Source organism: Borostomias antarcticus (genome assembly GCF_949987555.1).
Source record: "Borostomias antarcticus genome assembly, chromosome: 7".
Taxonomy (NCBI): Eukaryota; Metazoa; Chordata; class Actinopteri; order Stomiiformes; family Stomiidae; genus Borostomias; species Borostomias antarcticus.
Window position 1 is genome coordinate 6,288,787 of NC_140240.1, and position 144,179 is coordinate 6,432,965.

General features: G+C 47.3%; 1 protein-coding gene across 3 annotated transcripts; it reads right to left on the bottom strand.

Moving 5' to 3' along the window:
* Positions 1-4,218: 4,218 nt before the first annotated feature.
* Positions 4,219-78,394, bottom strand: pdzrn3b (PDZ domain containing RING finger 3b; the record flags this gene model as incomplete). 3 transcript variants are annotated; one of them, XM_084441134.1, is made up of 10 exons in its annotated part: positions 4,219-5,730; positions 6,003-6,119; positions 6,291-6,392; positions 6,516-6,578; positions 6,961-7,059; positions 8,739-8,826; positions 9,676-9,923; positions 72,903-73,010; positions 75,024-75,104; positions 77,681-78,394. In XM_084441134.1, the coding sequence occupies 10 exons, from the start codon at positions 78,392-78,394 to the stop codon at positions 4,219-4,221; spliced, it is 3,132 nt and encodes a 1,043-aa protein (XP_084297260.1). The 3 variants fall into 3 exon arrangements, with proteins under 3 accessions (XP_084297260.1, XP_084297259.1, XP_084297261.1); XM_084441133.1 differs by having other exon boundaries at positions 75,018-75,104; XM_084441135.1 differs by lacking the exons at positions 72,903-73,010; positions 75,024-75,104; positions 77,681-78,394 and adding an exon at positions 21,329-21,397.
* Between the last annotated feature and the right edge of the window lie 65,785 nt (positions 78,395-144,179).

Consider the following 144,179-nt stretch of genomic DNA (forward strand, 5'->3'; position numbering starts at 1 on the left):
GAAGCTACTAGTGTAGTCTGTCTCAACGGATGTAGGTTTTGAGTCTGGCGACGCAAATTAATCTGATTTGGCCCGAGAGATTCTCTCGGCACCAATCAGATTCGATCCAGACTATTTTGCAAGAGCACAGTCGCTGCGTCCGGGGCTGACTCCGCCCAAGACGACTGTGATTGGTTTAAAAAAATACTGCGTTTTTTCCCCCCTATTGCAGAATGGTAATATGTCCAGTCAGACCTGTCTCCGGTGCTGGCACAGCGTAAACGAAGTGTGGAGATAAGTCTGGCTAAGCGAGACTACTACTAGTGTAACACCAGTAGATTGGGATAGAAAAAATCCCTCTCTCTTTTCCCTTTGGTGGTGCATCGCCCATATCATCCTAATGGACCAGCCGTCAACTGTGGGATCTTATATAGGCAGGTGTTAGCAATCCCCAATCCTGTCCAAACAATTTAATTTACCACAAGTTGACTCGTATTACTGTAAATTGTAGAAATATCTCAAGCAGTATGAATGGAAACAAAATGCACCTCAGCTCACTTTTGGATGTCATATCAAAGGGTGTGCACACTTGTGTACTGTACGATATTTTACATTTTGATTTTTAATTTTTCAATTAGGGTCTAAAAACCTAATTCCTAGGGTCTAAAAACCTGTTTTCATGTTTTCATTATGGGCTATTTTGTGTAGAATTTTGAGAGGGATTGAGCTACGCTGTGAAGTGAAGGTTAGAATACTTATCCTGGATCAACAAACACCTCATTTAAAAAACAAAGCGAGGTCAGCATCTACGGTAGGGCATGTTTCTACTTCTCATCTAAGGTGCTCTGCTCAGACTTTCAGCATCTTTGAGATGTTCAGTAAATAAAAAATAAAGAAGTGGGTCAGCGTTTCATTGGGTTTATAAAGGAGCTTGTTGTCTTTAATCCAGCATTCTGGATCTGCTTTCCCCACCTGCTGAATCCCACTTTTTCTTTTCAGCCAATCTCCCGTGTTCACCCTGAAGGCTTGTAAGTGTAATTACTTGGATTTAGGTGACGTTGTAACAGCAAATTCGGAAGCTAGACCTTCTAACAAGGAGGAAAGGAACAAAAATAACCCATTGTAGTTCCAGATGTCCTGTTACACATCTCTCCCATTTCATCACTTGTGAGGGGCTTGGGGAAAGTGGTCATAGCCTACACAGTAGCCATTAGTCATGGCCTTAGTTGCACCTGTGAAATTTCCTGTAAATAGGCATTGGAAAGATACCCAGGCAGTAGAGTCTGCCTGCGGGCCAGACAGCTTTCAGTAAGATGTCTTCTAACCCTACAGAATGTAAACAACACCAGGCAACGCAGTGCTAGGCAACAGAGAATCTCCTTATCAGTTAATGGATGGGTACCCTGGAATGTCATCCCTTTCTCTACCCTGACATTGAAATGGATGAGACCAGCTCGCCAGCCCTAACACTGGACAGCCAAGCGACGGAGGAGAAGAACACTTTCATTCATTTTTCGAATAAAAAAAAATATACATGAGGGCAACAAATGATCGACTTCTCTTCCTACATTGGGGTGGGGGGGGTGGGGCAGAATTGATTGCAAGAGGTTTTTGTTTGCTTTGCATGCCATAGTGTTATCGCCCATTAAAGGAGTATGTACACAGTCTTGTAGCCAGACATAAATCACAGGGCTTGGGCTCGGTCAGGCTTAAGGAGGAGCAATCAATTACATTCCAGCAGACATAGAGGAAGTAGCTGAGCCTGCTCCCCTGGCTGCCCTCATTACCATAATCACCCCCCTCTCAGCGATGTAGGCAGAAAACACAGACACCACTGAGAGGCATTCATAAATATCTCATAAATATCGACTGAGACAATACTGTACGTCTCAGTGTGTCAGAGACAAGTGAACGCGTGACCAGTGTGCTCGCATACTAAAGAGATACTGAAGCATCATCCAGCATCGCTGGGCTGTAGGAACGTTGTTTCTGTGTATTATCAACAACTATTCAATGTTGATCAATCGTCATACCTCTGGTAGCTTTATAGAGTGGTACAGGGAGATGCAGGGCAATGTTTTGCGGGAGTAGAGCGAGGAGGAGCAGGGGTCAGGGGTCAGTTGAGGCCAGGGTCCTGGTTGGGGCGGTCAGTCAAGTGTAGGCAGTACTCAGCCACGATTCCTGTAACTACACAGCCCAGAGAGTGATTCATCTACGCAGACGAGCCTCGTCTGATGACTTGGCTAATATCAGGGGTCGACGGAACATTCCATCATGGAAAAACGTGCCATTTTCTACTATTCATGGTGTGATATATACTGAGACAGAATGTTGACAGACAAGTCTCATCCAGCAGGAGGACCAAGTAATGGCTTTGTCTGTTGAGCAGTTAAAGGAGCATATGGGAGTGAAGGGACGAGGGGACAGTGGTCTTTTGTCAGAGACATTAACCACTACCTAATCTCTGACAGCAGGCTGTGGGACATGCCAGAATCACACCTCTGCTGCCCTCTTTGTAACTCACTATATGCCCATTTGGTTGATTTTTTGGTCTGACTGGTCTGACAATGCATTCAATGCAAAACCCGCTATACAGATCTATTGGTGACAGTACTCATAGATTAAATAGAAAAATATGTTAGGGATGACTCAAAATAGAGCACAGAAAAGGGATGCTAAACTTTTCAGAGAGCAGTCGTTGGTAAACAATCCTTTTGGCTGTCACTGTGAGAAGCTGAGCCTTTGACGACTGCTGCAGATTGGATTGTTCTTGTTCAGGACTTTCTATAGCTGTATTTCAAGCTCCATCTCCTCCGCTGAGCTGAACACAACGTTCTGAATTTGCTCGTTCCCCTGAATTGGTCAGGGGCCAACCGAAGGGAGGTCCAGTCACCATAGCTGTTGTAACCCAATGGTGTGTTGGAACTGACAGGGGGCACAGTCGCGCTGAGCTGATGTCATCATGAGCCTTCATTATAGAGCACAGAGTATGAGGCTGAGGAGGGGCAGTGGAGGTTCTTGCCGGGCCAGATTAGTTTAGCACCATGAGTTCCATATATACGCTCCATTCATACAGAACCCAAAGAACCAAATAACCCAGAGCTCACAGTCACTATCCCTCTTCCGTGTCAACTCGTGGCCTCAATCTTCAAATGATTGTGATGCAGTCATGCTTACTTTGGGACTCCATGTCTCATTCTACAGTCAGAGGGTAAATAGAACAATAGCATGATGTCAGGCCCGTTTACGAAACCCCTCTAAAGACGGATCACATCAAATGTCTCATTTCAAAATCATCAGCAAGTATCATCAGCCTCCCTCAAAATGAAACATCCCACACGAACAGTTGAAAGCTCATCAAATATAAAACAATAATTTATTATTTCTCTCATTTTACAAGACATCGAATTGTGTTGCTAACTATGGATTTGTTAAGCTGTGTTCTTTCGCTTGATACAGGGAGTCCTATGAAGGCAAGACCACTACGATGCGCTTCAACAACAATACAGAAAGATTTCGATTTCAACAAATGTGAGAGGAGCTGGTCCTTCTCTGGCCATACCTACACAATGATATCACGCACTTATGGTCATCTACACAGTATGTAACAGATGGTATGTTGCTGGTTGTACAATGTTTAGAAAAACAGCACCCTTTGATATTTTCAAACTACAAAGTGTTTAAAATAACATCACGTTTTGTTAAATTTACAAAAGTCCTCTCACAAAGGATAATGTAGCGTTAACCTTTCAGGTAACTATTATTGTATTTCTTTCAATAAGCATAAGGTATGCATAACAGTAAAATACTGATAAGAGATACTTGTTAAAAACAAATAAAGCAAAAATGTAGATGTGTAAATGTTGGCTGTTTACTTATGGCACACGGTCTTTACACACTTTCAAAACCTTCCAAAGACCCAAATATTGTGAGACAGTTTTTCCCCCCAATACTATTCAAAAGAGCAAGCGCGAAGGTAGAAAGGTTATGGAAAGCATTTGAAAACATTTGCAGGTCATCCTCACGAGTCCAGTCGGGTTCATCTTCAACGTCCGTCCACGGAACACTCTGGGGGAGCACATCCAAACTGATCGGGTCAAAAGTTCTGCGAGAAAGGCTTTTCCTGTTTCTTATTTACAAAATGTTGCCACATTGAACGAGGCAGGAATCTCTACCCCAATCGGTAGTGTCCTATTTACAGTACGTAACAGCCCCGGCGCCGTCGTGCCGAGCCCGCTCCTACACCGTGGTCACAGACAGCAGGGAGTTGTACACCCGCGTGCCGTCTGGAGACTTGGTGCCGTGGGTCAGCAGTTCCTGGATGGTCATCCAGTTGTCGAAGATTTTCTTGTTCCTCTTTTTCGCCATCTTTTTGTGGCTCAGTTCGATGATGTTGGGCTCCTTCTTGTCGTCCTGGCTGGCCTGCTCCTTCAGGCAGTCGGCCCGGCTCTGCTTCATGAACTCCCGGCGCTGCCGCTGCTCCTTGGCGCGCACCGCGTGCTGCTTGCGCTCCTCCTTGCTCCAGTAGCGGCCCATCTTCAGCTCGCTGGCGGCGTCGTCGTCCGTGGTCATGCCGCTGCGCTCCTCGCGGATGCGCAGGGCGCGCTCCCGCAGCAGCTTGTCCCGCACGGGCCGCTTGGTGATGTAGCGCGTGCCGTCGCTGCGCACCTTCACCTTCCACTCCATCTTGGGCTCCAGCAGGTCGCCGCCGGCCGCCGCCGCCTCCGTCGGGTCGCGGCACATGCTGACCAGGCTCATCTGGCTCTGGGCGTACTCCACGGCGGACTTCTGCTGGATCAGCTGCATGTAGCTCTGGTAGTGCTGCGCGTGGGCGGGGATGTGGGCGTGCTTGTAGGGCGAGTGGGGCGTGGCCAGCAGGGGGCTCTGCCCGGACTTTCGCTCCTTCCCCTCCGGCTGCTGCGGCCCTTCCTCAGCCCCCTCCTTGGAGGAGGGGGCTCGGCCTCTGACGGCGCCCACGGCCTCCTGGACAGGGGACAGCAGGGGCTTGAGGGCCCGGCCGGGGACGACGGCTGGGCCCGACGGCCCGGCATCGCCCTGGGTCTCAGCGCCGCGGCGGAGCGAGTTGTCCGGCGACAGCTCCAGCGTCAGCGGCGTGCTGCGGCAGCTCTCGCCCGTGTTGTAGGCGCTGGAGCTGTCCTTGTCCGACTTCTCGGGCAGCTCGGTGATGTCGGAGAGCTCGTGGCGGCGCGCGTCCACGCTGGTGTTGTAGTTGCGGAAGCCGCTGTCGTGGAGCATCCAGGACTCGCGGTACTGCTCGCGCAGCTGCTGCATCTTGTGCGCCCGCACGATGTTCAGGCACTCCAGCTCGATGGTGCGCAGCTCCTCGTTCAGCAGCTCCAGCTCCTTGTCCACGCCGTCCTGCTCGCCGGCGCCGGCGGCGCCCGCCTGGCACTTGAGCTCCAGCAGTTCGCGGAAGCGCTCGCACTCATCGGCGGGGATGCCCAGGAAGTCGACGCAGTCGGCGCAGTCGGCCGAGACGAAGGAGTCGCCGCTGAACGGCAGGTCGCCGCTGCCCAGGGTGTCCTGGCTGTAGGCCGGCCGGCGGCCGCGGCTGCCCAGCGTGTTGGAGGAGGAGGCGGCGGTCGTCTGGTCGTCCGCCGGGTTCTCCTGCTCCGAGCTCTCGTCGTTGCGCGTGCTGTCGTCCGTGCGCCCCACGCCGCTGTCTTTCTCGTGGCGGTTGGAGAGCAGCGTGGCCGTGTCGGTCGTGCCGCCGTCCTCCTCGTGCTTTTTCTGCAGGGGGGGGGGGGGGGGAGGGGTGACAAGAATGGGGGGGGGTGGTCACAGGTCAACGCTCTCCCTCCAAACTAAACCCGTTGCCACGCGACGACCTCAGCTAACTTTTTGGCGGCGGGAGTAGTCTTTGTAAAAGAGCAGGTGTGTCGCCCTCCGCGGATCTGGCTGAAGTTCAGGCAACACGCAGGCGAGCGTGTGTGGGACTGTAGATTGATGGAGCTCGCTAGCTGGCTCATGCTGTGTGTGTGTGTGTGTGTGTGTGTGTGTACCTGCTGTAGCATGCTGGCGGTGAACTGCATGGCCTGGCGGTGCTGCTGCTCCAGCATGTCCATGTGAAGGTCATCCAGGAAGTCGTTCCTGTCATCGTCCATCCAGCCCTCATCCAGCTGGGGTGTGGGTGGGGGGGGTCAGGGGGCAGGAGAGACACGGCTCCGTCAGACATCAGACCATCAAGGGCACACAGTACAGCCGCTCACCCTCTCGGGGGGAGCTGGCCAAACCGACGTCACCCCCCCCCCCCCCGTGCGTTTGGGTGAGCTGGCGGTGCGGGATGTTACCTGGATCTCTGGCCTGGCCACCAGCAGGCAGACGTTCTGGTTCTCCTCGCTGGTCAGCAGGGCCACCGCGTCCTCGCGGTTCTGGATCTCAATGCCATTGATCTGGGGTGGGGGAGAGAGGAGGGGTGTGTAGGAGTGTGAGATGCATGTAGGAGCGTAACGCCTACGGTACGATCGGTGCGCGGACGTCGAGGGCGTTGTTGTCATGTGAAGACGGGACCTCACCTGGATGATCCTGTCTCCCTCTCTGATTCTGCCATCCTTTGCCGCGATGCTGTTCGGATCAATCTAAACAGAACAGGGAATAAGAGAAGTACTGCTCGTGAAAGTTGAAAAAAACGCTCACACTAGCAAATCATTCATGTCGGTGAGCTCCAGTAGAACTCAGCAGTATAAAACTATAGGCCAATTTAAGCTAATTTCCATAAGAGAGAAGAGACACGTCAAAAGAAACAACTAGCAAGTTCTGATAAGAGCCGTTTTTTGTTTTCTTAATTCAGATGCATGCTGTCCGTTACTATGGTGACCATACGATAATCAATTGAGCTCTAGAAGACATCCACTATTATCAGCCATAACTCCAAACAGCAGCAACGAAAAAGAGCTTTGCCTGTCCGTTCCACGTGTGCAGAGTGTGTTTGAACCCTGTTGCAGGTGTGCCTCCACGTACCTCGCTGACGTAGATGCCGGTCTCGTCCTCATCGTCGGTCCTGTAGCACACGGTCAGGCCAAGCTTGTCCTGGATGTTGGCTCTGTACAAATCCACTTCCTAGCGAGGCAAAAACGCAAGCTCGGCGTTACGCTTCACATACCTGGAGAGTATTGATTCAATACATAACGTGTGGCGGTCGATGGCTGCTGTAGTTTGGCTTAGTCTCTCTCTCTCTCTCTCACACACACACGCACTCACCCACATACACACACTCAGTACGGGATCATAGAGCAACAATGAGGCATCAATCATTGTAATGAGCGTCTCGGCAGGGCAGGGTTCTGTCTCTCCTCCGGCTCCGAGACGGGATGAGAGATGGAGCAGAGCTGAGCGGCTGAGCAAAGGCCCGTTTGTCACTGTGTTCCACTGTAATCTGGGAGATACAGACACACTGATACGGACTGCTGTGCCCGGGGTGGGGGGGGTAGAGGCCGGGGGGGGTGGGGGGGGCTAGAGGCCAGGGGGGGGGAAAGCAGTTTTACACCACATCAGCTGACTGCTCAAACTGCCTTCATCTGCCCCCAGAACAGACTTTTTGAGGGGTTTGAGGCATGATCTCACAGAAATGCTCGGAGGGGATTTCCAAACGTACACACACACATACATACACAGGGGATTTTAAAACACACACACACACGCGCGCGCACGAGTGTACCGTGCCATACTTTACTGAAGCTTGTACTGTAGATCTCATTTGAGTATATTTAATCTAACTGACTACCCTGGCAGTTACTTCAAACTCCCCCTTGAAAAAAAGCTCTGACCTTTAATCAGATATTCAGGTCCAGATAACTCTGCCGCTCTGTTGTGGAACTCCATCGTCAGCGCTCTAAATGTTGCGTTATGTAATTATGCAAATGTGTTTCATGCGCAAGTGGGGCGGAACGCATTGAAAGGAGCACTTAGGCATCCTTCATATCAACCGGGCGCGTAACTACAGGAGGATGTCTGGTGTTGTAGTACACAGGAGGGAGGTTCAGACGGCGACGAGACTTGACCACAGTCAGACATCAGTCTGCGGGGGGGGGGGGGCGAGGAGCCTATGGGACGGGTCGGAGTCCGCTGCGCATCTGCCCCTCCTCGGCCCGGCCAGCTTCATCTCTCCGCCGCGCGGTCATTAATGTGCCGTGGTAGGGCGGGTGGGGGGGTGGGGGGGGGTTCGGCAGGGGTCATCTGAGGAGCGCCCCCGATCCCTTCCCCCCTGTCCCCCCTCCCCCCTCCCTAATCTTCAGGCTCATCGCTGCCTCATCTAGCCATAGTTAATGTGCATCACCAGATCCATCACTCCGGTTCCATTATCTGGTGCCGTCTAATTAGCAAACCGAGCATGATCTCCGAGCCGCTCCTCTGTGGCCAGCGTGCGTCCTCCTCCGCCCCCAGCCGCCCCCCGCCAAAGACGCATTAGGCGTTGTCACAAATAAGTAATGATGTCACCGTCTCGCATCTGCTCGGGCGGACGGAACAAACAAGCCGCTCGATTCCTGGCCGGCCTGCGCAGCGCGGCCCCTGGCGTCACCGGTAACGGTGATCTATGCGTGGAGCGGGGCCCTGCGGTGGCTAACGCGCCCATTGGGCTGGAGACGCGGAGGCTAACGTCAGTCTCACTGATGGGCCCGCCGGAGGGATATGGCGTCGGCTGTCTGAGCGCACATCTTCATTGAGAGGGAGGGAGAGAGAGAGAGAGAGAGAGAGAGAGAGAGAGAGAGAGAGATAAAGAAACAGAGTTAGTCTTCTACCTCATATTCCAGCTCCTCTCTCTCCATCTCCTGCTGTATCCCCTCCAGGAAGTCGTTGGGGTCGAAGTAGGCGTGCCCTGGGGGGTGCCTGGGGAAGCCATTCAACAGCGTCGAGTTACAGACAGAACAGACACACCGCCAGAAACTAGTGAAACTGTGTTACTAGAGTTGTCGCGCAGCCTTGTCACACAAGGTCGAAAAGAAAAGACAAAGGTTGAGATGCAGCACTGGAGCAGACCTGAGTTCAAAGACGAATACGTGTGTCCGTTTTAGTTTAATCTTATTCCTTTGTAGAAGCTTACACCGTGTCCTAACTGCTTGTGATACGAGCAACAGAACGCGACATCGCATGCTTGCTGTCCTAACTGAAACTGTTAAATTTCCTGTTCATTTGTCTATATTCCCAACTGAAGACAGTTAAAGAACGAACGCCTGTCAACGCAAGCGACAGGAGGAAAATAGGAAGAGGGCGAGCGTCAAAAGGGCAGTTAAAACGTCGTGCCGCTCCGTGCTGCGTCGCTCGCGTCCAGTTAGGACATAACAATAGAAAACAAAGCAATGGAACACATTTTGTCGCTGACGCTCGCGCGCGTTGCGTGTAGTTAGGACACGGTGTTACATGACAATGGGAGAGGAGGTAATCGTGTTCTTTTGAGTCCAAATTTGGTTCAGGTTAAAACTGCATTCATCAGGTTAAAATTGCATTTATGGCCGAGGGTTAATGTGAAATTAACAAGTTTTCAATTTGTCTCTGAGATCAATTAAATGATCGTTAAAGGCCAGCTGTGTCCACCGTTCGGTCACCCCCTCCCCAGGTTCTCTGGGCTCCAGGCCAGGGATGGCGACCCGAGCGAGCGTGACGAGCTCGCGAGCGTGGAAGGCTGAGCGAGGTACGGGCGGGTGGGTGTGGAGCGGCGAGGGGGGGGCTGCGACTCACTCCTCAGGCAGCAGGTACTGCTCCAGCACGGCCATGGCGGGGGGCGAGGCCGGCAGCTTGGTGAGCGCCATGATGTGCTGGAAGGTGATGTCCGTCTGGGTGCAGATGTCCACTACCTGGGCGTCGGCGTTGGCCGGCTTGGGCCGGGGGGCGCGACGCAGCACCTGCACCGTGATGGGCTCCTTGGCCATGCGGAAGGCCTCCACTGCCTGGTCATGGGTGGCTTTGGACAGGTCCTTCCCGTTCACCTGCGCGCGCACACACACACACACACACACACACACATGGACAGAGACAGGGGGTCAGTGAGAGACATGGACAGAGACAGGGGGTCAGTGAGAGACATGGCCAGAGACAGGGGGTCAGTGAGAGACATGGCCAGGCATCCTCAGTGGTGCTGTCACCTATGAGGAGTCGATCCTGCTTCGCATATGAGAAGTGGCTACTCCAAAGTGTCAAAAAGAGGGATGAGACTGACAAATTATTGTTCTCCCCCTCTCTGACAGCCAGCTGCAGTCTAGAAGATGGCTATGTCCCTAAAAGACACTGTACGTAAACCTCTGATACGATCACAATGTAATTAATTAGTCATTATTGGACGCGGCGTCTTTGCATTTCCACACAACCGGTGGAGCGGTAACTCACCCAGACTTATTATAGTCTCACTCTGATTTACAGGGTCACACCCCGACTTAAGCAGGATATGACCTTAATTAGACACAGCCCCTCGTTAATTAATCAGGCTCGTTAATGGTGAGCTGCATCGAGGAGGCCTCGTTTAGCTAAGTAATTTCTCAGCGAAGAAAAATCCCCATCGGAGACAGGGCGGTTGCAGTATGTTAACCTGGGAAGATTAATTAGAGCGAAAAGGGCTGGAGTGTGTCAGACAGAAGAGGCTAATTAAAGTTAGGATGAGCCGCTAAAGCCAGTCCTTTCTCTGCACAGTGATGAAGAATGGGGGTGCAAACCTCCGAATCCCCGGGGTGGATTGAACGTGTCACCGGATCTAATGGGAGACTCCGTTTTCAAATATGCGCGGCAGCATTGTGGATCGTACGCCGTAAATATGGTAGCGGTCAAACTAGCGTAGGGAAAATGAACGTGTGTGTCTCTCCCTGGCTGTACGGTGAACTAGCCTCGGAGCAGAGGATGTGTGTCCAAAAAACAACAGCAACAATAAAGGGCAGAGCGACTACTTCATTAAGATGCCGGGGGGGGGGGGCACTGCTAGAGACGGGCCTTTCTGCTACCTTCCCCGTGGCGCCCCGGGACGACAGACTGCCTCTCGGCTTATCTGTGTTCTCACTCTCAATCAGCGGTGCGTTTGAGAATGTTTTGGTTTTCCAATCCTGGACGTGTGAGAGCTTTGATATGATCTGAGCCCTGGGCTCTTTTTGCATTTAACAGGCTGCGCCACGCTCTCCCCCCCCGCACGCACACACACACACACACATACACACACACACACACACACACACACACACACGGCACAGACACTAGGCTAGGGCCAGGAATGCGTACATGGGAAGAATAATGAAACTAGCACAATTTACACAGGCTCAAATGATGCACCACAGCTCTCCAGGTCTGCACCTCTGGTGTTCATGAGGCAAGTCGTGTCCCAATCTAACTCCAACTCCCTCACACACATCCAACCACACATGCAAGCACACTCATTTTCTGATAAGCTTGGAGGTGATGGATCCTGTGACCTCTGGCCATATTGGTCTCGTTCTAATTCACAGCAGACGTTTCCTGTCTTAACTAGGATACTAAGTGACAGCGGTAGCGGTGGCAATGTCAGCCATATTGCTGTGGACTAATAAAGGCAGCCTTGCGGAACAGACCCAGCTGAGCTACTCATGTCCTGGATTATGCTTGAAATGGATCGAAAACCTACTCAAGTATCTGTGGGAAGATTTCTACCAAAACAGGGCTTGTGCTCAATTTTGAGATATCACTACTAAGCCCTTTGTGTGTGTGTGTGTGTGTGTGTGTGTGTGTGTGTGCGCGCATGCGTGCGGAGAGGGAGGGAGAGAGTGAGGGATGGAGAGTGAGCAGGGGACATCACTTCAACTCTGAAGAGGTTATGTGCTCACTAATAACCAGAGAGGATGAAAGCGAATCCAAGCCTGCAGGGGAATTGGATCGTCACCAACTTCCACTGCATCTAAACTACAAAAAAAAGTAATAGCTTCCTCCATTTACGTTTTGCACTGGATAATTGGACAATGAGCCAACGGAATGAGAGGGTTCTGCTTCTCTGCACAAAATCAAAATTGGAATGCAATCTTTATTAAAAAAAAGTATGAGAACAAGCAATGGGATGATTGAAAAATTCTATGCAAAAATATGGAAATGTTCTGCTCTTCTTCTCTTTGTTTCTCAGGGGAGCTGTGATTGCCCAGAAGTGTGTGTGTGTGTGTGTGTGTGTGTGTGTGTGGGTATGTGTGTGTGTCTGTGTGTGTGTGTGTGTGTGTGTATGTGTGTATGTGTGTGTATGTGTATGTGTGTGTGTGTGTATATATGTGTGTGTATGTGTGTGTGTGTGTGTGTGTATATGTGTGTATGTGTGTGTGTGTGTGTATGTGTGTATGTGTGTGTGTGTGTGTGTGTGTGTGTGTGTTTCTCTCCTCGTCAGGGTCTCAGACAGGCCTGGTTGCCCAGGAATCCCAGTGCTCCTTGAAAGCAGCGACCTGGAGACAAAGCCTGGCCCCTCCAGGAGAGCCCGGAGCATTCCGCCTCAGCGCCCTCAATGGGGGCGTCACCTTTGAGCTGAGGGGGTGGGGGGGTGGTCCCACCACCCCTATTCACCACTCTCACCTCTGACACGGACCAACCCATCACAGCATATCCCACTGAGAAAACCACACAGCTCGCTACCACACAGCCAAACATAATACGCCCCCACGAACGCTGGTTTAGCAAACTGGGGAGCTCTTTAAATGTTGACCTTCCCAGAAACTAAGGGCTTACACTTGTTTTATCAGTATTTGCAGACATACTTCGGAGTTGAAGATATTATTAACAGTTATGGTTCCAAACACTCCAATGTTCTGCTGGCACAAAGCAGAGCGGCAACGAGTGGCAAGTAAAAATGAGTGTTTAAGCGTTTCATACACCCTTAGTGAAAGGGGCTCTGGTAAATCCACTTTAACGGCAGGGGGGCACGCTCCATCCTAAAGGAGCAGTAATGACCTTGGATCATATGCCTGGGTTCTGTCACGGGAGGGGGGTGGGGGGTGGGCTGCTCAGCCGTGCGTTTAATACTCAGAGCCGTGCGTCTTTAATGAAGGCATCACACCACTGGATCAGACTCGCTGGGGATATCTCATTTCTCGGAGAGCTGACTCATTTCAGGATCTGCGAGTCTTTGGTGGAGCGCGGTGGACAGCTGTGCCACACTCACTCTCACACCCTACCTATTGTTGCTCACCCCTGCAAATCAGACTCGCTTGGGAGCTTTGCGTGAGGGCGGCAGGTGTGTGTGTGTGTGTGTATACACGTGCATGTGCGGGCGTTGTGTGTGTTTGCCTTTCCATGATTGCTGACCTGCTGCCAAAGAGGCTTATCTGTCACTTAGCGAGAGCAGACACTCTCTCTCTCCAGCTGCAGTTGTGGGCCAGAGCTTAATAATGTGATGAAAAAACAGAAACAAACAAAACAAAAAACAAAACACAGAAACAGTGGTGGTAGGGGGGGGGGGGGGGGGTATATAATATGTGGTTTAATGAAACAGCTGCCCCTGATATAGCTGTCCAATCTCCAGCTAATCCTTCCACACAGAAAAGAACATCATTAAAGACTGTCCCTGTTCCTTTGGGAGAAGCAGTGGGGTGAGTGGAGTGGAAACTGTGCCTGGTTAAAGTTGCCTCTGAATGGCAGGATGGCACGGAAGCCCGGGGAAGCTTGGTCTATAGGCAACCATTCACAGGGCCATGCGTGGAGCTCCTTTCTTCTCTAAAAGTCTCCCTTTCTGCTCCGATTCACTCCTTAAGCAAATTCTTCACAAAGTCTCTGCACGTTATAAACAGAGAGGAGGGCTGAAGTGAGAGAGAGAGAGAGAGAGAGAGAGAGAGAGAGAGGGGGGGGGGGGTTCACAGGGCTATACTGTCTGAGTGGAAGGAGGAGACTTTTCAATGTGGGTCAAATCAGCCCGAAACCGCAATTAATCCGTCTTTTAATTCACGTTTAGCCATTTTCATGAAAAGCAGTGCAACCCTGGAAGCTTGATAATGGTGTCTCACTGGTCCGTGTGTGTGTGTCCGTGTGTGTGTGTCCGTGTGTGTGTGTCTGTGTGTGTATGTGTGTGCGTGTGACGGTGGACTCCACGGCTGGAGTCTTAAAAAACACAGCAATCTTTATTCGCTGCTTTATTTACGGTTTACTGGGGATTACAAAACAAATGGCAAGAAGCAAATGCCTCTAATAAGGTTGATGGGCTGAAAAGGACAGTGGCGTTTACTCTCTCCTAATCTGATTAGGCATGGGACATTCTGCCAGCCACGCAAGATCAATCAAGAGACCCTTAATCACTTCCTCATCCATCCTAACGAGCACAGCGCAAAGGCGCTAATCAAGGACACAGCCTTCGCCTCTTTCCCTTCCTGCATACCCAGCTATGCGCGGCCTCGCCTTCTCCGTATAAAACAGCACATGCTCTGTAAAAACGCAGCGCCAGAACAACATCCGCTCTGCTCATTTTGGCATCGTTCATCTCAGAGAGCCCCCTCAACGATCGAGGGGTAGGACAGTACGGCGCACGCAACGCTAATGGACTCGTACAAAAGGATGATAATGATTACAGGTGCATCTCAGAAAATTAGACTATTGTGGAAAGTTCATTATTTTCCAAAATGTAATTCAAAAAGTGAAACTTTCACATATTATAGATTCATTACACATGTAGTTTACTATTTCAAGGATGACTGCCTCCATGCCTGCCTCCATGCCTCGCTCCACGCTGATGCAGTAATTTGTGCAAAAGGAGCTCCCAATAGTGAGTGTATAAATGAACATACTGAATACTGTACAATCATAAAGATTAAAACAAAAAAGGCTTGAAATATTTCCCTTTGTGTAATGGATCTAGAATACATGAAAGTTTCACTGTTTGAATTAAATCAGGGAAAATAATGGACTTTTCCCACAATATTCTATTTTTCTGAGATGCACCTGGACATGAGGACACAAAGAAGACAACCCCCCCACACACACATACACACCCCCAACCCCCACAGAGGGATCTCTGCTCTGCGTCCCAGGTGGCGTCCGCAGGTCACACTGAAACACATCCCGGTCGCTGTAACCTTGCGTTAATACCAGGCTCTGAAAACAGGCGGGGGGGGGGGCTCTGGGTAGGAGACGCTCTGGGAGGCTCCACTCTCCAGACGGGTAATGAGGAATAATGACCCTCTGTCGTCTGCGTCAAAATGGCCCCCGCTACTTGGCGCTCTTTAATAAGTGCTTGCTCCCCCCTGTCAGGATGTTTTATTCATGACGGGGCGTCCGGTCGCGGGGGAGATATTGCTGTATTCACGGGGTACATGTGTACACAGCGCATCTATTCACTGATCCCTTCATCAATGTCCCATGGTTGTCTGATGTATTACCAGGCTCTTTGTCTGTACGGTGCTCACGTCACAACGCACCCTTTGAAGTATCTATGCTATAATAGAGCTACCCTTGGCCTGTCCACTGTCCGTCTGCTGTCTGTCCCTCTATCCAGACTTTCCTCAGACACCGTCGACTGATAGAATTCACATTTGGCATGTTTTAGCTGCATACTATTTTTTTTCTGTTGCTCAGCTTTGCCCAACATTAGTGCGTTCTATTATCCACGCAATAGTAGTAGCTAACTAGCTTGCAAACAATAGCCAAGCCATGCAAGCTATCATTCAGACGGGACACAACATGTCTGCTATGTTCTGGCGGGTGGGGGGGGGGGCATATAATGGACTAAATTACTGATTGCTCCAACAGGTATCAAGACTAGCAGATAAGTTGATTAGATGGGCTAAGCTGGAGTGATAGCAGATGTACAGTATTTAGTTGGCGTCCATAGTGCCAACGGGTATGAGAACTAGTTAAATGTACAGTATTGCCAAATAAATAAATTGGCCAAATAGACAACACAACCTCTGACCTCTGACTGGAGGACACCGGTGGCCAGCTGTATTACTTAACCCATAAGAAATAGAGGGCACACTTAATCTCACGTGGTGTGTGTGCTTCTGTAAAGAAGAAGACCCCGTCAGGAAGTTACGGTATGTGCTCATAAACGGCCTGGACCCAGCTGCCTCTGTCTATCCTAACACACATTCACATCTCTGACCCCCAGATGGCTCCGACCGATGATGTCTTTCTATTTCTGGCATTGGCTGGGGCCTTTGTGGCAAACGTAATAATCGCTGTGCCATTGTGGAACAAGCTCCAGTCTCCCCGTCTTGATCGTTGGATTGGGCCCAGGGAGCATGTCATGTCATCCCAGGGTGAATGAAGAGTAATTCCTTCACAATAACCTCTAGTGCGGCAGCGCTGCTACGACCACCCATGTAGACGCTCTCCCAGAGTTCCGTCACCTCTGACATCAGTTATGTCTCTTCCGGAGGACTTGTACGATTGATCTTTCCAGTGTTTAGTCTGTCTGCTGTCTGCGTGTTTGTAAACGTTGTGACACGCTTAAAATTCCCTCGGAGGAAAGTGCGCATTACGAACGCTTGTTCTGAGAAGGTTGCTCTGTGTCTGTCCGTGTCTGCGTTGTGGCGTCGGTGTCTGATCCCTCCCCCTGAACCGGCGTGGAGCGTGGAGTCTGTAGCGCGGACCGAGACGGCGAGCAGTCTGGGCTGGGCTGAGTGCTCCCCCTGTGGCTGGTAGCCACCTGTTCTGGTGGTGAACAGATGTGGAGGTGCACCAGGGCCAACCCGCCTGCTAGTAAACACACAGCCTCTCCCTGGCTCCCTGTCTCTCCTCGCCTCCCATGATGCGAGAGGCTCTGCTTCTCCACCATGTCCCTGTCAGGCCTCATTACGAGCCAGGCAGGAGACGGACGTGTCCCTTCTCAGCAGCTCCTCCTGTCACGGTGCTTTAATGACAGGGGTCCTGACCGAGGGGATCCGGGCCATGTTGTACAAATATTTTCACCTCATTCTCCTGTCTGGGTGGAGACACGTCAATCAACCCTCTTTTTCTCTCCAATACTCAAGAGACAAATATTACAGACAAAGACGGAGCAGGAGCTATTATCTCCTCCTTGGATAGCTCAGGCAAATCAAATAATATGTGAATCACCTATTTAGTGGCTGAAGTAATCACATTTGCACTGATTAAATCGGATCGATCTCTGTTCCAGCCAAAGCAGGGACAATACCCTGGATCAGTCCAGGCTGAGCCAGAGCATCAATGGTCGGCTTGTGTTGAAGCTCTAATTAAGCTCTGGATCTTATACGCAGACACCGAGAGGCGCCGCGGCCATGACAGGGCTGTTCTGGGGAGATTAGTTGTCCTCCCTCCAACTGTCAGACTCAGTTTCCAGCTCTCTGTACCTTCACTGCCCCGACTACATCCTCTGTGCATGGCCCGTAGCTTCCTACTGTAGCTTCAAAGTTGGATCGAGAGGCTCGCCACGGGTCTGGTTAACATGGTGGTGGTGGTGGGGGGGGGTTAGTCTCTCACCCATTCCCTCCACTCAAATGATTTTACACTGAGGACCTTCCTCTGCGTCTGGCAACCTTTGATACGGCTTTAATACATATCTCCATCCTTTACCAAATACAAATAGAAAACAAAAAGAAAGGGCAGCTAATTTGGTGATCGATGAAAAATCTTATCTGCCAGATCAGTAGCGTTGAGAAGGAAATCTCGCTTTTTAAAAAGGCGTCCGCTTTTTGCCTTTTCCCATAGGGTTGCATGTAAAAAAGGCGCTGGCAGTTAAAAAAAAAAAAGAAGTCTAGTGTGAACACGGCCTAAGAGGGTACAGTGGGCACGGTGCCCTGTTCAAGAGGATGTGTGTGTGTGTGTGGTGTGTGTGTGTGCATGCGTGTGTGTGCGCACCTGTGTGTGTTATCACTGAACGAAGCACCACTTCTGCACGAAACACCACTCAGTCCCATCAGGCCTCCTTGGCTGCTGCCACACCCACCCACCCACCCACACCCACACCCACACCCACACACACACACAAACCCAGCCAAACACACACACACACCCAAACACACACACACACTTGAACTCTCCCATAAGGTGCCCACATAGCACAAAATGCTGGCACTCTTGGGCATGCCGGTCCACAGGTAGACAGATGCAGTCGCGCATGCTACTCACAGAGGTCTGCAGCACCGCAGGGTGTTGATGACAAGAGGGTCCCACGGCGAAACGAGGACATTGTGACATTTCACGGTGAATACGTTTTTATTGTTCACCAGCGAGGTATAGCTAGTCCTGTTCTAACGCGTGTGATGAGGTAGCTAGCTAGTCCTGTTCTAAGAGCGTGTGATGAGAGCTAGCTAGTCCTGTTCTAACAGCGTGTGATGAGAGCTAGTCCTGTTCTAAGAGCGTGTGATGAGAGCTAGCTAGTCCTGTTCTAACAGCGTGTGATGAGAGCTAGCTAGTCCTGTTCTAACAGCGTGTGATGAGAGCTAGCTAGTCCTGTTCTAACAGCGTGTGATGAGAGCTAGCTAGTCCTGTTCTAACAGCGTGTGATGAGAGCTAGCTAGTCCTGTTCTAACAGCGTGTGATGAGAGCTAGCTAGTCCTGTTCTAACAGCGTGTGATGAGAGCTAGTCCTGTTCTAAGAGCGTGTGATGAGAGCTAGCTAGTCCTGTTCTAACAGCGTGTGATGAGGTAGCTAGTCCTGTTCTAACAGCGTGTGATGAGAGCTAGCTAGTCCTGTTCTAACAGTGTGACCTCTCCACCAGTCAAAGGAAAACCCTCAGGTGAGTGCCCAAAATACAACTTCCAAGTCTATCGACTCTATCGTCCAGCAGCCACATGCCCAACATATAATAAAACATTACACTCTGCACACGCACTGCATACACTCACCGCAGTCCATTCTGTGTATATTGTGCATTTAGCATTTGTACTTTTTTTATGGACATAAAAAATATATATTGTATTTTGCATTTTCTCTGTCTTTGCATTGTCTTGTCCTGCATCCTGTCTCATGTCTCCATCAGTGTATGCACCATCGACCTAAACAAATTCCTAGTACTTGTAAACTACCATGGCAATAAACTGATCTGAATCTGAAACTGATCTGAGTTAACAGGCGATCAACGTGCATCGCTCTCTCAACAGAGTGGCGGCCGCCAAAAATAGAGCGGTCCTCGTCAGAGCGGGGACTTTCCCCCACCGCTACAGCTGTTTAACCACAAGGTTAATTGAATTGTCGGTCGTTGTTTTGGCAAAGTCACATTGAGACTGTGTTTAATCGTTCATCTGACAGAGTGCCCTCAGGAAAAACAGAAACACGCATCCTCTTATGATCCCATACATCATCAGTCAAGGTGCATCAAAGGAACAGATGTATCTAGAGAATCTCATTTGGGGAGTATCTGTGTGATCGCGGTGGTTTTGCTAGGGGGCTTGTTTGGAGATAGCGGCTGATGGACAGGGCTGGATGTTAAACATGCACTGGTTCTGTCAGGCCCTGCCGGAGGAGCCCAATCAGGTGGCGGCTGCAGTACGTCGGGGTAATTGGCCACACAGAGGGCCATGAGACTCGCGGTAGGACTCTGGCAGCCAACAGCCTGTCAGTCAGGGCATAACTGACAGGAGAGATGAGGACAAAAGAGACGGCAGCACCGTCCTCAGGCTGTCATCTTGCTGGTGGCCGGGAGGAGGGGGGGGGTGGGGGTTCAAAGGTCTGCTCTGGTGCTTTCTGATCCCAACATCAGCTGTTTGATTTCCACATCCATTCCGCCTGACTAAACAGCCCCCAACGCTCCCCACCCACCCCAACACACACACTCCCAGAAACCTTTTAGTTATTTTTTTTTTCCATGGAGATCTGGCATGATCAAAGCAGGACGATTTGCAGACACAATGCGGAGGCCCCCACTGTCATCTTACTTTAATGGTGCAGTGTTTTGGGGAATAAAGGGAGAGGAGCTCATTAGCCTCACTCAAACAAGCCACCAGCCCCAGAGCAGCAGCCTGCTCGCTAAATGGGGATGTCACTTACTGTGACAGGGGCGACAACCCTCAGCTGGTGCCTATCACAGATGAAAAGAGAGAAACACAAATGCTACACTGTACTGCCATCCTTCTCACAACGATGACAACAAAGTCTGTCTCAGTCGTGCACTTTGAGCTGAGCTTTGTCTGCTGTCTAGAGAAACAGATGCTTTTCTTGTGAAACACGAAAGCATAGAAAGCTAAAGATGAGTAAATGAGCCAGCGGGAGAGCTGTTTACTCTCTGAGAATGGGTGTGTGAAGAGCAGAGAGAATGACAAATGAGGACTGATGAGAAGCACCCCCTGCTGGACACTGAGAGCACTACACAATGCTCAGCGTTTGACATCTCAATTATCTTCCCTAAGAAAGGTTTCGGAAGCTTAGTCAACTCACTGATCCTTCCTGATACCTTTTCTCTGAATACAATAAGCCACGATCTACCTCCCAGCAAGGAGCTATTTACAAAGAAGTGAGCAGCCACGGTACGAGAGAGCTGGTTTATATGAAGTTCACCTGAGGATATAAAGGATATGTTAAGACTGAGGTGACAGGATTTGAGACATACTGGTTCCTCGCTCTTGCCATGTTCCATTGCTTCTGTTTCTGCTTGGCGAAGCATAGCTCCTCAACTCGGAACATTCCATGTGATGCTTTTCAACATCAGCCACCAGAGCTGTTCCCCTTCCAAATTCCCAAAATAAATGTCTGTATTTAAACTAATGAAGTTCAAAACCAAATCAAGTTTGCCACATAGCTGGCATATAATACACTGAGGGTACATATACGAACAGCAGAAGAATAACGTTTCCTTTATTGCTGCCAACCTTTGTACAAATACACTTTGTATGGAAATTCCAATGTGATAAAGAGCTTTAGCATGAAAACACTCCCCCTTTTTGTAAGCAAAGTACCCATGATGCGGCATGTCTATTTCCCTAGAGAAAAAATTTGCAAAATAAGCAGTGTACTGTTAAACATAAACTTTTCACAACGACGAGGTGGGTGTGTGGTCAGCAGCACACACACATTAACCGGCAACACCGAGAGACCCGTCACCCCCGCCATCTGCCCTCCTTTAAATGGAGGTCTTCACCTCCCTCTGACCCTGCGCCTGGAGATCACACTGGTGCTCCCGAGGGGAGCCGGCCGGCCGGTCAGACGGTCTCCACACCGCTCTGCTCTGCTCTAACTCAACTCCTCAACTGCCGCTCTTTGCCTGCTGCAGACACACAGGTGCTGTAGCAGACCAGCCGGGAAGTCAGGTAAACCCCACCCACAGAGTCTGACAACAGAGCAGAAACACTACAACGCTCCAACGGAAGAAAAAACACCCAGCTGCAAAAGAAACCTCTGACAACGTAAGATCTGTAGCCTTGAAATTCGATTCAAACTAAATGGTGTTTGAGAAAAGTATCTTCCCTGACAGCCGTGAGGCGCAGCGTTTCAGGAACAGACAGAAGTGGCTTGTTTCGCCTACCTGGGAGACTTCATACAGGAGTTTGTATTGCTCCGGCGGTTTCTGCAGGGCGCAGAGGTTGCATCCCATGGTGGAGGAGAGGGGATTCTGACCATCCAGGCTTCCCCCCAGCCAGACAGGCAGGAAAAGACCAATAGATGTCTGCTGCTGCTGCTTCTCTCTCTCTCTCTCTCTCTCTTGTTCTGTCCTATGGACTGTCTCACAAGGAGCTTAACTACACCAATCTGTTCTGTCTCCCCACTCTCAATCAGGTCCAGGAAATGGCTTCAGCTGATATGATGTACATGCTATCCTGCCCAAGAGTGTGTGTGTGTGTGTGTGTGTGAGCACACACACTCTACTCTCAGTCTTTCCCTCAATAACTTGCACACACACTCCCTCGCTCTCTCTCTCTCTCTCTGAGCTGCGTCTACTCTCTGCTCAGCCTGCCGGGGCCAGCGCCACTGCACCATCTATAAACACCCCCTCATGCATATTAAGCTCCAACTCATCGAATATTCATTAGGGGGACGGCCTTAAAAAAAAATGGTGAGGTTAGAAGGGAAGGGGCAAGTAACGACAGACTATTCCAAATGACGTATCATTAATTAACAATCATTACGTCTATTGTGCTTGGACAAAGCGAATGACATAAGGGCTTTTTGTAGTCGCTGCAAACAAATGTTTTATTCTCCCAAGGGGGCAGGGGAGCTTGTTATTCATAACCGTTCCAGACATTTCTTCTGAATCATTCAGCAGTGTGACAATCAACCCAGTCCCAGAGTCCCATATGACAACAGAGCCACAGATAATTTATTTATAGCCTAAGATAAGACACAAGTCTTTTTGTTTCAATGTAAAGGTGCAACATAGCTCAGAGGATTTCACATAAAATGGGAGGTTAGACTCATAAAAAGGTGTATTTATGTCCTCCGTAGAACAAAACTTTTTTTTGCCATGACCTTTGGCATATGCATTGTCAGAATGAAAAACAGCCATTCCCTCAACATCCACAAAGGCTAATAGCCAAACAAACAAATAAACAGCCTGGAGGTCTATCTAGGGACCCACAAATGCAGAGGGCAGGCTTCAGCTAATAGAGCGTCTGATACCAAGTGACATGTCATTCTCCGGGTCCTCGCTGGCATCCCCCGCCTGGTCAAAGGCTGCCCTTTCCAGCGCCCGAGCTGACAAAGGGGGATGGCTCCGATGTCGCAGACCTGCCGTCTGCCCTGTCCTTCCGTCTGGTGCCACGCAGGCAACCAAACCCAAATGTCAATTAGTGCCAACGAGCAGGGCGCCAGGGGTTGGCCTTGCTTATTACGGGTGAGGGACGTCCCCAAAACACAATCTGCTTCTCCCGCTCTCTCAGATCACACAATTAGTGCCACGCGGCCCCAACCTGTCCAGTGTGATGTCACTTGGCAGCCAGCGACCCTCTACGTTTGCGCCAGAACAAAATGGCCGCCGGTGACTGCGAACCCCAGGGGGGGTTCCAGGGGTTGACAGCAGACTGGGGCGCGTGACGCGGCAGGCAGGACATCATGGATGGCCTGAGAAGCCATTGTCGTGCCACAGAGAGAGAGAGAGAGGGAGGGGGGGGGGTACTTTCACACTCCGGGGCCCTCGACCCGCCAAGCCAGTGTTCCTCGGCCTGCCAGGTGTGAGGGTGTTATCAGCAAAGGAAATATTGTTTCAGACGACGGTGGGGCCCCAGCCCATATCCGCTCCGCTGTCATTCACAGAGAATGCCGGGTCCCGGGGCTGAGTCCCACTGTACCTGGCTAGACGACACAGAGGGATAGCCGGGGCCCCTAGGGGCCGGCTGGTGTTGGTGCTGGGGCAGAGCGGGGGGGGTGTTTCCTCTGGCCAGATGTTTTCCACCGATGATGCCTATCATCTGTCAGCAGCGCTGCCTACAGATATCCCTCTGCTATTTATTATATTGCATTTTATTGTTTTAGTGTCTTTTAGCCCACTGTACAGCACTTTGGTCAACCACGGTTGTTTTTAAATGTGCTTTATAAATAAAGTTTGACTTGACTTGACTAGTGGCTCTGCCGCAGTCCGGCTCAGCTCCCCCAATCTGTACCATCCAAGGCTGTTTCCTCAGCTTCACTCTATTAGCCGGCGGGGTGGACAATCATCTCTTTTCCCACAACTTTGGTTTCGGGATACACGGCACGTCTTAACCGAGGAGATTATATGATAATATTGCCGTGCCGAGGAGCGATGATAAGCAGCCACAGGGCAAACTGCTGGGAGAGAGATTTGGTGGGAGCTGCAATTATAATCAGTCCTATTGTGTGTAAGAATCGTACTGACAGCTCCGGTTTAGTCCCGCTGGTTTTTGCGGCGTCGGGTGCCGCGCCGAGTGTATCCGAGCGCCATAAAAAAATAAAATAAAAAACGTGGTACGCTCGCCATAACCACAGCGCCGCTGGTCAGCCTGGGGCTTGGATGAGAGGAGAGAATTAGAGACGATTCTACTTCTTCGCTTGTCTGTCTTGAGTTGACCCCATCGACGTGACCAAGAAGCAGCTGAACAAGAAGCAGCTGCTGCAAAAAGAAGTTTTTTCGCCCGCCTGCTGGGAATTCAGACAGAGACGGAAGGGTGGGAACCCCAGACTGTTCGAGCACTGTCACTGTCGCCACGTTCGTTAATTTCACCCAATTAATTGCCTTGACAACGGTATACCCACCAACCCTGTGCATTGTGACTCTGACACTGTGGGTGGAGTGGACCTGACTTCCCCGCTCGTCTGACACAGCCTGTGTGTCTGCAGTCTTTTGGGGGCAACAGCCTTCAACTAGCAGATCCGTGGACTCGTATCCAGCCGCTCTTCGTTAGTGACAGGCGGACACACACAGGACCCTGTTAACAAGTCACACCAAAAGGTAAATCCCGGCGGGCGACTACGCCTTCGCCCCTCCTAATTAGCTGTGGGCTCCTTGAGCAGTGCAGGGCCCCCGTGTTGGCTGAACGCTTGGCTGGACCATTCATATTCATGGGCGCTACGCTGCGCCACATCCACATCCCACCGGGCCCAGGTTTAACAGCCGTGGTTTTAACTACTACAACAACAACCACAAACAACAACAGGGGGATCAGCTGGCTCTGTTGTCTGCCCTACTTAACTCACCCTCTCCTCTCTCACTCTCTCTCTGTCAGTACCCCATAACTCATATCTTTTCCGCTTGACTACGATTTAGAGTTGGGAGACCTCAGGGTCTTAAAGTTTGACTGTCTGTGACAATGCCTCTCCGTTGGTGACGTGTATTTACAGTCGTACGGACGACACCTCGCCAGCTCAGACTACAGTAATTGAGGATTTACAGTAGGTGTGACGGGGTTAACGGTGCATGTGTGAGTGCCAGGATCGGGTGCTGACCCGTGGCGCGGTCTTTAACGGGGGTTATTACTGCCAGACTGGCGATGGAGCTTTTCCGTCTGCACCCCGGCCACAGAGTTAATGGAGCTGACCTCAACGTTTCGACACAGCGCGCTGGAAAATGTCAGGCCAACGGTCTCTCCTTCGGCACAATAGGCCTGGAGAGAAGTTGAGTGGGATGCCCTCCAACCTGAGCTGAGAGGTCTCTGTGATGCAAGCGGCAAGAGAGAGAGAGAGAGAGAGAGAGAGGGATGGGAGTGTGTGTGTGTGTGTGAGAGAGAGAAAGAGGGATGGAGAGAGATGGATAAAGAGAGAGAGAAATATGGATGAGAGTGAGAGAGGGATGGAGGGACAGAGAGGGAGAGAGTGAGACAGAGAGAGGGAGAGAGTGAGACAGAGAGAGAGAGAGAGAGGGACAGAAGGAGAGATAGAGAGAGGGACAGAAGGAGAGATAGAGAGAGGGATGGGAGTGTGAGAGAGGGATGGAGGGAGAGAGAGGGAGAGCGAGAGAAAGAGAGAGACAGAGAGAGAGGGATGGACAGTGAGAGGGAGAGAGGGATAGAGAGTGAGAGAGTAAGAGAGAGAGAGAGAAAGGTGTGGGAGCAGGGGCTTGGCAGGGTGTTGAGACTGGGTTTGAGGAGGTGGAGGTGTGGGGATGTGGAGAAACAGGAGACTGATGGCTGCTAGTGATAACGCTGGGGAACACTTCCTTCCCACACTCAATAATTCACCATCCAGACGGTCCATGTGTGCGTGCGCGCGCATGTGTGTGTTATAATGATCCCAAAGAAGACACTGGAGGTCCTTGGTGTATTCATATATTGAGCGCCACCTCTGGTCTGTGTGAAGGCGATGAGCTCCATCAGTAGGACGGAGAGGTGGTAAGCCTGTACACGCACATAAACCCTGGTTATGGGCCGTGACAGACAGAGATTAGTAGGGACTCCTCTGGGGTGACCCTGGGTCTGGTTTCTTAGTAATCCACAGAGGATATGAGGGAAGGAGGAGAGCTCTGTCCCTCCCTGCTTTTAGAATGGAGACACCAGGTGAGGCGGAGAGAGAAGGAGAGAGAGAGAGAGAGAGAGAGAGAGGGAGAGAGATGGACAGTAAGCAGAGGGAGTAATTAGTCTCTGTCCCCTAAGCCTGTGCCTTTGGGGCCTGTGTGTGTGTGTGTGTGTGCGTGTGTGTGTGTACGTACGTACATGTGTGTATGTACGTGCGTGTGTGTGTGTATGCGTACGTGTGTGTGTGTATGTGTGTGTGCGTACGTGTGTGTGTATATGTGTGTGTTCATACTGTACGTGTGTGTGTGTGTGTGTGTCCACTTCTGGAACACTAGGCTGTGTATAATTCATTAGACAGCTGTCAGCTTCACACTCCTCTTAACTCCCATCCACAGATCCTGAGCCAACAAGAAGCTCAGCCAGGAGAACGACACTCGCAAGAGCGGCCCAACTAACGACGCTGTCACTAAAACGGAATGACTGTCTGCGTCGGACTATGACAATGCAGCTAAGCGATGGAGTGATCGGTCACAGGAATGAAAACATGGCACTAGAAGCCGTACTGTGGAGAATTAACTGAAATACAAACATCATGACAGTCTACACGCACAGTATGCTAATGTGGTAGCTGGGTTCATACCATGGATGTATTAATAGAAACTTATACCCTTGCATAAACAGACATGATAAAGGGATATCGTACAATATGTCGCCTTCAGATAAGGGATTTATTTATTTTAACAAACATCATGTTACAGTCAAATCTCCACTGAGCCACTACATTTCCTTGTGATATGTGTGGGAAAACCAAACAAAGTTGCATTACCTAAGAAAAAAAACCTCATACTGCACTGTATACCTACCTTCCATATCCGATAAGAACAACAAACGCCATGCTGGCTAGGAAAACAGATCCAACACTTGAGTTCCACGTGAGAGTGGGTTAGGCTTCTTTTCTTTTTAAAGGTAAAACAAACAGTGTTCTTCTCACAGGAGAACGCTGCTACCTGGCATTGAGTGCCTGTGTGTGTGTGTGAGCCTTTGTCAGCGAGCACAGTCTGTCACGGGGCGGATGGCGATGGATCCGAATGTGAATAAAACCGGGCGCTGGCGTCGCCCCCGGCCTTGACAGATCTCGTACGTCCTCAGCCTCTGGCTGGCTGGCCCTCCAGGCCCTGCGCCAAACGCCACGACCTCCGCCTCCGGATGGAATTAACAGCCATGATAAGGCCACTAAAAAAAATCACGACCTAACCTTTGCGGCAATGAAAACCTGGGAGCAATTGTCCACTGGTGGGGCATAATTAAACACTATTTACAGCTAATTATCCAAAATGCCATGACATTCCCTCAGAAGGTAACTCATGGCGCTTGTCAACACCGTTATTAGGTGGGATATTAAAGAAGTTCATATTACATCCCCTCCCTTCTACTGTACTGAGGACAGGGCCTGGTGGTACAGCTCCGCATTGGGGCCCCCTGCGGCCCCCTGCAACGCCACAGAGCCCAGCCAGCTCTGGCACGGGCACTGGCTCCTGTTGCAAGCTCATTCCCACAGCCAATTATCTGTCAGCACTGCTGACTGCCCGCGGGCGTGTTTACAGCTCCGCTCGCTGGTGGAGTTCAACCCTGTGGGACGAGAGAGGGAGAAACTGTGGAGACTCAGGGACAGAGACACACTGAGGGGTGATACAGTGAGGGGTGAGATAGTGAGGGGTGAGGCAGTGAGGGGTGAGACAGTGAGGGGTGAGATAGAGAGGGGTGAGACAGTGAAAGGATGAGAGAGTGAGGTGTGAGGCAGTCAGGGGTGAGACAGCAAGGGTGAGAGAGTGAGGGGTGAGATAGTGAGGGGTGAGGCAGTCAGGGGTGAGACAGTGCAAGGGTGAGAGAGTGAGGTGTGAGACAGTGAGGGGTGAGACAGTGAAAGGGTGAGACAGTGAAAGGGAGAGACAGTGAGGGGTGAGGCAGTCAGGGCTGAGACAGTGCAAGGGTGAGAGAGTGAGGTGTGAGAAAGTGAGGGGTGAGACAGTGAAAGGGTGAGACAGTGAAAGGGTGAGACAGTAAAAGGGTGAGACAGTGAAGGGTGAGACAGTGAAAGGGTGAGACAATGAGGGGTGAGACACCGAGAGGTGAGACACTGAAGGGTGAGACAGTTAGACGGTGTGTAAATGCTGCCATGAGACATGTGTGAGACACCCAGTGGGGTGAGACCGTGGCTCTAAGGAGCTGAATCAGCATCTCAGGGTTCCCATGGGGGCCGTCCGCCTGTCTGTCTCGGAGGGGGGGGGGGGGGGGGGGGGGTTCTCTGAGAGGAGAGTTATGGTCAGGGGTCCATGTTGGGGAGTGCATCTCATTACATTAGGGTGCTCTCCCAGATGAAAGGCTTTGAGCGAGCGGTGAGCTCACTGACAGGCGAGTGAGCAGTGAGCGACACCGGGGCGACGTCACTCAGATGTCGCCAGATCGGGGCGACGTAGCGGACGACCCCCTGCGGTCAGCCGTAATGAACAAGGAGACCCGAAGGGGCAGAAACAAAATATTTATCTGAACATTCCTGTCTGCTCCGCTTCACAGGGAGTCAAGACGAGGGAAACTGAAGCATGTTGACCGTGCTAACGGACCGCGGGGGACGGCCAGTAAATCTCTGTGTGGAGACCCCCTACGCTCCCCATTAGTCAGTGGTTGGACAGTCACTTCTCTGGTCCAGTGAGCACACAGGGCCAGGGGGGAGAGAAAGAGAGAGAGAGAGAGAGAGAGGGGAGTCCCAGCCTCCTTGCTGTTTTCCCAGAGTCACTGAACAGTTTCAAAGTCAGCCGTCACCTCTCTTCACACACGTCAGGCCTGCCTAACTTCAAGAGCAGACTCGGACATCATAATCATCGTCATCATCATCATCTCCATCATCGTCATCATCCTCACGTCCTCAGCTGATGGCAGACACAAAACGGAAGCACTTACTGATGTTACCGCTGCAAAAACGACGACAGACGACCTCAGCTTTCTGTGTCGTCCTGCTGTTTAGTTTTTTTGCGTCGAGCCGGGGATCGTAAAATCTGACAGGACATCGGAAGGCACCGTGGTTGATCCTAAATCTAAATCTAGTCATCTTCAGAGCAGCCCAGCATGTGTAGAGAAAAATAATGTTTCTCCCAGGGAAGTGAAATCCTCAGCTGTAGTGAATACTACACCCAGTAGCCGGGGCACTCAGAAGATTATCCCCCACAATCCGGTGGTATGATGGAATAACTACTTATGTGGATTGGATTAAATTGAACTGCACAAGAAGGTCCTACGGTCACCTTAAGTGCTGCTGCGACTCCACTGGTTATATCCTCAACATATTCACAAAACCATCATAACAAATCAAATCAACATCATAATATGTCAAGATGCTGAGTGTACTATAGATGCCTATTATTCCAACCAGCAGGAAGTAGTTTGACTCCCAGGCCCCCCCTCTCCTCTGCCTTTAACCCCAGCTCCTGACACATCTGTTAAGGACAATGCAAGCCTGGTTCAGCCATGAGTAAATTCAATAAGAAACCCTCGCAAGAGTATCAAAGTCCGATCTATCACGATTAACCCCCTCCCAGCCACAACCCCCGCGATGCATGGGTAACTGAAAGGTCGTTGCTTTTAGCAGGGACGTACTAATCCTATTACTGGAAATGTGGAATTAATTTGTGACAGACGTGTCATTACTGGATGCACTGAAAGCTATTTTCATTAACAGTCTAATGCACTTAGAATGTGAGCGCCTGGCTCACCAGCCCTGAAAAAACCCAGCTCGATCTCAAAGTTTTTACACAACAACTGACTGATTTTCTACTGAGTCAGAAATTAATGAAGCGGTTATACTACAGTATGTCTAGTCTTTCCCTTCATAACTTAGAACTTAACTGTTTAAATCACAGGGACAAAATAAATGTCTCATACGAAGCAATAGGAATACAGGATGTGTGAATCAATAGTGTATTCTGGCCATTTCATTTCTAAGCCCATCTGCTCTGAGTACTTTCTCACTGGGGATAGGAAAAAGGCTCTAAAAAGCAGGTTTGGATATTGAATTGCTGTGTGCTTAGTCCAGTGGAATTCCACTGCAATGCACAACATGTACTGTAATTCCATGCAAGTCCACCTCTGAGAACTGTTTTCACCAGGAGAGTGTTTGATTGAAAATAATAAGAACCACTCATAGCCTCCTCTCTCAATCGTCTACCTCCAAATGGAGAGAGGGAAAAATAGATGCAGGGTTTTAAAGAGCCCTTGCCCTATAATTTCCATCCAATTCCAACTTCGTTTACGCTCAAGTGCTCAGCAAATGCTGCCATTAATGAGCACAATGTAGTGGCACAGCTAAGAGGAGCTGGCTCCATTATTACTGAGATAAGGGAAGCTCCGGACCATCTAGTCATTTTACAAGAACAGGAGGGATGGAGAGATGGGAGGGGGGGGGGGCAGGAGAGAAGGGGTAGAGATGGAGGATGGGGTAGAGATGGAGGATGAGAGAGGGAGAGCAGGGGAAGAGCGAAGAAAGGAGAGAGAGAGTGAGTCAGTGAGTGGGTGTGTATGTGAGAGTGAGTGAGTGAGTGAGAGAAAGTGAGAGAGAGAGAGTGTGAGAGAGAGAGAGAAAGAGAGGGTCCTGTTGTATAACGAGGATGGACAGTGGGGGGATCAGGGGCATGGTTTAACCTCTGACCCCTAGCTCCCCTGGTGCGTATGACAGGTCTGAGATCAGACGGAGGATTAGCATCATCAGGGGAGTAATGAGAAGACGCCACACATCCATGTGCTTGCGTGTGTGTGTGTGTGTGTGTGCCAGCGCATGCACTCGTATGCGTGCGCGCTTGTGTGTGTGTGTGTGTGTGTGTGTGCGCCTTACACAATTTCATGGCTGTACCGTATGCAATTTCAGCCTATTTCTTTTTTCTGTGAGGCTTGGCGGTTCATTCTGCAGTGCTGGCACACACACCTCATGTGCAACGGGGTCACTGTGACAGAAGTGGGGCATTCCAGTCAGATAGGGAGGTGCGGAACAGCGCCCCAGGACAACCCCTACCCCCACTACAGCCCACGATGGGAGGGTGGCCCTTCAGCCAAGTTTACCAGGACACATGCTTTAGGTTTGGTTGGAGACAGAGTTCCACCATGTACAGCTTGAATGAGACATTTGAAAGGGAAGATATACAATATCTGAGGTATTTGATACAAATCAGTTCTTGGGAACACGTTTCTTTCGAGTCAGGCTCAGAACTAAAGTTATTTAGATAGAAAAACCATTTTCCCCTCTAGGTATGGATAGAGTTTCATATCCAGAATAGCCTTGTATAGCATGCATCTCCACACTGGTTAACTGGAATACACTAAGAGACAGTATTGGAGTACAGTCACTCTGAAAGCTTTTATTATGCTTGTATTAGTGATCCCTAACTCTGTTGACTATGTCCAGACAGTGTGGAGGCGTAGGCCTCCTCTTCCCCAAACGAACACTTAAAGCCTGTCATTCAGGAGCACTGGGAGGTTAAATTCTGCCTGCAGCAAACTGCTCGAACATGACTTCACCACAGAGAGCAGCACGGCCCCTTCAAATCCCCGCTTCCAAGCTTAACGCCTACAAAGGAAGCACTTGAGACCTCAGCGGACAGGAGAAACTTTTATACGGCCCCTCTGATGGCGGCCGCTGACGGGGTCGTGTTCGACCGGAGCGTATCCCCGTTTTCCACCCCTCATATTGTCACATGTTTTCAATTACTCTCTGTGAGCACACAAAGACGACCTGTGCCTGTAATTCAATGAGGACAAAAAGAGGCAGGGCCACCGGGCGCCTCAGTCATTGTCCCCGCGCCTGACTGACTGACAGGGGCGAGGCCGCGGCTGTCTCTGGGAGCCCCGAGCCGGAGAATGGTTACTTTGTACCCGTCACTCAAGCCGTGACACCGGGGACCCCCGGGCTCAGGGGGGAGCCCCCCCGGGGACGGAGCTGAGGTGAGGGGTCCGGCTCGGCCCCCCCCATCTCTGCAGTCACACAACAACAAGAGGAGCCCAGCAGCTGGCCGCCAGGGAGAAGACAAGGGAGTGTGTGTGTGTGTGTGTGCGCGTGTGTGTGTGTGGTTGAACACACACCAGCAACTGTTCTATATCTAAATCTCAACAGCCGTGGGGACAAATGAAGTGCTCGCAAACAACGGTGAGCCTATAAACAGCGCCGGACATAAAGCAAACCCCGGAATAAAGCTATGATTCAGCCGAGCAGGGCTTTCGCGGACAAAGAATGACACGGTACGTTAAAAATACATCCTTCCGGAGGCAATGGGCGCGCGGTGCCATCTCCGGTGGTGGTGACGGAGGCGTTTAGGGCTGACTGGCCGCATGAGTCAGGGAGGCCGCGGGTTCAGACCCGGAGCGTTGGGCGGGTTTCAAACGCCAGCGCCGCCGGACTCATGTTGGGCCGTAAACATACCCCCCAGCGACGTCGCAGCGGTGCGCCGGTGATCCGCGCAGGTGAACGAGAACCCCACGTCCCTGTGTCTGCGCGGCCGGTCAGGGTCAGGTCATGGCGCTCAGCGCTACGTGAGGTCAGTGCCCATTTACGCTGCACCTGCTCCAGAGGTCTGGAGGAATCTCAACTGAGTTGGATCCACCATCTACCCCCTTAGCTCCAGCCCCCCCCGGCCCCCTGACTTCAAGGGTCCCCAGCCCCAGTGGGTTGCCATTAGCAGCCCTGGGGGTGTGTGTAGGGGGCGGGAGGTTCTCCCTAAATCCTGGGTAATTGAGTGCCACATGGGTTTACGTGGCCTCTACCTCCTCCTCCTCCTCCTCCTCCCCGTCACTGTCCTCATGCGTCAGCTGACACCGGCCTCCACTGAGGCACAGACGGGAGGATGACACCGGCGCGCACCAAGAGCGAGGACCGGGGATCGTCGCCACGGAAACAGGTGCCGTTTTTGCCTGTCGCCACGGCAACCGGCAACCCAAGAGCGTGTGGGGGGGGGGGCTGGTCCGTTGGCGATTTTTCACTTAAGGTCACAAAGAGATTCCTGCTGGTTTTTTTGTGTGTCTTTCATATAGAGAGATGAAATAAAGAGCAGGCATTACGGACACGCTTTTGATATTTCAAAACATGCGCGCTTTTAATGTAAGACCAATAATGGAACTTGAAGCCTCGGAAATGTCTGGAACTCACTCCGCCATAAAAAGGTCTGCAAATCACTCTCACACCCGCTCTCCAGATCACCACAGCCCTGTCAATTGCCTCCATTAATCTTACATAATCCTTAGTGTGGGTGGCAAGTCCTAAAACATATTTGCTGTTTTTGATTAAACTCAGTAAGCTAAGTAAACTCAGTGCCCAAATCCAAGGATGAGAGCAGCTGAGTCCTAATCTGTCAATCCCAAATGTAAAGTATGTTGGACAGCTGGTGACAACTGCATCATCCTAGTGTAGCCCCAGCCCTAGGCGTAGCCCTAGCTCCAAACAGCCTCAGCCACAGCAATAGCCTAGTCTCAGCTCCAGTCAAAGCCTCAGCCCCAGGCCTATAGCCCTAGCCCCAGCCCTAGCCATAGCCCTGGTCTTAGCCCCAGCTCCGGTCACAGCTCTAACCCAAGCCCCAGTGCCTGCACAGCAACCACAGTTGTCAGCCTGTTATGCAACGCCGCAGGGTCCCAGCAGGATGTGATTACTCCGTCCAGTGAGGCCCAATGCAGCTCTTGATGTGTAACGAGTGCGAGGGCTCAGGTGAAGCAGGACTTTTGTTCTCTCGGTGCACTCACTCCCTTGATGAGGTTATCCGAGTTCAAACTGGAGGTGGGATGGAGGCTGGAGGTAGGAGGCTGAGGGCTCGCTGCTGTGGGCTGAGGGAGAGGGCTGCAGGCCTGGGTCAACTCCTGCAGGAAGGGGACTCTGGCATGGAGCTCCGCGGATAGCATCAGGGCACAGATTAACTCCTGATTACTTTCATCTGCAGGGTGAGCCTCTCTACCATGCCAATACCTACCGGCACAGATGCAGGCTCAAGCCTGCAAACAAACACACACACACACTGAACGTACAAACAGATGACCACGCTGAGAAAGGCCACGGAGAGTTCAAGCATCTTCCCGCTGTTGGTAGTCCAGTGCGGACACAAGGTTCCATGGCTCGGAGTGGCTGTCCGTCTCCGTCCATTCTCCCTCAGTCCCGAGGGGTCAAAGCACGCGGGGGGGGGGAGAGAGAAAGGAGTGTCTCTCCGGGGTTCCCCCAGCAGGTCGGATCAGGAGAGATGTCTCCTCGCTCCACTGAGCAGATTCAGTTAAGGTCAGGAGAGCCATACGACTGGCCACATTCTCTGGGAGCGGACAAGCGGCTATTGCTAGAACCGATCTCCGCCGTCCATGTCGAAATATGACCACAGTTCCATAAACCTATGAGGGTTGATTCTGCATGTTGTCATTCCGGCAGGGAACTGCTACAGAATTATGTTGACTATTTAGCATAGCAGACACCTGTTTACAGCCCACAGCAGGCTGCTCTTCTTTTATCTGTGCATATGTTTTGTTTTAAAAGTGCCAACAACTAACGAGAGACAGACCTTCATTAACGAGCACAACAGACGAGAGAGCAAGTGGAGAGGGACCAAAGAGGGCAAGTTGAAAAGATTCTGATGACAACAGAGGCTTCAGCAGATTCAATAGAATCCTATCGCCACCTACTGGTCATGTTTATTACTATAAGAGATTTTCAAGGCCGCGGTTCAACACTGGAATATGAAACAATGCCCAGGGCAAGATGATGATTTCCAAATGAAATGTAGGGCTCCAAAGACTTTATCAAAATAGCGAGAAAATAGAAAGAAAGAGAGAGAGAGAGAGAGAGAGAGAGAGAGAGAGGGAAATGAGAGAGAGAAACCAGACAGATGGAGACAGCGGGACGGGCGGACAGACAGACAGACACAGACAGACGAGATGAAGTGAGTGTGGGAGTGAGAGCGGTGTACAGGGGGAGGTTGTACCAAACTGAGAATCTGTGCAAACAGCTTCAACAAGTGGCCTAATCCCAGAGCTGTGTCCTCTGGGGGAGGGGGGGCATTCTGGTGTTTACCTGCTAGATTCTACAGCAGATCATAAATCTGCCTGGGGCCTCACACTCCCTTCGTCCTCCTCCTCCTCCTCCTCTCCACCCCATTCCCTCCTCCTCCTCCTCTACCTCCTTCTCTCCACCCTTTCCACCTCCTCCACCTCCTCCTCCTCCTCCACCTCCACCACACTGTATTTCATTACTATAGCTATCCTACCATTGGATAGGTCCTCAGTGCATGTGTGTGTGTGTGTGTGTGTCTCTGTCAGTTCCAGGAGCCCAGCTGGTTGTGTAGGCAGTGGGAGGGGAGCGGGGGCGAGCGACGGCTCCAGTCTCGTATGACTCAGCCAGCGCGCATCCAGGCCCCGGGGGCGAGAACACCAAAACACACGGCGCGCATTTCCCCCCTGCTCCTGTAATTAGAACATTCAGATGCTCACCGACTCCAACACGCCCCCCCCTAGCAGGCACTACCGGGTCGCCTTGCCTTGCCCGGCTGCGAGGAGCAGGAATAACACCTACTGTATGACAGGTGTGAGTGGGAGGGGGGGGCAGGTTGCAGTTACTGTAAACGCATTAGGAGAGCGTCTGTTCGGGCTGTTGGCCCGCAGCCCGCTGAGGGGTCCGGGGCCGTGAGAGGACCCGCGACGTCGAGGAGGGCGAGGAGAGGAGTGGAGCCCCCCCCCCCCCCCGCGCGGAGGCCCCGCTTGGCCCAGCGCTGGGGAATGTGACGCCGGAGGGAGCGCAAACTGGACGCCGCGCGAGGAGCCAGAGAGTTTACGGCCCCCGGGGGCCCCACCCGGCACCTGTTCAAACAGCCAGGCCCGTCCCGAGGAAATGAAAACTTCCATCTCCGCAGAGCGCGGATCCAGCATGCCAAATCCCCCTCATTTCACTTTCTCTCTCTCTGTCTCTTTCTCTCTCTCTCTGGCCCACTATCTGCTGTTTCTTCAGCTGTGCCATGACCTGTCTCTCCGAGTATCTGGAAATATGGACCAAGCCTAGAGCTACGCTCACCACCATAAGTTTATTTTACTGAAGAAACAGTGTTACGTCAGTATGCGTACGCCTTTAAAATGACACATAAAGCAAGCAGACCCTTCGAGTGACACCTTTTCAAAACCAACTGTGTTATTTATTGACAAAATCCCTGAGACTGACACGAAAAGGCATGATTTGACAAATACTAAACTGACGCTTTTCGTGAACCATTCGAGCCTGTCAGGTCTGTGTGGTCAGCGTCAGTCAGAAAAGAGCAGTCTGTTTGGAGCAGCGCTGAGGGTTAAAGATCATCCTGGAGGACCGGCACAGCGCTTGAACAGTGCTTGACCTTGACCAGCTGCTGTTCACTCAGCCCTACACAGAACAGAGCCACTCCAGTGGACCGGAACAGAGGGCGATCAGTCACACATCCAGTACTTCTCTAGCCTGAAATCAGACAGAGTTGTCAACTCGTTTCACCCCATTGAGTTCTCCAAGAATCAATCGACTTGTGTGGAGCGGGCGGATACGAAGGTCTGGAGCCAGGCTAGTACTTTCCACCACCCTCGGTCTCCAGCACTGCCAAAGCCGAAGACAGGTGTTCATGCTGGGGGCGGCCATACCCTCCTCTGTGCAACGTTTGCAGGCACGGCTAGTGACCCGTGTCCAGCAGAATGACCCAGATGATAGCTAAATATTCATGGAACTCACGAAACACTCTGCTCCTTCCGCTGGAGGGGAGGTAAAGAGCCTTTCGCTGTGAAGACCGACCTTTAGAAGTTCAAAAGTCAGCAGGCGTTCTCGGTCTTATCAGCCCAGACAGTGCTCTGGCGTCGGGCTGTAGACTACCTAGGCAGCAGCCCGAGGTAAACACCACCTCAACTGCCCCCGTTGCCATGGAGATACCCATCAGGAGCGCCAATAAAATAAAAAAAACTGAAGGGGGGGCGGCTGAGAAGGAGTGCCATCGGCTCTTCCGCGAGCAGCTAATGCACTCTCGCGTCTGTCTGGCCTCCACGTCATTACAGCTAGTCCTCGCAGACAGCGGGCCTTCTCGACGCGAGGCGGGACACAAACAAGTCTTGCCACCTGTCGGGATGAGTCACGCCACGGAAGAGGGCCGCTAATATGCCCCGCCCCTCCCTTCGAAACCACAGACGAGGAGAAAGTGAGAGGAAGGAAGGATGAGATCAAGTGAAAAACGCCTCGCGGTGAGATCCTCATACACGACCTGGCAGAGGGAGGAGCTCGCTTGCCGTTCGCGCTCCTGCTGGGAGACTCAAATTACACCTTTCGCAATGGTCGTAAATCACACCTCGTTAAGAGTGCTCGTGTGTCAAAAGATGAAATATAAGCAGGTGAGGTTGGGGAAAGTGATTCAGCGGAAAAATAAAAGTGATAATCATGAGAATTATGCCTTAATGTAATGAGGTGGATGGAGAATAATTGAGAGTAAAACCCATTAACATACAAAATGAAAAATGGCTAAAATCGATACACTTTCCTGCTGGGAATGCTGGAGTTGCCGGAGATGCTATAAGTGCCGTCTTGTACCACTAGGTGGCACAGGTCTCCACCCCTTGTGATGTGCTCTCCAGCTCAGCCCAGCTGGAATGGAGCCAGGAATGATCCTCCTCACAGAGAGGCTCCATTCGGATAAAACCTTGCCTCTGAGAATCACACAGGGCTCCAGGAGCTCTACCCAGACCCCGCCACACAGACCAGAGCTTCAATTACACATAAAGTGCATTTCTCAGGGACCATATAAATATTTTATGGCACTGCCACGACTGGCACAGGCGCGAAAATCCCCTTTCGCTGGTGAAAATATCAGTTGGAATATTCTACACCACTTCACCTCCTCTCCAGCATGCTCTCTGGACGTAGCTCACACGCTGTGAACAGAACTCTATGTATGCAGCGCACACGCACGAAGGAGCCTGAGAGACGGGGAGCAGACCGACTAGAACAACATGTTTACAGCTTGGGCTGTGGGATCCACACGCAGAAAAACCTGCTCGTCTTGCCGGCATTACGGGCCACACGGCAGCAGAGGGACAGGCAGGCTGTCTGCTGTAGCTTTCGGCCCACTCTCTCCCCAGGTGCAACTGACAAACGTGTCCGCCATCGCCGATTACAAGAGTGAAACGGAGGGAAGCGAAGAACAGAAAGGGCGAGGGGTGGAGGGGAAAGGCAGAGAGGAATATAGGGAGATATATTTCAAGCTCTTTTTTTGCTGGCCCAATAGGCACGGGCGTAGGGCAGGCGCACGAGCGCTTGGTTGAGTTGGCCTATCGCAGGCTTGCTCATGCTTTTCCATATGTCATTACAGGAAGCACCTGGGATCCAGGGGGCTGAGGCTGGCAGGTGCCCCCCCCCCCTGATGCACCAGTATGACACATCATCGGCCCAACTGGAAGGGCTCTGCGCCGGCTCCGCAGCCAAACGCCCAGGCCACCCGTCCGGGCCGGCGTGTACACGAGCACAGCTCCCCCCCTGCTCCGAGCCATGGCGCCGGGGGGTGGGCGAGGCCCTTTCAATCTCAGCCAGAGGGGGGCACGGGAACTGATGGACTTGCATCCACACCCGCTCAAACACCAACCCCCCCGCGCCAGGCCTCCCATGGCTGGTATTGATTTCCATTTAGCCACGGCAGAGAGGATGATGACATGACCGATGGGGCCATGAGTGTTGTGCTTCGGGTGGGGGAAGGGGGTAGGGGGCAGCTGGGAGTCTGCCCGGACGAGGGCCGGTGGGCGCCGGGAGGCCCGCTGGGCACGGGCGCTGAGTGAAAATCTGGTGACCGTGCGGCCGTACGGGGACGAGAGGCGGGCGGCCCGGAGTAAACAGCTCGCTGTGGGGAGAGGAGGCTGAGGAGCCGCTGTCATCGGGCCGGCCTCTCATGAGACAGCGAGTACGAGAGCGGGAGGACTGAGGGGAGGGACATCGATCCTTATCCGCCGCGTGCCGTCCCTGGAGCCCGGAAGAGACTGGTTTTTGGCGAACGCCTGGAGGGCCGATGCACCACTCTCTTATCTCTCTGTGGGGGAGGGGGGAGGGGGGGACGCATTTCTAAGACATTTCTAGAATGTGTCTAGAACAATTTCAGTTCCGCATAGTGTCGTGCTGAAATTAGAAAGACGGTGGGAGATTCCAGTGACGTGTTGACACCGCCGGGCTCCCGTAACGCACTTGCATCTCTTTCGGTTTCGTTAAATCCAAGCTTTGTCTGCTTCTCTCCCCCTCCAGGGACATGATCTCATAGGCCTTGAAGACAGTTCCATGTGGCTTCGGGGAAAAAACATCTTCAGCTCGCCGCAAAATTAAAGCATCTCCAAACTAAACTAAACTGGAAAAAATGAGAAGGGACAGAGAAAAGGCTGCCTAGACCCGTAGGCCAGAACTTGAGCATGTCTGCTTTTGTACTTGTAAACTTTCCTGCTTGTCTATCTATTTTTCTGCCAGTGAAAGCCTCAAGCAACCTACAATGCCGGCCAGTTAGCGATGAAATGGGTTTTGCTTTCACAGCAAACATACCTTGATCCAAACTCCATAGCAGAGAGACCAAAGGCCCCATACCTCTCAAACGGTCTCGGTTAGTGTCCATTTAGAGTTACTCTTTAACCTTGAATAGCAATTCACAGCTCTTGTGTGTGTGTGTGTGTGTGTGTGTGTGTGTGTGTGTGTGTGTGTGTGTGTGTGTGTGTGTGTGTGTGTGTGTGTGTGTGTGTGTGTGTGTGTGTGTCTGAGACTGAGACAGAGCACTGGTGTCGACTTGCTCCTTCAACACGACTCAAACCAAACCAAAGATACTTTTACAGGAAACACTTTAGACAGTAAGAGAAGACGACGAGTGTACGGCATATGATTCATCCAACAGCGGCGATCCCCACAGACAACTTCTCTGTAGTCATGTTTTGTAGAATGTCTTTGTGTTTATCCCAGGTTGGGGGGGAGGGTCGGGCTACTAGCCAGCCTATAAACATACCAGGAGGCGTGGCTTTATGTTTAGGCTGGGTCACTGGGCTCCGCTGTTAATGCGCGTAGCATTGCGAACACTGCTGCCCGCTGCCTCTCGCTCTGCTCTCCGCCCCGCGCTTCCAAGAGAGGAACCGTCTCCAGCCACAGCCCCGCCCCCCGCCCTCCCCCATTCCCTCGCCCCAATGCCGGCTCTGATTAACAAATTAACAACCTCGGGGGAACTGATCCAGGATCAGCTGGCGGACCCCAGTGCCGGGGATTAAGCCATTCTTTACACGTAGATTACACAGCACTTACTCCCCGGACGGGAGGTGTGTGTGTGTGTGTGTGGGGGGGGGGGGGGGGGGGGGGAGGGAGAGTGTCAGGTGTGCCCCCCGCAGATTAGCGCAAAGCCCCTGGTAATGAAAGAGAGGATCCCCCGCCGCTGTGCTCCGGCCCCTTTGAAGTCAGATCAGTCGGGGGGGGTGTCCGGGGCAGAGAGACATTCCCCAGGAGGACCAGGAGCTGGAGCTGTGGAGCCGGACTCCCCGAGCCCACCGCCGATAAGGGAGGCTGGGATTAAGGCCATCTCGCCCAGGCCCGCACCTCTCCAACCCCCCCCCCACCCTCTCTCTATCTCTCTCCCACTCACCATCGCTCTCGCCCGACCGCTCTGTCTTTGCTCTCGCACCTTTTAATTGAATCTCATTGATACGCGGCCTGAGTTACGGAGCGTCTGAGAGCCAGGAGGGGGGGGTTCAAGTCTAACGGAGACTCCCACTCCTCTCTGGACGAGCTCTGCCGGTTTCAGGAGGTCAGTCTGGGGACGGGGGAAAGTGGAGGTGGGTAAGGAAGGACGGAGGCGCACAGAAAGGAGAGCGCGGCCCCGACTGCCAATGAGAAGGCCGAGAGCATGTGGGGAGAAGGTCAGGAGAACCTCTCCCCGTGATGCAGACATCAGCAGCGTCTGCATCATGCAGACGCAGCCTTAAAAAGAATGAATTTAAAAAATGTATTGAAATCATGAAAACCACAGAAAGGTTTTTTTGCGGGGCGTGGTGCGTGGTCTGAATTGCTGAAACTCCAAAAATAATTCAAGAGCAGGGAGAAGGTGAAAAGAGAGAGAGTTGAAATCTCAGCATTCACGGGCTGTGGCTCGAGGTTTGTCTTGGGAGTTGAGCAGAATGTGCTTGATGGACACATCTGATATTGCACTAACAAGCAGCCAGACATATCCACACACACACCCGCACACACACGCACACGCATACGGCGCGCACAGTACAAACTCACACACGTGAGCGCACACGCGCACGCGGACTCGCAGGCGGCAGGCTAGCACGCGCGAACGCACGCACCGACAGTCCTACCTGATTTCAGATTTCTAAAGTGCGACGAGTGGGAATGTTCTAGCAAACAGGGTAAATACTGTTTCAGTCTCCATTGCTCAGTGCGAGGAATGCCCTCTTATGTGTGAGCCACACAGAACATTTTGGAGGGGGGGGGGGGGGGGGGCCTGGAGAATGTTCCAGAAAGGATTTATTTCCTCCCCGCTTCAGTCCAGCTGTGCGGTGGTGCTCTGAGGTTATTAATGGAACACCAGAAAAATCACTGGGTTAGCTTTTCTTTTCACAGCTACTTTGGGGTTCAGCGTTTCTTACAGCACTCGGTCGCTAAAGCTCATATCAAATGTTCCACATGAACAGAAATGACAGTGAGGGCAGGAGCTTCTACTGTGCGTCTGCTGGGACTCTTCTACGGCGCTGGCCTCCCTCTGCGAAGAGTTAAGCGGGACCTCGGCGGGCGCCTTTGATTGCGACGAGCGCGCGGTGCGCTTCCGCTATCGATGCGTCTCGCTCACGATGACGTCCGTTGCAGAGAGATGCGGGGGTCGACATCGACGCTGTCCGTTCCGCAGTGCGCAGAGGGGCGGAGGAGGAGGCTGGTTGGTCGCCGCGGCGAGTGTGTGATCGGCCGGTCTGACCCCCCCTCGTCGAATCTGTCCGCTAACCGGTTCGCTCCTCTCGCCGTCTGCGCTTATGCCTGCCGTGGGTCGATCGGGGCATTCAGAGAGAGAGAGACAGAGAGAGAGAGTGCGGGAGAGAGAGATAGAGAGAGGGAGAGAGAGAGAGTGAGGGAGAGAAATAGACAAAGAGAGAGGGAGAGAGAGAGTGAGGGAGAGATAGACAGAGAGAGACAGAGAGACAGAGAGAGAGAGAGAGACAGAGATAGAGATAGACAGAGAGAGGGAGAGAGAGTGAGGGAGAGAGAGAGAGAGGGAGAGAGAGAGTGAGGGAGAGAGAGAGAGAGACAGAGAAAGAGAGAGTGAGGGAGAGAGATAGACAGAGAGAGAGAGTGAGGGAGAGAGATAGACAGAGAGAGAGACAGAGAGTGAGGGAGAGATAGACAGACAAAGAGAGAGGGAGAGACAGAGAGAGAAAAGACAGGGAGAGACGGAGATAAACTCGGCCATAAGGGCAGCAGATGACAGTGGCCGGGTGGGGGGACGTCATTATCTCCACTATCTGCATCACTTGGCACATCATCCTGCCCCACCCGCCCCTCTCTCCCCTCCCCTCCCCTCATCCACTCTCATCCTCCCGTTTCCTCTGCTGGTCTGATAAGGAGGGACTGTTCCCGGTCGCTGGCGTGGCGCTGTGAGCAGCGTGGCGCCTCCTCCCCCTCACATCACAGTCCACCTATAATCATAAGGAGTCTGCTGCAGGGGCGAGAACGTTCTCCAGTTTGGCCTGACGTCCCGGCGTGCTGTCGAGGGGCGTGCTGATGTCTTTTTCTTAACGATCTCCCCCGGCGGCAGAATATCCGTCGTGCGTTGGAAAACTGCAGCGAAGCCTATAGGCGCCAGAACGGGCAGACAAACGACTTGGATGCGCCCGTTTTCTCACAGGGATAAATAGGACCTTTCCCACCAACCCTCTCTCTCTATCTATCTCTCGCACACACACACACACACGTTCTGGCCTGTATTTATCCAACCTGTCCCAGGCAGGCGTGCCACGCGGCCACAGTTTGTTTTCTCGTGGCAGCTCCAGGATCACGCCCTCACTCCTAATACGCTACCCCTTCGCTGGACCAGTATAAACACAATTAGCTCAGCGGGATTCTGTTTGCCTGACAGAGATGTTTATGTTGACCTTGCAGAAAGAGACTAATTTTGGAACATTTAGTTAAACAAATATGATCAGGGCTGTTTATAAATACGTGCAGAATCTGGGCTGTATGCGGGTCTATTGTAAATCTATGAATTTGGGAGCAGTTAGCGGTCCAGCAAAGTTTCATGTAATGCCAACGGGTTACAGTGTAGGCCTACGTGTGTGGGAGGGAGAGAGGGGGAGAGAGAGAGAGAGAGAGAGAGAGAGAACTATAAGCAAACCAGCTACAGAAATATCAGTGCTGTGTGTGGATTTGTGGTCAAAGCAAAGTGGATGAAGGTTTGGAACAGATACAAAGTTGAATGCGAGGCTGCTTCACAATGTGTGCTATAAGAGCTGTTGGTTGCATGGCCTCATAAAGACGGCCAGATCAGATGAACGGTTTAATACTACAGTCAGGGACCTAAGAATACACTTTACATGGTCTCAGAGTAATGCAGCTGTTTCTTCTCAAGGCACGACGTGTGAGAGCTAGCCTGGTGTGTAGAGAACGGCCGAAGTCAAGCAGAACAAACATGGCAAAGATAGAAACGCCTGATCCAGTCAACTGCGAAAACTCCCTGGCCTTCTCAGAGCGCTCGCGTTGGAGGCGCAGTCCGGGACTTGCGGTCCCCTACCTCCGGCCCAGGATCCTTTGGGGCTGGTCACGGTGTCATGTTTTCTTCTCCTCCCAGCAAAGGGAGGTTAGGAGTGCTCTGATCACGGGATGAGCCCCTTCCTCCACCTCCTCCTCCTCCTCCACCTCCTGCTCACTCCCAGGAAGAGGTTGGGATCAGCAAGTGTGGGGGAGCGCGCGTGTTGGTGGAGAGGTCTTGTCTACGGTTCTGTCGAAATCTGTCCCCTCCCACCACCACCCACCCCTCTAGGAACATCTGGCCCCGGGGCCGCTCTGATATGAACATGGCTACTGAAACACTACCTCTCTACGCCCCTTGAACCCAGTCCTCTCCTCTGAAGTGGTCTGCAGTGAGGAGACAGTCCCCGCCCCCCCCCCCCCCCCTCCAGGGGGATCACAGATCTGCGTCTCCAGCCAGTCCACCGCCACGCTGTTTCCCCCGCCGCGATCACACACGCGCTCCCAGAGGTCTTTAGCGGAGGATTATGCAAAGGAGTAAGTCAATACAGGTTGGGGCCCTTGCTATCGCCGAGCCAATACCGCACACGGTTAAATTGCCGGCGGTGAAGAGCTTCTATTTTTTTCCGTTGTTTTATTTGTCACGGCAGTGTTCTGGAGAGGAGATAGCCCCGGCTTGTGGCCGTAATCAGCGGTGTGGTTTGACTGACACATGGGATTACCGCGGTGGTGGAGCCTACGGAATGGGAGCTCCCCGCTAACAATCCACACACTGTCTGGGAGGCAGCTAGAGTCAAGGGCCTGTCAAAACAACAGCTATCCAGAGGACATCGCACGCACGCACACACGCACGGACACACACACGCACGCACGCACACACACGCATGCACACACACTCACACACACGCACACACACATACACACTGGGGGTGAGGCGGGGGGTGGGATTCCACACTGTGACATTCTACTTACATGGCAGGATCACAAAAGGCTTTAAGAGAGGGTAGTCTTTCTTACCTGAGGGAGAAAGAGAGGGATACATTAGAAACAGACTATTTCACAGTGAGGCACAGACCGTGCGTGTGTGTGTGTGTGAGAGAGAGAGAGAGAGAGAGAGAGAGAGAGAGAGAGAGAGAGAGAGAGAGAGAGAGAGAGAGACAGAGAGAGAGAGAGAGTGGCGTCGGGCCTAAAGGTCTACGTTAGGTTCAGTCTTTTAGTAAGTGGCTGAGGGCGAGCAGTTGCCTGTTGGCCATATTTGGTTGCGTGAGCGCTCCGTTAGCCTGACTCTGTTTAATAGCAGGCTGCCTGGTCTCAGCTGGCCTGTCGGAAGGGAGAATCTCTCCAGAGATCCAGGCTTATCTTCGGCCTGCTTCATCCCACTCACAGGCCCGCATTCTAACACCACAGACCAACATATGCCGACATGGAATGTATGCTATCATATCATTTTAGCTGTCACCTATTTTAGATACAGGCATCATCCTTAAATACACTAAACTATGCTCATCTGGTCAGTTCTGAATGATGATGATGATGATGATTATGCTGATCTGGTTGAAGTCAAGTGGAACTGTATTTCCCTGCATGCACGTCTAGACTGATCTTTCTCTGAGACCGGTAATACTTATGAAGTCATGTCTGCAAATGTGTGTATGTAGGCGTATGCTGTGTCTGTGTGCGTGTGCGCGCGTTTGTGAGTGCACGTGTTTCTGGTCCATGGACCCTTCTCTACGCTGGCAGGACCGGGAGGTGAAGGGTCCTCCTAATTCGCGGTCCGTTGACCCCCCTCCCTAACTCCTCCTGGGTCCCAGAGCCAAAAGGTTCCTCGCTAATCCCCCACTTGGCCGCCTCCGGCGACTTCAAAGGCTGCTGATTACAGGGGGGAGGGGGGGGGGGGGGGGTGAGGTGGCAGAGAGCGATGCAGAGAGAGAGAGAGAGAGAGAGAGGAAGGCAGAGTGAAAACATCTCTTCCCCTCCTGACTGTCTGGGCCGCGAGACACCCTCCTCTGCCCACGATGACTCGTCAGCGCAACCCGGGGTCTCCGTTCAGACGGACGCCATCTTGGAGGTTTGCCGTGACACACACACACACACACACACACACACACACACACACACACACACACACACACAAACACACACACGCACACCTAACCCTTTTTTCCCCCATAGTGGGAGGCTGATTTGAGGTTGCTGTAAATATAGCTAGGTAGTCAGACAGCAGACGTTTGCAGGACTCTGTAATGACAGGAGGCTGTGCTCAATGTCTCCGGTCTCGTAATGAAGCGGCGCTGGGGGGGGGGGACACGCGCGAGACTCAGCACGGCGGGGCAGAGAGACCGCCGACGCACCCAGAAAGAGATCAGCGCCGCCGCGGACCTGTTTTACTACCTCTTGGACTCCCGACCGGCGAGATGAGGAGCGGGAGAGGGAGGGACCGGCGACGGTGAGGGAGGGAGGGAGGGAGGGAGGGAGGGAGGGAGGGAGAGGGCGCCGTGAGAGGAGGAGGACAGGCCGGAGGACCAGGCCGTGCTTCGCCGCCCCCGGAGGGTCGCTGGCTGGAACGAGGGCACTGGCGAGGCTCGTCTGTCCACAGGTTTAAATTTAGACTGGCTCAGACCGGTACTCCCCTAACAGCCAGTCAACACGCCAGCCGTCGCTCGCTCACTCACTCGCTCCCTCCCTCGCTCCCTCCCTCCCTCCCTCCGACCGTCAGTCAGTCAGTCAGTCAGTCAGTCAGTCATTTAATCAATCCGTTAGCCAGTCAGCCAGAGCAGCCATCAAGGAATACATGATCATCCCTCTCCTCTCACGAGGGGCCACCCTGCTGGACAAATCACAGTGACACAGAGTTGATGGTCTCTAAAGTGAGGCTTTCTGACCCTGTGATTTACAGAGACGATGGCTCAGAGGAATGATTTCCCAGAGGAAACTTAAATATAGGAGTAAAATCAAACCGTATATCAAACGGCTAAGTCAACAGTCTGAACTCGGTGTAGTATCCCCATCCACAGCTCATGGACTTCCATGGGGCTGAACAGTCTGGTGTTCGGAGGTAACAATTGTGAGATACCCTTATCAATGTTTCCAGCCTGGAAACTCTGACCAGCCACGCATCCACAAATAACACATAATTACACAGTGGTTGATTCATGTCTTTGAGGTGCTTTGTCTGCTTCATCAAAGAATATGAGCTAAGCTATCGGTTTACAAGCTATTACTCACTTCCTTCTCTTGCTGGTCCGTCGTCCTCATTGTGCTATCTGGTCTCTAATTGCATCTCATTATCCAGGTGCGATAGGGGCTAGCGAAGCTGGGACGCCGCCTCTCATGTAAACATTTGGATGCGATTTGGCTCTTATCTAACCTTGTTGTTTCTTTCTCACAGTGTGTGTGTGTGTGTGTGTCAGGGGTGTAAACCCAGGGGGAGGAGAGGAGTCCGGGAACCTCTCTGAGAGAGTGAGGCACAGCTCACAGACAGTGTGGAGTCTCCGCAGCTGTTTCTCAGTGGCCACAGAGGGGAGCTTTTAATTGAATGTGAATGCAGAGGCAGAGGCTTTTAATTTGGTCCCGGCTCAGAGAGACACGCACTGGGCCACTTTGGGCCGGGGTGGGGGCAGTAGAGAAGGACAGCATCGGCCTCATCCAAACAACCCCCCCCCCCACCCCCACATCACACCACTCTAATTACTAACCATAGGAAAAATGTGGAAACAGCAACAAAGCTAACAACAATGACAACGACGACAACAAAAACAACAGCACGTCATTGTCCTCGTTCAAAGACCGAGAGTTCCAGCTTTGAGCTTCCGCTGAAATACAAGCGGACAGACGGGGGAGTCAAACCGTGAATCTAACATCCACCGCGGCGGTGGACGAGGGAGGCTCCGCGCTTGAGCTACGCTATTTTACAAGGGACGTCCGTTTATTTAACCAGGGACAATTGTGCGATAACTCAATCATGGGCTTGTGTAGACCATACCCCCCCCCTCTCCGTCCGTCCGTCCGTTCCTCCTCCTCCTCCCTCCTCCCTCCTCCTCCCTCGCTCACCGGAGAACACTGCCCTGCGCTTCGATGGAAAACATCGGATGAGGAGCAGACGGAAAGCTAAGCGCAGGGTCATTTTTCGATTCAGTAACTTACAAAGCCGCCTAGATGGGCATGTGGGTTTCATTTGAGCTCTGCTGTAGGTAAGAGGCGGGAAAGAGGAAGTGGAGAGCAAATAGCCTCCGATAACCGAACTAAAGATGACGACTTGGACCCTGGGTTTAATGTCACTGCTGTGCAGAGAGAGGTACTTCACTTTAAGCACTCAGCAATCTGGTGCGCGCAAATGCACTCCTAATAAGTAAAACACTGAGCAATGGTCCTGCTTTCTTTCTTTCTGAAATGTGGGACTGTTTAAAGTCACTGATGAGCTCAGCCCCCCCAGACACACACACACACACACACACACACACAGACACACACACACACATACACACACGGAAAGGGAATGCAGGGGTCGTGCACTCATCCATGAAGAGTACACATACTCTTTGTTGCTGTTGCTGTAGCCCTTGAGACGGACAGACAGCCCCGACTTTAGTTTTACAGCCCCGGGCTGCGGCGGTGGCGGTGCGAGGGCCGACGGCGTGTAAACACGGGGCGACAATGAGCGGCCTGACCAGAGTGCACGCTTCTGCCACTCCAGACTGTTTTACGGCCCCGTTCCCACAAGCCGCAGAGACCCGGCGGAGAACAATGCGCTCGTCTTGCTTCGCTCAACATTCAGTCAGGATCACAGACATGACCACTGCTGCCAGAGGGAGGGGGTGGGGGGGGGGCACTGACGTCACCCCGCGAACGGACGCCCGAGGAAACGCCGCGAGCGGATTCGCGCTCGTCGGAAGCGAGGGTCGAGAGTCGACTCCTGAGCTCTTTATCTGAAACATCCTTGATGATTCATCGGCCTGCTGTGGAGTGAGAAAGACGTCCAGGAGACCTGATGCGGAGCCGTTCTGTTTGGGCCTCTTTTTTTTTTAGATTGCATCTGGAGATGTTTAAATGTCATTAAAATATGTGCTGGGTGAACCGGCGGGGCTCGTGTTACAGCCCAAGATGGCTGGAGAGCCGCGGAGGCCCTGCGCCTCTCCTCTCCCCGTCGCTGGGCTTCCTCCGGACGCCGAGCGCCTCTTTTAAACGGCCGCCTTCGCCCCCCTGACGTGTGAACGCTGTTTGAGACGGGGATGTTTTGAGTCACGGATGTATGTGAAAAGCAAGAGAGAGGAGAGGAGGTGGAAAATGGAGAGAGAGAGAGAGAGAGAGAGGGGGGGGGGGGGGGGAGAAAGGGTTCGGGAGCCTCGGAGCTCTGTGTGAGTGTCTGCGTGCGGCCCATGCCAAGAAAAACAAGGCCCGAGCCGGGCTGGGATCTGATTTCAGCACAGAGGCATGGCAGGAAACGAGCTCCTCTGGAGGGGGGGGGGGGGGAGAGGAGGAGGTCCACACTCTTCAGCCAGGGAGAGAGAGAGAGAGAGAGAGAGAGAGAGAGAGAGCTAGAGAGAGAGATGATCCAGCAACCCGATCCCTCTCGCTGGCTCTGAAATGTCACAGCTCGACTCACGCGCCGCATCGGGCGATGCCTCGGCACTCTCTCACTCGCACGCGCGCTTTCGACCAGGGCGTCGCCTTCGCCGGCCGCCCGCCGTCGCCGGCCGCCCGCCGTCGCCGCTGTGGCATTTCGGACCCCTCCGTCGCGAGGAGGTCAGCTCAGTTCAGGCAGATATCTGCATCTGGATCGCGACTCCACTCGAGAGCCGGAGGGATATTACTCACCACATGTGCTGGGAATTAGCGCGGGGTCTGCGGCGCAGAGGCTTAAAAGCCCTCTTTCTTTGCCTTTCTTTGTGACACGCAGCACAGTAGTAAACCGAGTGCAAAGCGGTCCCGACCGTACTTGACGCCGGCTCGTTCGGACCGCCGCGGCCCAGCGCGACAACCGCGGCGACGGCCGGCGTCCTCGGCGGATCTGTCGGCGCCCGCGTCCCGGGTCCGCCCCCCCCCCCCCCCGGCGTAGCCAATAGGAAACAAAGAAACTGGATACCTGGAGAGCGGCCGCTGATTAAAGGAGCGCTGTTGCGCCGCTGCCGACGTCCTGCTCGCCAAGTGTGCTGGCCTCATGTTGAAACATGGGCAGGGCAGAGCAGTCAGACGAGGCAGGCCAGAGAACATAAACACAGCCATGTTGCTTTTAGCCAAAACCTCACATCCAGGTCTGACCCCCCCCGCCCCGTCAGCGTCCCTCCGACCCCCTCTCCGGTGCCCCTCCAGACCTCTCCAGCCCCTCTCCAAACCCCACCCCTACAATGCTGGATGACTCAAAGGTGGAAGTAATGATGCCAGATGTGGCCAATCAGGCTGATAAAGAGTGGGGTCTGCTGTGGCCCAACACACAGCTGTGAACGCAGCTGTGCACTGCCTTCAACCCTACACTCACTACATCCACTCAACCTGGGAGCGTACGGTCCTGTGTACTACAGCCCCCACCCCCATCTCTGTCTTTCTCTCTCTGTCTCTCTTCCTCTCTCTCTCTTTCTCCATCTTTCTGTCTCTCTCTCTCTGTCTTTCCGTCTCTCTCTCCGTCTCTCTCTCTGTCTTTCTCCCTCTCTGTCTCTCTCTCCATCTCTCTCTTGGTCTTTCTCTCTCTCTCTCTCTCTCTCTCTCCCGTCCTCCCTCCCTCCATCTTCGTCTCGCTCCCCCTTCGGTGAAACCTGCTCAACACATTAGCAAAATATCACATTCTGACAGCAGCCTTAACCTAAATCCAGCCGTCACCATGAGTTATACCATTGTTCCTAGGCTAGGATTTGAGGGAGCAATACAAATCATACCTACAGGGACCGGGGGAAAAGATTGCTCTCGTAAAAAAAAAGACAGAAAAAAAAGAAGATAAAAAAAGCTGACGACGATGGAAGCCTGAGGCGGCTGTGATTCGAGGCTGTCTTTCGCGTCGCCCGGGCGCCGCGTTCCCCCGGCTCTCGACACGACGGCGACGAGGCGAAAGGGACTTCCTGCCGAGCGGCGGCGAGGGTGAGCTTGTTAATATGTTGGAGCTGTAGAGGAGGAGGAGGGGAGGAGGAGGAGGGAAGGGGGAGGAGGGGAGGAGGAGGAGGGGAGGAAGAGGAGGGGAGGAGGAAGAGGAGGAGGAGGGGAGGAAGAGGAGGGGAGGGAGAGGAGGAGGAGGAGGAGGAGGAGGGGAGGAGGATTAGGGGAGGGAACTCAGAGACAGAGTCTAACAAATGTTTCAGACCCGCCCCGGGCCCGCCGGAGACGAGGTGACCCCCCCTCCGCCCCTGAGTGTGGGTAATTGTGGCGGGTCAGCCAGAGGCCGTCCTCCATAGGAAAAAGGCACCGGGGAGGGAGGGGGAGAGATAGATAGATAGAGAGAGAGAGAGAGAGAGAGAGAGAGAGAGAGAGAGAGAGAGAAGAGAGAGACAAGACATGTCGGTTTGACGAGCGTGATCCAGTCGAGAGAGAGAGAGAGAGAGAGAGAGATTGGGGACCTTGACCGGTCATATTCACCCTCTAATCTACCCGGTGACGATCACCTTCCTCGTGATTGATTCTGCAGTGCCTGAAACCAGGCTTTCTGCTAACATAATGTCCTTCACAGAGATGGACTTAACAGTTTCTCCTGGATATTTCTCACATTAACGCTCCCGGGGGAGCTGACGCAGTTCTTCTCCGCCCTCCACAACGAGCGCTCTGTTGCAGCCGAGGGGCTGCTGGCCACCGCCGGACCCTGCCCTGCCTGCTGCATGAATGGACCTTTAAGAGAGCTTACACCACACACACACACACACACACACACATACACACCACACACACACACACACACACACAGCACGTGCACACATATATGTACACACACACACACACGTACTGTAGACACACACACACACACACACACACATGTACACACACACACACGTGTACACACACACACACACACGTGTACACACACACACACACACACACACACACAGACAGACACACACACATGTACACACAAACAAAATTCAAATATGTATAAATACACACACACACCACACACATCGAGTTTGTGTAGTGTGCACTGCGCAGCATGGCGGACTGCATAATTAAAACCCTATGTGACATACAGGATGTTTAGACACCGACAGCACGCCACTCAAGTGGAACGTACGCTGTAAACAAGCTAGACAGCTAAACCCTGAACCCACAGAGGGAGGACAACTGCACACTGTCGTTCACTCGCTGAACAACAGCCCATGATGCACTACTACACCGCTCTGCTCTCTAACCCTCTCCCTCTCTCTCTCTCCCTCCCTCTCTCTCTCATCCAGGCCATCTGTACTGTGGTACTGGGGCAGACCTCCTCGGTACCGTAAAACGAGTGATCCAATCCAGGGTAAACAGAAAGCGGGGCGGTGCTCCTGGTTTATACGTCTGGCCCGCCGACATTACGGGCCGGCCGGCGCGTCGGCGGGCCAGCCGCCCAGAGGGACGAAGGAAACGCCAGCGCCCGAGCAACGGCTATTAAACACGGCTCGTTAATGAGCCGTCGCTTCCCTTCCACACGCACGTTTCCCGCGCCCGGCTCCGGCGGTCATGGGAGCAAGTCAGGCTCCGGCCCCGGGGAATCGCATCGCGCGTTACTTATACGCTCCCTTCAACCCTATTGGTTCCCGCTGATTGCTGATACGCTTCGAGCAGTCTGGCCATGGTGGTAAAACAGATCGGTTTCTCATGCCAAAGGCTGATATACGACTCCTCTTTGGACCGGAGGGAGATGTTGACGGGAGACGAAAACAAGCGGCGGAATTGTGATTTAGCGAGCCAATGGGGGAGAGGCTAGAAAGAGAGGATGATGAAATGGGGCCGGCGGACGGACCCCGCGTTCCGACACGCCGCGTCCTATCGAAACGCAGCGCATGCTGAGAATAGTGTTGACAACTGTTAGTGGAGGTGCTGTGTTCACACGCACGCACGCACACACACACACACACACACACAGACAGACACACACGGACACAAAGACTCACGCACGCTTCAGAATAGAGTGCTGTCTCGCCAGTGGCGGGTCCAAAAACAGAATATCACACGAGGTCCAGGGCAGAAATATGGCTGGTGGAGACCAGGCTCAATGCTAGAGACAGACATCATCAGGGTAATGTATACAAAGGCTTTGTCTGGGAAATCTAATCGGGATGCTTGAAGCCCATACAATGGTTACTGTACGGGGGCCAAACAGCGGTCAGCATCACAGACTTGCTCAAGCTCAAGCCTCCGCAATTTAGGTCAGGAGATGGTAAATGATAGGGTGAGATATGTCTACAGAGAGCTGAGATGTGAAATCAGTGACAGCCCAAAGCCTGTAGTGACCTGAGATCACACCAGCGCAGGGGGGCGAAGCTGGAACAGCCCATGTTTCACAACACCACCGCACTGGAGACTGAGGTCATAACTGTGGAGGAGTCGTGGTCAGGCCGCCTGAGTTCTCCTCGCTGGCTGGGCCTCGCTGTTTGACCGGTGGTGTCTCACTCTCTAACAATGTGACCACCCAGGTCAACCGCAAATAAATGATGTCTGTTAATATACCACTCCCAAAAACCTCCCCCGAAATCTGCTTTTCCTATCAGTCAGCCATGGAGATAAACTAGAACTCCAGCTGGACCCAGAGCCAGGGCCCAGGCTGTAACTCAGGACCTGGCCCGGCTCGGCCCGGCCGCCCCCAGCCCCCCCCCTCAACCCTGGGCTTAGCCTGGCTGCTACAGCCCCTAAATCAGGGACTCGCTAAATCAGCTGCTCGGAGAAAATATAATACTTCATTTACGCGTTTGCGTTTCCGGCCGGATCGCGCGGGACTTGTGGGGGGGGGGGCGTCGGGGGCCGGCTGAGTCGGTCCGCTAATGGGACTGGAGCGGGTCGTCCACGCCGCACATGAGCACCGCCGCGGCGCGCGCCTGGGCCTGGCTCGCCATGCCATGCCTCCGGCTGGGCTGCTTTAAAGAGATTTACGGCCTCCAGAGGGGAGCAGGGGGATTTCTGGCCAGAACTAAATCACGGCTGGAGCTATGAAGGGCTAATTAGTAGAGCAGAGGGGCAGTAGGATAGGCGTGGGGGGGCGGCGGGGGTGTAGCTTTCACCGGGACTCCAGGACCGGGACTCACTCACTGCACAGCACTATGCTCTCTCTCGCCGGCTCTCGTTTCCAAACATGGTCGCTCGCCGCCGCCGCCGCTGGAGGCCGTCAGAGCCCCTCCTGAAGCCTCGGTGGCGCAGCAGAGCCACAGCCACCTCCCGTGTGTGTGTGTGTGTGTGGAGGGGGGGGGGGGGGGTTGTATAGGGGCAGCCATCTGGGCAGCGCTCAATTGGCAGTGCCTTTAAAGAACTGAGCCACCGAGCTGATGTGAAGTGAAGTTCAGAGGTCGCTAGTGGTTTTGGAGCATGTTTTAATGTGCTCGGGGACTCCAAGAACGTACTGTAAGTGGCAAGGCATAATGGCAAAATGGCACAGTGCCTGCGTTAGATCTGGTTTTTCCTATAGTAGGAACTATATATATATATAAATTAAGGTTTTTGACATGCATCATGTGAGGAAAAGTGTGTTTTTTGGGGCGTGACTGTGAGCGACTTTAACAAAACAGGTGTACAAAGCTGGAACACTGGGAAGGGAGTGTTTCGGCAAACATCAAGCGGACTCTAAAACCAGCATGTCATATTTTACAAGGCATGAGTCATGACACTGAAATAAGTAGGTAAGCGTGTATTTTATTCCAGGCCAAATGCTCCCACCCTGGAAACCCTGAGCTCTTGTAGTTCTCCACAGGGCAGCATACAGAATCATTCCCTCACTGCCATGGAGAGCTACACTAAGCACCGCTGGTTGGGCCCTGCCCCCTGCTCTTAACTAGGCAGCATGTGTTGGTAATTTGCAGCCAGTTGATGTTGATTAGGTGGAGTGTGACACCCTTTGCCCTCAGCTGTGTCTGGGCACTTGGACACACAACCACCAATTAGGCGGAGGCCGTCGGACTATCAGGATTTACACGAGTACATACAGGCCAGTGTGAAAAATCTGGCCACACACACACACACTGAGGCATAAACGCGCATGCGTGCACACACATACAATCCTGGTGCAGAGCAAGGAGATTATTCTGTCCCCTAGAGCCCAGATGCTGTAGTGACATCCAGAGGACAGTGCAGATCCAGGTCACCATGTCACAGCAGGGATGTCCCCAGCAGAGAGACAGCGAGCGGATCTGGGCGGCGCTGACTCACGACTCGACGCGGCTCCCGAGTGCTCGCCATACGTGATGGCGTTATCGTGACAAGGGGTAATGCGCTAGAGGGAGGCCTCAATACTATCTGGGCTCGCTTTCGAAGGGAGCGACAGATTTAGTGCTCTATCTGGGATGCAGCGAGCCTAAAATGGCTTAATAAACCGGAGCTGACATTTTGAGTGCTAAGATGGAAGCTTTGGTTTGGAGGGTTTCTGGAGGGCTGCTGTGATGACTGTTCCTGGCAGCTGTGCATGTGCGTGAGTGGCTCGGCTCGGCCGAAGCCATGAGAGGCGGCACATCAAACGGGACTGCCGGGGCTACCAGAGGCCCCAGCTGGAGGTGACCTTGCCGCACCCCCTCGCCCTCGCCCTCACCGTCCGCCTCCTCCTCCTCTCTCTGGCCTGTCTGGGGCGTGCTGTACCCCGGGGGACCATGGGAAGGGCTCGCACACAGCAGCACCATTGGCCAGGGGTCTTCCCGCCTCTTTCACTGTGCGCACACAAATACACACACTCTCTCTCACTCACACACTCACACACACACTGCCAGACCGCCACTGTGGGCTTTCTCATGCCAGACAGGCTCTGTGTTTGAAACAAGCAGCCCCACTACACTTCCGCTCCTCCCTCCTTCCATACCTCCCTCCCTCCTCTCCCTCTCTCCTTCCCTGTCTCCCTTCCCTCCCTCTCAAGACATGCACTGATGGAGAGATAAGTTGAAGGTCATCCCGAGAGAACAGACGCTCCGGGGGAAGAATGTGAGGAATGACAGCCCCTTGTTCAGTGGACAAGGAGCGTATCAGAGCCCGGGCATCAGCGTGTCATAAGGGCCCGTGTCATCAACGTGTCATATGGGGCCCGTGTCATCCGAAGCAGCCGGGGCCCGTGGTTCGCCGTCGCCATAATGTAGGGAGATCATGTTCACCGCAACTGGGCATCGGCAGACAGTCACGCCGGCCGGTCATCAAACAGCTTCGAGCCTGGCAGAGGATCCCCAGTGGAATACACAGACGGCCATTTCTGCCGTTTTTAACCTCGGCTGTTTACGCGGGCAAATTGTCGCGATTACGATAAAGGGTGTGCCGGCAGGAAAGCGCAGACTGGGAAATGCAAGTTTGTGGTGAGAAACGGGATCCACTTCTGACGGCATATCTCCACAACAGGCCTCTAGAATTCCTATTAAAATCAAACGGCTTTTACCAAAAGCCAGCGTTTTTGCTTCCAAACTTGTAATCCCAAACCCAATTTCAGGTGAATGCGGCGCACATCAAAACACTCGCTGAAATCAAGATCGCATTCCAGCGTATTTTATTTATGTGGAAACCCTTCAAATAGGCAAGAGGCCCAACTCGTTTTCTCCTTTCCTGTCAGACTCATAATTTAAAGTGCCAAGCAGATGAAACAGGCGCACAGCACCAGACATGCTGGGGGGGGGGGGGGGGGTGGGAGTGGGGACCAAGATCTCAATTGGCAGTGCCTTGCAATAACACTTTAGTAATGAGCCAGTTGTCATATGAGACAGAGCCACAGCTGCTGTGTGTGCGTGGCAGCTCTGACCAGGACAGTATGGGCTGTGTGTGTGAGTCAGCTCTCTGAGGAGGAGTGGGGTGGGGGGGGGGGCTCTGTATATACAGAACAGAGCTCTGGCATCGACAAGGACAAGATCATACTATGTGCAGAGTTTACTCTTGCTGTCTAATCTGTAGAGCGCCGTGTGTATACGGTACGGAAATTGCCACGATCTGTGGTGGTGTCCTCTAAATCTAGTGGTAGGTAAACGTACTCTCTGTAGTCACTGTAAATCCCACGTCATCGTAAAGGTGCATTAAGCCATACATGTTTACTACAAAGGAAATATCCAAAGGTTCTAGTATGATGTTTTGTTGCTGGGCTGGACTCCTGAGGGCCCCCGCGGTCCGCCTGGCCCTTCCCGCTGCGGCGCCCTGTACTTCCTCCTCCACCCCTCGGTGGTCCGTACGCCGGCCCGTCACCCACACCACGCTCACGACGGACCACACATCCAGCTCGCCGGGCTGAAAGTGAGCGGTGGGTCCAAAAAACTGGACCGGGCCGGATGTGCTTGGATAAGCAGAACCACGGGCGCCTGCCCCGAAAAACAATACCGGGAGACACGGCGCGCGGCGGGCGTAGTGGAAAGCCGACGCCCCACACAGCGGAGCCGGAGACCTACGGCCGCGTCTCTCCAAATTCCTTCCGACCAACGTGCAAAAACCTGCGAGGCCTGCGTCAGTCACGTCTGTCTTTCAGCCTGTAGGCTACTCACTTCGCAGACGGTATGAACGGTCACTCCAGGTCCAGAACACCACTCCAGAAGCCCCCCCCCCCCCCCCCCCCCCACCATTTTCTCCTTATAGCACAAAGCTCCTTTCAGGCTGGCCACACAACCTTTCTATGGACTTGACAAGCTGGTGATCTCACACTTGCTAATCAGCCTTACTGCTCTCTGAGGCAGAGATGTGAGGGATCAGTGTGTGGCACCTGCCTGCTCGCTGGGAGAACTTAAGACTGAGATGACTGGAGCCAAACACCCCAAGGTCCCGGGCTGGCCCATTGCTACGCAAGGGAAAAGGTACATGGAGTCTGTCCCAATGTCTGTCCCACTCTTCAGTGTCTAATTATATTCCTGTCTTCTTAATCTAAAGGTTCCAGGCATGCGGAATATAAATATGAGCCTGTCTCTTCAAGGCTCTGTCAACTCAACCGTTCGTCGGCAATGACTTCAGTAAATTCAGCCTTTAAAACTTCAGGCCCGGAGTGACAGAATCTACCAAGCAGGTCACCAGCAGTATTTGGTTCTCTCTCTCTCTCTCTCTCTCTCTCTCTCTCGTCACCAGCAGTATTTGGTTCTCTCTCTCTCGCTCTCTCTCTCTCTCTCCCTACACTGTGTGTACAGTTCCCTCACAGCTGAGCTGACTAATCCTGCTGGACTAGTCAATAAAGACCTTGTGTTATGATTTCCATATAGCTGTAGATTCAAACGATGTCTTTCTTTACCCACAGCCTGGCCACAGAGTATGTCCATACTGAGCTGCCCTGGGGAGCATCCTGACGAATTAATGATTATGTTTAATGTACTCAGCAACCACACATTACATATTTATAGCACAGGAGTAGATCTCATTCCTTACCATCAAAGCCAACCAGCAAACAGCATCGTTAAAAATAAAAGAGTAAAAAAGAGTCTGTGCCTTGCAGCTACTGTGGATACAATCTGTGTGTGTGTGTGTGTTCATGTGTTACTGTAGTTCTTATATTTCTTAAACTAGTTTATTATTCATGTACGCCCTTGGGGAGCTGCAAGAGTTGTGATGGTTGATGGTGAATCAATCACACAACTCTTTGCTCCATCTGACAGCACCCAAGATCAAGACTATATTAACACTGCACTAATACCAATCTCTCTCTCTCTCTCTCTCTCTCTCTCTCTCTCTCTCTCCCTCCCTCTCTTGCCTTCTGGAGTTTGAGAAGGCAGCTACTTCTCAACCTGCTTGTTTACAAGTGACTGATACTCCTCTGGAATGAATGGCACAAAAGCAATATCTGAGGAGGCTGTATAAAAAGAAGTCTTGAATGGACAGACTAATGAAGTAAGTGAATCATGTGTTTGGGAGCAAGCATTTCTCGTCAGTAACAGCTGAGCGCTCTGGTGATGAGGGGAGTGGAGAGGGATGAGAGAGAGCGTAAAGGAGAGGTGAAAAAGGGGAAAATTTCTTCTTTTTGGAGGGGGGTGGGATGAGGGGGGGTTGTGAAACCCCAGTGCAACCTGGTTTCAAAGGGACTGGAAGAGGATCAGAGCAACGATACAGCTCAGAAAATGTGTTCCACGTTCAACTGACAGTCTTGTCCTGTAGCAGAGTCTGTTTGCTCCATGCTGGCCTTCTTTCTCTTTCTCTCTCTCTCTATCTCTCTCTCTCTCTCTCCACGGGCCAGCTGGCTGGCCCTGGTACAATCCATAACAATGCTGCCGACGATATTTAAAACAATGGGCCAGACCATCCTTCTACGTCACGTCCCGGTAGTGCTGGGCCTGAACCAACATACATGCAACAAGCATGTCCAACAGTCATCACGCTTTGCCTTGGCTAGCATGAACAACAAGCATGATGGAAACTGGGATCCATCCAAACACTAACTCTGCAGTTGGCCTGTGGCTCTCCTGGACTGGAAAATAATCTGCGACAGTTTGGAGGCCACGGTGCAAGCAAGTGTATTCCTTTTAAAGAATGACTGTAGGAGGAGGGTCTTAATGAGAGGATTACAGTGCAGAGAAGATTTTATCTATGGAGGAAAAAGGGACTCTCGCGTCCAGACTTAATATTTAGCTTCAACATTCCATTTTTGGACACAACAACTGGGAATGAAGCACCAGAAGACCACGTTTGCGTTTTTTCCTCCGAGCGTCATACCTCATTAAGCAGAGGCGCGCAGGAGAATGACTGAGTAAGCGTTCGACACAGACGACAGAGACAAAAAGAAAAGAAAGAGAGCAGTGAAGAGAGAGAAGGAATATGCAAGGGAGTGAGCGTGGCCCTCTCACAGTCAAAAGCTTCTCCTTGTCGTTTCAGCGTGATAGCACAGCAGCCTGCTAAAAAGGAAGCTGCAAATTATTTCACTCCTGCTCACTTTGTGGAGAGTGGAGCCTTGAGTCTGCCCCCCTAGAGTTTCTGCATCAAGTAATTTAATTCATGAGCCACGGAACACAGCCAGTGTCCACCTACCGAGCCATCTGACAGTTGGCCCAGGAGAAGTTAAAACACAACCACTGGACACACAACCAAGGCTGCCATTTCTGAATGACAGTGGTGGTTATTCACCATGCCAGACAAATGACTGCTGAAACCTCAGAGAAAACGTTTCCAGTAATTCTAATAGCAAAGTTACCCCCTTCAAGTTGCCAAACAACTTTCCGGTGCTGGACAGAGCCCCATCTGTGTTTATAGTGTAAATACATGGCCTCCTGGATTAGGACTTAAGACAACCACTTAAAGTATGGTCTTATTGGAGGCTTCACCACTATGGTAACAGGGACGACTGTTTAAGAGGCTTTGACCCTCATAATAATGGCATGGTGTTCTCGACACAAAAATTTGCTAACTTGCCTTTTCATCTCACAGACATGTCTTAATATGGGTATATTCTCAGACATTCAGGTGACTTCACCAATGTAAAAAAAATAAAATAAAGGATTAGTGCACTTCTTTCTTCAAACAATAGGCGATTACACTGTTCCTGTCTTCCTGATAACACTAGCCCAGTGTTTTCATGAGTGTTCATACAGTGAGTGTTCTGTGTGTAAGCCAGAAGGTGAGTGCTGTCGATGGGACGTGTCTGGGCGCACAGAGGGGCAGAGGGGGGTCAGACGCGGGACTGTGGCCCCGGTGTCCAGGGTGCTGCCGGCTTCCCCGGCCAGCACCCAGCCTGACATCCCATCACCCCCCGCCTGGTCCGGGGCTTCTGGGAGCCTGAGTCAGGGCAAGTTCAAACATGAAAGAGACGTTTGATCAGCGCCTGGCAGCCTGCCCTAATGTACACTCTTACATAAATATTGACCGGCTTTGGAGAGCCGTGTAAATTGTTCGGCAGGAGAGAAGGGCGATAAGCGAAACATGCTAGATGGGACTCCTCTGTCTTTGAACGTGTTTGAAAATGTTGACAGTCGCCACTTGATGAATCACCGTGTCTTCAAAGAGAACTCTCTATTATGAAAATGTTTGTCCACGTCCACTGATCTGTAGCAAACAGTTGGTTAGTCAGTGGCAATGTGGCTGTTCAAACCCAAAAGCGCATCAGCTTTATGAGGTGCAGCAACGGATTGATACGAACCATGAGAAAACTATGGGCCTATATCTAAACACATTTTGAAGGGGTTTTCAAAAGCCTGGCTCAAGTAAGGATTTGTATATTTGTCTAAAACCTGCCTGCTGACTACCTGACAAATGATGTTGTGTAAATAAACGGACTGGAGGATAAAGCCAGGTCTGTGTGCAGCCATGCTCTTACCAGAGGAATGTTTTATAGCAACATTTGAAGAGGAAGAGCTTAGGAGGAAGGCAACTGTGAAAAATTCCTTCAGTGCAGTACCTCAGCCGCTAGGTAAGGTAACAAAGGTCAGAAAGCACGGCACATTTGGTTCAGATCAGAGGGGTTGTGACCTACACAAGGTTTATTTGGACCTTTACACCCAAATAATCACGGGGCTTTGCTTCTCCTGTGATGGACATTAACAGCCTGGAACCACTTCTCTCGGGCTAATTCATGCGAAAATAAGCGACGTAAATTCTGAAATGTGAAATAAGGAGTGGCTGGCTGGCTGTGATGAACATTTCCTATTTACTGTGTTGAGTGAATTATGTGGGTTCCTCTGCGGATACGTTCCTTTATTGAAGATGAAATGCGTTCTGGAACAGCAGGGTATGACTGTGCTGTGGACTGTGGTTGCGGTTTGCTTGCAGGGCCACATCTGCTGGTCGGAGGGAAGGGACTGGTAGGAGGTCCTGGAGGAACAGAGGAGCCTTCAGTGCTTCTCTATATTCATACCTTTATGTACAGAATGTGGCCAAACATGTGGTTTGCATTTCCATAGCTGGCCGAACACAGGGTGATAATGTTTGAAAATATAATTTTAAAATGAAAGTTAAATTCCGTTTGTGAAATGCCAAGGAACGGCGAAAGGACAGATATGTGTAGAGAACGAGGCTTTTAGTTTGTGACCCTTCCGATGAGGACGCAGTGGCGGGGCTCAGCTGGACACCAGTCCCGTTGTATCGGTCCGTGCCGTTTGGGAAGAGATCTCCAGGCTGTGGATGGACAGCAGGCAGCATGCCACAAAGGTACTGTTCAACACCGCACACTCTCAAACTCCCCCAAATCAGATAAAGGCCATGTCTGGATGTGCCAGGGGACAGCTGGGAGAAGGCTTACATTTCTTTGGCTCTGCGTCAAGGAATTTGAGAGGCGAGCACAAAGTAAGCCCCTTTACCTGAGACACGCTGTGAAACCTCCGGCTCCTGTTTTGTACTGGCTAACGCGGGAACTACCACCTGTTTACGCACTCAAGGCCTTTCATGACAGTCACAACTAAATGTTTTCATTTTTCATGCTAATAAAAAGTGTGAAAGGTTTGGGTGTTATTGCCGGGACGTCCATAATCCCCAAAATAAAGGGCCTTGTGTAAGATCATGTGTGCGTGGCTGCCAGGCCCAGGCAGCCAGCATGCCTTAGTAAAGAGACAGCAGCTGCTGGCCTGATATAGCAAAGCTGGAGAGCAGAGGGGGCAGGCTGTTAAATCAGCATTACTTTTCCACTGCCTCCCTCTGGCCCATACCACGCACTAAGGTCCTCTGAGAGTCAGGACAATGGACATGCCGCAGGAAAAACATGTGCACCTATGCTATTACACATATCATAGATCTGATTATTATTCTAATGTTTTTGTATACGATTGCTCTGTTTTTCCAGTCTTACATTTCGACGGAAAGGAAGTCCAAATGCAGTGCGTGCAGACAGAGTGACAGTGAGTTCATCTTCACGTTTAATAACGGAGGAGGATTTTAAATCCACTCAGAGCGATGACATTTCCACTCTTCACAGCCTTGTTCTAATTTATCTACATCAGGGCCTCAGCTGGCCATTGCATGAGCCAGATTCCTCTTCTGCTAAATGACTTATAATTTCACTGCTTGTTTTTTCCTTTTACAGTATATAATCATGTCCCTGAGAATACAATACATGTCCTGACAGAATAAGGCTAGATGATTGCATGAGATATGAAAACACAAGACGGAGGGGGAGAAATAACACGATAGAGAGAAACAGTAAGACAGAGAAAGAGAGAGATGGAGAGAGAGAGAGAGATGCAGGGAGAGAGAGAGAGTTAGAAAGTCCTCTGTAGTCCTGAAAGGGGTAGTTGTCAGGTTGCCAGCAGTGCTGCCTGTCAGAAGGCAGATGTGGGGAGGTTTATTTAGCTCCGCCTCCAGTGTCTTGCCCTGCCGGACACTCCCTCAATCTGCCCTTCTCCAGGGCCCATCCACGTCCACTCTAGACTCTGCTCTCTCCGATGGAAATAAATGACCTTCCCTGTGTCCAAGCTGAGTAGTTTCATGTCTGATCCCAGGCCTCTGTCAATCTTGCTCCCAGGCGGATTCCAACAGCTCTCGCAGGTCCAGCTGTGCCAACGTGGCATGGGGCCCGGCTGTATGAGATGTGCCTGTCTTTTACCCAGCGGAAGCCCAGACAGGTAGGCCTCTCCTCAGACGTTAGCTTCCTTCCAAAAAAAAAGTGTCACATACTGCTAACCTTTCCTTCTCTGCGGAGTATATCTTACAAAGGGATGGACCTAGCAGTCTTGCAGGGAAAGCTCAAGGCACATTGACAAGTAGACCCGAGGAGATCGGGTGTGGAGTATTTTGGCTGCTGGACAGAAGGTGCAGAGCTTCTCAGTTAAACTAAACAACGGCTCATTGTCCATCCTGTCCATCATGTGCTTGAATAACACATCCTTTCCATTTCCTGAGCTATTCTTCCTTTCAACCCTGGCCTACTGTTTTCATAAGATGGGAAGGGGGAAAACAGCCCCTTTCAAGTCTGGAGGGTGATCCTACTCCTGCGAATACCCTTTACCACCTGCACATATCAATCACAGATCTGGCCTCCCTGCAAGGCGGTGGGGTTGTAGGGTTGGGGGTGGAATCAGTCACTCCGATTCTGATACGGTATTGGTGAAGTGACCGCATCATGGCTTTGTTAGCAGGCTTCTTTGATAAGGGCCTACAGTATATGAGCTTCACAGTTGGCGGGGGGCACAGGCATCTTTACTGACACCCTGACGTTGACCTTGGCACGCCGAGCTGCTCTCTCCGCTGGTGGTCCGGAGCTCAGCCCCGGGAGTTATTTTCTCTGCCTTTAGAGCTATCGTGTGTCATAATCTAAAGGAATTTGTTAGCACAACCTTTTCAACTGTGGATTGCTGAGGTACACAGTGCCATGTGGGATCTAGGGAGAGCGTGAGCGTGCATGTGGAAATGAAAAAGATGGGCCGGGAAGGAATGTGAAGAGGGAAAAAAAATAATTAACTTCATTCTGAGGAGTCCATTTTAGATGGACTGTAGATGCCCAACTAACTGTCCACTAACTGTCCACTAACACTAAATCTAATTTCCACAAATTGATGCATATCAGCAAAGGAGCGGTTGTGTTTTTTGATTAGCTGACCATCTGTATGACTATCTGACTATCAATAGAGCCCCTTCAAAGTAAAGTGACCAATATTCTGATCCAAGTTTGTTGCAGACATCTAAAGCCCTGTTAAAATGTAGTGAAATCCCTATAGTAGCACACAATAAACAAAGCAATGCGAGGGTTGGTTAAAGCCTGCACATTTTCCAAAGATAGCTCCTTAGTAGTAAATGAAGTCCAGAGCAGTGCTTTGTGACGTAGTCACTTCACTCAGCTCATGTCCATTCAAGACCGTTTCTGTCGTGCCCTTGGAGCTTGAACTAACAACACATGACAGTTAGCAGTGCAACACAACCCCATAGCACAAGAGTAGCAAAACTGCACAATACCATCTTTAGGATGGTTTAATTTACTAAGGCAGCGGTTACACATTAATTATATTCTCAAACCTTGCCCAATACGGAGCAAGACCCGAAAGGACACCTTTCTTGATTGAGCAGTGATACACGACAAGCATCAATGGTTGTGTGAGGCTCTTTGAAGAAGACTTCACTTTCAGAGAGAGAGAGATCAGTTATATAATTCTGTTGTAAGGACACTGTGGCGGCAGATCTGCGTCTCGCCTTGGGCTCGCTTGTGGAGAAGTGACACAAATTGATTTATTTCAGGAAGATGCCTGCAGCCTTTATACTCTTTTCTCTCTCTTTCTTGCATTCACACTTTGTGTCTCTCCATCTCTTGCCACCCCCCCACCCCTCGGAATAATTTCTCTCTCTAGTCAAGTGCTCCTCAATTGCTTGTTCAGTGTGGTCCAGGTCTGGCAAGTTCTCTCTCTCTCTTCTCTTTGTCTCTGAGGAAAGAGGAAGTCTTGAATCAGACAGTGAGGTAACACTTGAAAGGGAACATCTCTCTCAGTGGAGCGAGAATAGGCTGGAGCGGCGTAACACCGAGCGTGAACCGACGCTGACGAACAAACGTTTTCTGTTTGCACACATTTGCATTAGAAAGGAGCGCGGCGGCCACCGGCTCCACTTTTGTTGGGGGTTTGAAAGGGGGTGGGTATCTAAAAGCGGCCAGCAAGGACAGGAGCAGGGGGATTTGGCAACGGAGGCTTGGCTGCCATCGCGGAGCCCTGATGCGTCGCTGCCAGTCCTACTGTCCACCCCTTTGTGCCGCGCCAAGGCATTATGGGATACCGTCTCGGCCAAAATGACCTATTCACTGTCCATGGTGTGGCGATTTGAGATGTTTGAGCAGGTGCGCGTCTCTTTGTGATACACTGCACCGGTATGTTTTATACATGAGCTGTAGAGCAGGGGTTCCATCTATCCAAAAATCGGTGTTCTCGATGTATACCAATTAGCTCAGATATCCCTGAGCATCTGCCACTCAGCTAGAGGAGGGAGAATTATTTCAAGGATATCAACCTTGTGCGTTCTGCATAAGTGAAATCCTGATGGAGCCTCACTAAATACAATGCAACATCTGCTAACAGGATCTAGCAGAAGCCTTGCCTTGCCCTAACCTCAGCCTGCAGCCTAGCTAGATAGAGATCTGTTGTAGGGTGTGTTTTTGGTGTCTCTCTACAGGAGTTTCTTGCTCTGAGCTTTGGCATGAGTACTAACAGAATGTCCTGTGATTAAAGCAGTAGTGAGGAGTGGAACATGGTTGAACATCTCACAGCTCACATGAGCTCTGTTCTGAAGTTTCCACTTTAAAGGCTCAGAACACAATAGGCTCTTATGCTTTTTGATTGATGATGGTAAATGGGACATGTATAGTTAGAAATTATACAGCTTTGTGCCTGGTGATACTCTCGTTGGATTACAAAGTGACTGATGAGAGGTTGAAAAAACTGGGTTCCAACCCTGCCCTGGTATAAACCATAGACACATCCACAAGCACACCAAGTCTGCCGCCAAGTCTGAGGAAAGACGGGAAACATCGGAACAGGAAAGTACCTCAATGTATCATCAGAACCTTGGACTGAGTCATGAAAAGCACCCCCATGTATCGTATTAGGAAAAAGATACCGTTGGTCATGAGTGGACCTCCACTATACTCTGAAAGCTCTATTCCCATAAAATGATGATTGTTTTACAAATAAAAACCCTGCGTCCCAAACTGTCCGCCCAAAAACCGCATGCATGTCAGCATTCTAGGAGATTTATTCTGAAGTGTACAGCTGTGGCTTAGCAGCCTCTCTCCCCACAATTGATTTCACTGCATTTCTCCAATTGCAAGTCCCTGGACTTTTATTTTACATAATACACAGATGAAATCATAGAAACAATAACTGTGGCTCAGATTTGGGGCTTTTGCTGAGGAAATCAATCAGAGTGGAATGAGCCCGGGGGACAGTGGAGGGTAAGGTTTGCCAAATTCAGTCCCTGTTTAGAGAGAGAGAGAGAGAGAGAATGAGAGAGAGAGAGAGAGAGAGAGAGAGAGAGAGAGAGAGAGAGAGAGCACTGGGAGTGGGTAGTGATTAACGTGCTGCAGTCAGGACACATTTCAGAGGGGCACCAGGAGGAAACGACGGGCCATTACAGCACAACCAAGGGTCTGTTAATCAGCCTATTAGCGTTTAATTGAGGGTAGTTAATTAGGGGGACCGGTGGGCAGTCTGCAGGGAGGGGGGGTGGTGGTCTGACAGGGGAACCAGCTGGCAGGGCAACCTGAGCCTATTGTTACTGATCCGTTTACACAAGCCCAGTGATTGATTGGCAGGAAAATTAGCCTTAATTACACCTGTCTATTTCTGGCCCTCTGCAACCTTTCAAGGGCCATAAATTAGCCCAGCGGGTCCAGCTATGAATAAAGAGAGCCGAGCCCCCATAAAGAGACTGTATTGGAGCAGAGCAAACACATTTACAGTATGGGCCCAGACAGTATGTCTCCACGAAAATCATCAGCCGTCGGCTCTCCTTTGAGGACGGACGCTGCTGAAACGGAGTGGAAAATGCGGTATTATGCGCGCAGCGGTGGGGAGCGAAGACAAAGCGCGAAGACAAAGAGCTAGGTATAAGCTCACTTCACACCGTCTCAGGGCTGTATTCACTCCTCTCTCTCTCTCTCCATCTCTCTCTCTCTCTGCCTCTTTTTCCATATGCGGCAGCGGAAAACAAAGATGTGCTTGTGCCTGTTCCGGTCGGTGGCCCTCGCTCCTTAAAACCACAAAGCCGGGCATTCTGTCCCTGTGAGTGCGCCGCACGGCACACGGGGGCCACCACCAGAAGCTGATTATGGCCTCTTTAAAAAAAAAAAAAAGAAAAAAAAAAAAAGAAGAAGAAAAAAAGAGTTAAGATTCGATTTAATGTCCTGCCTCGGCTGGCCCAGGGAGCGGAGGAATGTAGCTGTCGGCGAGGGCTGCGGGCGGGGCCTGCCTCTGGCTGGGCCGGGCCGGGCGCAGTGAGCACCGCTCGTCTGGGGGGGAAGACAGGCCGACTACACGGGGGCCCAAATCTAATAAAGGCCCTCACAAAGGCCCGCTTTCTTGCCCGAGGATGCCAAACAACATGTGATCTCCCTTAGGGAAATAACTGCCATCTCTGTTCCTCATCGCCCCCGGGTCAGAAATAACGCCTGGCAACTTGTGACACATGTCCTGCCAATGGATGCCATGTGGTGTGACAACCTATTAGTGACAGTGGGGACGGTCCGCCCACGACATGCTGGTCTGACCTGACATTCTGTCCCTGAGAGGAGGAGGAGGAGCAGGAGGAGGGGGGTGGGTGGACTAAATACATACACAAACACACACTAAATGACATCATGGTTAATGCCGCAACAGTATCAAATACATTTCCCATAAGCCGCAGCAAAGACGAGTGATGAACAACAGAATAAATCTCTTTAATCCCAACAGAGTCTGCGAGGTTCAAGTTACTGAGATACACTGAGTGAAATGCCATACTGTAGGTCAGTGCTGAACAAACAGCTGGGTCTGTCTATGGATTGAGATATTACAACATTTTAGATATATAATTTGTGACTCCCAATGTTTTACAAGATTCCTTGCAAAACGTAACCACAAAACACTAATTAGTGTTTCAGAGTCAGCCAGAGCAGAGAGCAGGGTAGCGTAAGTTTCACTCGTGACACGTCCACTTATGTTACAGATGGGAAGAGGAGAGGAGTGGTTTTTCCCTCAAACTGCCCAAACATCTCGGCCCCCATCCCCGAGAGTGGGAGGAATGCTCACGGTATCAAAAGGAGTTAGGCGTCATCGACATGCATTCTCTGGCTCCACCCCCTTTCTTGCAGCTCATTTCACATTTTTCTTTTATCTTTTTTTAAATCAGCCACCGTTTGCAACTCCCGGCTACCGCTGCTGCGCCGGGGCTCTGTCTGTGGCTCGCTGGCGAGGCGACGCTCAAATCCCTCAGGGGAGGTCCGGGGTGTTAAGCAGTGCACTGTGGGTAGCCTCGCAGCACGGCGGGCACAAGGATATAAGGAATCACCGGCGTGGCCGGCAGGATTCCAGATCTTGACAATGTCGTCGCCTCGCCCGGCGACTCCAGCCTGAATTTTAATACGCTGCACTGTCATTCACTCCATAATTCAATGAATAACCCCCCCCCAAAAAATAAATCACATGAAAGTGTGTGTTGCCTCTCAATGTAGCTTTGGAGCAGCCGGGGCAGCTAACAAAATATGTATGCCGTCATTTTCAGTTAAATCAAAACTAGCGAGGGCGCAGTGGTGGGAGGGGTTAGCACACGAACGAGGTTGATTGAGTCAGACAGGGTCAGGGGGAGTCGAGCCAATTTTAGATCCTGGTCTGACGCTAAATCTCATATTCTCATTGTTATCAAAATAGCTTATTCCAAATGCTCAACATGTCAGACAAGCTTTGATTAAGACCTGCAATATTTATTCCACCACATTCCGCCTCTCATGTGAGTTAATCACGCAGAACGACAGGCGCACTTCTAGGGGGTTAAACGGGCACAGGTGATTGTAAATTCAAATGATGTAATCTGTTATGCCAGGTCTGTTTGTGTAGAAACAAATCACATGCCATTTCAGTTCTATTTGAGGCGGCTTGTTGATGACGGTCCATCTACATGGCCAAATCGTCTGCTAACGACCATAAAACGCCTCGAAAGAAAATCACAAGCAGTTCCAGAGAGGAAGGAAAACGCTTAATCGGTCCAGTGAACGTGGAAGACGCACAAGACGAGCATTTACGGCTGAGTCTGACAGAAGAAGTTGTCGATCTGTCGGTCCAGATCCGTCACGGCCTCTGGCTCTCGCTGCACATGGAACACAGAGCAGACAAGAGCAGGAGAGTCGCCGCGCGTAAACAACGGGAACACTGTGCTGTACTGTGAGTGCTGTTTATCCCCAACTAAACTGACTAATGTTCGACATCTTCCGCCATTAAACCCCCACTTTCCACTGTGGGGCCACAGAAACGCATGTCGGCTGGGACCCATTTCTGCCGGCCACGCCTCTGTGTCTAGAGCCGGCTCCTACTCGGTGTCAGCTTATTTAAAAGTAGTTGTTGTTGTCCGCCCTCTATGACCCACAAGTGTTTGCGGAGGATTTACAAGGCGACATTTACAACTGCAGCTCCAGTGTCTTCTTTCTCATCCCATTCATGCACTTGGTTGCCCACACAAACAACATCCTTTTCCCCTCAAGAGAGCAGCCACAGTCATTTTAGGACTGTGACATCGGCTTAGTCATGCAGACACTGATGCTAAGATTCACCATAACATCTGAGGCATGAGAAAACGCCCATGAGCCACTTCTTAGAGGAAAACAGACAGCTAAAAAATGGGTTGTTCCCTTTTTAATCACTAACGATCATAGCTAATGTTGAACGTCTCTCTCTCTCTCTCTCACACACACACACACACACACACACACACACACACACACACACACACACACACACACACACACACACACACACACACACACACATTTATATGGTGTGACACTGAGAAGGACAAAGGCGTGAAATGTGAAACAGAATTCTAAGGACACCATATTGAGCTTCATTAATCCAAGGCAGGAAAATCTCTTACAGCCACAGTATGTTAGCACAGACATTTAATTTCAGGACAAATGTGAAAACCGTGAAAAAGCCCCTCTAGAGGTACAAGACTGAGCAGTGCAGCCCCACCGGTCCAAACTCAATCGAACATACAGTATTTATCACATGTTCTCAGGCAAACATCTGCTCCAGACAAGTGTGAAGGTTTTTCAGCTTGCGACGGCCGAGCGAAAGCAAACACAGCGCTGAGTTTTTATGAGAAAATGTCTTGTGCTGAACAAGGAGGCATTCATGCACTGATTCATCCCAGGCGGCGGTGCAGCCGAGGAGGGACGGCTGCCATCACACTCCCCCACTAAGCGCCTGTCCTGGAGGCCGGGTCCTGGATCATCATGTACATGCTACATCCATGTAGACTTACTGGAACTAGCACCTCCACTTGAGGCAGAGAAAACACATCGTTCTTCAGAAGCTGTCCGGAATGGAGAAGGTCTCCCCAGATGAACTTGTTTTCATTCTCCCACATGTTCGCTCTATGTAGGCCAGCTGACCCTGCGGCGAAGCGCCGCCACTTTTGTCATACGTGAGTAGCCGGCCGCATTTTCCCTTTCATATGTACATATGGCACTCGTTGACAAAGAACAACTGACATTATTTCCAACAGCAACTGTGAGGGGGGGGGGGGGTGATTTAACAATGGACTTGTTGAATCTCCAGGACCTGGGTTGCGTTATTGTAATATTTGGACGATAAAACATAAGTTGGACGCTCCCAAAAACCATGTCCTTATGCTGTCCCCTGAAGCTTGTCGGCAAAGTGAGCCAAACGATCATCTCCGTACAGAATCTGAGCGAAAAGAAAACTGCATGATGTCAACATTATGCTCTGCCATGGAACCGGAGTAACATCCAGACCGTTATAAGGACCAATGTCTGGAATTTCATCAAATGTGCAAAATCAACAAACAGCAGCTTCTGGGGGGGGTCTTCATGGTTCACCCACCCTGAGAGCAGCTTATTGAGTCACCTGAGCAGAACTAAAGAAAAGTGCTGACGGAGGTCTTGTGCGAGAGGAGAGGCAGAGAACCGTGAGGGTTGAAAACGCACACTCCAGCTGTGTGTCGTTTCTCACATACAGTAGGGCGCCGGACGGGATGGCGCTGTTGGCTGTTGTTTTATCCAGTCTCGGGAGCAGAGCATACACTACGCGGAACTGCCCGAGGGCTCCGGGTATTCATTTTTCACTTAATTCAGCACTATGGCTCACTGAGCTCACAGAATACAGTACTTCACCCCCCGGTAAGAGCTGCGACTAACACAATTGTGCAGCATTCTCAATGAGGCAGCGATTTTCTTTGTGGCTCATAAAGTATGACAGAAACTTTCATTCTCTTTTGCCATGACAATGGAATGCCCTGTGAAACTGAGAGCATTTCAAAGATCAGCTTTCCTCTCCTATGGAAAACACCACAGGGTAGCAACAACTATGCACCACCTATACACCACTATTTCAATACGCAGATGATTTATTCTGGTAGGTTTTTGTTTAGTCATCCCTCGCCTCTTTCGGGGTCACTTAATAGGGTCCTTGGCTCCGTCCTGAGGCTCTGCATGTCCTCTTTCTCGTCATGTTCTCCCCTCTCTGGACAGATATGGTGACTTATCCCACAATGGGTCAAAGACAATGTGAAGACAAAAACACCAATGTAGGTCCAATGTCGTCCTTAAGCTAAATCTGCTTTTAAGTTGATAAAGGATGAATGGCTGTATCAACGGAACATAACATAATCCTACACAGTGTTCTCGGGTAACACCATACGCTAGCGTGGCTATCCCGTCCATTACCATGAGTCTCCCTGTTACACACACACACACGCACACTCACACACACTCCTTGGTAGGTTTAAGTGACACACATTGACGCAGCACGTGAGCTAATCTCTCCTCACAGACGCAGCCAGAAGGCAACTTGGAGGCCCCACCGGCCTTAAGTCACTAGGCGCCAAGTGAATTGCTGTCGGTTTTGGTGGCTCAATCTGTCTATTGTCAAGGGAGCTTATGACAAATCTGAACGAACATAGGGATTTGAGCCACTTGTTACTGATACTTCAAGTGGTTACTGTGGGAGGGCTAGGGTGTTGGCTCCTGGTTCTGGTGGTAACAACATTTACAACTTCTGTGCACATCCATAAAAAGACTCAAGATACTGTTGAGTTGGTACAAAAAACAAGCTTGAAAAACTACCAACAATCTTGATGCGAGTTCTTTTCATAAAAACACATTCAAGTGGATATACACTGTTCCTAAATTGCTCTGAAATTATTTGGTTGCGGTTTGGACAATAATGGCTTTAAAGAACCACATTTGTCAGCTTGTGGCATATAGTAAAACATGCTTGGGCTACACTTAGCGTCTGCTGTCAATGCATCCTTTGTGGAGGCCTCCGGTTCACACGATGACTACATATACAACCTCTGTGAAGTCGGTGTTCTGTGCACCCCTCAGATTGACCCCGGGAAGCACATGGCCTCTCCACAGTGCCGTACTGTTTGAAGGATAGAGGCTTCTCGGCAGGTTCGTCATTAGGGATTTGTTCAATTGTGAGTAGACCCAAGGTTTCTCTTTCACACTGCTAAGCCAAACTAGCAGAGACAGCCAGAACTCTGGTTCTCATTGTACACACACTGCTGCATCTCTGACACAGTGCATACTCTATTGTATTGCTTGTTAAAAGATCACACTGAGATATTGTGAGAAGAAAGTTGTAGGATCACATTTGATTCTTGCATGGCTATCATCTCTGCTGCCTGAACAGAGTTATCGTTGAAGCTCTTCTGTTGTGAAACCCTTGACTGTTTTACAAAAGCCAGGAGAGGCTTGACACATGTGCAGCGTTCTCACCACATCAGCTCCTGGTATTTGCCCTTCACATGAAACGCTTGAATAGGTTACGTACCTCCATTATTCTGTCATGAATCTGAAGGCCTCCATCCTTGTCTGCGGGTCCGTTCTCCACTATCTTGGATACAAAGATCCCTTCGTTCGAGGTGCCATCATTGTCGTCCTGAGGAGAAGACTGAATGTTTATTTCATCCTATATATGCACGTTGACCAAACAAGCAGGGAATTCATATTATAACTATAGTAAAAGATGTTGTGATTAAATGGTAATTCACTTCACTTCACACCTCATTGTTCTGCAAAGAGATCCCTAAAGATATTCCACCGTCCTCTTGTTAAAACTGTTAACTGACTTTTGACGGGGTATTATGGAAATAATTTAAATGGGTTTTGCCCATTCCCACCAATGGAGGGGTGTGAGAGACCCTGGAGCCCTTACACATGAACAACACAACTGCAGTGATCAACCACACCTGGTTAGCCCCACCATTAACCGTGCGGCTCAACAGCCTGCATTGACTGGCAAGTGGATGCAGGTGCACATTACACACAACTTAATGTTGCACTCCAGTGGCTCCGTCTGCCAGGTGACGAGCTTCCCAGACCAGACCTGGAGGAGTGACCCACCTTGGCCCTCACAGGCACTGCATCTAAACTGGGTGTGTTTTGGCTGGATTATATTATATTATATTATATTATATTATATTATATTATATATGGAATCATCAGGGTGTACTGTGACCTCACAGTATAAGAGAGATATGATTGGCTTAAACAAAAGCCACTACCAGCATCCCTCTCCGCTCTCTGCTGAAACGCACATTAAACCCACACCGTGCTCTGCCAAGTCGTGCGACACTCTGCTAAATTGTATTTGGAATACTTAAAGAAACCTCAGAAGTCAAACTGTGAACGTGGTGTAACTAATTATTTCAGGTCTGCTTCCTCTTTTCTCCGAGCTCATCACAGGCTGATGTTTACTGTGGAACTCTTTGCTCAAAAATTGCCCGGGGAGGGGAACCAGGGGAGTATCACGACAGGGCCATTTAAGAGTCCTTTGAGTCCTGCAGTATGCGTCCCTCTGACCGGAGGCCACACTGCCGATGGACTCCGGTTCGGTACTCAGTCCCTCCAGGGACTACAAAGGCCAGACTAGCTTGGCGCTCAGGTCTGCTTGGTCATCTCATCAGCCCCAGTCAAGGGTGAAAATGACATTTGTCAAAAGCCACAGGGCCTCTTATTGATATTTATATTTGCATCATTTGTTTGTGAAATCATCTGGAGACTTAGACACCGCAAGGAAAAGTCGAGTGCACTCTACCCTCTGGACTCAGTCAGGGCTGTGTTTGATACACGGTTCTGTCAGGAGAGCTGGAAAGGTTACAAATCTACAAGACCACAGAATCGCGGAGAAAGAAAAAAAACTGTTGGATGTTTAGACCTTTTTATAGTTTCCTGCTGTAAAGGAGTTTTACTGTAATAATCCATGTCGCTACAACTAAGTGCGTCACTGTAGCTACTTTAAATGAACCACAGAAAAACAGCCCTGGAACACTTTGGCACACATTCCCAGTGAAACAGACACCGTGAACACCATTTCAACGGGACCTGTGTACTCTGTAGATGGACGCTCCACGTATGGAGAATGCATTTAGAGCGTGTGACTGACTGGGCCTTTCACCATGTTAGTAGTGCTGCCGCTTACCCTCTTACCTGTCACAGGACCTCACTGCATCATTGATTTTCTCTTCAAACCGTGAAGCAGCAAACACAGAGGCCATGGAGAGTTATCATCACTCCCCTGTGTTTACCATGTCATCACAATCCCCTCAATTAGAGAGAGAACAACCGTGGGCAGAGTCATAATACCTGATTTAACTCTCATATAAAATAATTACAGTTGTTATCTGAAAACCCAAATCCGCTAAACCCAACCAATATACTGACACTATAAAACTGGAACGAAGTGGTCCATCCCCCAAATAGACCCAAAGAGAGGCATTTGTGCACAACGTGTTACTGTCTAAATTGTATTCATAAGGAGAAAGACCAAATCCCAAGTTCATCCAAGTATGCGAGCATATGTGCCCATTCCTGGTTTGGTGAATGACATTTGGCTGACCATCCACTAGATTTAAAAAAAGAAAAGAAAAAAGTCTTGTTAACCTACCGCACAAGGTCTTCCACCAATGATGTTAAACCCCAGGGATCCTGCCTCCCGATGCAGCACTGCGGTGACGTTTTTGGTCTCCCCTCCCTGCAGACCAACAGACAGACAGACAAACAGACAGAAGAACGCAGGGTTTTGTATTTAAAACTATTCACCATTAACTTCAATAATTCAACAATTCATCTGAAAAATTGCTAAGGATGAAGTGAATAAATAATTGAACTAACCAATGACGAATTTAATATCAAAGTAGGGGGAAATAATAAGCTACTGAAAGGCTGTCTGGGTCCTTAATAATGTCCTGAATGTAGTGGATATGCAAGGGCATAGGCGTGACCCGCATGACTGGGGGCCTGGAGGGGATAAACATTCACCTGTTCTCACGTCTCTGTGTGAATGTACTTGATTCTCTGTGGCTTAGTCAGCTCTGAGTGAAAGAGCTGTCAATTGACTAGTTCATAGGAGGGTTATGGCCCTTTCCCTCTCTGACATATTAATACTCCAGTAGAGCTTGTTGTCAGTGGAGAGATGACAAGTGGAACACTGGGAAAACAGTGCAGTCAGCTCTTAATCCATTTTTTTTTAGGGGGACGTGTAAGTGTAAATTTCAGCTGTCATGCCAGTATACCACTGCACACAGGGCCTAAATATAAAGCAGATATGAATGGCATGTACAGTGTCCTGACTACCATATAGGCTAGGGCTACACAGTCCATGTCCGCCATGGTGGAATGTGCACTGCTCATTGAGTGGAGTCCAGCCTTTCTACTTGCGTATCTATGTACATCGATGGCCATTGATGTGTAAGCATGTGAAAGACAAAATTGTCTTTTAAACCTTTTTGTTTTGTATGAGGAAATCTATCAGACCAGTTCAGTACCTTTTTCCTGTTAACCGGAAAAGCATAGATGATGACAGAGGTTGACCCTCGCAGTGTTGACCCTGCTTCTCTGTCTCCGGTCTGAGTGAAACAGGACCAAACAAAAAGGCCACATTCCCCTACATCAGACAGCCACTCCACTGATTCTACGTGTTGGTTGAGCTGCCAACTCCACCTCAATCCCTTAACAGAGAGTGGCGACAACTGTGTGCTCCAAACACACTAGTTTGAGTAGGTCACCTGTCACGAGTTAAGGAAAGTGATATTTTCCTTGTTTTGGCTGTGGCTCATGGGGAAAAAAATAAGTGGCACAAAGAATGTGAAATAAGTAATACACGAGGATAGGAAAGCATGTGACCAGCACAAGTAGAAAAGCAGACACAAGCTCCTGTAGACAGTGCAGTAGCCGTCGACAAGTCGCCTGCCTTCCACAGCTAATTCCACTTGGGTCTCTCCATTTCATACTGCCACATGTGCACTCAGGTTCCCCACCAAGCAATCCTGTTCATACTGCTTGACTGAGTCTGGAGAAAAATCTGAAGAGAAAAAAGCCCTTAAACTAACCACATCATCCACATAATGATTTTTTTCTTGCCTCCCCCTTATCCCTTTCATAGATAATTTGAGAAATTGTTCCTTTGGAGATGTTTTCCATGGTTTTATGGCTTCCATGGGGAAAATAACTCTCTGTTCATCTCTTTCATATTGAGTTAGGGCACTGCAGGCTCAGAAAACACTAATGGTAACAAATCAATAAATTTGAAACATATAGCTAAATGCTTTATGTGGTGCTTGATAGCTGTGTGTTGTTGTAGATTTGGCCTTGAACCATAAAAGCAATACACAATTAGTAGCCTATGAAAGAAAAAATTGCTTTGATCCGCCCCTTTTTAATAGCTTACTTATAGTTTATAACTGTGACCATCAAAAGTAGTCTCACCAAACATTTCTTTCAGTTAAAACTTTAAGGTATCTAGCTAGTTGCGGACTGAGGAAGTCTGTTGGGTACAGACTTTCCTGTTGTCTAACAGTTTGGAAAACAGACTTACACAGGCTTCATAGGTTGGACATCTGCTTATGTACAAACAATGCACTGATTGAAGAAATGCCAGTTTCTCTGATGATGATTAATATACAATTATAATAAAATACGTACACTAATGAATAATTACATTTTTTAGTCATGATCAACAAATCCATAATATTTTTCAGTGTTACCATACAGTGTAATGAAGAGGTCCTTAAGTCACTCAATATAATCTGTGGCAACATCTGCAGTCAGAAAGTCCCACATAACTGCAGGAGAGTGTTGAAGTCATGGGGAGGTAATTGTGACCTGGGACTCGGTGTGTACAGAGCAGCAGTAAATATTTGCCCCTCCCCCTGACTGCCAGCTGGCCGTAAATGCAGCTGACAGACATGTCTCATGGCAGGCAGAGCAGAAGAAACCAACTTCGGCCCCTTATTGGCCCTTATTCCTCGTTGAAAACGACATTGTGGTCTAAGTGAAAAGTGTGCTAAAACAAGTAGTAGGCAAGTATGTTCGACCACAGGAGACTCAAAGTCTGGTCAAAAACGTGGACCCTCTACTTGAAAATCCCAACCGCAAAAGTTTTCCATTTGTTTGAGAAGTGCCTGTTAATGCACCAAAATGGATAATAGTGCAGGTGTCAAAATGACGACTTCACTCAAGAGATACAAAGTAACACATCGCCTATCAAGGGACAATTACAACAAGTACCGTAACTATGAACCACACATTCTGTAATCTGAAACGCCTTACCTTGCACGGGGGAGCCAGGGTCTTGGTCAGCGAGTCGATCCTCGCACTGTATTCAGTGAATTTCTTCTGATATTTCAATGCTGTCATTTGTAGCTCGTTGTGGACAGCAGAGAGTTGAGCCAGAAGTGATTTTTCTCTCTTGTTGGATTTCAAAGATTGCTTCTTGAACTCTTTGTCCAAGCTGACCACCTTCCCGTGTAATGCACTGTTGTGTGCTTTCAGGGCTTTCAAACAGCAATGGTTGTTTAGTTTTTGCTCTTTGTGGGTGAGCATCAATCCACATCCATTTTCACATATCCCGACCGGTCTGTACTCGCACGTTTCGCGCATATGGGCATCCATGTCCTTCAGATTCAATACTTCGTTGCATCCTTTATTCCTGCATTTGGCCGGCGAGTAATCACACATCTCTGTGTGTTCTGCCAGATGTTGCAGTTTTACCACTTTCTCACAGCCTCTGGCATGATTGTCACACTTAATGTCCAGCTTCAAAATCAGATTTTTTAGAGGGAGAACGTGGTTCAGCTCTTTAGTAGAGATCCTCTGACACTTCACTGGACAGCTGCTTTGCTGGACGACCCAAGGCAGCACACATCCAGCGCAGAAGACGTGACCGCACGGAGTAGTAAGCGGGTCTTCCAGAACTTTATTGCACAAGTTGCATTTGAAATCTGGGTCCACAGCCCCTTTAAAACGATCTAACTCAAATCCCATGTTTTAGGTAAATCCAAAGTTCCGTCGGGATTCCCACAGATCGAAGTAGGAGTTTTGGGTGTTTTAGCTTGTCATTGAAGGAGCACGGACTGACTGACTACAAGCTTTCCTTACTGTCTGAACTAATTGACCGAGACTTGCTTGGGGGAAAAAACTGTGGAGGAATTCTCTACCGTAACTACCATAACAGCAACGCACCAAAGTGAACGGATGAATCAGTTGAAATGGACATTATTTATTGAATTTTTGATATATGTTTATATATAGACCGACTTTATATCTTAGGAATTAATAGGAATACTCAGTCATGTGGTAGCTGTTGTTTTGCATTGTTCATATGTTTTGCATGTGAGAATACCTACTCTTTTATGTGTAGGTCCACTCTCTGGTGATGTGCTCGTAGAGCTAAGAAAAATAGCCCATTGGCCATTTTAAGCATCCAAATACTGAATAATCATTTCTCCAGCTATGTAGTTTTGAATAATTAGTTTAGTTGCTATGCTAGGCTGCTGTTTGTGTTTGCTCAGTCATGTCTCAGAAAATATTTAGCATTTCAATCAACATTAGTGTTACTTAAGGGATAAGAACATGAACATCTCAAATACGTTAAAGTGCAAACACAATACATTTGGTTTACAATTTTGAGCATTGTATTTTTATTCTGAATTAGGAACGATATTTTATGAGGAAGAGCATTTCATGCCATTTTCTGTCGTTTGGAATGTCCAGCATAACTCAGAATGTTTTCCATGGTCTAAAATCACCAGACCACCATGTGTCCAGCACAGAGACAGACTAGTCCCAGTAGAGATAAGACTTAATCCCAACCCTCCAATACCAGTTTATCTGTGAGTCAAGGATCCAGACAGACTGGGCCCTGTGTCACACTCCCTCACACTTCTAGATGCACTCAGATAAGAGAGAAAATATGCTTAGATTCCGTTTGAGCCCTGTACCAAATTTAGGACACCTTGGAGTGGATTATTGGGACCAATGCCATACATCATTATACTGATTGTATGAACTAATACAAAGAATAGGATGAATTGCCATAGGCCTATGCTCCACTGAACATTTATTTCAATAATTTTGCTGTGACGCACATTGCTTTTTATTTGTGAATGTGCAAAAAGCATACTTTATTTTTTATTTTGTTGCATTGGACCGGGCCTTAGCTATTACTAATCTGGAAATAAAACGTGTTCACTGAGCATGAGGGCTTGTTTTTTTTCAGTTGACTCATGATGAACGACTATGATTCAGTCTCCAAATGGCACATTTCATTCTGACTGACACTTGTCACCTTCGGTTAGTCATCAAAGGAATATGATGCTGCACATTGGAAATAGTACCACTGAACAGTATTCTGCCTACAGCAGTGTAGACCTATGAAATGAGTGAGTGATTCGGATAGAATGTTACAAGGCTTCATCACTGAACCCTCTCCCTGTCAGTTATTCTTGAAAAGCTACAGAGAGATGTACGTTTCAGCATGTGTGATGAGGGTGCTGTGAGGCTTTGGTCTCTGGCCATGTGGTAATCATCGCCACTCTTCTTTATAGTATATGTCAAAGACATGAGGGCCATGTGGGATACTGTGAAGATGAGTTATTGCTTTTTGGGTTGCCTTTTCATGTTGTATTGAAACATGATGTACTTACAAAAGAAACACATTATCCACCACCTAAATGCAGTGTTTTTACTCTTTCAATACAGTTTGTGTTGTCGAAACTGGACGTACAACTTGCTATACCATTGTTCAATTTGTGTTGAGGAGAATGAAAGCGGGCTGTGGACAAGTCTACTATGGGTGTGCTCAATGTTCCTCAGGGATGTCCTAGCTCTGTAATGTGGCATCTGGGTAAGGTGTGTCTGGACAGATCGTGGGGTGGCCTTGTGGCCATGACTCTGGAGGGTGGAGCTTGGGGTTCTGAGTAAGAGCAGACAAGGCGCCACTCATCTCCCAGAGGATGCTGATGACAGATGGTGTGAAACAAACAACCAAATCTCTCTCTCTGTGTGTTATGACAGTGAGCAGAGGCTCAGCCGTCACAATACACTACCGGGCATAAACACTGTGGGGATGGGGATTGGTTAACACTTCACATGCACAGGTGTTGGCAGAAAATAATGATGGAATGTGTTTAACAATGTATGACATTCTCCAGTTTTGCTCCATAATAATGTTTATCATTACTTAAAGGGGTAGTGTGCTATTTTGGACATTTAGCCCCATTTGTGGTCTGTCTACCATGAACCTGAAACATAGAGACCATAATTTCACTGATCTTTCCAAGAGTCATGTTAAACACCTACACCAGCACAATAATCATAGTTTTTCCAACACATTTACATATGCCCCATTGACTTCCATTGTAGCCCAGTGAGAGCTTGCATAAAAACTGCAGCTAGCTCAATACTGGAATGATCAGTGAAATGATGGTCTCTGTTTCAGGTTCATGGTAGACAGACCACAAATAGGGTTAAATGTTCAAAATAGCACACTACCCTTTTAACTCAATGCAACTCAAACTTTATTTATAGAGCACATTTAAAAACAACTGTGGTTGACCAAAGTGCTGTACAGTATACAGTAGGCACTAAACAACAAAGTACAATAGCAAATAACAAGGCAATAAAAAAAATAAAATAATAATAATAAAGTATATAAATAACCAGGGTGCTCATCATGAAATGAAGCCCACTGAGAAAAGGTATGTTTTCAGCAGAGACTTAGACATCCAAAGTCTAGGTAGTTCTAATATGCAACGGTAGGCTATTCCACAGCTACTGTACCTCAAAAGGTCGGTCACCTCTGGTTTTGAGCCTAGATTTAGGGCAGCTGAGTTGACCTGAGTGCTCTACCTGGGCTATGAACACGGAGGATCCAGGCTGTTTAAAACCCTAAAAACAAGTAACTAAATCTTAAAATCAACCCTGGAGCGGACAGGAAGCCAGTGCAAGGCAGACAGCACTGGTGTGATCATACTTTCTTTTTCCAGTCAGAAGGTGAGCAGCAGCATTCTGCATTAGCTACAAGCACAATAGTGAAGACTGGCCTAAACATACAAAGAATTACAGTAGTCAAGCCTAGATGTTACAAAAGAATGTACAACCCTCTCCAAGTCTTTAGGAGGCCTTGACTTTGGTTATGAGCCTTAACTGAAAAAAAGGCATTACAATACAGCAATCATAAATAAATAAAAAAATAGCAGTTCTACTGAAAAGTTCCAAGATCCAAATCTGTAGCCTAGTACACAGTAGCAAATCAAATCTCTCCTCAAGAGAGGTTGGAAATATGCTAGTAAGTACTGTAATACTACAGTTTATACACAAATCCCATCACATGGTTCTGTATTCATGAATACAACACAATAAGTATGTTTTACCAACTTATCAGTCAATGTTCTTCAAATAAAAGGTTAAACAAGTGATGAGCCATGAGCATGGATGGCATCAGTTAAGCAAAATGCAAAGCTGTGATCTGGTGTGCATCTTGTGTAAAGCTCTTAGCATTTTGGCAAATGGACTGACGTAATGCATTAGTTACAGAGGTTTCTAAGGGACAAGTGTGTAATATTAGAAACAGATGATTTCTTTTACAGGAGGGACACTTGAGACAGTTTAAAACAGGATGGAGGAAAATACCCAAACGTTCCATACCTGTCACTACCCATCTCCTGGATGCTTTGTACATAGTGTATGTACAAAGTAAACTTGGCACATCTCACTTCCCCTGATTATTAAAAAGAGAGATAAAAAAAAAAGCTCTCAGAGTGATTTGCACAGCAGGATACTTAAAATTCATGATTTTGTTGACAAATTCAAGTGAATGATTTAAAGACTTACGATACAGTAATTATTATGGAATTATGGAATACAGCACTTTGATACAAAACAACAACAACAACAACATGAATAACACAAATGCTCTCCTGTTCATCAGCAAGACCATCTCAACAATGGTGAAACCGCAGGAAACAGAGTTGGGGTTGTGATTATTAACCATGCACACACATGCCTATCTTGGGGCTGAGTGTACTGTACCGGGGTGTAGTGTGTGAAAGGAATTCAGCCAGGTCACTCAGCCATTTCTGACACCTGAGGCGGGGTGACAGCTAGGCTGGCACTGAAGATATGTACACAGGGCCACGCTGAAAGGTTGAGATAACGAGAACAGCGACAGTGAACCAGTAAGCTGTGATTGTAGTGATGACAGGCTATCAAACAGACGCATGGCTTTTACACTCGGAAGGTGTCGGTCACCAGCCTGCCTCCTCTGCTGTTTGTCACCTGACCTAGTTTAATGTGTATAGTAGTTACTTGTTCCGTTCAGACATTAGGTTTAGAGGTTTAGTAGTTGATTGTTTTGAGAGGAAATTAAGCTGCTATAATCATGAAGGGAATGATTGAAGAAGGGGCAGTGGGAAGTTTGTGTGTTTTTATAGTTTTCTTGATTGTAGCCTACTCAAGCCATTAACCAAAAGCATTCATGGAGATCTAATACAACACAAATCCAGCCAACTATGTTCCATTCTTTTCAGTCCAACAGGACACGCAGAACAGGGCTGAGTGAGATTGAACCAGTTTCTAGTTGTGTACAGTACATTGGGCATTTACCCGGGGACAAGAGAATGCCACAGTGGATGTAGGCTGTGCACAACACAGATACTATCTACCTCCGTTGTCCTCGATTTGTCCTTTGGAGGAGGAAGATGTCAAAGGTAGGCTAATTTGTTGCCATTTGTGAGCTAAAAATGTAGCCAAAAGTTCAGAACGATAAAATAATCTAAAGAAAACAAATATAATTTTCCAGGCATGTTTCCATGTCATGTTGTTGGTGATCAGTAGTGACGACTCTGCATGACTACATCCTAATTTGTGGACCTGTGGGACAAGACATGGAGACACTTGAGAGGCGTCTAGGTTCTGTCATGGTTTTGACCTACTTAATTTGAATGCACAGACAGTTCTTGATAACAGCTAGTTAAGACACAAGATTGCATCGGGACAATGAACATTTTAAATCTATTTATAATGCAAAACCTATTACTGTAGATAATTAGTATGCTGTCTCAGGATCGATTGACTGTTTCATCAAACATTGCACAACTGTGTCCAAAGCCTGCAATAGCTCTGCATATCCAATTTCTTTTAGTTTATATTTGAATTCACGTTTTTTACATCTTCCATATTCCAGGAGGTATATCATTTAGTACTTTTAAAAATAGGTGAACCCCCCCCGCTCCAAAAAAAGGGTACACACTAGAGTTGTAGCCACAGCAAGTTTTCCACTTGGGTAGAAAGGCATACATACTGGTACTGTAAACAGTTGGGTGGGTTTTAATTGCTTGCTTACAGTAGTATAATGAATAAATTCCAGTTTAATCCTGAATATTTTGGCACATCCCAGCCCAATGTAAACAAAGCAGTGTGAAGTAATCCCTGGTGTGTATTGGGCACACATAATATGCACTGCCATTGAGTGCTTGGTATATTTAAAGGTCTGAAGCAGATACACCAGACCTGACTTGCGTTCATTGAGCATTGAGATTCAACCACTTTGAATGCATGAAGACTAACATGTTATTGTTTAGTACTCTATCTATAGATCTGTTTGAAACATTAGCGGAACACAACAGGAATTCTAGGGGACTAGTCTGTGTTTGGTATAATGGGAAGCATTTGTTGTTCTATACCTGTTAGTGCTCTACAACAGCTGTCTGGATTTGGGATTACAAATTCCTACAAGTAATGAAGCAGACCCGGGGTATAAATGACTAGGTGATCAGGAACAAAAACAAACAGCCAGATTGAATCTTAGCTGAAACAGGCAGGAGTACCAGATATTCCAGCAGTGCACCATTGACGGGTTTATTGCAGGATAATTTAATATACATGGAAACAAGGCAATCGCCTGTGTAAGTAACATTAGGAGCTAATCGGAAACAAGCCCCTTCTAATTACCCATTACCAAAATAACAGACGGAGGTCATAGTTATTGCTATCCCTTGTGGGGAGTGCCACTCTGGGCTATGCTGCAGCAAAGCTTTTGCTGACATTATTTATTTTCAGACTCAGGAACCAAAGTGCACTATTCATTTAAACAATCTGGCGCCCACATAATCAGCTTGTTATGTTACATTACAATAAGTCAGCATCAGCATATTGTTACATTACAATAAGTTTGACATCAACTCAGTGCATTTTACCCCCCCCCCCCTTCTTTTATCCTCTGTGCTTAGAATGACACTCATCAACTGAAAACTGCTCGAGAGGTATACAGTAGAGCAGCCGGCTTGGGATCATAAGGTCCCTGGTTTCATCCCAGCTTCCGGCAGTGTGCCAAAGTGTCCTCGAGAAAGACACTGAACCTCTCATGTGCGGCACCGTGGCGTTGATTTATAAATGGTCATACTTTAGCTATGTTTCTAAGGTGGAAACATACATATGGGTGTATATATATTTATATATATGGTCAAATTCAAACTGAAATTACATTTCCCTGAAAGGATTTTTAAAAATGGTCAATATAGTGTCACCTATGCCCTTCTATGTTAGTTATATTCAATAATAAAGCCAATAATTCATTTTTATTGTGATTCATATGAATGTACCCTCATAAAATGTAATTCAGTGTAAGTGTTTTTTCAAAAAATTTAATTTTATGCCCATTTTTCATAATCACAAGTTTATATATATCCATGCATAAACTGGCAGAAATATAACACAGAAAAAATGACTTTTTTATTTTGAATACCACATTTTTGATGTGTCATGGGTAGCCTACATGACAAAAACTTTGTCTTACATTGAAAATATCTTTCACTTCATCCTTTGAGATTTGTTTTTGTCTCTCTGAGTCAACAAAACAAGATTATTGTGTTTTAATATAAAATATTGGCATTGTACTGTATGACAATATTTTGTTACCCTGAATGACACATATCATAACTGCCCACGGATATTGATTAAATGTGATTCCTTAAGCAAAAACAATAATGACCCAATTAAATATTATTAGTTGCAGCCCGTCTCTTTCTTTTAAACAAAACAAAAAACAGGATCAGATCTTCATGTGCAGGCTAGCTTAGATTCCATTATCCACAAGATAATGTGCCTTGAAATAGCCTACTAGTTTAAAATGACAGTATTCAGAATGATAATATTCAGTATTCATACAGGGGTTTCAAGGTAGCTTTATTTGTCACTTTGAATACATAGCTAACATCAGAAGACAGACTCAAAAGCGTGGTTACAATAGTTATGTAGCTAGCTATCACCAAGTTACTTGGTGATATACTGTAGCTAGCTACTGTACATTAGTATTGTAACCACCATTTTTAGATGTCTTCTGACGTTAGCTACTGTATGTAACTATGTTTGTGGACAGTTATATATGGACATGTTGGCATTCAAGTGAAAACAATACCTTTATTTTCCTCTGGCTAGCAAGTCCTTCCTCACAACTGCATTTGCCATCTCCTTATCAGACAATAGTGGCTATCTAGCTACAGTAGGCCTACAAAGATGTGTGCCTTGAAATACTGTAAAATGTCATAAAATGGTTTAAAATTACAATAGTATAGTATTCATACAACAGGTAAATAGGAATTGCATGATTAAATGGTGTAAACTAGTGAAAATGTGTAATAAAGCTAGGCTACTGTCATTCAGCATAATGGGATGACACTTGTTGTGCTGATGGACTAAAGCATGATACTGAATGACAGATTTCCTACATAAACATATTTAACAGGCAGTTTATTGGCCACCTATATAAAGTGATGACCTTGACCTATAAAGATTATCCTTACCTTTCATATTTAATATGGCTTTTTATAAAATATTAACATTAACAATACGCTTTCTTTGTTGTACTGAAGGACATGTATTTTTCTTCCAAAGGTTACTAGGTGAAAAGGTGAAATTATTAAATATTTCAGAGAGATTTTCTCACCTCATGACAATTATAGAGGGTCTTCAAGGGTTCTTCTTTGAGATACCAAACACAGTGATTACCATCATGTGATATGCTTTAAAATTGCTTTTTACCTTTGTTATACTGAATGACATTGATGAAGTGCAAAAGTCGGGACAAAAGTTATTCAAGTAAAAAAAAAAAAATTTGATACAGTATATCGCCCATTTTTCTGAATGAATTTCTGATGAATTTCTACATTTTAATATTATTTTTGTCATTAATGTTTTTGCCGGGACAGTTATACTGAACTAGAAAATTGCATTTCCTGCAGAAAATGCGTGTGAATGCTGAGCAGCTGAACTGAATAGCAAAAGCATTGCTGAAAATGCATGAATGTAAAAAATCTGAAATGTCAAATGTATCACACCTGAACAGCTGAAAATCCTGAAAGCTGAAAAAACCTGGAAGCTGAAAAAACCTTGAAGCTTAGCTGAAACTGGCAGAATTGGAAGCTGAAGTGCATTACCTAAAGAAGCTAAGAACTTAACTACATTGCTACAAAAGCTGGAAGATAAACTGTTACACTGTAATGATGGAATGTATAGCTAAAAAGATTGGAAGCTGAAAAATCTGGAAGCTTAGCTGAAATATGAAATTGGGAGAGTTGGAATCTGAAATGCATTGCCTAAAGAAGCTAAAAACATAAACACATTGCTACAAAAGCTGGAAGATAAACTGTAATACTGTCAATGCTGAAACATGGAATAAATGACGGAATGTATTGCTAAAAAGCTTGTAGGCTGGAAAACCTGGAAGCTTAGCTGAAATGTGAAACTGGCAGAATTGGAACTGCATTACCTAAAGAAGCTAAGAACTTAAATACTGTTAAACTTTTGAACCTGAGTAGTTTAAGCCTTGAACTGAGCCTTTAGCTTGAAAGATGAGCAATAGAGTAATACTGTCAAAGCTGATGGAATACATGATGGAATGTATAGCTTGGAAGCCTGTCAGGGACAGTACAGTGACCTGTGGGCAATCTCTATGCACCAGACGGTCAAGACCGTATGTCTCTAGCCCACAAGGGCTGAGTTCTGTGGTTCATGGCGTGGATAGTGGTGTCAGAGCCAGTCATGGACAGTGAAGGCCACAACGGGCTACCCACCTGCCTTCACCAGTGAAGACCGTGTGTCTCTAGCCACCTCAGAGGCTGTGTTGTGAGGTCCGAGGCGTGGTAGTGGCGTGGTGGCGAGACTCTGCCCCCTCGGGTCAGAGCCAGTCGTGGACAGTGTAGGCCGCACCGGGTTACCCACCTGCCTTCACCAGTAAAATCGTGTGTCTCTAGCTACCTCAGAGGCTGTGTTGTGAGGTCCGTGGCGTGGTAGTGGCGTGATGGCGAGACTCCGCCCCCTCGGGTCAGTACAGGTAGCTGGCAGTGCAGTGACGTCCGGGCAATCTCCCTGTACCCACCAGTGAAGACCGTGTGTCTGTAGCTCACTTAGGGTCTTAGTTGTGGTGTTTGTGGCGTGGATAGTGGCGTGGTGGCGAGACTCCGCCCCCTTGGGTCAGAGCCGGTCATGGAAAGTGTAGGCCGTGCTGGGCTACCCACCTGCCTTCACCAGTGGAGGAGATAGGTTTCAAAGCTGACAAGGGGTTTCAAGGTCTGCCATAGACTTCCATTGTAATTTTTTTTTGAGAAAAGCTGAATATTTTGAAAAGTATAAAAGATATTAAAAATCTGAAAGATATCCCATAAAGACCTTAACAAGCTGAACATTTTGATAGTTGAATGGTTTCTGTAGCTCAAAGTATGAAGGAGTTGAAGGCTGAAGAAGGTTTCAAAACTCCCCCATAGACTTCCATTCAAAAAAATTGTTGAAAAAGTTGAATATTTTAAAAAGTATAAAAGGTATAAAAAATCTGAAAGGATTCCGCGCATGTCCTTAACAAGCTGAACATTTTGATACTTGGATGGTTTAAGTGGCTCAAAGTATGAAGGAGCTACAGAGAGCCAAAAAACGTACGGAAGAAGAAGTAAAAACAATTAAAATTAAAGCTGCTTCGCAGCGATGAGGCGGGGCCAGGCAATTTCCGACAAGTTTAGGAGCAATAAGCGAGAGAATAGGACAACAAGAAAGTTGACATTCCAATGTTCATTTTGTACATTCGTATCGTAAAACATTTGTAAAACATTTTGATGCGTTGTAAGCTCGATTTTGATAATTCAACAATGGTCAATGAGTTTGTGAATTACAGTCTGAAGATCCAGTGTAGCAAGTTTGGTGTTAATTGATTGAAAAATGTTGGATGAGATATGTTTATTAATTTTTACAGGTTTTGTTTGCTTTTCTTCATAATTGAACATTAACTTCAGCAGCTGTGTACTCAGTCAGTTGCCAATCAATCGATTTAGTCATTGTAATCCTCGGCGGGGGTTGGGTAGGGTTGCCAACAGCGATGTCTCCGATTCGTGGAGCTTGTGTTGGATTATGGGTAACGTAGTTTTCTCTGTATGAAGTGTTGGTTTCAGAGGACAGAATTAAACATATTTTAAAAAATTCAATTTTTGAGATAAAATTCTAAAAAAAAATCATACTACATCTTGGATATGTGGCTAATGTTGTCACTTTTTATGAGGATGATCAGCCATTGATTTGGCGAGAATAAATAGGAACTATATACAGAACTGTTAACAGTAAAACCTTTTGATGTGCTGTGGGCTCAATTTTTCATATTTCAAAAATCTGTGAGGATCGTTTGGTAAGGACAGTCTGAAGATACAGTAGATCAATTTTGGTGTCAATTGAACTAAAAATGTGGGAGGAGATAGGTTTGATAGGTTTTACAGTTTATGAAGAAATCAGAGTGATGGACTTCAAAATTCCTGCAAGGTCAAAGCGTATGAAAGTTTTGTCTCACTTGGGCCTACATTCACGTGGTGGTTTTACAGTGATAGCACCTATGGCTGATTTGTTATGATTTTTTTAAGTTTTAAACTTTAGACTGTTGCTGTAGCGCCACCTTCAGGTTTATTGACCTACAATGCAGGTTGAGGACTTTGGGTATACTACTGGAGCTATGTGCAAATCTTGGTGATTTTTTGTCCACGGGAAGTTAGACTTCAGTGGAAGATGGAGAATAATAATAATAATCAAAATTCCTGCAAGGTCAGAGTGTATGAAAGTTTTGTCTCACTTGGGCCTACATTCACGTGGTGGTTTTACTGTGATAGCACCTATGGCTGATTTGTTATGATTTTTTTAAGTTTTAAACTTTAGACTGTTGCTGTAGCGCCACCTTCAGCTTTATTGACCTACAATGCAGGTTGAGGACTTTGGGTTTAGTACTGGAGCTATGTGCACATTTTTGTGATTTTTTGTCCACAGGAAGTTAGACTTCAGTGGAAGATGGAGAATAATAATAATAAGTAAAACATTTTAATGCATTGTAAGCTCAATTTTGATAATTCAATAATCTGGTCAATGAGTTTGTGAATGACAGTTTGAAGATCCAGTGTAGCAACTTTAGTATTAATTGATTGAAAAATGTGGGTTACAGGTTTTGTTAGCTTTTTTTTTTCATAATTGAACATAAACTTCAGCAGCTGTGTACTCAGTCAGTTGCCAATCAATCAATTTAGTCATTGTAATCCTCGGCGGGGGTTGGGTAGGGTTGCCAACAGCGATGTCTCAGATTCGTGGAGCTTGCGTTGGATTGTGGGTAATGTAGTTTTCTCTGTATGAAGTGTTGGTTTCAGAGGACAGAATTAAACATATTTTTTAAAAATTCAATTTTTGAGATAAAATTCTGAAAAAAATCATACTACATCTTGGATATGTGGCCAATGTTGTCACTCTTTATGAGGATGATCAGACATTGATTTGGCGAGAATTAATAGGAACTATACAGAACTGTTAACAGTAAAACTTTTTGAAGTGCTGTGGGCTCTATTTTTCATATTTCAAAAATCTGTGAGGATCGTTTGGTAAGGACAGTCTGAAGATACAGTAGATCAATTTTGGTGTCAATTGAACAAAAAATGTGGGAGGAGATAGGTTTGATAGGTTTAACAGCTTATGAAGAAATCAGAGTGATGGACTTCAAAATTCCTGCAAGGTCAAAGCATATGAAAGTTTTGTCTCACTTGGGACTACATTCACGTGGTGGTTTTACAGTGATAGCACCTATGGCTGATTTGTTATGATTTTTTTTAAGTTTTAAACTTTAGACTGTTGCTGTAGCGCCACCTTCAGGTTTATTGACCTACAATGCAGGTCGAGGACTTTGGGTATAGGACTGGAGCTTTGTGCAAATTTTGGTGATTTTTTGTCCACGGGAAGTTAGACTTCAGTGGAAGGAGAATAATAATAATAATAATAATAATATAGGCAAATACAATAGGGTTCCGGCAGCTACGCTGCCTGGCCCCTAATAAAGAACTGGATAACAATAGTGTGAATGCTTGCAGCATTCACACTAATTACATTTTGACACTTTAGAGCTCAATAGCTTAATTTAATACTTTGCAACACAAATATTTCTGGGTCAAAAGAAGGGTACGAGTTGAGGGATTTAATATTATATTTATACATACTGTATGTATCTTTTTATGTTAAAGTGATGGCCTCTGGACATCAAATTTACATGTCACGTCTTTGACCCATATATATATATATGCCAGCGCAGTAACTGTGAAAGGAGGGGCAGCTCTGGAGCAGTATTTTATGCTAAAATTAGCCAAAACTTAAATTAATTAAAAATCAGGCTCTGTCACTGTCTGTCCGTGAGCCATGGGGATATCCTTGCCAAATATGAATGCTATTAGGCTGATGGTGTCCGAGGAAATGTGAACAGGAGCATATAAAGACCTGGTCTGGATACAGAGACTTGGTCTTTATTGGGTATGATGATGCATCGGAGGCAAATATGTGCTATCCATGCGATCCCAGACAGTGAGTCTACTCCTGCCAAAGCACTGGGCCCTGTGGGATAACACAGGACAGGAGATGTAGTGGCTCTGCTTAAACACTCAAGATCAGTGGGAAAACAAAGCAAATACCACAACTAACAGAACACAGTCATAGTCCTTCCCCTGTTCTGAAAACGTAACTCTTCTTCACAACCACAGCACATGGGCAGTGTGTGATAATAATGACAACGATAATGACGATGATGATGATGATGATGATGATAATAATAATAATAATATAGAATTTTCATCTGACTTTCAGCCTTATCTACACTGATGTAAAATGTATTATGCTCGGAAGTAAAATGTATCTATTTATTGGGAAGCTAACGTATAAAGAATTAACACTGTGTGTAAACCTTGAGAATCCTGTTGCATTTTCAGTCTTTGAAATATTTGCCTTGAGCTCATATTGATTTCATTGGTTGTGATGAAAACCACTTCTCGCCTGTCTCTTGGCTGCTGCACTGATTCAATAACCTAAATATGGCTGGGAATAAATTGCCAGCACAGCTTACGCATGCCTCAAAGCCCTCAACTGGGATGCACTTCAATAGCTTTGTTTCAGAAATGTGAATTGTCTAGATAATAAGTCATGTATGAAGATGGATGCTGTTTCTATGATGAATGCTGTATCTGGACTTGCTATATTTTCAGACCGCTAATGTTGATGTAGTGCTTTCTTCCTGTTTCTTAACACAGCATTAGGTCTGGGCCTGTGGGTCCCTTTTGACTCTCCATCTGCCCTGGAGTGCATAGTCACAAGCCTTCTCCTCACTGGGCCGCAATCAGATTGACGTTGCGGGGAGGAGATGGAAGGTTTAGCTATAGGCCCCACAACCCAGCCTTGTCTTCCTAATATGTTCCGCTGCATACCACACCTTATGGCCACATGCAGAAGTCTCAAAGACTGACTGTTCTGATTTTAGGATCAAGTGGCTCACATATGTGACAGACTGTCAGATATCGAGCATAGGACTAAGTTAGTGATGATGTCACACTTTCAATTTATAAAAGCCTGAAAACCAGAGACCCCAAAGACCACTGTTATAAGAGCAGATCTTTCAAGATATTTCATTGCTGAAACAGAGCAAAACTGACTCAAACCGCAAGAAAGGTAAAGTACAGCTTTAACATAACACAATATTTTACAAGCTGAGCAGCTCTGCAATCCCACTCATACAAATGTGCTCCATCGATTTGCCACAGCCTTTTTAATGTAACAGCAGCACAGAGCCACATGGCATGCTCACTGATCCATGACATCTGTGGCGGATTCAAACTACTCAGATGCTGTATTCACCTTATTCACCTCAGCTGCCATATTGGTCAGTCTGACGTAATTAGGGGTGCGGATGCGGTAGTGCCCGTTGCCTTCAATGTTAAAAGTTCACTGTAAAAACATCACTTCAAGAACCAAAATAGTCAAAATAACAGGCTGAATACACTATCGGGGTTACAAACTCATCATGACCAGACTCTGATTGTTTTTCACTGCCGTTGTTTTCGCGTTTGGAAATACATCGGAGTGAATGCAGCTGACGGCTAACTATGGCTCATTCACCTCCATGTATTTCCAAACGCGAAAACAACGGCAGTGAAAAACAATCAGAGTCTGGTAATGATGAGTTTTTAAGCCCGAACTTGAACTAATTACTTTGGTAACAAACAACTTTTCGCCTGAGTGGATCGAGGAGTTCAAGCGGCTTCTGTTTGAAGTCTGCCTGAAAACTATGCGGCGCTGTGTCACACACGAAGACCCTCAGAAGGACGTTAATAACATCAAGGCCTGTTTGAGGTTGCTAAATGAATGTGAGGAGAATATTCCCAGGTTTGTGTCACACTACTTGGACGTGTTGCCACCTGTAGGGTTTGGCCACATGGACGCTTCGGCGCTGCTTAGCCGAATGGAGCAGCTAAGTCAAGAAGTCGCAGGCCTGAGAAGAACTCTGGTTAGTGAGACCCAGGCTAGTGTGAGCGAGAGCCTGGGGGCCGCTGCCGCGGCCATGGACAACCAGATTTCTGCTATCGTGAACTGAATCCTGGGCTCAGAACACAGGGCTGCCGGTGCCTCACAAGAAGGGGTGCCTGTTGGGGCAGCAGGCCCTGTTTGCCAGGAGGAGATGTCCTGTTGGATGTACCAACAATGAGCACTTCACCACAAATTAAACCTCGGTTCCCGCAGTGGTCCATTATCTGACATGAAAAGTTATAAAACCAAAAATGAAACAATAAAATGAGCATCCTGTGGCAGGCAGACAAGGAATAGACCTTTGTATCCCACAAAAAAAGAAGAAAAAACGCTACAATTATTGATGTGTCATACAATTCGCGGAGGCTGCGTGTTGGCCACAGCGAAACAGATACAGTAAATCATGTCGTGTTGTTGTGGACAAACTACTGGAGAGCTGTGACATATTGTGTGTACAAGAGACGTTTCTGGCTATACTAGACCTGGAAGGTCTGAACTCCATACATAAAAACTGAATCCCAAATCGCGCACTTAGGCAAAAGTGCAGAGCACTTGTGGCCTAAGTAAGTTACTTACTTTGTAAGTTGGCGCATGTAAGGCCTTGTGGCCTTACATGCGCGTTCCCGCCAAGTCCATAAGGGCTCAGGGTAGTCCCAAAACGGAATTGCTAGGTCCACAAGTACGCCATTGCCGCCATTTTGCACACTTTAACCGCACTTACCAAAAGCAGAAAATACCCACAGTCCACCGCGTCTCATTTGACACAGTGCTTGAGTGCATCCGAGTCATGATCCGAGTGCATCACACATAAATGATGACATTTGCAGATAACACAACATTGATCTTGAAATCCACATGCTGCAAACATATCCCACCCAACATAATTTTTTAATTATTATTAAATTAAAACAGATCAATTTGCAGAGCCGAGCGGAGAGCTGAGGGGAGCGTCAGAGCAGCCTCTGCGTCGGAGGGACGCGGCAGCCAATGAAAACGAAGTGGGAGAGGCATTGAGCTAAACTGGCTTGGGAATCGTTGACACACCGCTGGAAGTGCTGTCCCATTTAATTCACAGCCCTGCACCCTCTGGCCCTTCCAGCTGACGTCAATTAAGTGCTCAGGCCGCAAGTGCGAGGGGCCGCAAGGGTGGTTTGCGCACTCAGATTGGGATTCCACAGGGCTGGTGAATCTACTACCGATCTCAGCACTAAAATTGCCTGGGGGAGGATTCCAGGTGGGGCTGCTACTCTGGAACAAACCAGGCCTGGCTTATGTGCATGGCTTGCTTGTTTCTGTTTAGGACTTGTAGGACGGAAGCTAGTCATGCCACTGAAATAGCTGTGAATTGAAATGACATGAAATAATGTCTGATAAATTAAGATAGGTCTTGTCGCCTGGACACAGTTCCAATGCTTCCAATGCTAATCCAGCACAATAAGAGCGGGATAGCCAGTTAGCTCATGAGCTCACAACAACTAGCAGCAGCTTCCATAACATTAATGGTAGCGGTCAGTGGCTAAAGCGGTTACTCCTGTAAACTCCTGTACTCCTGTGATTCCTGTAACGTTAGCTATTTTGCTGCAATTGGTTCAATGTCTGTTTCTGGACAAAGGTAAGGGATAAACCCAGATAACACAAGGCTAGCGGACCTACAGCGGGTCCCCGATGGACGAGTTGGCGGACCTCTGGTGGAATCCGCTGGCGGACCTCCGGCCGAATCCACTGGCGGGTTCCTGGCCATCTGCACATCGAATGGCAAGCGGACCTCTGGTGGATTATTAGCGTCAGGGACAGAGGTCTGCTAGTAATCCGAAATGCTCCCGCTATTGCTCCACCACCATTCCACCGGTAGTTTATTGTCTATATCCTAGGCCCATTGGCCCTAGGCTTATGGATTTCTATTGCTAAATTAACTTACTCTGAACATTTTTGGTAACCCTTCCTTTCATAGTCCCCCAATGACTAAACATTTACCTGGTAAATACATGCAAATTATTGCCTAATATATAATGGGTAATTACTGAGACACCTATAATTTCAAAACAGGAGTATTTCAAATGTTCAATTACTTCACATTCATTCAATAACTGACATTGCACCACCAAGTAACCACATTTTTACATAACTTCTATAACATTCAGTGACAAACACAAATGACAAATCACAATGCTCATATTTATTAAAATGCTTTGTGAATTATATTAATTATAACTGATTCCACTCAGGAATCTGGGAGTGGGGCCGAGAACAGGAGGAGCAGAAAAGAAGAGTTGCAAACACAGAGAAATTTAACAGTAAGCACAAGTCTAGTATACTGTATCAATGGGACTTGTTATTGGTCACGTAATTGGTCATCCAGTTTTTGCAATCAGTTTGACACAGTTAATTTACAACAGACTATTACATTACACCAGGGATTCTCAACCTTTTGTAAGGCCCACTTCTGATTGTTAAAATTCTGAGGACCTAATTGAAGCAGATCCTGATCCACCCCTTGGTGAAATTTTCACTGTTTACTCCATTAACTAGACATTGAAAGACAACAACAACACTACCTCTGCACTTGTTTTATTCCAGATCACAGGGACATAGTGGTCGATGTTCAGCCCAGACAGGAATGAAGGTCACATTTGGGAAAAGACAAAAGATACAACCCATGCATTATCAATTTTGTTAGACTCACTGACATGAAAAGTAGACACTACCATTGCTTAAAAATATGTAAATTGTATAAACTTGTGATCATGATCATGATGCTGAGCCCAATTTCTTAAGTGAGAGGAGAGCATACTTGCAAGATATGGTCAATTTAAATATGATCTTCGTTACATAAAGAGGAATGAGAACACCGTGAGATCTGACTCATTGGCAAGGAAGCCTCAGAACAATAGTGTAAATGAGTTTTGGAAATAAATCAGAGTGATTCATAACTGCAAAACACCTCTACCCTCCTCTATAGATGGAGTGAGTGGCTCTGATGAAATCTCCTAGCCGTGGAAGAAGCAGTATCATGAGCTGTTTAACTGTGTAAAAAGTAATGTGTTTGCTGTGGACAATTTTGATGAGGATGTGATTATTACTCCTCCAGAAGTTCATGATGCAATCTTTAAGTTAGGAGAGAACAAGGCATGCGGCATGGATAATATAACTGCCGAACATCTGAAACCTGCGAGTAAGAAACTCTGTCCCTTGCTTAGTCTTTCTTTTACTGGTTTGCTAGTTCATGGCATGCTCTGCCTTCCCTCTGCCTTCCCTCTCCCTAGTGCCTCTCTCTCTCCCTCCTATCTTCTAACCAGGTCCAGTGGATGCCCCACTGTCACCAGCAGACCTCACGAAGTCCGATAGATACCCTGTGTCTACTGTGGATGATGTAGCATGTCCGTAGAATATTCTTTCTCCTATGATGCTTTTAGCCTCTCTCACTCTGAAATGTAATTCAATGCAATGTATTGCTTCATAAATGTTCTTAGCCGGTAGACAAACATACTCCTGGAGCTTGCTCGATCGCCTTGTTGAGAGGGGTCAGGGAAGAATTTTTACAGCTCACTTATCTGGCCCCCGGGTGATTACTGTTTTTTTGCTTCCCTCTGGAATATGTAGAGAGTGGGTCGTATGCCCACCTCCCTTGTTCTCTGTAAAGCGCATTGTGTTGCCTCTGGGTATGAAATGCGCTATACAAATAAAGCTTTGATTGATGGCACCTTACCTGATTCTATCCTATCTGTCCTGCTTGTGCCGGTCATAAAAGATAAGGTTGGTAAACTAAACAGTTCTGAAAATTACTGGCCAATTGCCCTAGCCAGCATATTATCCAAAGAACTGGAGAGAATCCTGTTGTATAGGCTGGCGAAACACATCCTCACTTCCGGCAATCAATTTGGGTTTAAACATAAACATGGCACTGCTACAGTATACTGTATGTGTATTTATGCCTCCGCCAGGCGATAGCATTATGGTAATAGCATTCTGGTTTCGGGTTGTCCGTCCGTCCGTCATTTGTTAATGCAATATCTCGGGAACGCATTGATGGAATTTCTTCCTCTTTGGTACAAATGTTCACTGGCACTCAACGATGAATTCCTTAGATCGTGGGGGTCAAAGTTCAAGGTCACTGTGACCTCACAAAATGTGTTTTTGGCCTGATGAACACAATATCTCAAGAAAGGCTTAACGGAATTTGATCATATTTGGGTAAAATGTCCAGTTGGACTCAAGGATTAACTGATTACATTGTGGGGGTCAACGGTCAAGGGTCACTGACCTCACAAAAGGTGTTCTTGGCCTGCTGAACACAATATCTCAAGAACGGCTTGACATAATTTGTACATATTTGGCCAAAATGTCCAGTTGGACTTAATTCGATTAATTGGATTAGATTTTGGTATTCAAATGTCAAAGGTCAAGGTCACTGTGACATCACAAAAGGCACTTTTGAATGCTAACGCTAGCTAGCTAATGCTAGCTAGCTCACGCTAATGCAGCTAGCTAACATATAATTCTAACACTAATGCTAGTTTTAGCGTTAGCATTAGAGTTAGCATCAGCTAGCTAGCATTAGCGTTAGGGTTAGGTTAGCAGTTAGTTTGGGTTAGGGTTAGTTAGGTTAACTGCAACTTGCATTGTTGGGCAGAGGCATTTAGCCGCTAAGCGTTTTTTCTAGTTTTGCTTTGAAAGAGATTTTAGATTACTACAATAGGCAGAATTCTTTTTTTGTGTTTTATTTATGCCTCCAAGGCATTTAATCATGTTAATCACGAAAAACTGTTTATGAAACAGTGTAAAAGAGGGGTTCCTAGATATCTTGTCAGAATCTTGGCATATTGGTATGCTCATCAGACCATGAGAGTAAAATGGGGCAAGTCAACATCCATGTGAACAATGGTGTTCGCCAAGGCGGCATTCTTTCTCCATTCCTTTGCAATATCTATATGCATGATCTTTCGTAGAGACTTAATGCATGTCGCACAGGATGTATGGTGGATGATAGTCTAATCAATCACCTTATGTACGCAGATGATCATATTCAGCCCGTGTACTGCTGGTCTTCAACAGCTGTTAAGTCTATGTACTCAATATGGGATAGATTATGACATTAAATATAATGCCAAAAAGAGCAACATTATGATTGTGCGCAGTAGAGATGATCGGCAATCAAAGTTTACAGTTTTCTTTTTATCTGGCTCTGCCCTCAGTGAGCATAACAAAGTTAAATACCTTGGGCATTTTATTATGATCTTTCTGATGACAAAGATATTTATAGACAGTGTTGTAAATTGTATGCTCAAGCAAATATGGTGTGTTGTAAATTTAACATGTGCTCCGTACCTGTTAAGATTACCTTGTGTAGAACCTTCTGTACTCCTCTTTACACTGCCCATCTTTGGTGTAGATATAGACAGAGTAGCCTAAGACGGCTCACAGTGGCCTATAATGACAGTATGAAGTTGCTGCTTAAAGCTCCTAGAAGATGTAGCGCTAGTCACATGTTTGTTAGTCTTGGTGTACCCACCTGCCCTGCTGTTCTACGAAATCTGCATACATGTATGTCTCTGAATCAGAAAATAACATTATTTCTGTAATAATCAACCCTAGACGCAGCTCTGTCAGGTTCGCTTCTAGAATGTGGAGCCACTGGCGCTTATGTTTACACTGAATTTGTATTTAACTGAACTAATTTCCACTCAGTCTAGGACTTTTTTTATTTTTATAATTGTTTGTATGTATTTTATTGTGCTATGGACCTCCCTATGGGCTGTGTCTGAAATAAAGTTTGAATTGAATTGAATTGAATTGAGTGTTCAAAAGCCAGCGCCAGTTATGGTGAAACCCGCCTGAGTGAGTATCTTCTCTGTAAAGACTTTGTTGAGAACCGCCACTTGAACAGCGGTAGATCCTTTTTAGGACAGCTGGTCTATGGAGGGACAAGGGACGGTAGATACGGAGAGTGGTAGCTCATCCAATGGCCGTATACTTAACAGTCCTTATCTTATGTACAGTATACAGATGATGACCAACTCAACCGAACAATCTGAAATTGATCTGTAATCTGATGGGATTGTACATTGGGTAAGCAATCTTTTGGTCGGTTAGGACCATATAATGACATTTGTAAAAACAGAACCTATGATTATGATTTTTCAATTATGGGTTCAGGCTTGTGGGCCCAGCCATCCGAGAGCAGGACACTCATATTACCCATAGTCATCGAAGCCAAAGTTCACAGTAAGCTAATTTTAACAATCCACTTATATAATGATATTAATATGAGCTTAACTTAAAAACTTGTTCCACATTCTACTCAATGTAAGATAATATACTGTATTGACAGAGGAAACATTAATGTGTTATTATGATGTATTTGCATACATGTGTACAACACAGGATGTAGCTCTTTATAACAAGGTCAGTTCTTTCCTAAGCATCTGGAAAAAGCTTTTAATGATATTGAGTAGAAAAAGGAGAATAGCTCTTGATAACAAATGAGACAAGGATGCCACTGTCCCACTGTACATGTTTCTACCATAACCCTTTATTTCGAAGGGTATCTATCTATCTATCTATCTATCTATCTATCTATCTATCTATCTATCTATCTATCACAATTCCATACCGACATTCTCAGGCTCCCAGCCACTAGACTATGACTGTATTTGTCATGGGTTTGACACTAATCATTCGCATTTGCATATGTTCAATTGAAAATGCTTTCTATCTATTAAATATCAGTGATTAAAACCATGACCCATACAGCAAGCTCTGCAGGGTTGCACATGTATAGAAAGCATTATTCACAACTGATGAATATTGATGAATTTGGTTGATGTTCAGAGAAATGTTGGTTTAATCTGATCCTGTTAGCTATTTCTAAATTATTATGATTGACCTCTTGAGTATGGCTGTAGCTGGAGCTTTCTGTAAGAAACAGTGTCCCTCTTCCATAGACTTATGAGATAAAGATGACATTCCATGGTTGGTACACTCTGTGCCAAACACCATTGTTGTGGTTAGAGATAGAGACCTGGGCGCCGAGGCGGCATAGGTTAACTTGACAAAACAAGGCCACAGAAGAGACCAGAAAGACAGTCTTATCGGAGAAGAGACGAGGGGGGGGGACACTCAAACCACATAAGAACGTTGCAACGAGACCAATGCTTTGATTTGAGTCCAGACAGCATACAGAGAGGTCAACTGTACATTAGACTATATGCCATCGTCTTTTGTATGTCAAACCTTCTGGAATAAACATGCTTCTGCTGTCGCTCAAATCCCTTGTTGGAGAGATTTATTTGGGATACATCAGAACAAGGAGACACTGGACTGTGTGGTATTTTGTGAGATTGGGGGCCGTCTTTTATTGTAATCAAAACACAACGCAGAGCTTAATAAGGACAATGATAAAAGACAACGAAAGTCATCAATTGGTGCCGTGACCCGGATCGGACATCGAACCCTGAGAAAGTCCAAGACTGGTCATCAGCCAAAGCAGACAGCTACAGCCACGGGAGACGCCTGGCAGTGTAGCTGTGATCTGAACGACCCCGGACAGACAATCAGACCCAGCTGGGTGAGTGGGTTCGATATCCCGATCATAAGAACGAAGCAATAAATCTCAACTATACCACACATAGTCTCTCAACACGTAAAACAAAACCAGTGCTGGAGGTGAATGTATGTAGCGACATGTCTTATGTTTGTAATGCCAAAGTATCTGCCAAGGTGCGTGCATTGTTTTGTCATGTGAAGTAGGCCACTTGTCTATATGTAGCCTTTAAGGACAGCCTGTGCGAGATCAGGGGAATTGCCTTAAAGTTAGACCCGCAGGACTTTCATATCTTGGGGTGCCTTCCACATGAAAGACTGTGGAAGGAATATGTTGCCCTTAAGACCTTCTTAAGGTAGACCCGCAGGACTTCCACATCTTGGGGTGCCTTCCACATGAAAGACTGTGGAAGGAATATGTTGCCCTTAGGACTTTCCTAAGGTAGACCCGCAGGACTTCCACATCTTTTGGTGCCTTCCACATGAAAGACTGTGGAAGGAATATGTTGCCCTTAGGACTTTCCTAAGGTAGACCCGCAGGACTTCCACATCTTTTGGTGCCTTCCACATGAAAGACTGTGGAAGGAATATGTTGCCCTTAGGACTTTCCTAAGGTAGACCCGCAGGACTTCCACATCTTTTGGTGCCTTCCACATGAAAGACTGTGGAAGGAATATGTTGCCCTTAAGACTTTCTTAAGGTAAACCCGCAGGGTTTCCACACCCTGGGGTTGCCCGCCCACGCGACTTGATCGGTGGGTGGTTCACTTCTAGGGACCGGCGTGTCCTTGAGAAGGCCGATGATGATTTTGTGATGTATGTTTATTGTTGCATATGGAAGCTAGATATGTATGTATGCATAAGCATGTGTGTATATATATATTCTAGGGAAATGTTGTTGGTTAGGTCACTGATAAAATCATACTGTGTGACACAAACCTTATCTGCTAAGCGTGCTGGAGCAGTTCTTTCTCACTCACCGACTCAGCCCCTCCCTTACACAGCCACAGAGCCAAACTACAGTAAGCCAGTCGCTTGACTATCAGCGAGAGCAGGCTTAGGGGGGGGGGGGGGGGGTCGGAGGAGTAGATAGAACACCCGTCAATGATGGGCCGAGGTCTGTCTCATCTTACCAAAGAGCGCCTGCCCCACTGACGGGGGCGGGGCTGACAATGCCGTCAGATGAGGACAGAAATGATGAGAGGTTAAAGGAGGAGCCCGAGTTTTCCGCCCCCTCCTCACAAGCTCAGGAGAGAGAGGAGGGATCGTACTGTAGATGTGAAGCACTGCCACCAGCTCTTTCGAACTTGCGCCCCCTACGATCGGGGGGTGTTACTGTCGGTGCAGATGAATCTTGAATGCTGGTCGGCTAGTGTAAAACATCCACGCGATGTAGGTGATGTGAACATGGCTCAGGCCAGTCACCCGTTGATCGGTGACACTCTAACTAAAGCAATCACCACCAAGGTCAAGAGAGTAGAGGAGAAAGATAGAGCTCCACAGATCCTATTCAGAGCTAGGGATGACAAACGAGAGCGCTGTCATCTTTGTGGAGAGCAGAGGCTCAGAGAACAGTTTTCACCCTCACACGGCTCCCCCATTATTCAGCAGCTGATGCCGCTCCGTGTCCGAGGCCGCCCTGTTACAAAAGCCAGAAGGCCTGTGTGTAACAACCACCTTGAACAGACGGCAAAACATGTAAAGTTCCTCCTTGATGCGAGGGGGGGCGGGGGTGGCTATCGTCACTCTTCATCGCTGTCTAGAGGGAACCGACATCAAATGAGAGCGCGAAGGAAAGGCATGCATGATGCATTGGTGAAGGTGGGGGGATCCTATTTTGGATGAGGAAAAACCAGGCCACTCCTGCTGGAATTGGGATCTGTGTCTCTCACGACCTCTGTGTGTGTGGGACCGGTAGGATAACCCCTACTGGGCCTTGATGTGTTAACAAATAGATTCATCCCCTCAGTTCCCACAAGGGAAAGTTAAATGGAGTTTGAGTTGGGTAAACAAACCTGACCTTGCAGAGTTGCCATTCGGGGCAAAAGACAGAAGTGATAGAAGGTTTCTGAAGAAAACTCACAGGGCCTCCAAAAGCCCAGCGTGGCCTGTGTTGAAACCTTCAGGTGAATGGCGCCTCTGTGTGAACTACAGAGTGGCCAATGAGTATGGGGATAAGATAGAGCCCCTGGTGGCAGACCCGTCCACCATTTTCAGTGCCTTGAAACCTGAACACCATGGGTTTCAGTCATCGACATGACAAGGCCTTTTTAGAGTCCCTCTTGCAGAGAAGGTGCAACCGGGGACAGCTTTCAATATTGATGGAGATCAATATCAGTTCACTTGAACGCCAATTGGGTTTACACAACTTCCCAAACACCTATCATCAGGCGTTGCGTAATCACCTACGCGGAATGTCTCCCATCACTTTCCATTCAAAGGGAAAGACTGCAAACATCCATGTAGTCAGTCGGTATGCACATGGCATGACTTTAGAGAACTCTGGAAACAGAGAGGTTTCCTGTCAGCATTTTAGGGACGCCCATTAAGAATGGAGAGTTGGTCATGGAGCTCATGGAGGCCATCAGCCTTCCAAAAGGTGACAGTGATTAAGGTCAAAGGACACTCTCATGGAGTTTGAGTCGAGGTAACACTCTGGTTGACCAAGCAGCAGAACAGGCAGCTCGTGACAGAGAGACCATACAAGCGCATTTGTCCTCAGCCCAACCTGCACCCCCGTATCAGATTGATACTGTCACTGACCACAAGGTGCTGCAGGCAGAGACTGAGATGGGGGGGGGTGTGGACATGGATGGAGAATGGGCCAGAAATGGACTCAGACGAGTGTGGTGACAAGGTCAGAAATTGGTTGCACCACAACGGTTGCTCCCTTATCTGACAACACAGATTCACTTCACTGTTCTTATCATCCTCAGAGTAGTGGACTGAAAGAATGAACCGTGTCATCAAGGAGAGACTCACAAAGTCATCAGTGATGCGTTGAGTGGTTACTGTGAGTAATTGAGCATGGCTGTGGCCAGGGCCCACAAACAGGTGCTGGCAGCATGGAGTGAGATCCTCGAGGGGGGGGACAGGCTCTAATCCCAGGCCGGTACGTAATGATAAAGGAGTTTCCAAAGAAGAGAAATTAGATGCGAAGTGGGAGGAGCCTTATCAGATCTGGCTAATCACCCACACAGCAGTTAAGGTAGTAGGGAAACCCAACTGGAGCCAAGCTAGTCAATGCATGGTGGCAGCGCCACCAGACACAGATTAGACTGAGTAAACTTCCAAGTAAACACACCCTCGTAGAATTGGATAAATAGTAGAGCCAACCATTCCAGACTCAAAATTGTGGTAGAATAGCGTCCAGGCTTAGCACCCCAAAACTAGGGACAGTTGTGGCAGCTGTTGTTCGAGCAGAGTCCTTGAGCTAAAGATCCATACGTTTAGCAATGATGGCCCACTCAGGATGAAGCAAGCAAATTAGAGAATTACGTCCCGTAATGTTCTAATTTGTTCCCACTGCTCGGATGACTGTAGCGCTGCTAAAGGGGTAGAGAGAATGGGTGCTAAGACCGTAGGCAGGTTTAGAACGGACCTTCCCAAAAGGTTGAAGTCTGGAATCGCGGCAGCTCTTTTAAGAAATGAAACAATAAGGATTTTGCGAAGCCATAATCTCTAGATCTGGTCGGAGTGAGAGAGTGAGAGAGAGAGTGAGAGATATGCTATCACAATCAGAGTTGTGGAATAAATGATACTGTCGCAGTTTTCTTGTGTGGAGTTGGAGAGAAGGACTTCCGGGTTGACTTGGGACACGATGGCCACGTGTGCTGGAGTTCAGCAGGGAGGACTACACTACTCCGGGTGGAGACGTCAACAGACCAAGACGGGACATTTGAACTTTCACACCACACAATAACCACATCTTCAATTCACAGCTTGCTGGTCAGGGACAGGACGTCGATGCCAGGGATTGTGGAGGGTGTAGGTTATTGTCATACTGTGAATAAAAACTCCAGGTTGCACTTGAGATATACTCATTAAAACGGGTCCAGGGAAGTAGCAGACGCTGAATTAGAAAGAGAGATTGTTCAGATGATGGTGTTAGATTCCACTCTGGAGGGACCTACAGAGAATGTGGTGTTAGGACTGCAAAAGTGGTCTCAGATCAGTTCACCAGTGTCTCTTCCGCAGAAAACCCAGGGCTGTTTTTGTCTACAGAGAGAGAGGGGAGCAGTGGATGTGGGGCACAGCCAATGTCTGCATACTAAGCTTTGTACTGCTCCGAAATGTGGTAGATGGAACTTGCGCACCCTAGAGGTTGTTAAAAGGATAGTGGGAGAAAGACCGATTCAACATTCTGAAATCCACCGTACTAGGAGAGAGACTAGGGCGGAGGGTTGTGGACGGCCTACTCACTCAACATGGGGAATGGGAAGATAGTTTGCTTTTCTTTCTCGTGCCTAGCGTGGGGGTCGAATTATTAGTGACGGACATTGAGAAACTTGCAGTGACATTTGGGACGTTGTCCAACAGAACAACTGATGCTTAGGGTTTGATTAATGAGGAGATGTCTAGCATGCGGAAGGCAGTGTAAGAAATTAAGGCGGACATGCTGTTTCACCATTGCGGATAATCAACTCCCGTTGCAGAATCAGATTGAACAGATCAGAGCCATGACTAATTCGCTACACATAGGCGAGGTGTCTCATTTCACAGATCTGTTTGGTTAGTTGCAGGGCAATCCGCTCATATCTTTCTTACTGCAGCTAGTAATGATAGCGACACTTGTTGACACATCTCGCTGTATCCTTAGCAGGGCATGTTCCGTTGTGAGATCACGTTCGCACGTCAGTAGACTGGAGATGAGATCCAGTGCCCGCAGGTTTTCTGTAACAATGTTCTAAGTGACACATGTGAAGCTATGCTATGAAGTAGCCTAATGGGTAGTTATTTTGTTTTCCTTTGAAATTGTAATCCTGCTAGAGGAAGCAACGATTGGGATATTATGTAACTGTTCATCTGTTTATCTTAAGCACGCTTTTCTGTTCAGTTATTCTTTTTCTTTCTGCATAATGGCTGTTCAGGTTTAGGTTTTGGAAGTCAACATTTCTCTTGATCATTATGATTCTGCGTGTTCATGTGTAATCTAGGGGGGATTGATGAATATTGATGAATTTGGTTGATGTTCAGAGAAATGTTGGTTTAATCTGATCCTGTTAGCTTTTTCTAAATTATTATGATTGACCTCTGAGTATGGCTGTAGCTGGAGCTTTCTGTAAGAAACGGTGTCCCTCTTCCATAGACTTATGAGATAAAGATGACATTCCATGGTTGGTACACTCTGTGTCAAACACCATTGTTGTGGTTAGAGATAGAGACCTGGGCGGAGTCGGCATAGGTTAACTTGACAAAACAAGGCCACAGAAGAGACCAGAAAGACAGTCTTATCGGAGAAGAGACCAGGGGGGGGGGGGACACTCAAACCACATAAGAATGTTGCAACGAGACCAATGCTTTGATTGAGTCCAGACAGCATACAGAGAGGTCAACTGTACATTAGACTATATGCCATCGTCTTTTGTATGTCAAACCTTCTGGAATAAACATGCTTCTGCTGTCGCTCAAATCCCGTGTTGGAGAGATTTATTTGGGATACATCAGAACAAGAAGACACTGGACTGTGTGGTATTTTGTGAGATTGGGGGCCGTCTTTTATTGTCATAAAAACACAACACAGAGCTTAATAAGGACAATGATAAAAGACAACGAAAGTCATCACAACACAAGGGGCAGATAAATTGATTGACTGAATCAGTTAACGTTCACCATTCCAATCATCACCCCCAGCGTACAGCACAAACCAAAACAAATCATTTTTCTTTCATGCCACAAACCAAAACAAAATCACCCATAATTGAATAAAGTCGTATAACTCTGTTTCAACAGTGCTGAGCAACCGACTATTGATCTGACTGTAGATAAGATGTATGCTCATTCAAAGTGCACTGACATACTGTAGTTGCATCCTCCTTCCATTCCGATTGCCTGCCCAGAACCTGAGGAGTACTGAACCGGCAGCCATAGAGAATTAATGGGGAAATGTATTATACCAACTGAATGATGCTCAATGGGTGGTTATTCTCAGTGCTTATAATGACACTACAGTAATTGTCTCCAAACTGCTCAAAAGCAGATAGCTAGATTTTGTCCAGGCCGAGAGGAATCCAATGATGTTAGCTAGCTAGCTAGCTACAATTAGCATTGTAAGCACTGGGGTTGATCGTAGCACTGGGTGGGAGTGTATCCGGAACTACTTTTTACAGCACAGCTTCCTGTCGAGAACCGCTGATCCAAACAACAACTTCATAAGCGATGCTGCGCGGGTCCTGAGAAATACACCTGCTGAATGTCATAATCATAGATACTCATGTAGACAGACATGGTTTCTGACATTTAAGGTAGATTGGCCCCTCAAAATAAAGTGTGACCGAATGTTTTTTTTTTCACCTCTTCAGGATTTTAGCCTAGATTGTTTTCTGTTCCATTTGCCTGTCATCTATGGTGAAGAAACCACACAGATTAAACCAACACAATTAACTTGAAGGATGACAATTCAGTCATGCATAATTTTCTAAGTAAAAAGAAAAAGCAAAACGTCTAAAAAACAATGTTCTTCAATGTGGATCGTGCCCTGCAATTAATGTTTGAAATTTGGCAATTGTATGGTTGAATTTCCCCCTTGCTTCTTTAATCTGCTTGTGCATGCTAAAACCACTTCAGCATTAAACCACGATGCAGGAAAGATCGTGAGTCCCAGCAGTCAAAGCCTCATCATTAACCTTCTGGAAGCCAACCAGCAACAACTGAAAATGTCCACCGTTGCTTAGCGATGGACAATCAACTAGACCAAACAGACATGTAAAATCATTAGAGCCCTTGGAAGAAGTTTGAGATGCATCAATTCTACTTCATGTCTGTTGAATAGCAAACAAAGGACTTGATGTTTTTAGAATTTGCACATGCATAGCTACTGTAAGTAACATTGTGTACAAATGTGACAGCTCTCAAGCTTGGTTAGAGAGTTATTAAAAGGAGTATGAAATGGATGACTCATGAGCGGTGTATTTCCATATCTCTGTGTGTGCATGAGAAGATTCTGTCAGGAGAGAGTCACTTGAGTGTCTGCCAGACCCGCCCAAGGTTTTTCAAGTTAACCAGGCTGGTGAGAGGACTAAACCTCGGACCAACAGTTTGTAAACTATCCTAACCACACGTGTGGATCTGAATGGCTGCTGCAGAAATGTTGGCTGTGTCGTGTGCAAACGCAAAAACCAGGGGTGATGGGATAATTAAAAGGGCCAATCGGAACAAATGCCGTCGGCTCAGAGCAGGAGACAACCCTCTGTAAGTCCTCTCAGGAAAAATATTGTACTGTATGTTCATGAACATCGAATGGATGAAGAACAGGGGGCTTTTCTTCTTGTTTTTGCTTCTGCGTGCTGTTCTTTACTTTTCAACATGGAGCTAACAGCTTGCTGTATGGGATATGGGGCTCCCAGAGGCCTTTGCTGCATGACATATGTGTTCCATTATGGCCTCCTTCAAACATTTCTCCAGGACTTGTGGCTTCACAGTCGGCTTCAGATGAGGATTAGGTCCTCCTGAAATTGATTTATTTCTGCACCATAACTGTTTATTAAATATAATTGACCATCAAAGTTGTCAGAAAGAGAAAAAGAAAAAAAAAACGGAACTTCTGCCATTAACCACAAAAAGGCAACTTTGTTACAAAAAAGCCATTTATCTAGAAAATCCCTCAGTAAAAGGTACTGAAAGAAAGGCAAATGTTTCAACCATGCATTTATCGATTAGGACCAAAAGAATATTAATTGTGTTTAAATATTTTTTTCTCTGTAAAATAGTTTACTTTGCTCTTGGGATAATTCCCTACTGAAATTAAAAATAGCATTTCCCAAACTAAATCAATGAGACTAAACTACTCAGAATGTTAACATTGATTATTTAACTGACTGAAATGGCAAATTTATTCGCTTCATTCTTTTTTAAGCATGTGCGTGTAAAAGTTTATATATATATGCCCCCCACTTTCTCTTCTTTCAGTGGTCAGACGATGTGACATACCTTTCAACATACAAGCAAATCAGCAGAGTAGCCTATTTATATTTGAGTGGCCTTTTTACATTCTCAGAGACCCTGGGCTGTCTGACATCAGACGAGTCGACAACCAGAACGCGTCAAACCCAGGGTGGTCTGATTATCATTATTTGTGTCTTCAGCAGACACATGCCTTAGATCTTTTAAACACGATACAGATGCCAGGCGCTCTTAAAGGTGCACTGTGTAGATTGTAGAGACAACTAGTAGAACAGACTTGTCAGAAATGGAATATAAGTATGTCTTAATGAATGTATAATCCCAATAATCCCATAAAAATCTGAATTGTTTTTTCTTTACCTTAGAATGAGCTCTTTTATATCTACATACAGTAGCGAGCGGGTCCTCTTTCACAGAGTCCGCCATGTTGCACCACCATGTTTCTACAGTAGCCAGAATGGACAAACAGCTCTAGAGAGGACATGGTTTTTGGAAGTAGGTCCTGGCACCTTACAGATGAGTACAGACCACCGTAACTTTGTCTACATCATTAGAAAGGGAGGGGTGGGGAGGTATTCAGTTGGTTGCCCACTACATTCTACACAGTGCACCTTTAAAAGGATTACTCAGTTCTGTTTGTAGCCTCTGGCAGCATGGTTTTGATACAGTTAAGCAACACAGGCAAAAAGATGAAGTGTAAGCCGCTGACTGTCAGCTATTAAGAAAAAAGAAAGAGAGGACCTCTGTGATGAATTGATCAGTCTGCTTTTTATGTGGCAAAAATTAAGACTGAACAATTGACCAAAAAAATATTACATTCAAAGTTAGGTGCTACTGTACATAACAATAAGTTGTTGACAGCAATTTTGTATTAAAATGAAAGATATATCCATCATCGTCATCTACCATAACATGCTAGCTTTTAGTACACAGTTTTCCCACTACTAGTGTTGACACAGTAGCAGACTGAAATTGTAATGATCTGTGTCATTGATGAAGGCTTCCCACACGAGTGTACTGCAATCCATTTCTCAGAACACTGACTTTCAATCATCCTCAACATCTGGAACAACTATGGAATATGTAAACAAGAGTAGAGAGAATGTCATCACAGAATGCAAAGGGGGCTGGGGGGTGTCCTGAGAGTGTACAAGATGGAATGTAAACAACAGAGAGAGAGAGAGAGAAAGAGAGAGAGAGAGAGAGAGAGAGAAAGAGAGAGATGCATCAATAAAGCAGTCTGTTGTCCTGAGTAAATCTGGTCAAAAGGTCTGGACCCCTGCTAATGGGGCTGTATTATGAGGAAATGGGATCCATCCTCTGGAGGAGACATTCTTTCCCCATGCAGAGCTTACAGTGTATCAGAGAGAATGAGAGTGTGAAACATAACACATTTAAACATATAGCCAAAAACAGGGAAACAAGGGAAGTGAAATACATTTTAATGAGGGGTTGGTGGTCACAAAGAAAAAGAAGAAGAACTCTGATTGTTTTTCACTGCCGTTGTTTTCGTGTTTGGAAATACATGGGATTGAATGCAACTATGGCTCATTCACCTCCATGTATTTCCAAACGCGAAAACAACAGCAGTGAAAAACAATCAGAGTCTGGTAATGATGAGTTTGTAACCCCGATAGTGTATTCAGCCTGTTATTTTGACTATTTTGGTTCTTGAAGTGGTGTTTTAACAGCGAACCTTTAACATTGAAGTCAACAGGCACTTCTGCATCCGCACCCCAGACTGACCAATATGGCTGCCAGGTGAATAAGGCGAATGACATCAAGAAGAAGAAGAACATAATTAGAAAATTATTAGATACACTACAATGAAACACATTTTAAGGGCTGATATGTTGATGTAATTTGTGTACAGTATGGTAGTTGTCACCAATATCAAAATATCCCCAGAATGAGTTGAGTTGCTGCATCCAGGAGAAACATGAATTTTATCTGTATCGGCTCTCCTGTGGGAGATGTTCTATCACTAATGAAAGGGTCAGTTATTGCGTTAAGCCTGGCAAGAGCTTACTGGGGAGGATACATGTCTGTTTCTCCAGGCTGCTCCAGGAATGCAGCGACATTATCATATCCTTATCATGCCAAAGGTTTGAGAAACATCAGCACTTGCTTGTTCCTCAGAACAGAAAAATAAATGGCTTATCTGTGCTTACTGCACAGCCTCGTCACAGAGGCAAGGATGCATGTGGGACAATCAGGGCACGTCTGCTCCTGCAGTCTGAAGTATGTTTGTCAGGTTGGGAGATTTGGGAGACAAGGAACTGTCGGTCAAGTTCTAACCTGTCGTAACGGGCCTTCTCTGCTGAAGACACGTGCCCCGGATATGCAAGATGAGGAGAGTTTGATGCCATTACCAAATTTTTGTCCCAAAAGTGGACATAAAAACCTCACAGAGATACAGAACATCCTCATCCTCACCCTGTAGACATTTTCCCTAGTGCTTGATAAATCAATTATCTTCTTAAATTAAAATACATATTGAAATACATTATACAGCATGAAGAAATGTATGGCACATAAATTGGAGCAAATTACCATGTAAGAAGAGTCACATTCATGTGGGCTACAACCACACAGTCTTGTGGTAGTTGAACAAATTCAGAAAAAACGTTGGGTTTTTTGTATGCTTGAGGGCATTTTGGGGCACTTTGGGGGTATATTGGGGTACTTTGTGGTATATTTCCAGGCACTTTGGGGTATTTTAAGGCACTTTGGGGTATTCTGGGGTATACTTTCGGGCACTTTGGGGTATTTCGGGGCACTTTGGGGTATTTTGTGGTACTATGGGGTATTTTGTGGTACTTTGTGGTATTTTGGGGTATACTGTGAGGTACTTTGCGGTTCTTTGTGGTATTTGAGGGTATACTTGGGGGAACTTTGGGATATTTTGGGGGACTTTGGGGTATGTGGTATATTTCGAGGCACTTTGGGGTATGGTATTTTTGGGTATATATTGGGGCTCTTTGGGGTATGTGGGGGCACTTTGGGGTATTTTGTGGTACTTTGGGGTATTTTTAGGGTACTTTGTGATATTTCGGGGTATACTTTGGGGTACTATGGGGTAGTTTGTGGTACCTTGTGGTTCTTTGTGGTACTTTATGGTGATTAGTAGGACCCCTCAGATATGATGATTTACTGTAACTAGTCTACTGTGTACTATCTTCAATATGTATCTACAGCACATCATCCTGTTCATGGGAGGTCAATGAATATCATAGATGCCTCAGGATTTTACCAATAATGTGATCTTAAACACAATAATCAATGTAACAGTCTGAGCTAGTTCATGAGTTAGCCTATTTGAAACTTTAATTCAAGTACCATTTTTAAAGGTGCGGTATGCGGTTTGGCTCAGAAGCACTTTTTGCTATATTTTCTGCAATTCTCATGGCATCGTGACAGCAATTGTCAAGGTATTAGACTGTTATGTTGATTGACAGGTTTATTGTCTAATAGAGATACTGGTGTCATATGGAGACGTATCAGTCGTGTATTCTTTTGTACGTCTGGGTTTATGAGTTATTAAAGCACTCTGCTCGTTTAACAGTATCTCTCTACTTCTTATGACATGGTGTCAGAAGTAAACTAAAGAAGTCAGAATGCCTAAATGTAATCCACCGGATTCCTTTAATTTTAGCCGACCGGCGGACTGGCTGGCCTGGCGCCAATGGTTTTTGAGCGGATAGCTACCAAGCTAAAGAATGACTGAGGTAAGTGAGTCAGCAACTTGATTTATGCTATGCTGCTGAAAATATTGAATAATATTTTTTAAATCATTCACTTTCGACGAGGAAGAAGATCCTAATGACTTTGACAGGGTCGTGGCTACATTTGACGATTATTTTGTGCCCAAGAAGAATGGCATTCATTGAAAGAGCTTGTTTCCACCAGCGCACGCAGAGGACCCTCTTTGAGCTCAGCAAGAACTGCGACTTTGGTGCTAACAGAAATGAGCACCTCAGAGACAGATTTGTTGTTGGGAGTAGCCGTTTATATGGATGACGTGACAATGTATGGCGATAATATGGAAGCACACGAAGAGCATCTCAGTAAAGTACTAGAGAGAGAGAGAATGGAAACGGCTGGACTGATACCATCCATCCATCCATCCATTGTCATCCGCTTATCCGGGGTTGGGTCACGGAGGCAGCAGTTCCAGCAGGGGGCCCCAGACATCCCTTTCCCTAGCAGCATCAACCAACTCTGCCTGGACTGATACCAAACAAGGAAAAATGCGTCTTCAGACAGCTGGAGATACACTTCCTGGGGCACATAGTGGACTCGAACAGCGTCGGAGTAGACCCAGAGCAGGTGCGGGCGGTCAGTGACCTGCAAAAGCCCACCAACGTCAATGAGTTGAGACATGAATTAGGCATCATCAGCTACATGGGCAAATACATACCTAACTTAGCCACTGTAGGCGGCCCGCTGTACGAGCTACTGAAAAAGGAAACCACATGGACCTGGGATGAGCCGCAAAAACAGGCGTTCAGAAAGCTGATGGAGGCACTGACAACCGCACCGGTCCTAGCCCATTACGACCCCGAGAAGGAAACAAAAGTGACAGCGGACGCTAGCAGCTATGGTGTCGGAGGCGCCGTGGTCCAGCTCCACGGTGATGGCTGGAAGCCTGTGGCTTACTGCTCTCGGAGACTGAAGTAGAGAAGGAGTGTTTGGCGGGTGTTTGGGCATGCGAAAAATTCCAAAAGTACCTAGTGGAGATGGACAGATTTAAGTTGATCATGGATCACAAGACCTTAGTGCCACTAATCAATAGTAAGGACCTAGACACGGTGCTGGTGCGACTAATTCTGCCAAGAGAATAGGCAAGCAAGGCAGAGAGAGCCCCTACACCCCACTCCACCACCAGATAGGCCCTGGCAACAAATTGTAGCAGACCTATGTGAACATAAAGGCAAACACTACCTGGTGATCTCGGACTATTACTTGCGATACCTGGAAATCCGAGAGTTTCTGGGAACAACATCCGGGATTGTAATACAGAGACTGAAAGCTACATTCGCAAGGTTCAGTATCCCCGAGGTGATAGTTAGTGACAATGGACCGCAGTTTACCAGTGAAGTGTTTCGAGACTTTTGCCATCAGTACGACATGCGTCACATGACCTCGAGTCCGCACAACCTACAAGGCAACGGGCAAGCCGAATGGGCTGTCCAAAAAGCCAAAAGGATCCGAAAACAAGATGATCCGCTGTTCGCCCTTATGAGCTATAGCTACATCCACAATGCCGATGGGCGTAAGCCCGGGTAAGCTGCTCCTCGGACGAAAGATCGTATAACGCTGCAACATTGCCAAAGAACCTCAGCCTGAAATGGCGGCCTTACACCAACTGACTTCTCATCCGATTTCACTGTCACAGACAAATTTCCTATGTAGGAATAAAATCATGTTTTCTAGAGTCGTAGAGCACTCCCCTCATCTTGATCGTGTGGTGTAAGGTGGCAGTCCGAGTTGTCTTAAGTCAGTCTTTTTCGAGTCTTGACATTCCGATAAAATCAAACATCTTTTAGCCTTGGCTCATACAAATGACCCTCTGTGACTAAAAACTTGTCATATTGTCTTTAGATATGAGAGGGTGTCAGACTTAAGTCTTTTCTAATTTTTCTAATGTATGGTAGGCATAAGTCTAACAGGAAATCACAAACCGCATACTAACAGGAAATCACAAACCGCATACTGCACCTTTAAGAATTAATCCTGCCACATTAGAAAGCCAAACTGTAAACCTCCATCATCCACAATGTCTTTTCTAGTATGGAGTCACAGCATGGTTTGATAATCAGTTCAAACTGTTTCCACTACTTTCCATCTCTGATCTTTTTAAACTGGGCCTGTTCTACCAATACATAAATACAAAAGTAGCTTAACAACATAAGAGGAACTGCTTTTTGTGTCAAAAAGGAGAGTAAGTGATATAGATTGATAAGGAACAGCTGGGTTTCTTGTAGTGGGAGGCCAGCTTTCAACTAGGTGGGCATTGTATGTTAAATATAAGCATATGTGCTCCGCCTTTGCTTTTGATCATAGCCTCGATTTGGAAAGTGTCATTTATAATCAACCTGGAGAAGTAATTTCTAACAGATGTCCTCTAATACCTTTTGTCACTGCTCAACCAAATGCCAACCCCTCTTTACACACTCTGTTGATACCTTGTCAACTAAAAATGAAATATCCTATGGAATAGAACAGTGAGGTTAGGGGTTAGGTTACAAGCAGTGCTAGTGTTACCTATAAAAATGCAACAAAAAAAACAAGCCAGTGTGTCACTAATAACAGTGTTAGTTACCTTAAATCAGTAACAATGTAAAGAACAATGAGAGAGAGAGAGAGAGAGAGAGAGAGAGACAGAGAGAGAGAGAGAGATTGGAGAAAAGCCAGATACTGGACATATTGACAATGCCCAGGTAGGTCCACCAGAGGCGGGTGATGTTCTCCCCTGGGTTTGACATCAGAGAGTATCTGCTTCCTGTGTCAGCCTCAAAGAGCAGCAGCTGCCCCTGCTCAGCATCAACACATGCAGGTCTCCATCACCCCATCAACCAGCCTGCCAGCTACCTCCAACCCTCTGCAGACATAGACCCCATGAGACAAGGACCCTAGCTAGCCCCTTTCTGCAGTCAAAAGCTCTTTGAGCTACCATTTGCAGGTAGGCCTACTAGAAGTTTCACTTCATTAGTCAGAAATCAAAGAGATAAGCATACTGTATACTGTGTGTTCATAAGATTCCTTATAATTATATGACTGGGTCCTGCTGTCATAAAAGGATAGGCAGCACAGCCCCAAAAAGTCTCTTTCATGGTTGATCTGACCAAAAACATTACACCTGAGGCAAATGAAGACAAGTCAACCTCTTTAAGAGAATGAAGTGGAACACTAAGGAACCTGGGGGAAAATGTACCAGATAGTTTGTTCTTGCTTTGGGGCTTTCTCTGCTTGTTGATTCACTCTGTCACGCTAACCAGTCTCATGAGGTAAAGCTCAAAAGAATGACCACTCTGGTGTTGTTTATCAGAAGCCACCTGGCCAATGGTTAATACTACCACTGCGAGGTACAGTACCAGGAGGCGGCCATATTGGCTGCATGCTTTATTTACGCAACATAAGCAGCATAATGCGATTGGACTAAATCTGTACTCAATTGACATGTATTTAATTTGTCTGGAGTCTTTGAAAAGGGATGAAATGGGATGAAATCTGGTTGAAAACAGCAACATTCCTCACATGCTGAACAAGCGCGTCTAGCTCGAAACTCTTTGTAGCGATTTTAACCAAGAGAGGCTTATTCAAAGAAGCTTTGGCGTTCCTCCACAGAAGCTTGCACTTGGACATACCAGGTCAAGTCAGTTCTACGTCAGCTGCCAGCCACCTCGCATGCAAACAGATATTGGAGTGACTACAGACAGCTAAATTAGACCCTGCAGATAACGTTAAAGGGACTTTCCCTTCAGAATCAGTAGGGGAAATGAGGAGTCAGAGAATCAGATGGAGTAAATTAGTGGTCCAGTGGCCAGGGAGGAATGTGCCTCTGATTATTATGAGTCTAACAGGGCATCTACTGCAGCCTCTCCACCATCGAGGCCCTTCATGATGTTACAGTAAAGGTATTGACTGAGGTGTATAGCAGCCAAATCATATCCTTCTGACTCTCCGACTCGTGTCGCAAATATTTCTGTCTGTTACCTTGAAAAACAGGCAGACAGCAAAGCCGTGCTCAAAGATTGCTTTGTGTATGGCTACAGATTCAGGCAATGAGACACTGGCAACATCTGGGCATTGTTTACATGTCTGCATGTACAATCAGATGAAGAGGCCTACAATCAGATGAAGAGGAATCAGACAAAGAGAGACAATACAAGAAAGAGAGAGAGAGAGCATTGTAACAGGGAGTTTATTATCCTCGGCATAGATATGCTTTGATTCTGAGAGAGCTTCTTTCTCTTTCCTGCTGGACAGCTCTCAAAATAAACATCAATTGACCTGAAAACTTCTCCCTCCGCTGTGCATCTCAGATAGCACAATCCATCAGTCCACAGGCCACAAAATGACATAGCTAATATTCTCTCCACCAGGCTGTTGAATGTGAATGTGTTGTAAATGTAAAAATCAGCAGAACATTCTGCGTCTTAGACATCCAGGCACCAGATAATTGAACGTTAAGACCCAATTGAAAGTCCAAGACCTGTCAGTGGGGTTCAGTAGCGACTGCAAGGACAATAAACTTTAATAAGAAGCACACACATCTGGAGGAACCATCTCTGCTGATTTCCATGACCGTCTAGGTGGAGCACATGTGCACGACACACAGTTCCTTATCGTTGACCTTTAGTGACCTCTGCTTTTATGTTGTTGTTTATAAGTCTGTGCCAGAACAACGATGACAGATATTGCGCAAGCCAGCAGGAGTGTACAAGCCCCATAATTGTCAAACGGCTGGAAGAGGAAACGTAATCATATACAAAATACAAATTATGGCCCAATAAAGATTAGGTAACAGCATGAACAAATTAAGGCGCTGTGAAAACGGAAGGATTAGTGCAATTACACTCATTACGAAACATCCATCTTTCTGATCTGACTCTTTGCAGAAAAACACTGAAAACAGGATGGTGGACTCCTTGAAACGAAGGAAAAGGGAGGATTGTGTGGAATGCTGGAATCTCCAACGTTTTGGAGTGAGAGGAATGTGGTTAATGCATAGATTCAGATCAGAGACCGAAAATGGAGACATGTCTGAACAACAGTAAAAGGAAGCAAACTAGGCCTAAACACACAGTTGGTGTGTCACTCCTAGCTGCAGGGCTGGTATATAGTAATATAATTGAAATGCAGAACAGACTTAAAAAAAACCTTAGGTGGAATGTGTTGCATGATGATTAGCAAACGGGAACAGCTGTTTAAGACTCAAAACATTGTCAACAAAAATGTGCTCAATGAGTACTGAGGCAATAGTATCAGTATACAGTATATTCATACAAATACATATTTCTAGCATCCCCAAAGCCCTCAGTTCCACAATCTTTTGTAATTTGGGTTGGTTGGGAGGGGTTGGCAGAGTAGCTCAAGTGAGTGCCTGAAAGGTGCTCCACCAGGCTCAATGTTGTCCTGGTACAGTCGGGGGGGCATTTTACCAGTCAGTTCCCATCAACCTCTGAACACAAAGCATCTCAGATATGGTTCCGCCAATCTGCCCAGAGCCGCACCAACTGGCAGCCCAGCGGGCGATGCCCGCACTGATAAAGGCCCAGTCGAATGCTCTCTTTGTGGCTTGCCTAATTCAAAATTGTGCTGGTGGGGGACAACAGAAAACAACCAGAACGTTGTCTTGAGTAAAAGTCTCAGCGACTGTGGGAGATGGAGGGGAGGCTCACAAAACCTCTTGATTCAATAGCCATCTTGTCATCTTGCATGAAATGTCCTGCTTCTCTCAGTTCTCTGATCTGTATGTCAAAAGATTTAAGGCACAAACATTCATAAACGTGCCATCGATGTCCCTGTTTTATGAATGATGATCTGATTAAATCCTGAATAAATAAGAGACTGATGATGCTCAATGTAGCTAATTGTGTATAGTATAATGAGGTCAATGATTCCTGATGTAAAAGTGTGAAACGAGGAATACAGCAGAGCAACTCAGTAACCCGCATACAGCTTCACATTCACAGAAGCAATATTCTCAGTCAGCAACAGTATCGGGTTGATGCATCCATAAGATGTCATGGTCAGACATGCTGCAAAAGATTAGATTTTAGTGAGAGGTTGAATTGAGTTGAGTAGTTTTCTAAAAGGAGTGGGCCGCTGCCGCCTGTTAGAGCACTGGCCAAATGACTGGCAGGTTGCACAATAAATCTGCAAAGCTGTTGCCATAGAGATTAAATTGTTGAATATTGTGTTTTGCAGCTATTGTTCCATTGGTCATTCTGCCGAGGAGCTGGCTTCTTGCCATTGGAAAGTGAAGGTTCCCTATTATGCAAAACTCACTTCTTCAGTGCTTGTGCACATGCATGTGGGTCTCTGATGGGCCTACGAACACACAAACTGTGAAATAAGAGCACCCAGACAGTTTTTTGTGGGCAAATTCTGAAGATGTGATACAACAAGCCATTCAGATGTGCCTCCTGTCTGATGTCAAAACAGGACTCAATAGATTTATTTTGCCCCCCATCTGAAGAAAAAGTTGAATTGTTTGAACTTCTGGAGGCACATACACTGTGGGGGTGGGGAGCAGTGGCTCGTTTGCATTTAAAGCTACAGAAACATCCTGTCCAGAACAGGACTGAAACAGAGGGGTATAAAGGGTATACAGAGGGGTATAAAGGCAAAATGCTTAATCCAAGTGGTATTTTCAGCAAAACTATTCAAGTTTCACAAGTTCACATGTTTTGGGAACCTCAGAGACCTATGAGTGTAATAGGGGACCTTTAACACAGGGTAGCAAGTGCCCAATTCAAGAGTGCTTTCTCTCAGCCTTACCCAAAATGTCCAATCTTATGGGTTCTTCTTTTCGTGTGGGGCATTATAAAGCTCCTCATCAGGGAATTGGTGTGAGGTTCACTTGAGTCAGAGCAATGCTGTTGAAAAAGAGCAGATAGAAGGAACATGCACAAACATTCGCATTAGTGAAGTGAGTTCCTCCTCACACAAACACTTAACTGTTGTTATGGTGCGGAGACTCCAGGTTTCAGAGTATGAGTCTGGTACAGTATATGCTTGTTAATTGACACAAATGGAGTAAAAATGCCTGGTTTCTCTGCAGATTGGCTTCCCTTAGACAAAGAAGAGGGAACTGGTTCCCAGATAATTGAAAATGTGTGAAGAGAGAACAGGCTCGCCTGTCAGCAGACCCCTGCTGTCGCCTGTAATCAACACAAACTCTTGACACCACATTTCTACACCTCTCCATCTCTTCAGCTTGCAAGATGACAAACCTGCCAGAGAGAATGTTTAAACTGCCTTGCAATCAGCCACATGCAAAAGGACTGAATTGTTGGACAAAAGTGTGTGGGGGGGGGAAATCCCACTCACCAAATGCCCTCTTGTAAATCTGCTTCGGATGAAGTCAAGCTGGTGGATACTGTAACCTCTTTCCATGTCCTGACCCTCTCTAGCAGGCTTTTAGGACCCGCTCAGACACACCTCTCCAAGTTCGTGGAAGGAAAAGTGAAAGGAAATCTGAAGACATGACCCTCTAAAAGGATACGCGTCAACTGCCCTTTTGTGTTGGCTTCGCTTGACAGAGACCAGGTGCAGCAGAAATTCTCCTGGAGGGGAACGCCATTTTGATTGCAAAGGGTCTGAGATGGGAGAGTATGTTCAGTTTGGAAACAGGACTGTGTTATGTCAGCAACACATGTATTTGGTATGGGTTATCAAAACACTGTGTAGAGTAAGGAAATAGCACAAACTGTGCACTATATGCTCAACGGAGCAAGAGAAGAAAGTTTATTTAGAGCTGAACTTTCATTCCATTTGTATGATGAGCAAAATATTTAAAAAAAAGACTATGGAGATAAAACTAGAATACACGTGCATAGACACACACACACGCACACACACACACACTTCTGAGTGCAAAAAGAGACAGGGTTCTAATGGGAGATAATGGACTTTGGGTCAATGGAACAACACCTGGCAAACCTTAGGATCAGTGAAGGGTAAAGCATGACATTCTCCAGGCCTGTGCAGGAGACTGTGCCTGCAGTAACATATCCAAACCACTTTCAGATGAAGAGAAAACAAGAACTGAAAATGTAATATTATTCAAACTCATTGGTTAAAGTCAAAGTTAGAGGATTACCTAGGGATTACTGATAAAAGATTTTGATAGAAAACACAGATTTTGGAGAGATCTTGCTCTGGCAAAGATAGCTACATGTTTAACATCAGTAACATTTAAAGGAAGGCTATGTGTGTGTGTGTGTGTGTGTGTGTGTGTGTGTGTGTGTGTGTGTGTGTGTGTGTGTGTGTGTCTGTGTGTGTGTATGTGCATGTGCATGTGTGTGTGTGTGCATGTACAATATATGTGTGTGTGTCCACGTCTGCAACCACACTCATTAAATGAAACCGGCATACTGTATAATCAATGTTTAAGATGATTTGACTAAATTTAGAAGTGTAGAGGATATGGTTAAGCTAACCAAAAGCCTTCCGTTGAAGTTGTTCTGTTCCCTGTCCAGAGACAGCAACATTATTTTAACTTCTTTAGTATAAACATCAGACAGATTCCAAACATGAAAAGGCATTGCAATTTGGATACAAAATTAGAACAAACAAACTTCAGAGGAAATAAAGCAGTCCCCTCTGTTAATAAGTCGTCAGTGTTATTTTCGGTCCTGGTCTCAATCTGATTGGCTGCGGTACAGTAGCCAGTGAAAAGCTGGCTATGAGATTGATGCCTCGTTTGCTCTGGAACAGAATATGGAAACGCAACGTCGCCCCCTGCTGCCAGCTCCAACTCCCCATCCCTCCTCTTTCCTTTCTCCCAGCTTGACTCCTTCCCTTTGAACTTGGGCAGGGGTGGTGTGTGACCCTAAGATTCATCCACTCTACATGGAGACATACATCATAATGAACCCCTCGACCCCTCGACCCTCTCCCTCTCACCACACATACTCACATTGAGGCAGTCAAAGCCATGCATTCCTAAAGGTTTGGTTTGGAAAGGGCCAAGGAATCACATCTGGTTTTGCTTTGCAGAATCTTTCCCCACTTTCAATTGGTTCTTAAAAATAGGTTTCCAGTAATAAATGGAGGGTTATTCTGCTTATTTGTACAGCATATACTTAAATTATATGGATTGTAATTGGTTACTTCCATAATAACAAGAAATGTAATTTATCGAAGGCTTTCAAGGCACCAAACAAAATAAATATGGAATGATGATAGTGTTTGATAGTGATAGATTTGCATCTCCTGCTTGGATCTGTTCATCCCTGCTCATGGATGTCTGAGCCAGCTCCCAAGGAGTTAGGAAGATGCTGCTATGCTCACTGTATGGTATAGAGGCTATTGAGGATGCATTGTCTATAACAACCCATATTTTTTCAGCCACTGGAGGGCAGTGAAAGAACTAGTCATAGGCTGGCATGTCATTAGTAAGGATGTACACTTACTGTATGTGTATGCAGTGAACAGTCAGCAAGGTGTGAAAGAAGGGTCACACACACACATACACATGGCCTTTCCATCCGTCTCTCTCCCCTTGCCTTCGATTGCAACCTACTACTTGGATTACAACCTATTATGTCTCTTTCATGGGTTTCAGAACCATGCGGGGGTGTCAGATTCACTAATCAGAACATTAATGGACTACAAACAACAGATCATCTACAGTACCCACAGTAGGCTATGTTACCGTACCTAACTGTACACCTGCTGGTACAGTAGAACACAGTACAAACAGTACAGCACATCAACACCTATTTGCTAGATGCGGTGGGATGCTCAGTTGAAGACAATGAACACATTTTGCTTCATTTTCCATGGTGTATTCAGTTTTCTCTTGGACATGGAGATGAGAGAGAAGGATTATATTCTACAGGTAATAGTGGTGTAACTGGTACATGGGGGCTGGGCTGGCACACGTACAACCACCTTGTTGAAAATATCTGTCGTCAAGCCAGCATCCCACTCCAAATTCCATTTATTCAACAAAACCATTTCCTGCACCCTGATGATTGGCAGACAGACAATACAGACTTATTTCCATCTCTTCTGTTAAGGGTAGGTGGAGTAGATATTGAATAAGACAGTCATCAGCATAGGCAATCCTGAAAGACAATTTTCTTGTATTGGAATGGGGAGTTCTAGTTATAATATCAGGATGTGAGGATGTCAATGAATAGCAGAGGAAGAGGAATTTGAATTGCCTTCGAAATACAAGATGTGCTCATAATACGAAAAACGCTAGTCATAATTTCTCAATTTGAACATTGTCCACTCTTTTTAGTCTCCAACAATGTCCTTTGAAAATGAGGATGAAAAGGGTTTTTAGTTAGTGCCAGATTGCATTCTACACAGTTCATTACATTACACTCACTGTGAGCACAAAGGTATCCCTTCATATTAAACATTCAAGACTGGAGAGAAGAATTTCCATTTAGAGTCAGGATGTGAGGCGCGAGAGCGATGGACTTCTGGGGAGATATGAGTCCTGATTGAAGCTTCCAAGCCAGAGCTTTCACATGAGGTAGAGACCATCTTCACACTCGCCGCTTCAAAATGGAAGACAAAATCACAGCACATATCTCCACACTTAAAGCTCACGTGTGAGGATACTCTAAGGTTACGCCTGAGGATACCTCAGCCGCCAGAGATGAAATCTACACTCTGGAGCAAACTGGAGCTGTAGATTAAATTGCAGCAGCCATTTCCTCAGCTATCTTTCATCAGTAGCTATTCATGTGACATCGCCATCCTGTGTTGAGACAAGAGTGACCTGCAGCCCCTCAGGGATTGCCTCATGAGCATAACATGAAGCATCCTCTCCTCTCTCTTAGCTAACCTTACCTCAAACCCCTGCCCTGCAACGGTGTTTGCATTGATCGACTCCCATTTGTGTATATTCCATAAAAGCCCAGATGTCCTTCAAAATCCTGTGCCAGGGTCACTGTCACTGTTGTAGTGTGCTGGTTATTGGTTATGAGATACACAGGATCAGGTGGGGAGGCTGTGCATGGTGTCGAGGGGTCAGTAGCTCTCTCCAAACCAGAACAAGGCATCGCTAAGCAACTGCTGTGCCGTCTATTTCCAGGAACAAATCCTAGGCCTTAACTGTTTCTTTCTCCTCTCTTTCAGATGCTAAGATGCTAAGAGGAAAGGTTTGGAGAAAAACAACATGAGCAGCAAAGCATAATCAGAGCCGTGATTCCAGATAGGTTATGCAGCCTTCGTAATGTAGCCTAATCATCATAACTATGGCAACTGCAATATCATTTCCATCAAATTGGAACTGCTCAAATAAATGGGAAATAGGCTAAACACATGATAGGGAGGGGATTATTGGTGAATATTAATCCCTAATGTTACTGTAGGTTGGGCCAAAGCTTTGTTATTCATACCTACATGATTATGGTACAGTAGGAGTGAAAGGAAACTGCATCTTACTATCAACTCTCTGTAGAAGATTGGGTTGCCTTGAGAACCTGAATGAAAGTGAACTTTCTTTGCAATTTTCACACATTGGAGCCTCTGTTGGTGTGTGCTGTGTTATGCATCACACAGAGGCTGAGATCAACAACAATGGATTGACAACGGTGCCAGAAGACTATCTGAGGGCCAATTTGCTGCAGACAGAATCAGACTCTGAGCAGCTGATCCCTCTAGGTAAGAGCACTAGCCTCATTTCCAGCATCTTACATAGAAGTCCCACTTGCCACAGCTTTGTATTGATCATATTACAACTCTGAGTAGGCTTTTTTCAGATCATTTTGGAAACAAAGATAGCCAACATCGGATATAGCCTATACAGTATATTGTTGATATTGAGATGAACGTTCAATCTTTGCTGAATCTTTGCATTAAATGAGATTAAATTGTCAGAATTCAATACATGCAAATGAATTCGCTGCATGTAGGATTTGAAGAAGGATTTCTTGGAAATCCAGTCTAATTCTCTGGATTCTTAGATTCACTATTATTATCATGTCTACAGTACTATGCATAGTAAACATAGTTTCAGATGGTAGTGAGATGATCTAGTTTCTTCTAGCCAGTTGGCATCTTTGAACTGTCTCACTTCTACCCCCAATATTCTCTTGTGTATTTGGCAGACACTGATGAAAAAGGGAAAAGCAAACAGAAATCCTTAACATGTTTCCTCTGAGCCTGTCCACTATGCATAATGAGAGAGAGAACGAGAGAGAGTGTGAGAGAGTGTGTGAGAGAGAACAGTCCACAAATAGCAAGCCTGACACCACTGAAGAGTTAGGCCTTATCCATACAGCAAGAGCATTTGTTGAGGCCTAAGGATGTTGGTTTATCAATTCTCTTTGAACTGAGACATGAGCACACACACATGCACACACACACACACACACACACACACACACACACACACACACACACACACACACACTCTCACTCACACACACACACACACATGCACACACACACAAACAGTTCTCCCCTCTACCCCTCCTTCTCTTGTCGGAGATGGGCTTTTGACAGACCCTCTCCTGGGTAGTCCCATGCTGCTGGAAATGCATCTCTCTCTCCCTTCAATCATATGCGCAGTCTTAGGGGCTGTCTGGGAGATGAGAACAGGCTCAACGGGATGTAATGAGGGTGGGTGAGAGCCCATGTGTGCATGTGTGTGCGTGTGCGTGTGTTTGTATGCCCATGCCTATGGTGCACACTTCACCATAATGGAATGCGACTGCCTCTGCATTTGCAATCCAATGAGATTCAAGGGCAGAGATGTAGGGCATATGGCTCTCTGAGATTTTTTGTGTGGACCAAGCGTGAACGTTCTACTGCACAGTTCCATTCACTAGAGTAGCTACAGCTACAGCCTTTAAGGTCATAAATCTAAAATGCTTTGTCTTTTAGATCATCGTTCTGACAGTGCCTTCGGACACCAACCCTTCCTCTTGCGGTTGAGACTTTTGACATGAGAAAAGAAAAATGCTGTACTCTCCTCCGTCCTAAAGAAATGAATGAAATCGTATCGATTCCACGTCCTTTTCGAGAGACAAGAGGATCTCGAACATCCTGGGCAGAGGCGAGCAATGGGATGTTGAGCTGACAGCCGGCAAGCGTGTGCCCGGACTCCGCCCGCCCAACTCAGGTCACAGTATCCTGCTTCCGCTTCAGGCCTCTCATCGTCGTGCACCGAGCTGCTGGTGGCAGAACTCAGCCTGACAGCTGGTCCCGTTGATGCCTTTCCCTGTCCCACGGCTCCTATATACGGTGGTGTCTCGTCAAACCCGAGCCAATCCACGCCTTCATCTAGTGACAGCAGCTGGTGACAGCCGACGTTCCACCGCAGATGCTAGTTTTCACAAGTCATACATCGACTACAGCCTGACATCATTTAAGATATCTGTTCTTAGACGATGTTGAGAAGTAGCCTACCGCCCTACCCCCCGCTCCTCCCCCCTGCTCTCTCTCTCTCTCTCTCTCGCTCAGAATTCCATTGTTGTTGATGGTGTTCGGAGGGCCATCCAGCCTTTGTCCACTAAGTAAGTATACAACTAAATCTCTATGTTATTCTAGAATAAACATACCGGTATGATCGTCTAACTCAATCAGTTATCATTCTCACCTTTCTCTTTCATCTGCCCCCCTCACTCTTTTAAAGGTTGGTTTCTGGCTTCACCTCCTTCATTCATTATCCGCACAGAGGGTATTTTCAGAGTCATTGCTATTTCCATCAGCTATAATGCAGATATGACATGAGTGCACATAAGCCCGATCAAGCTGCTGGGGCTGGTGGCAACAGCAGAGAGGCTCAGAGAGATTGCCTGCTGCAGAGTCAGAGGGCTTTGGAGGTTTCCACTTGATTAAGCCAGGGCTCAATACACTCAATGCTCGCTTTAAATTAAAACTGGGCTGGAAAAAAAGTAATGAGAAAAGTAAAATTTATAGATAGGATGTAATTGACTGTGTCGATCATCAAGGAATTGTAGAGAGTTTGATTAGTGGAGACTAATCATAGTTTAATTAGTAAATTTAGACTAGTCTCACTCTTCAGATAACTAGATTGAAGCAACCAAGAGAGTGCAGAGTGATCGAGAGGGTTATGGTTAGGGTTAAGTGATAGTAAAATGTTGGCAGGCAGACATCTGCTCAAAGTAACCACAAATAACAATCAGAATGCACATTTTGTTATACATTGATTTAAGATTTTTGCACAAAGCATGTTGTAAGCTGGCAGAATCCACTTTTTGTTCTTTCCAGACACTGTAATCATCTTTCTCACCCTTTTCTATCTCTCAACGTCCCTGCTCTGCTCTTTAATCGTTCTTGTTTTGCTCTTCTCTTCACATTCCTTTTTCCTCGCTAATAGCCCTCCTCTCTTATTTCAATATCAGACATGATGAAGGGACACTTCCTACTGCAGCTATATTATGTGGAATTGAGTCCAACTTTGATGAGCATACAAGATTACACAAAAATATCACAATTAGACAATACAATACCTAATCCACCAATAATCTTGTGCTATAAAGTACTTATCTGTATCCATGCAGGGATTGTTATTGATTTTAGGTAACAACTCACTGTATTATCAAGGGTTACAGCGAATCTCTCTTTCAGATAGTGATTAATAAAGTTTTTTTTAGGTAATCGAACAATAAACAGCACGAAAAACAGCCTACTTATCTTTCCCATCTGGAAAGCTTTTTGTTGTGATTTTATAGTTCAAATACCTCAGAGTAAATACTTTACTTTTTGTATTGTCTAATTGTGACATTTTTTGCATAATCTAAATCAGTGTGCTCATGCTTTGCAGTCAAATGTAGATTCCTGTACCTGCGTGCAACAGCAACAGGAGCTTAACAACATCACAGGTGAGGAGATGGATCCTACCATCAGAGAGCAGCTGTGTTTCTTGTTTTCCCTGCCACATTTGCTGAACAAGTATGGCCCACATACAGAGGCCAACAATCATTTATCTATGTGCCGCTAACAAGCCATCATAAATCTGTGCACTCTGGCAGCAATGCAATACAACACCCCAGTAGAGCCCCCCCCCCCTCCCCGACAGACCTTTGATGCTTTGATCTCAGAGTTCCCAGTGAACAGTACCTCACACCTGGTCCCCATGGTTACAGCCAGTCACAAATGCATGCAGGGAGCATAAGGAGGATGGGTGCAAACTCCTTCGGTGGTTATTCCATGGTCCCCTGTCCCCTCCCGATGGCATTTCACTAGGGGACATCCATTATAGTCTGCGGACCTTGCTCATATTGCTACAGCTCAAACACTGTGTGCCCAGTACCCCCCCGTCCCCTCCACCGTCCCCATGGCGTGGTTGCTGCCCACACTGTTATTCACCTTAGTGCATATTTAAAGGAGGGATTTGATTTCCATCAAACCCAGATGGATTTGATTCTGTTAGACGGGCAGACAGCTGTAGGTTTCGATAAACACCATAAAAATTAAACAAGCATTATGGACATGGCCATCAGAGTGTTTGCATATTCAAATATGCTTCATCATCTATCTGGTTTGCCCCAGGACCCTCCTGGTGTGACATCACCTCCACATGATGAGATTTGTTGACATGATGATATTTGTCCCTGATACCTCAAACAAATATGTGACAAAGACATGTCTTGGGGGTGATGAATATAGAAGAACAGATCTGAACAGCAGCTGAACTGCCACCTCTCCATCCATGAGATGCATCATGTACCCACACAATTCCACCATTTTCAGACTCCCAGCCACTAGACTATGACTGTAATTGTCCAGGTTTGACACTAATCATTGGCATTTGGATATGTTCAATCGCAATTGCTTTCCATCCAGGTTGAATTACAGCCAGCTTTTCAGGTTTACAGTCTACAATACTTTATACAGTAGCAGGAGCAGGTATACCACTTAAATCATAGCTGACATTCAGTCTACCAGCAGAGGCTCCCTATAATTTGTCTTGGTGACAAAGTGATATTTCCTTTGGAAGGCAAACCATCTGGACATCCAGAGAACCTGACCAAATCATGCCCCTGCCTCGGAATGTACAGTATGATACCCTGCATATCAACACTCATGCAAGAGCTAACAGATTATTTTTCAGGTTTGATTGTCAGTTTTTTTTTTTTTTTTATTCTTCTCCATTTTTTACCACCTTTTGTTGTGGCGAAACACATTCCTTCTATGCACAAATCTGATACAAAACAGAATTCAGGTGTTGAAGAAGTGTCAGTGACTCAAAGGGCAAAGCTAACAGTCTCATTTGTTGTTATTGTGTGGCTTAGGGGAAACACAGGTGTGACTGAGAACTTGAATCACACCTCAGGGGAGGAAAACAGCACATCTGTTCTGGTTCACAGTTCTGTCAAGCAGGCAGACTACAGGCTGCTCACATTGGGCACCAACCATATCTCAGCACCACTAATCTGACAGCAACGACACCTGCAGAGAGGCTGGGAGCCAGTTTTTAATGAATACTGTATGTCGTTAAAGTCACTGTCTACAGAGGCTCCTCCACATAGACTGCTTCTCCATCAGGGCCTTTGTGTAAACTCATGTTGCACTGGTAGATGGCAGACAGATAATGTAATGATGGGCACAAATCTAATTTTCTTTCAAATCTAAGGATTATGCAAATGTTGGTATTCCCAAATAAGGAGATAAACCCATTGGTTAATTACATGTTAATATTATTTCATGCCCCGGACACCCACTGTCATGCTTACAGAAATCTCTTGATCATTGTAATTTGAGAGATGACCATGCATTGATGTATATGGGTAAAATAATTTCCTCTGTGCATTACCAATCTGGAATGGTCGATCTTGGTGCAGACAGGAAGCATTTGTTGGCATTTATAGATTTTCTCCGATAAGTGGGGCCTTGTTGTAATTATCTTTGCAAATTAAAGAACATTAGCAGGCGTCTTCGTGATTGTGCAAGAACATATAACTTCATTAGTACAAAAAAGAGAATCAACGCTTGCCAAAATGCAATTTGCTGTGATGGAGATTTCAGTAGTCGTCGTACACACCCCTCCTTTCCTTTGGGTGTGAGCTGCTTCAATAATCCAGAAAGAAACTAGTCTTCTTGTTAGTCCTGAGGACGAAGCGATTATCCAGTATATTGTTGACTCAGTATTACTGTCTTGTACACAGAAACATACAATCAGCTAACTTCCTTAAAATTCCTTGGTTTATGTAAAGTTGCAAATGACTTTGTGGTATTAGGACATGGGGAAATCAAGAATTGCATTTGGCTACTGTATCCCTTTGGAGTTACATTGATTTACTGTATTTGCTCCCGTAAACTGAGATGTGAAGTCATAAAATGAAGCCCTTACACTGATTGTTAGGATAAATCTGAATAACTCTTGTGGCATTTTACACTTGGATATGTTACCTTATTCTAGAAATTATCTCTTACAGTATGAGAATACCAAAATAAATAAGGATGTCACAAGTGTATGGAGTGTTATTTCTTTCAGGTGGGAGATCGACCAGTTGCTGTCCTGAGGCCTCTTTTATAAAACGGTGTGGAGAATCCACATTACTAAGCTTGCTTACTTAAGCAGGTTTGAAAAAATGCACACAAAAATTCAGATTTATATCACAGTGCGTATCACTTCCCACATCGACTTATGCCACTGCAATGCCAGATTCCATTATGAATCACAATCAACCAAAAACTTGGCACACGTGAGCATGTGTCTTGGTCACACCCTAATTAACGCTCACGATTGCCTATACTGTAAATTGTCAATGAACTGCCTCATTCATCCATTCATAAATAGTGACTGCATGACGACAATGATGGTGATTTCAGTGTAAAAAAAAAGCTCTTGCGGAAAAAAAACCATACACGCACCTGTGTCCAACTAGGTCCGGTGCACCACTGTATTTAAGCGGGCTTCACCTGCACAACTGCTCCCAACCAAAATATTCAGCGAGCAGACTGTGGGTTCAGCAAAGTCTGTGCTCTGTGGGGCTACACTCCACTCATAAAACTAGAGTTATAATATATAACCGTCATTGTATTTCGTGGAGCTCTGCCCTACAGGGCTAGCTCCTATTGGAATAAGTGAAGCTACACGGCTGCACTATACACTCTTGCTGGAACCAGTAATAACACGGGCCAGCCAGGACACAAGCCAGTGCTCCAAGGTGAGACCATGCCCACAGTTGGCCTACCCAAGCACTAGCCCCTACCCGCCACACTCGGCTTATCCCAGCCGAGGGCAAGGAGAGGTACGTGAAGGGAGAGCCGGACCGGAAGCGGTTACAACATCACATAGCCTGTCCGAGCCTCTCCCAAAAGACAGGAGCAGACCGTCACTAGGGCCATGACAGCTGAGGGGTAGTTCGGACCACAGCCGTGCGTTGAACATAACAAATCAGCGCACGTACAGGACACAACAGCTGTAAGAGAGCCTCTTCCTCACTCGTATGAGGCGGATAGAAGGCTCTTAGCTCCAAATCCTGTGCGTTGAATGTACCCCAGTGTTGGTCCAGCGCTATCAGAATCACTGATAGGGCCTCCGACCGTATCCTGGCTAAGAATGATAGGATTACTCAAACTGGTGGGAAGGCATACAGTAGCGCTTTCGGCCAGGGGGTATGCGCAAACGTATCCACCCCCAGTGGAGGCTGGTCCTGCTGACTCAGAGAGAACCAGAGGGGACACTTTGCGTTCACTTTTGAAGCAAAGACATCCACCTCGGCCCAGAGCCCAGAGCTAAGCCAGGCTAAGAAGGCTCCACCCAGAGACGCGTCTGTGAAAATGGCGACGTGAGCCGACAGTCTGTCTATTGGAACTCTGTGCGCTATTACACGCCGGTCCCTCCAATGGCTGATGTCCACTTCCAACAACCTCGGTACCCGCACTAGGTGCCGTCTGTGTCTCACAGGATCTAGACCTTTGTGTGCACCTCATGTGCAGCAGACCCAGTGACACCACCACATGAGCTGTTGCCATGAAACCCAGAAGGTACATGACCGAAATGACAGACCTTCATGGAAGGACAGAATATGCTGAAACTCTTCTCCAGCGTTTCCCTCCTCGGTTCAGACAGACATGCTCTCATTGTGACCGTGTCCAGATTGATCCCTAAGCAAACAATCTGATGGGCCAGCCACAGAGTGCTCTTGTCCCAATTAACTGCAAACCCCAGGTCGGTGAGATGCCTCACCACCCAAGCGGTGTGCGTCAAAGCCAGACAAGGTGACGGAGCCAGAACCAGCAGGTCATCCAGGTACGCAAGGATCCCTATGGCACAGTGGTCTCAACGCCACCTCCACACAAATGGAGAAGGTCCTGAGGGCAAGCGTATATCCAAACGGGAGTCTGGTATATTTGTATGCCACTCCCTGGAAGACAAAGCGCAGATACATCCAATGCCAAGGAGTTAACAGCATGTGGAAGTAAGCATCTTTCAGGTCTATGCTGGGGCAGAAATCGCTGGGAAGAAACACTTCCAGCATCTGTCGCACTGAAAGCATGTGAAACTTCAGTTTTGCTACCGCCTTGTTGAAAAGGCGGAGGTCCAAAATTGGCTTCACACCTCCTGTCTTCTTTGGGATGAAGAAGTAGCGGGAATTACACCCCTCGTTCCTCTGTTCAACATTCACCGTTCCTTTTGATAAAAGCTCCACAATTTGAGCTGACAGAGCTGCGGCTTGATCGGGACGCGGCATCACCATCTCCACAACGCCCGAAAAAGGACGGGGGGGGGGGAGGGGAGCAGTGAAACTAAATGGAATAACCCAACGGGTCAGAACCCGCTGTAACCGGCTGTCCAGGAGGCACTTCTCCTGCCAGTCTGCTGCGCGGTTCGAGAGAGGCTTTGCCGGAGGTCGCGACGACATACCGAGGAATCTGCCATAATTCATCTTAGCCCTGACGGCTGAGAAACTCCGGTGTCCGGGTCAAAGGTGGACCATCCTCGAAAGGGTCATGAAAAATCCCCACAGGGATTTCCATGCCTCCCTTCTGTGTGAGGGTGAATGGCAATCCTGCTGACCGTGACTTCATTCATAGCATGAAGAAGTGAGTCGGCTGTGTCCGCAATACACACAACCCGCAGTCGATTTGCCCATTCAGACAAAACGTCAGTGTCTCGTAACACAGGGAGCCTTGCCCCCTCATTTGCATAATCTGCTGAAGCTATGGCTTTAGACAGACTCAGCGATGCATGAGGACCAGACAGTGTGTGCTCACAGCTATCAGACAGAGTAACTAAGCGTAAGCTAGGTGACTCATGCATTTTGTGATACAGTGTTGAACGACGCCATACACAAAAGGTCTTCTGTTTGATAAAGGTTGAGCGTCGGCTTCACAAACACCAAAGGAGCGGAGCAGAGCCCGCTCATGAAAATAGCCAGACGAGGTTTCCGTCAATCCTTCCCTCTCACACTCTCTGAACCGAGGGTCCAACAACCTCGGAAGTACACTCAGTCCTTACTTAGGGCATGTTAGTACATTACCGGCGAGACCTGCAGTCGTCATGTCTGCAGGTACAGCAGGGGAAGACTCTGCGGCTCGAACCGGAAACATCAGTCGCGTCGTACTCACTAACATTCCTCCCCCTTTTTCTCTGTGTAAAGGGGCTACAACACGACTCTGCCGTATGCTTGCGAAGTTAAGCACAGCATGAGATGCGGACTGTACATTCCCACCAATAGGCACAGGACAACCAAAATAGCATTTCTCTGTGATTTTATTGTCACCTAACCTGGAAACATGCTCACCAACGCTCTTACAAGAGCGTGATGGGAAAGGCAAAACACAGTCACACATCTTCGAGCACTGTCAGAAGGTGGGTCTTTTCTTACCCCAAGCCGGTCGGAGGGCAGCCAGTGCGCTTGAGGAAGCCAAGCCGGGCTGGGCACTCTGAACTGGCTGGGTAGGGGGAGGCGGTGGTGGGAACGCCGTGCTTGCAGTCTCAAAGGCCGGCGTGGGAGCCAGGTGACAGACCGCAGCGGGGCGAGACACCACAGCAGGTTGTTTCTGCTTGTTCTGCCATCATCGCTTGCTCGCGGTCGTGACAGCAGTGGCCGAGACACGAGGACGCGCTGGCACACTGTGTTTCCCCGGAGCGGCAAGATAGCGAGCGAGGAGGAGCCAGTCGTGATCCTGGTTGTGACATTGCTCCAGGATATTAGACACAGCTGAACCAAACAATCACTCTTTGCTCACAGGCGAATTGAGGAGAACGCCCTTGTTTTCCTCATGCAGACTGGTCAGAGACAGCCACAGATGACGTTGCTGGGCGACAGATGTGGCCATCACTCCTCCCAGGCAGGAGGCAGAGATTCTCACAAGCTGGACGACGGCCCCTGCAGCTTCGGCCATCTCGGCTCTCCGCTCCGCTTCCAAGGAAGAGGGGCCTGACTTCTTTGCCAGCTGGCCAATGTAGATGGCTAGCATGGCAATGGATGAGGTGGCAGTGATGGCTTGCGCCGCCAGCGCGCAGCTCTTGTCCGCCAAGGACAGGGTCATCTTATCCTTGGGGTCAGGCATCAGCAGCTTCCTGGCTGAGACCCAGGCGGAACAGCGGCGATGTCGGGTTCCAGCGGTGGGGAGCCACCTGTCACAACATCATTCCAGCCATCCACTCTCGTAGCTTTCACGAAGGGTCGTTCAGTGTAGCAGGCTGGCCCCGCCTAGTCAAATTAATATTATGTGTGAACCATATACTTGGCTAATAAGCAGATCTTGAATCTTTAATATTGGATTTTTTCTTTTTTTTGCATTCTAGGTGTCCTTATACCATTATACAGGCAAGTACATTCACATCTGTGAATCTACTTAACATGATGTGAAGCTGGTCTTTTCTGCTCCTGTGTGAAGCTGAGGTGAAGGATGAAGGGGCAGGGAGAAGGGGAGAGAGAGAGAGAAAGAGAAGGAGGTGGGAGAGAGGGAACGAAGCATGGCCAGAGAGCTGAAGAGGCTGTCTTGTCAGATAGACATCCTGTAGGAGAGGTGAAGAGCATGAGCAGGAGTAAGTGAGCATCATGCTGCTTTGCCCTGAGGACTGGAGAGCTGGGTGGGGTGGGGAGAAAGGGGGGTGCTGGCAGTGCTGACAGATGAGACAGCCTAATGGAGGAACCCTCTGAAGTACAAAGGAAGGCCGTTTACATGCACCTGATCAGGACCTCCTTCCATAGGACCATTAAGCGCAGGTGCAATGTGAAATCTTAATACGGGAGATTTTGAACTTGCTAAGTGATAGTTACTAATTAAGAGGAAATACATGTTTCATGAGTTTGAAGTGGTATCCTCTTCCACGACTCCAGTGAAGATGTCTGTGCACTGCTCCTGCCGCAATAATTATTGGCAGGAGGAAAGGAGAGAGAAGAGAGAGAGGGTGGCGGAGAGTTTAGAGTGTTAAAGAGCTAAAGAGAAATATATAGGGACATAGAGAGAGAGAGAGAGAGAGAAAGAGAGAGAGAGAGTGGGGGGGGGAGGGGATCTGGAATCTGATTGGCCACACCTGGTACCCCCGCGGCTTGCAGGAAGCAGAAAACAATTCATTTCCTGGGTGGCTGGGGTCTTTCAAGATTCTGTTTGCCGTGGTCCTGCATCTTCTGGTGCAGATGTCCTCGAGGTAGGGGAGTACCTCCCCCAAGGTACATTCAGCTGACCGTACTACTCTCTGTAGGGCCTTGCAATCCTGGGAGCTGCTGTTCCCGTACCAGGTGGTGAGTTGACCATGTCAGGTCCCTGGTGATCTGGATGCCAAGGTATTTGAAGCTGTCCACTCTCTCTACAGGGGTCCTGTTGATGATTACAGGGGTGTAGTTCCTCTCCTGCTTCCTCCCAAAGTCCATTACCATCTCCTTTGTCTTGCTGACATTCAGATGGAGGTTGTTTTCCTGACAATACTGGGTTAGGAGCCTCACCTCCCCAGGTAGGCCCTTTCATCATTGTTGGTGATCAGGCCTATCACTGCCGTGTCATCGGCAAACTTGACAATGGCACTGGAGTCGAAGGTGGCTGTACAGTCATGTGTGTAAAGGGAGTACAGTAACAGGGATAGCACACAGCCCTGGGGGGCTCCTGAGTTGAGCGTGAGTCCCCCTACCATGATAGGCCATTGTCTCTTGAAAGAAGCCCCACTAGACCAATGAGAATTGACCTAAAACGAGGGAACCAAAGTTGAATCTTCCAACTTCTGCATTCAGCAATCAACATTTTAGCAAATGTCTGCTGCTTAGATACAAGAGAATTTGACCTGTTGTCAGTGAAAAACAAAAGTGGAATATAGGTTGTTAATATAGGTAGTATTGTTTTATGTGGCCTGTAATTGCTGCATTTACTGAAAATCAAAGTTACTGTTTGCAAATCATTTATCTACAGTAGATTAGCTAATTTGCGACCACGGTAATGTTACTGAAACATGTTAGTAATCAACATTCATTTGTTAGCAAGTTAACTAACTTGAGGGAATCAAGTCATGAGGTGACTGGCAAGCTAGCTTTATAGCTAATGTGTTTGGCTGGCTAGCTAACATTTGTAATGAGGGCTGGAAATTAGACTAGTACCAGCCACCCAAATGCTGGTAAATCAGCTGTAGCCTGTGGAAGTTTTCGTAATCGACTAGCCACTTGTCAGGTAACAAAGCATTCCTTAATACAGTTATTCTATGTTGTACAAAAAATGTTTTGGCTGGTACAAGTGGCTGTAGATACCGCAGTCCCCCAACCACTGTGGCCAGTAACGTCACCTACTGTAATGCCGGGCTCACACTACAGGATATTTAGAATCCTAACCGATTTAGAAATTGGGTTGTATCATGCACATAATGAGAATCTTAACAGATATTCTTCTCGCAAATCTCAAACATACACACTACAAGATTTGAAAATAACCTCTCATCACACACTACAGGATAATATTGTGCCCGAGGGAGCAACGATCCACTTGTTAAGTGGTGACTTAATAATCTAAATATCAAACATGTTTGATATTATCGGGGCCAACCCGATGGGTCTGTGAGCCGATCGGGCGGTATAAGATTGGATCTGTAAACCCCTCACTTTACAAAATAATCTGGGCCGAACATCAGTACAGACCAATGTTCCACACCAGATTTCTCCTCCGATTGTCAGGAGGGGTGAACCTGGGATAAACCGGCCCAAAAATCCTGTAGTGTGACCCCGGCATAAGTAGCCTCAGCTGAGGCTAGTTAGCTAGATTGTTACCCTCTGAATGATGTTAGAGTTGGAACTATAGCTAACTTGACTCTGTTTGGTAGCTATGAGTTCAGTTGAATATACACCTGTTTAAATGTTGGTTGATGTAAACTGTGCGTTTTAGCTGGCTAATTCTATTATTCTTGCTAGCCTGCTGTACATCATAGCTGAGTAAGGGCAGTATTTGTTATGACTAAGTCATTGAAATAATTGCATTATTATTTATTCAGGGGCAGGGACTAGGGACAGAAAAGGTAAATAATGACAAGACTGTATTCATTTATTCTCATTGTGATTTTATTTTGTTTTAGGGGTGCTCTTTATATTACTGGTTGTCACCACCGAATGGCCATTCATGTCGTATAGTTACAGGCAGGTAGCTACAGTATTGTACCGATTATTTTTTTCTGGATCTTTCTACAGTATACTACAGTACATGGGTAGGCTGTAGAAGATTTGCATGACTAACTAACTGCAAAACTGTACACAGAGGGCTCTATAGATGTTTTGTGGCCTGGTTTGTCATATACTATTCTCTGTTATATAGTGTTGATGATTGAGACCTTTCTGGAGAGAGAGAGAGAGAGAGAGAGAGAGAGAGAGAGAGAGAGAGAGAGAGAATGAGAGCACCTTACACCTGTCATTTTCTCATCTTCACCTATAATAGTTCATTAGTTGATGTAATATTGATGTACATCTCGGTAGCTGCCAAGTTTCCAGAACATATTTTTTTTTTTTTTTTCGTTCTATGCCTTAAAGCTTGGAGGAATCGATCCAAGCTTTGACATAAGCCATTATTGTGTGAGGTGTTTAGAATGTAGGTCACATACCAGAGCAGTAACCTTGGAATTTTGGGAGAAAATAAAAGGACCTTTGATGCTGCATTCAAAACATGACCACAGCACTGCATAAACAGAGCATTCATCTCACAGAAACACACACATCCATAATGCATGAAAGTGAAAAGTGGAAGTTTAAGAATACTTCTTTTGTTGTGTAAAGTTATTTCAAAGTGACAAAATTAATATCCCTCAAGACATATTACACTGAAATTCCCTTGACCAACTCTCAAATGATTTTCCCACACACTGCCAAATGGCAACAGTGCCAGGGATCTTATACCACAATATGCAAAGCACCAGATCACAGCATTAACTCAGTGTAATTACTTTATGCCACTTTTCTCAGCTACTCTTTCCCCTCTGAACATAATATGAATGGTACTGTTGAAGGACAAACATAAAAATAATGTACTATGGGCTATGTGGTCAAATTAATTTCTACTGTGTAAAGCAACCATTGCTTGATCACTGGTGCTGCACAGTTACATTAGATATAGGGGCGGGCCACATAATATACAATAGGCTACATGTCTGGGGTTCATTGATAGCATACTACCCTGACCAGACACTTTTACCCAGGGCTGCTGCTGCATATCTGACCTTGATAAGAATATTGCAGCCCTACTGACAAGATGGAGTTCTGGCCAGCATCCTACTGTATGTTCACCTCACTACAAAACAAGCCTATATCAATTTATACTGAATGACTAAGGGCTCTGAGCTGCAATGTAATGGCAAGTGAAGACCATTTTTTTTGGAACCAACCAAACTATGAGGGTAAATGAAAAGACCATACTTTGTGGCCTTTAACACTTTCCATTTGAAAATGCGGGACCTTAATTCTCAATTTACAACAGTGTTTAGTGAAAATAACATAACAGTGCATTATGTTCATGGTTCATTTGAGCATTTTTCATGGAAAGTGAGGCCAATGCAGTACATTATGTGTTTGACATTAAAGAGGTGCTTGGGGAGAACAAACCCAATCAATCCCAGAAAGAGAGAGAGAGAGGGGGGAGGAGGACAATTGCTTAAGTGGTCAGTCATTCTGACTGGGATCCCTGGTGGATAGAACTGTCCGTAATGAGATATAATATCTAGTGCCCTGGGAGAGTTCTTTTCATACAACGCCCAGGGAGGTGCAGTTGCACTAGCATTTGACATCTAATTGGAATTGCTTTCACAGTGCAGAAGGGGGCATTTGAAACCCTCATCAGCACACTAGCACATGTGAAGCGAGGGGAAACAATGTAGAATAGCAAAAAACGATTAAACAGGTTCCAAATATTCGACACCACAGGTATAATTCATTATAGAACCAAAACAAAGCCAGCTGTTGAAATGTATTCAGAGGTCTATACACATTAGTGGGATGAGCGTTCCCTGTCAGCACATTGCTGTTGCACCTCGTGTATCATGGTTAATTACCATCCTTCACTAACATCGGGGTTAAATTAGGGGCTGGAGCTGAACAGTTCCACCAGTTTAAGACAAGAGGCATGCAATGAGAATGACCATGGATGGCAAGGAGATCCACTGTGATGGATGGCAAGGAGATCCACCTCCCAATAACAGCACAATTTAACCCCTTATTACTGTACCATAACTTGTCTGTATGTTCCCCTATTCAGACTATCTTGTGAATTAAACAGTGAGGAGGCTGCATTACTTAATCAGTGCTACTGTAGAGTATAACTGTTTAGAACAAAAAACACCTGAATAACATACTTTTTTGATCACTGAGAAAAAACACTTGCAAATCAAGATGACAGGTTAAATACTGTAGTGTCAACTAAGGAAACTAACAGTACATGCAAAGTTTTCCTAGCTATTCACTTAACTGTATTTCAAAAATAACAGTTACCCTTTTAAAGACAGTCGTCCATGTCCTCTGAAATTAGTGTATAACAACTACAAAGGTGTGGTCTATGTGAACTATGTTACTCTAGTAATTTCATTGCAGTGTGCAGACACCTTTTCTGTTCCTAAAAGGCCCATGGTGCCTCACTTGGCATGTCTTCCTGACTATAAACAGCGTAGCACATCGCTGGCACCATGGGGGATTTCTGCTCCAATCAATTTATATTTATCTGCTTCTGTTGGTCCACTGAGAGGACGCTAAAGACATTTCTCAGATGTTCCAGAGCCAGCATCCTCGTCACACTGCATCGTCCCTATCTACTGTATGGCTCTGTTTTTCAACTGCTTCTCTCTGGTCTCATTGGCTCACAACATATATTTTCTCTATTTGTGCACAACCGTCATTGAATTATGCACATTCCGGTAGGACTCAGTTGGTTACAGACTGGCAATTGTGTGTTGAAGAGAATGATGGCTGGGAGGAGAGCGCCGCTGCTCTGCGCGGTGCTTGGGCAGACTGATGCTCTGCGTGCCTGGCTCATGGCCCCGGGGAGGCTGAGGTGCTTCAGTGTGTGAAGCCGTGGAGGGTGGATGTTGCTGCAGCAGGACTGACCTAACCCATGTCGCCACTGAGGCGGCACATTAACCAAACATGAGTTGTGCTCCAGGCAAAGTGTCTGCCTGGCTGAACATGCACTGCGGAACATCCCATGTCAGAGTACCGAGGGAATTTAACACACCGAGGAGGGCTAGGTACCCAGGCTAGCTACTGTACAGTGCTTGGGTGGAGAGTCATCAGTGTAAACAAGTGCCCTGAGCTCTAGTCACAGAGCAGCAGATAACACAAACATACGCAACAGGATATTTGCATGCAGAACGTTAACACGGACCTTCTAAGCTCTCTGTATGGCTCTCTTTTCATGAGTGTGTAATCCTGTATGATATGAGGAATATTAAACATGATTTTTATATCCTGAATGTTCTCTCTACATTATTTGGAGTAAGATTAGATTAGAGTTTGCCATGCCAAAGAGGTGGTTAAGAGGTGATAATTGCAGAAATTCAGGCTCAGGGAGCATAAGAGAGAGTGCTTAGCTTGTTTTAGAAATTGCAGTTCCGGTTTAACTTCATGTATATTGAGTTGGCTGAGGCCAGAGCAATATTTTACAAGATTAAATATGAAAATCAGCCTTCGCAATGATTTTTTGAGAGGAGTGCATTTTTCATTGAGGCTGTGGCTTTATACAGTTCGAGACTCTTTTTTCCGGCAGTAAGACAATCATTCACTATCCACCGTAAGTGCACATGTCAAGGACATTCTTCATGAATGCCATAGAATAAAGGCATCCATTTGTCTCTTTTGACACATACCGTACTATAGGTTCTATCACAGTCATTGTAGAATATTTAATTCCATACTGTTACTGTACTGGACCATCTCTCACAACCCCCATGGTGCTGTGCCTCCCCATTGTTACATCCAGCCATTGTTATTTTCATAGTCTGCCGAATGTCCCTCCAAATACAGAGCCGTGCCCCTACATAGATGGCTGGAAATGACGAGGCCACCGTGGAGTGGACGAGAAGAGCTGCTGGTCTGGAAACGATTGCCGGCGTCACATTAGATGAAATATGATTTGACATGTTCTGTCAAAGCTTTGAACCCCGGACACAAATAAAATGTGAGTCTTTGGCACACCAGCACAGTAATACACACACCATAGGCGATTTTACCCTCTGAGAGTAGGGGGGGTAACATTTTGACGTGAGAAAAAAAAAAACAGTTCTGCCGTCTCGTCCCATCTATTTACAAAGAATGCTAGTTGTGAACAGTATGCTAATAAGAAATCCGTATGACAATTCCGCTTCCTCGCCGATGGTGATGTTGCTAGTGTGCTAGCTTTGATAGCCTCTGGAGCACTTCTGCATTCGATTGCACCTGCTGCGCTGTCATTTTGAGTGGTAGCTTCTTCATTAGCATTGCCAGTTTTTTTTTTTTTTTATGAAGAAGTGGTCAATTGTTTTTATAGCTCATTTCGCCATTGTGAGCAGGTTGGCTAGTTGTAGCTTGTTGAGCACTGAGCAGTACAGTCAGATCTCATTTTTTTGTGGTAACAGATCAAACCGGAAATAGTTGAGGTCGACGGACGAGTTGTTCCATCAGTGGATTATGAATATATATTTTTTTAAAGGTAGCCTAGTTTAAGAAATAAATACACTTTTAAAATTAATGATGACCTAACACAAACTGGTACAAACCACAACTATGTATTTAATAATTGTGTTAATTAGTAAAAAAAAAAGTGTTTTTTTTTTTTTTTTTTTTAAAGAATCTGAGCAGAGTTGGGCTGGCAAATCAGGGGGGGCACTTGCCCCCCCTGCCCCCCCTATAAAATCGCCAATGACACACACAGACACAAATTCACTCACAAGCACATGCGCAAGCGTGCACACACATACACGCAACAAATGCACGCAATTACAGAAACTTTCAGACACAAGCTCATGTCAAAAGGCTATTAAAGCAAGCGTGCTGTAGGAAGTACAGTCGTGAGGGAAGAGTTGTTATCACACAAATAATAATTCAGACCTCTTCATACAGGGATCATCCGGGTTTGCACTAGAAAGGCCAGCAATGACTTGCAAGCCCCCCGGAGTAAAATACAGTAGGAGGCAAACATGTGAACTGCACATCACAGTGATTCACATTAAAATGTCAGCCAAATATGTGTAAAAAATAGCAGAATGTGTCAAAGCGGAGTATGCATATTTAACAGTGGTAGAAAGCTGAGGGAGAATAGTAAAGGTCAAAGAGCAGTGAGTCTGGAGGCCAACGGGATGACATCTGACAATATGCTAATTACACTGCTAGGGCCACTGGTGTTTTAACACTGCTCCCTGCTGCTGCAGCACCTCCGTGTGCAGATATTCAAGGAAAGAATGACAGTTGGCTAATTGTGATTCTTAAATAATCATCTCAGAGAGGTTCTTGCTTGCTTGCTCAAAGCAATCCCTGTATTGTTCTCTTACTACTTATTATTATTCTCTCTAGGTCGTCCTCGGGTAAGCCCCCCATCAGCACTTCCAATCATCCTGATCCTCCATATATTTGGCTAGGTCACCGATACTTTCTGCTCCTGCATCTTTCTTGAGTACGTCCACATATGCTAGTGTGGGAAGCCCTCGTGACCGATGACCGTGTGTTGGCTCCCACAGCACCAGTTTGCTGGCTGACTGCTCCTGGTGTCTCTGGCAGTGACCTGCCAGCCTCATTCTCCTGCTATTTTCTCACTCACCCTTGGTGACCCCTCATACAGATACTTGTTGGTAACATGCTCGCTATTGTTGATGTTAAGTACTGCACACAGCATTCTGGTGTAGCACACATCTAGGAACATCTGCAAGGTGGGCTTCAGGGTCTAGCATTCACAGCCATATAGGAGAACAGCCTCCACCGTTGCATAGAAGAAGCTGAGTATGATTTGTGTTTTATGATTGTTCCTCCCACTTTTTTGCCACCTACAGGTATTTCCTCTTAAAGGAGTAGTATCCTTCTTGATTTTGGTGTGCTGGGACTACTGCCTCTTGTGGTGCCAACAGAGAAATTGCAGGCCAACATTGTCCGCAGAAACGGAGGGAGGGAGTGATAACCGGACGAACGCTATACTAGGTGCGCTGGCTTACAGCCATTCACAAAAAAGCATCAATACATTAAGCTCATTTCTCCATCACCACCTCAAGCTGTGCCAGTCAACAGTCAGTCTAATCACCGAAAATAAACCACATGTAGGCGTAGAGTGACTGGTGCATCACATCCTATACAAAAATGAATTACTATAGGATTTGAAGTGTCCTACTCCTATTGTAATGAGGACTGTCTGTCTTTAATGCAGTAGCGTACCGTGGGGTCTGGCACAGGATCTTCTCCGACATTGTTATTACTCCCAATGCCCCCCAACCCCCCGCCCACACACCCCGTACACCCACACGCAGACAGGGAGAGAAACTATGCACGTATGGGTCAGTGGAGTCTGGTGGGTCCTAGAACCGGGTAAGCCAGGATCAACGAAGCATGCACGCACGCGCAGTGCGCACAATTTTTTTGGTTCGCTTTCAAAGCATGCCCTGATGGGTTTCATAACACCAGAAGGGTGCTGAGCATTGGCATTTATATGTAAAAACATACAGGAAAACTATAGTAGCCTAGGCTACTGATGTTTTTTAAACACATCAACAAAGGCCAATAGCGAGCGAATAAGAGGGCAATATTTAGGCCGAAACAACCAAGCTTTTAGGGACACACTAAATAAACTACAGAGCCATTATATGGCAACAATGGCCAAGCACCATGAAGAGAATGACAGGACGATAAAATACACCCCCTTAGGGCACAGCACTCAATAGCCTACTCCCCTACTTCTCTAATCAGTGTTTAGGCTACTAGCCTACTAGGCGTATTAGCCCACCGCTCCAGGTCTTGATTTGATTTGGTCTTGACTTCTGTAAGCTAGAATAATTTTATCTGGCCTACAATGTTAAGTGAATGACGAGCTAGTAAGACCGGTGTCAACGGACCGTAAAGTGGACTGTATTTTCATGAGGACTGTAGGGGGCGACGGAGCACTACCAAAATGCTAAACACGGATGAAAATGAAGCGATATGGCAGAATACAAGACGCATTTAAGTCAAAAA